Source organism: Muscardinus avellanarius, assembly GCF_963383645.1.
Source record: "Muscardinus avellanarius genome assembly, chromosome: 18".
Lineage (NCBI taxonomy): Eukaryota > Metazoa > Chordata > Mammalia > Rodentia > Gliridae > Muscardinus > Muscardinus avellanarius.
This window is the reverse complement of record NC_137804.1, coordinates 3,867,771-4,005,569: the sequence shown is the minus strand read 5'-3', so window position 1 is coordinate 4,005,569 and position 137,799 is coordinate 3,867,771. Positions and strand designations below refer to the sequence as shown.

The window sequence follows — 137,799 nt, the reverse complement described above, 5'->3', positions numbered from 1 at the left end:
TGGTGGTACTGGGGTTCCTGGAAGCCCTTCTACCTCTGGTATACACTCCCACGGGCTACACTCCCAGACCTATTTTTTAACATTTTTATGTGGAAACAGAGTCTCTTAAACCAGCGAGGCTGGCTCCGTCCGAACCAGCGCGATCCTCCTGTCTCCGCCTCCCAAGCGCGGGGATTACAAGCGTGCACCACCACGCCCGGCTCTACTTGCCTTTTATAGAACTTGCCAAGAACAATATTTTCAAGTACATATAGACTATTTCCCAAGATAAGGCCATAAAATATTTTAATACATTTTAAATTATTCAAAACCATTAAATTCTCTTGTTATATCACAACGAAATTTCATTAGAAATTGAAAACTATAGAACAGAAAAATATAGGGGGAAGTGAGAGGGGAAGTATCTTGCTTTTATATAATTTTCAGGTCAAAGAAGAAATCAAAAGAAAAGTATAGCCAGGCGTGGTGGTGCACAATTGTAATCCCAGCATTTGGGAGGCTGAGATAGGAGGATCGGGTACACGGCCAGCCTCAGCTACTTAGGCCCTTTGCAACTCACTGAGACCATGTTTCAAAATAAAGAATAAAAAATAGGGATAGAGGTGTAGCTTGGAGGTAGAATGTCCCTGGGTTCCATCCCCATTACTGCAAAAAATAGAGGAAAGTATAAAAGTACTTTGAACTAAATAAAAATAAAAATACAACCTATGAATGGGTGTGGGATAGAGTTATAACAGCAACCAGAGGAAAGTATATAGTACTGAATGCTAAGTTTAAAAATCAAGAAAAGAAAGTTCTTCAATCAGTAACTTTAGCTTTCCTTATTCACCGAAAAAAGGAGAATCTTTAAGCTCCAAGTTAACAGAAGACATGAAATAATAAAGAGAGAAATTAATGAAATCTAGAACAGAAAAAAATAATAAAAGTCAGTGAAACCCAAACTCGGCTCTTGGAGAAGATGAATAAAGTCAATGAACAGATCAGAAAAAAAGAGAGACCTAGATGACGGATATCAGGAATAAGAGTGGGAGAGGGTAACACTGCCTGGTTTCAAGAAGTCAAGGTGTGAGTGTTAAGGCACCAACCGGACACGGTGCTTGGGGGCTGGTCGGGATGTAAACAGGGTGCTGAGGGACGGTGATATAGACCTGGGGACCAGCGGTGAATCAGCAGGGCCAGGGAGGGGCGGGTGTGCCCTGTGAGTAGGGACTGGGTGCGTCTCCCCTCCCCACCTCCACCCTGCAGCAGCGGCTCACTGCCAATGCGGTGGGTGGTCTCAGCCTCGCCCGGGGCTGGGGAGGACCACTGGCCTCTGCATCCTGGCCCACACCCTCTCCTGGGCCTCACCCTCTTCTCCCTCCCAAGAGAGGGCTCCATCCTGTAGGCAGGAGGATGGGCTTTCTGCACCCCAGACGCAGCCCCAGGAGGCTGGAAACGTCAGGCACTCTCCTTCTCCCTGCGGATCGTGTGAGCTCATTCTGGTAAAAGTTTAATGCCTAAAAGTCAATTACACTTAAGAATGCTCTGATGAGTCCAATGCCAGCTTTTACTCAGAGCCACTGGGGCCTGCAGCTACCATCCAGCTCCCACCCTACCATGCTGGGAAAACCTCTGTGCCCCTCCTCACAGTGCTGGGGGACCTGGAGCCTGCCTGCTCTCTGAACCTAACTTTGACATCAATGAACTGGGCAGGCCGGCCTCAATGCTCTGAGATGTGTGCTCAGCGTGTTCATCCTGGTGGGCCCTCACCTTTGGGCGAGCAGAGCGAGCCGGGGTGCGCTCACCAGGCTGGAGGTCTGTAATGGAACAGTCAAGGGCAGAGAAGCCCACAGCCAGAGGTGCCAGAAAACAGGGAGACACCTGGGTCCCTGCTCAGGTAGAGAGAAACATGTTATCGTAAGGAGACAAAGAAGACGACTGCATAAGCAGTCGTCGCACAGCACGAGTTATAGGGACCTGGCCACTTTTCCTGTATGGCATCCAACACCACCCACCATCCTCAGCTGACCCAGATGTGCTGCAGCTGGCATCCAGCATGGGCTAAATGGTTCAGGCTACCTGGGTCTTCTGCGCAGGCCCTGATGGACATTTCACCTCCAAGTGACCCTTTTTTACTTTCCATTCAGGTCCTGCCAGCCACTAGGCCACACTTAGTATAGTTCTGGTGGCTCCTGTCCCTGCATTCTCCTGCTGACAATTCCCTCCAATAGAATTCCCTCCTCTCTCCTCTCCCCTCCCGAGGCAGTCTCTAGAAACTTCTCTGCCTTGAGTCATTCCAAGCCAACTGAGAACACTCCTGGCAGAATGTGGGTTTTTAGCACCCAGCCCCACATCCTGCCACTGGGACCTTGCAAAAGCTGTCACACCACAGGTAAAATGCTGGTGCCCCCATAAGATTCATGTCTCAATCCAAAATGACAGCTCTTCTGAGCCAGGGAAGCCCTTCCCTGGGGACACAAGAGCTTGTTTCTGCTGGACGTGGTGGCACTTGCTTGTGATCCCTATACTTGGGAGGCTGAGACAGGAGGAACTCAGGGTTGTGGCCAGCCTCAGCTACTTTGTGAGGTCTTCTGTAACTTAGTGAGATCCTATTTCAAAATAAAGGATTAAAAAAAATAGGGCTGGATGTGTAGCTTGGAGGTAGAATGCCCCTGAGTTCAATCCTTAGTAATGAAAAAACAAAACAAAACAAAAACAACAACAAAAACTTGTTTCTGCCCCGGGTCGAGCCTGCTTTGGAAGTATAGGCCCGTGAGCTAGAGTGTGGGTCCACCTCTCCCTAAAACAAATGTGTTCATACATCACTCCCTGAGCCATCATTTCTGGCCTTGGCTTGAATTATTTTCCTTCCAGCCTCTTCTGGTCAGAGGTGGTATTCAAAATATTTAACCCCTGGTAAGGCTTGGGCACTGGTCAAACAGATGCCATCAAGTATGAGGTGTGGCAGAGGGTCCTGGAGACCAGGTAAAATGGATGCAGCGAGGAGGTGGGCTAGGGACATGGCCGGTGTGACTCTTTAGTATTGCATCCAGGCTATGTTGGGGGTGGGGTATCAGGAGAGCAGTTAGGGCAGCTTGGGTGGCAGGAAACTGTTTAGGGGTGCCAGTTGGGATCTATTCACCCACACACCTATCTCTGGTCTCTTCTCCGCCCTTCTCTTCCTCAGTCCTTGTCCAGGGAGATGGCTACTTTGAGCATCTGTTGGGCTCCCCCTCAGCTGACTCCATCTGACTCCACCCGGGTTCAGTCAATGGGAATGACCAGCAAGGGACTGACTGGTCGGGATATTTCTTCTGGGTGTTATTACTCCAGGCTGTTTCCAGCAGAGGCCACAGCTCTAATGCTTCAATTCCTTCTAGGCGTTTCTTTGCTGGGATTCCAGCTCTCCCTGGACTACAGTGAGACCAGGTTCCCTTTGCTGCTTCCGGTCCAAGTGTGGAAATGGCTTCTTACATCTTTCCCTTCTGGGATAGCAGCCCCACAACGGCCCTTAGTGCTTGTCACTCCCTGGTAGTCACGCTTGTTTTGACTACCCCACCATGCCTGGTTTGTTTTGCATGACAGCATGCAGCAGAAATGATGGGATGTTGACTTTTTAGGTTAAGTTGCAAAAGGCTACCGCTTCTCTCCTGGGCACCCTGGCTTGCTCTCTCACTCTTCACAGGGAAACAGTCTACCAGGCTGTGAGTAGCTCCACGGACAGAGCCTGCTTGGCAAAACACTGGAGTCGCTAGCAGGCGACAAAGAATGGCCGCTTGCCAACAATTCCCTGGATGAGCCTAGAAACAGATTGTACAGCCTCGGGCAAGTCTCTAGAGACTGGATGGCTGTCACCTCTTTAGGCAGCTTTTATACAGCCCCAAAAGAGACCCCCAAGCCAGAACCGCCTAGCTAAGCCGCTCTATATTCTCATCCCACCCAAAACTGTGAGATATGGTAAACGTTGTTTTTGAAGTTGCAAAGTATTGGGGGTTGATTTGTTATACAGCAGTAGATAACGGATACAACTTCATCCTCATCTGTGCATGTACTCATTTCATTAAAGTTTCCAGAACCATCTGAGGCAGATTCTGCTTTTTGAAGGATATAGAGGCTCCACACTGCATCTTGGTATGGAAGCTCATTGCCTTAGCAACACTATGGCGGTGCCAGTTGATAGGTCAGGCCCCTCCCTTGCCCCACGGGACCTCGCAGCAGGGACAGGAGGCGGAACCCCAGAAGTCAGAGCAGAGCAAGACTCCAACATTGCGGGGCAGACTCCAGAGGTCGGGAGACTCCAGGTATCACGAGAGGACCGGCATTCCCATGCCTCTAGCTCTACCCCAAGATAAATACCCTCACTTCCTCTCTGTGGCGTGACTCTGCTGACCCTGACTCTGCTGCTCAGTCATCGGTCCCTTCCCCACAGTCGGTAGATCTTGCCCAAAGGTGCCAGTTTAGTTAAAGAGGCCTTTAATAACTTGGCTGGTGTTTGCCTCCTTTGCGACCCCCAACTCAATTTCAACGTTACACTAGTGTGTCCCATTGGAATATTCTTTGGCCCATCACATGGAGATCTGCCAGGGGCCGAGGAAGAAATAGAACAAGAGTTAGAGATGAGGAGAAATGCAGAGTGGGGCAGGTAGGGAGTGAGATGGAAAAATAGAAAATTCAGGCCAGATTTGGTCCACAAGAAGTCAAGAGAGGCTCCTTCTGGATCCTCTACAATAAACCCCACCTAGCTCGTCAAGTGGGTTCACAGGCAGCCAGCGTGAACCCAGGACAGGTGAGTCACAGACTGGCCTTTCTAGGGGCTTAATTTAGCATACTTTCCAGAGTAGCTTCCCTGGAACCACCAAACCTGGACGTTGCCTCGATCGCAGCCCCATCGTGTCCTTCCGGCTCTGTGAGCCAGCATGCCAGCGGTCCCCAAAGCCCCACAGAGCAGCTCCTGCTTGGAGAAGGCTCCACGTCCCCCCTTGTGGGCGGGGCACTTTCCGCCCTGTGGTTGGCCAGGCCAGCAGCCAGGCATTACTGCGCAGGGGGCCCCTTTGTGTGGCCGCCTGGCTTCAGGGTCCCCTCCGTGAGTCATTTCCTGTTATTCTCCTCCAAGAAGTCCTGCCATTCTTGAAAGCAAAATTTGACATTTTTTGCAGGACTAACTTCTGGGGCCTTTTGGTCAAGGAAAAAAAAAAGATTAAAAAAAGGGCAGGGATCCTTTCTTTTATATTTACAAAGCCATTAATTGGCTTCTTTATAAAATTAGACTCCATTATAAGCTCAATTGGAGTGGGAGCGCAGCTTTATTTAGTCCCAAACATCAAACGGTCTTAAAGGAGTCTTTTTAATGGCCAAGTGTTCAGTGGCAAGAAGTCTGACCAGGCAGATTCTGCCTTGCTTCCTTCAGCTGTAGAGAAGGCAAGAGGCATCCAGGCAGCGCTGGACCCCGCCCCTCAGGTGTGCCCACCCACCTGGAGAGCGATGCCCAGTGGGAGGCGTGGCTCAGGGCCATCCCCAGGATGCAGCTTCTGCTTCTGTCTCCAGGCAACCATCTAGCCACAGAGAAGGGCCAGAAGAGGACCGCCACACCTGACCTGGCCCAGGCCTTCACAGCACCAGCCGTGTGGCTGGGGACACTCACAGTCCCTGACCACAGGACCTGCCAGTCCTGAGCTTTCCAAGGTAGGCTAGCATCTAATCCCAGACTTTCAGAACTATGGAGATAAACTTCTGCTCTTTACAAATTCCCCTGTCTTAGGTATTCTGTGATAGATGTGCAACATGTATTAAGAGAGGTGGCTACAACGCTGACCTGGTGACCTTAGGAAGAAGCTTCGTGGTGGGTTGTCTAATACCTTAGCACCCACCTGAGGCTCACAGCCGCCACGGGCACAGCCAACCCCACATGACACTGGGGATGGAGCCCAGGAGCCTTCTACCTCCAAGCCACTTAGTGAGGCCCTTTGCAACTCAGTGAGACCCTGTTTCAAAATAAAGAATAAGAGGCCGGGCGTGGTGGCGCACGCTTGTAATCCCCGCGCTTGGGAGGCAGAGACAGGAGGATCGCGCAGGTTCGAAGCCAGCCACGCGCGCTGGCTTAGGAGACCCTGTTTCCAAATATAAAATGTAAAAAGAGGTCTGGGAGTGTAGCCCGGAGGTAGAAGGGCTTCCAGGAACCCCAGTACCACCAAAATAAATAAAGAAAGAAAGAAAGAATAAGAAAAAATAGGGCTGTGGGTATAGCTCAGAGGTAGAATGCTCCTGGGTCCCATCCCCAGTACTGAAAAAAAAAAAAAAAGAAAGAAAGAAAGAAAAAAAGAAAAGATCTAATATTCTTACAACCCCTGAAAATATTAGATCTTTTCTATCAATGGACCTAATATTTTCTATCAATAGATCTAATATTTTCTTTTTTATTTTTGCGGGTCTGGGGATGGAACCCGGGGGCATTTGACCTCCGAGCTGCACCCCCTGCCCTAGTTTTTTTTTATTCTTTTAATTTGAAACTGGGTCTCACTAAGTTGCGGAGGGCCTCACTAAGTAGATGAGGCTGTCCGCGAACCTCGATCCTCCGGTCTCAGCCTCCCAAATGCTGGGATTACAAGTGTGCGCCACCACGCCCGGCTAATTTTTTCTATTGATAGAAAAGATCTAATATTCTCACAACTTGCAGATGATTTTTGGTTGTCCCTCTGCTAGTCCCGTTGCTCGGTCTCAACGTCTCCCTGTCTCCTTACTTCCCGTCCCCAGGAGCCCAGAGACAGCCAGGAAAGCTCTACAGCCCAACTCGACCCCGCCTCCCCTTTCCCAAGTGAACCCCTACGGTAGATTTTCTGCTCTGACCATCAGAAAGAGGAGTCAGGGAGATGTGAAATGGTGTCAGGTGCCGGTCATCTCCGGCCAGGGAGCGGGGCGTGGCTCGGGCACACCCCTCCTCTGCAACCACAGAGGTTTCTCAGGAGACGCAGCTCACACTGCCTGTAGTCCTGGGGCTGGCCACAGGCACAGACAGATTGTTCTTGAGTTATGTGCGCTCTGTGCCATGGCCTCAGAGCGAAGCCATAAGCTCTTGAGTGGAGAGGCCATCTGCGTGTCCTCCCTCGGAGGCTGACTCTGCTACAGCTTCTGAAACAGAGGAGCTAGGTCCAGCCGGCTGCTGCCCCAGCTGTGTGACAGATCCGCCTCCAAGTGTTACCTGTGGTCGGTTCACGAGTCGGGAGGGCCCCATCTCTGGCCAGGGAAAGCAGGCACCTCACTACCCTCCTTGGGAGACTCTTCCCCCAAAGAACAGATTCCTAACCAACACCCTACCCCAGTTTCTAATCTTATTTCAATTATCAAGTGATATCTTTTCACTGAAGAAAACCTAGAGAGCACAGGAAATTAATTGCCTTATTTTAAAAAAATTATGGCTGGGCGTGATGGCTCGTGCTTGTAATCCCAGCATTTGGGAGGCTGAGACAGGAGGATCGCAGTTTGCAGATAGCCTCGGCTACTACTTAGTGAGGCCCTCTGCAACTCAATGAGACTTTGTTTCAAAATAAAGAATAAAAAATAGGGCTGGAGGTGTACCTTGAAGGTAGAATGCCCCTGGGTTCCATCCCCAGTACTGAAAAAAATAAATAAATAAAAAATAGAGCCAGGGATGTAGCTTGGAGGTACCCAGTACCGTAAAAAATAAATAAATAAAAATAAAAAAAATTATGTACTTTTATTGATGCAGTCTAAGTTCACATCACAATGCAGTGAGTATAGCGTATATGCATAGAGTGCTTGGCGAGCCCCTCCCCTTCCCCATACATCAGATTGGCATTGGTATTCTCACATAACATCAGTGGAAATATTTCTTTTACTTAATCGAATTATGAAAAGTACAGATTTGAAACCCTTCTCTGCCTATTTCAAGCCCATCCATTCATCCAATAATTCGTTCAGCAAATATTTGGGCTAATGGTGCTCTTTCCCCAGATAAACATGAGGAAGGGTGAAAATAAATGTCACCGTGCAACTCTCACTCCGCGTGGCCGTGCTAAGAACGTTTTTGATTTAAGATATGTAGTTCATTCCAATTAAATATATATTATATTGAAATGCTCCTTGGACTCATATTTCAACTTGGATTGTAATATCCATTAACATCCATTCTGTATTCCCTTTGTCCATTTAGACTCCTGACTCTCCTGGGCTCGGCTCGGCTCTTAGAGCACGCCCCGCTTCCTTCAGCCCATCTCTGAGTCTTCCTCCCGCCCAGGGCTAAGAGGGTCGAGGTCCCAAATGTCTTCTCCTCTTCTGAAAACCTCTTCATCCAGTTTGCACTGAATCCGCACCAGGCCAGGAATTTCCCGTGGAACAAATCCTGTGTGTGATGAAATGCTATTGTCTGTGAACAGAGCCTTCAGATTATACCACGCTGCCGATTTACGCGTCTTTTCTTCTACCTATTTTCCCCCCTCTCAATTTGCAATTATGAAAACAGGGATCAATTATGACTCTAAACAATTGTTATTTAAGTGATTATGAGTCTATTTCAGAGATAATGTGAGCAGGAGAGTATCTCTCCCACCAGCACCACCCCACCTGGTCCTATTGTAACCAGGAGCTTGGGATACAAGACAAACACATCTCTTTTAGCATTTAAATGAATACAGCCCCCCCCCCCAGCTCCATTCTGTTCAGTGGGAAGGAATCTTTCTTCCCAAGTACAGTTTGCTTGTGCAAAGGTCAAGAATCCCAATGTTGCTGAACTTGGTCTATCCACATTCTGGCAATTTGCAACCCCAGGAGAGAAAACAGATTCATTTAATCCCAGAAACCCCCAGGCAGAGTATTTCTCTTAGCCCAGCAGCTTCTCCCTCCCAGAAGTTCAGAATGGGAGTTGGGTCAATGAATCTCATGCCTATAGAACCCCAGGCTCCCCAAGGAAATAGGTCATTATGCCTTCCCACAGAACCAAGGCCATCCCAGGGCATGAAGAACCCACCTCGCTGCAGCTGTACCCATGCCCTCTGGTCTCTACCAGACTCCAGGAGTCAATCTCTGTTCTCCTTGCCTGCTCTGTAAACTCTAGGATGACCTTTGGGGGCTTGGGGTTTATTAGCTATAAACTTACACACACACACACACACACACACACACACACACACACACACACAGGCAGCCACTCTCAATTATGGCTCCTGGTGTGAGAAGGATCCCTTCTCCTTCAGGGAGTGCGTAGAATCCACCTTTAGGGAGAGGGACCCTGCTTGGGAGGCTGATCGATTGCAGGGCCTCAGGAAGCTGGGGGCCAGGGCAGGAGGGGCAGGCACACCCGTACTCTCACAGGGTGGCGAGGAGGGGCCTGCACTGAGGGTGTCAGCATCACCCACAGCCTTCTGGGGAAGGGAGAACCCACCCCTCCTGGACCACCAATCTGGGAGTCCCCAGAGTGGCCCAGGATTCTGCTTTAACAAGCTCTCTAGGTAATCCAAGTAGATGCTGATGTTTGAAAATCGTGACTTTGATTATTCCATCTCATCCCACCCTGTTTCCCACCAAGGAACCCTGAGACCCAGACAGAAGAGAGCAGGTCTCCTGGGCTCCTAGCTCAATGTCATTCTGCACGACCTTTAAAAACTCCTCCTGGATGCCCTGTGACGTTCATGGAGCGGACTCACCTAAAACATCCTTTCCCCATCTCAAATCCCCCTCTAGAGCCTGACTCAGGAGGTGCCCTTTGCAGAGCTTCCGCAACTGGCCCCAACACCCCTGCAGCTCTGTGTGCCTTGCCTGGCTTTCCCCGGCAGCCCACAAAACCACACTTCCTGGGCTTCTGTCCTGCAATCCTGGCCCCTCTCTGTCCCTCAACATCAGCCCTGTGCAGACAGACTAAGATTCAGCCCTGCCTTGCAACAGCCATGTGACCCGGGCATATCTCCTACTGCATTTGGTGCACCGATGCTTTAACTTTTTAAATCCGCTCACATGTCAGTGGACTTTTGGGGTATTTTCTGGTTTGGGTTATTACAAATAAAGCTGCTATAAGTACTTATGTACAAGTTTTTGGATGGCTGTGTAGTTTCATTACTCCTGGGCAAATACCTACCTGTATCATACATGGTAAATTATGATTTTTGTATGTGTGTGATACTGGCGATGGAACTCCGGGCCCCATGCATCCTAGGCAAGTACTCTACCACTGAGCTACATCCCCAGACCTTCATACTGCTTCTGGGGCTCTATTTTCCCTTTCTGTCAAATAGAGGTGACAGCACCTGCCTCCCAGAGCCACCTAGAGGTGCGGTGAGGTCCCGACATGCCTGGCCTACATAGCAGGGGGCCATTTTGCTAAGCAATCAGATGTCAGGAGGTGGAGAGGGAGAAACTGAGTTCACCTCACCAACAGGATTTACCAGGGAAGGGGATGTAGGCCCTGGAGGCAGATTAGCCCAAATAAATGGTACTTCAAGTCCCCAGACAGAGCTCAGTTCTCCATCCCACCCCTCACTCACCGAATAGATTTCTGCTTAGAAATCAGACAGATGCATGTGTCTTTTCTTTCATGCACCGCCCCTGAGATCCCAAGGACATCTTTGGGCTCTAATCACATGCCATTAAGGAGGCAGTGGGGTGAGGGGTTCCTGCACACCTCATCCCTGGGGCTGCTAGACGGCAGCTGGTTGGCCACACTCATATGACAAGTCACATATTCATGCCCCGTGCCTTTCTGCAAAGCCAGGACCACATCTGCAGCAGGTCCCTAGCACAGCTGTGGAACTGCAAAGAAGACAGGGGCTCAGGGGATGGACACAGATTCCAGGGCCCACGTCTACCAGCACATCCCTGGACCTGACTACAGCACTCTACGTATCTGACCATAGATCGCATCCTCAGCTGTGGAATGGAGTAATGGGTGTATCCATCTCATGGGACAAAGTTAGAGAACATAGGCACCATGCAAAGGAAGGGCCTGCCTCTGTGCATGCTGGGGAAATGCAATGCATTATAATATTGCTATTCTTACTGTCCCCCAGTATTTATTTATTATTATTATATTTTTTGCAGCACTAGAGATTGAACCCAGGGGCATTTTACCTCCAAGCTACACTCCCAGCCCCATTTTTTATTCTTTAATTTAAAATAGGGGCTCACTAAGTTGCAGAAGGCCTCACTAAGTAGCTGAGGCTGGTTGTGAACCTGCGATCCTCCTATCTCAGCCTGTCAGGTACTGGGATTACAAGCGTGCGTCACCATGCCCGGCTCTCCCTGGCTTTAGAAGCATACAGGATTAGAGGCAAGCCTGAGAGGACTTTCTGGACCTCCTACTCCTCTTACCCCTTTTCTAGCTTTGAATGCTGCTTAGGGTCCCACAGCAAGCAAGGCAAAGTTGGTGGATGCAGGTGATGATATGAACTGTGAGCAGACCCCTTTCAATGAAAGATGCTCCAGTCAGCTCTGGGAGCCCTGGAGGCGGGCTCCAGCTGCCAGCCTCCTGGGGACCATCTCATCTGCAGACAGATGCCTTCCCAGCTTCCTGTCTTTCTAGGGATGGCCTGCATCCAGAGACTGGTCCCAGCCATCTCCCTAACTCCGACAAGCATCCCAGCTTCAGAGCTGCCAGAGGTTGAGGGGGCTGTGTGGGTCCTGATGCTGCCCCTCTCTCCCGCAAGTGTTGGTTGGAGGGCACTCCCGAATAAGGTTCCTCCAGGCCTGCCAGCTACTCTGAATATCTTCACAAGAGCCGACCTTCCCTGGTAGGGTGTGAGGCACCCGCCAGCTGACAGCCAGCTCACCCTCCAGTGGCTCCAGTTCCTGCCATTCCCGACAAATGTGCAGAATCCATGCCATTGGCCACACTCCACAGGGACAAAGGTCCCTGGTGCTAAGAGAGAGCTCGGCATTCTGCCAGGATTCTGCAGCCTCTGCTGAAACAAGTTCTCCATGGTACCCACGGTGGCCTCTCAATCACTCAGACACAGTGCTTCCTTCCCACATGGAGCAGCCTTGTCCTTTTTTATGGTTACGACCCCAGCTCTGCAGAGTTTGCCGAGGGAAGCTCAGTTTGGGGGTCCTGCCCATCCCTCAGACCACAGCCGCTCCTTCCTCCCTTCCTACCATACTCCAAACCCTGAGACTCACTGTTGCTGGGCTGTATATGCTACATGGTAATTATCAGCCTATCTTCCTCGTCCCTCCTTAAGGGTCAGTCATCTTGGTGTCATTAGGCTCCTGTACAGAGAGAATGCCCTGTGCTTGTTACAGAAAGCCACGCTGTCCTAAGTTCTTAAGTCTCCCTTCAGTTTGAGAGGAGACTGGGGTGCGGAGGCACCTGAAACTCAGCCTCTCTTCCAAGGCTTTGAGCTCAGGAGGAGCTGCCTGAATTGCAGGGCAGTTTAGATTTGGGTGTCTGACCACAGGCGACACGTGCCCACGGCCGTCCCCATGGGAACCGTGTCGGGCACAAAGCTCCAACTCAGAGTGAGCAGGCTGCCTTGGGCCCAGACTCCCTCCTGCCTGCTGTGGCCCTAGACCCCAGCGGGGCCTGGCGTGGGCACAGAGCTGTCTCAGGGCACCCCTGACCCCTGCCACAGGGACCTGCAAGGGGCTGCAGCTGCAGGGACTGGGTGGGCAGGTTGCCATGGAAACCAAGCTGCTCGCCTTTCCCTGGCGTTTGGAGTTCTGACAGGGAGAGTAGACTGTGCCGGCACATCCTGGTCCCTGAACTCCTCCCACCCTGCCCACCAGCCTGCATCCAGGGCACAGCACCAGCAGGGGGGATGAACCTGGAAGCCCAGGTGCAGGCAACGCAGAGGGACCAGAAAACTGGCCACCATTCTCCCCACCTCCTCTGTCGCTTCTGCAGTCCCCAGCCAGGGACTACCTGCAAAGAGTTGGTTTACCCCACAGTCTAGAAATCAAGATGATCCGAGTCACATCGGGGCAGCTTGTAGCAGGAAATCTGGAGTCCAAGCTGGGTGTGGTGCAGCATCCTGGTAATCCCAGTACTTGGGAGGCTGAGGCCAGAGGAACGCAGGTTCCAGGCCAGCCTCATCAACTTAGGGAGGCCCTCAGAAACTTATTGAAACTTTGTTTTAAATAATGATCATGGTGATGATGATGATGATAATAAAAGGGCTGAGAGTATAACCCAGAAGTGGAACACCCCTGAGTTTAATCCCCAGTGCTGCAAACAAAAAACCTTGAGTTCTTGACCTTGTTCTGATACTCCGTAGCTGGGTGTCACCGGGGAAGCCTCTCAGTCTGTCCAAGCCCAGTTTCCCACATGTAGAATGAAATCTTTGATCCACCAGAAATTCACGATGGATCGCTAGTCACAGGGAGAATGCCAGTGATTAAGTTCTCGTGTGCACAGGGGGTTGTTACTATTGCAGGTTCAAAATATAAGCCATTGTCAAAGAATTAGGTAAGCATGTAAATAACAGTGCTCCTGGATGCTCAGGCGAGCGGTTCCTTTGTTCCTTCCAGTAGTCTTGTCTCGTGTCTCCCTCCTTAGCCAGGCAGGGGGCTAGGAGCACCTGATCGTTGGAGCTTGCAGCCCCACAGAACTGCTCTGTGTTGACCTACTGTGTGCCTGGTACCTTGAAGCATCCCAGAGTGAGCATGGCCACACTGTCCTCAAGGAGCACGCACGAGAGGAACACTTACAGAACACAGAGGGAAGGTCTCACCTTACCACGGAAGACATTAATGGGTGTCTCGATTAGGGATGGGAGGCTGCCGGATATAACAGAGAAAGAAAGAGATAAATCAGACGGCTAAACTCTGATTTGCTGCATAAAATTCTCCACTGTCAAAAGAAAAGAAGTCTTTGCAAACTATGTTGCTTCCTAGAAAATAATTCTTGTCCTTTAGTACGCATTTGATGTTCCCGTTCATATCTTCCGTTTCCCCCTCCTACCAATAAAAACAGAGCTCCCTGTTTTTATTTCTGTATCCTCAGCTCTCCGCAGAGATACGTAGCCGGTTTTCATTAAGCACTAGTTAAACACAGGGAGGCTAGGGATTTAACAAGTGGTGTGAGGAAGAACTTGGTATGCACAGTGAGACACACACTTCGTTTTCTTTATTTTCTTCCAAAACTCCGACTTCAGTTGCTAGTATAATCAAACCCTGCCTAAGTAGAGCCCAAAACTTCAGTCATGGAGAGTCTGTGTCGTGTTATCATGAGGCTCATGAAGTGGCCCCGGGCAGGTCGGCGTCTAAGGATGAGAGCCAATCACGGGTTCCGATCTGTTTAAATTAACCTTTTTATGGGATGCAGTTGGTGGTGGTTTTCAGAATGACTTGTTCAGTATTTGTCTGCCCAGTAGGCTGACACATACATGGTGCTCAATAAATATGTGTTGAACAAGTGAATAAGTGAGTTCTGTGTGTGTGTGTGTGTGTGTGTGTGTGTGCGCGCGCGATATTGGGGATTATACCCATGGGCATTCTACCTCCAAGCTACACCCTTAGCCCTTTTTACTATTTGATTTTGAAACGGGGTCTCACTAGGTTACTGAGAGTTTCACTATGTTGCTGAGGCTGTCCTTGGACCCGTGATCTTTCTGCCTCAGCCTCCCAAGCACTGGGATTCGAGGTGTGTACCACTCCACCTAGCTTAATGAATTCACACTAGGGTATGCAGTGTGCATGGTTTGGAGGGCCAGAGGGTGTATTTTCAAGGGAGTGAATGGTGTTGGGCTTGAGGATGGAACGATAACTAGGGAAACAAATGTGAACAAAGAAAGACACATTCTTGATGTCTACAAAGGCTCCGAATTGAAAGAACTTGGTGTGTTCTGGAAGCCAACAGTAGCCCAGTATCCCTGGAGTATTATAATGGGGGTGGGGTGGGATACCGTGGAAATAAAGCTGAGAAATTACTGAGAGCTCATAACCCCTCCTGGGCCTGGGGACTCCATTGTAACAGTGACGGCAGACACTTGGGGGGTTCTCAGCAAAAGCGTTTTCATAAAGAACATCCCAGAAGCTATGTGGAGAATGTTCTGGTGGCGTGGCAGTAGGGAGAGCTGTTGGGAGGTGGCTGAAGTCATTTAGGAGAGGGGAGGTGATGATATGGTGACCTTGTCACAATGATGGCCACAGCGAAGAGGCTGAGGGACCAGGAGGCTCTAAAAGTTCAAGTCAGAGGACCAGGAGGATGAAGAATAGAGGAGTGAGTGAGAGGAAGGCTCCTGAGTCATCTTTAGATTTTTGGTTCGAGCATTCAGGTAAATGGTGACACTATTGGATGGGGATATCTGGATGGGGGCATTTGAGCAAGGCATGGGGACAGACACAATTAGCTCAGGGTTTTGTGTTTTTTTTTTTTTTTTTCTGTACTAGGGATGGAACCCGGGGCATTCTACCTCCAAGCTACACCCCTAGTCCTATTTTTTATTCTTCATTTTGAAACAGGGTCTCAGTGAGTTGCAAAGGGCCTCACTAAGTAGCTAATGCTGTTCATGAACCGTTATCCTCCTGTCTCAGCCTCCCAAATGCTGGGATTACTAGCATGCACCACCATGCCTGGCTAATTAGCTCAGTTTTAAGCAGGATTCAATGTGGGATGCTTGGGAGGGACCCATGAATGGAGACTTGGGGTTCTACTATTAGTACCTATCTGAATGTGGTGGGCAGGGGAATGATCTAAGTTGGAGATAAAGGTTTAGGTGCCACCTCAAGTAGCAGGCGACTGAAGCCATAGGAAAGAAAGAACCCACCAGAGAGAGACACAGGACAGGATCTCGAGTAATTTCACAACTCCCTTCCCAATGTCAACAGAAGCCAAGGGAAAGGGGATGCTTCTGCAGGGAGAATGTGACCCTCCATGGCGAACTCAATAAAGAGAGGTCAGCTAAGAAAAGAAAGGAGATCCATGGGTGTACAGGGCGAAGAATAGAAAGCCTTCCATCTGATCTTCAAGGGTCTCAGGGCTGAGCCCATCATCAAAGCTCTTCCTTATTTGGATATACTCTTTTTTCTCTCTCTTCCAGTTTACCTCTTCTCAGGGAAAGAACTCAAAACCCAGCCATGTGTTCCTTTAGCTGGAGCCGAGAGGCTGAGGAGAGGACCAAGTGGCTAGAAAGACACTGGAAAAATTGTCACCATTTTCCTATGTAGTTATTATCAGTACTGTGCTATAGACATACCAGATCAGCAAAAGTGTGGTCACGCCATTAATAGGCCGTCTATTCCAGCAGGCTCGTGCATACTCCCCAAAGATCCCCCAACCCAGGTAGAACAAAAATGCTAAATGCCCACCTTCTTTGTTCTTTTATCTTTTCAACGGGCCGCTTCTGGAGAGCTGCACAAGATTCATCACTCAAGTCTGGCCTTCCATCCCTTAGGGGTCACTGGGAAGAAAGGTCTGATAGCAGCTGCTCTTGACATTTTTATGAACCACAGAGCTTGGGAACCTAAGACCGAGTCCTAAGCATCGTCATGGGCAACTGGCACCTGATAAGTCAGGTCCCTCCCCTCCCCACGTGATCTCGCAGCAGGGACAGGAGGTGGAACCCTGGCAGTGCAGGTGCTTTGAGACTCCAGGCCTCGTGAGGCTACAGATGTCGCGTGAGAATTGGTGTTCCCACGCTTAGTCCCACCCCCCCAAAGTACCGGCTTAAAAGAACTACTTCTGCCCAGCCACATGGGCAACTCAGCCGGCTGGATTATGGGGCGCAAATCTCCAGGAGGGTGGCTCCTGGGTCCCTTCCCCCCGCCGGCTGACCTCCCTCCAAACCCTGAAGGTGCTGAGGTGCTGAGTTCTTTGATTCTTCTGATTAAAAGCAGATTTCCCGATACCTCACTGGCTGCGTGCCTCCTTCGTAATCCTTCCAAAGCTTTAAACCTTTCAGAACTAAAACCGATTGGGTCACCCATGCTGTGAATCCAGGGTTCACCTCTTCTCCCCGCATGCCCACACTCTTCTACCTGCTATCAGGCTTGCCCAATAGTTTTGTAAATTCGTAACCTTTTTATTTGGAAGTAATTTAAAACTCACAAAAAGCTGCAAAAGTAGTACACTTTCCTTGTATCCATAACCCAGGCTCACCAATGTCTTCTGTAAGCACAGTACATTGTCAAAACCAGAAATTGGTACAATATTTGATACAATAATTGATATTGGTACAATAGTTAACTCAGGTGCAAACCTTATTTAGAGTGAGCTAGCTTTTCCTTGCTGCCGCAGCCACCGCCGCCTCCTCCTCTTCCTCCTCCTCCTCCTCTTCCTCCTCTTCCTCCTCCTCTTCCTCTCCTTCTCTTTCCTTATTCTTCTGCTTTTCCTCTTCATCCTCTTTTCCCTTCTTTTTCTTTTTCTACATATCCTCCTTATTCTTCTCCTTCTCTTCTTCCTCTTCCTCCATTTTCTTTTCTTCCTCCTCCTCCTTCAGTATAAAGTTCTATAACATTTTAACACACCTAAATATTTGTGCCTTAAAAATTAAGGTATAATTGAATTCTATATATTTAAGGTGTACAGTTTGGTGGGGAATTTTTGGTTTTGTTTTTCGACTTGTTTTTGTTTTTAAATCACAGTCACAAAGTGGTGTAGCCATCACCAATATCTAATTCCAGATGTTCCCCCCACTCAGAAAGAAACCCCAAGCCCATTATCAAGCAGTCTCTCCTCTTCTTCTCCTTCCCCGGACACCACTGGCCCAGTTTCTGTCTTTGTGAATTTACCTGTTCTGGACATTCCACACGAATGGGATTGTACACCACGTACCTTTTGTGTTTCCTCACAAACTCTCCACGTGCTTAGCTTTCACTTCACCTCAAAGAGTGAAAGCGCTTGGCACAGCTCTCACACACCGAAAGTATCTCCAACCAATGGAGCCACTACAAAAAAAAGCCATATTAACAACTGGCAACCTCCCCTGAAACATCTTTCTGCAAGAAGATTGTGATGAACCTGGACGTGGTAATTAGTCACAAGAGGGGAAAGATCATGCCACCCCAATTGTGTGGTGAAACTTGGAGTTTCGAGGGAAAGAGGTAGCTAACCATTTTTACATTTCTAAGTCCAAACAGAGCTAGAGAACCAGGAAGCAGTCAAGCGCTCCCCTTACCTGACCCCTTCATGCCACAGGTGGATAAAACGAGTCCTATAGAAATTATGTGGCAATCTCCAACTAGTCCAAGACATAGAGGTTACCAGTGGAGAAGACTCCCTGACATAGTCTCCAGAGATATTTCCCCTAAGGATGCTGCCTCTGGGGGCCCTGGAGCCCTGGTTCTTAGGCTGGGAAGAGGAAGAGGTAAGCAGCAAAAAAGTTTTTGTTGTTGTTTTTTGTTTTTTTGTTTTGTTTTGTTTTGTTTTTTTTTTTTTGGTGATACTGTGGGTGGAACCCAGAGGCTTTCTACCTCCAGGCTATACTCCCAGACCTATTTTATATTTTATTTGGAAACAGGGTCTCACTAAGTTGCTGAGAGCTTCACTAAGTAGCTGAGGCTGGCTTCAAACCTGTGCAATCCTCCTGTCTCAGCCTCCCAAGCGCGGGGATTACAAGCGTACGCCGCCATGCCTGGCAAAAAGGGTGGTTTCTAAAAGCAGAGAGCTGCCTTTTTCTACCTATGCAGATTTGCTTGAGTGCAGATGTCAAGATTAATGTATGCCCAGTGTCTCAGCCAGCAGACTCACTGCTATAGGCCAGGACAACTGACCACACACCTTAGAGGAAGGACGAGTTATTTGCTCATAGCTTTTGGAGATGCTGTGTTTAGTCACTGTGAGCCCAGGGTCTGGAGCTCGGAGGGAACAAAGGGAGGGAGAGAGAAAAGCTCTGCTCTCACATCATGGAGGCCAGAAGCACACATGGAGAGAGAGAGAGAGAGAGAGAGAGAGAGAGAGAGAGAGAGAGAGAGAGAATTCAAATACAAAAGTACAGTCCCTGAGGCCACACTACTAGGGACCCAGCTCCTCTAGCTACACTCCACCTGCCTAGGTGACCACCCAATACATCCATTACAATGGGTCTATCTGCTGATGTGATTACAACCCACATGACTTAACTATATCAACCCTGTGTTCTTCAGGGGGAATCCTATATCTGACCATATCATCAAGAAACAGCAGAAGCACCCCTGAATGCGATAGTTCTCATCTTGCAGTTAACCCTTCCCCTGCACTGCTCCCTTCTACTCCCAGACCAACCCTTGGAGAGCAGAGCCCCTTCCGTCCTCTGTAAATCCTGTCTGAAATTGTAGTATTGGTCATAAAAACTTTTTATGTGAAGAGTAGTCTAAAAAGAAAGGAAATTAACATCACCCATAATTACAACTAGGTACAAACACTCAAAATGTTGAAGGTCTTTCCTCCCAGGCAACGTTTTCATTAGAAAAAATATCAAGTATATGCCAAAGTGGAACAATCAATCCTACCTCCTCCATTGTGCAACTTTCTACCCAGAGCCCTTTAGACTATCGTGCAGCCAGTCACGCCTTCTGCCCATCATGCCTTCTGCCCATACTTTTTGCAGAACCATCCTCTTACTTTGCAGACCAGATGCACTGCCCCCTCAAAAGCACCTTGAAGAGGTTGCTGGGGGCACAGGCAGCAGCAGCGTCCTCTTCACCTGCTCTGCCATGGAGCCATCCTGATGTGCACATCTTCAGACCTCTGTCCTTCCTGGAAAGTGGTAACCTGGAGCAGGGTTGTTGGCTCTCCTTGGCCTGTTCCTTGACAAGGTTTGGCTTCTGCCCACCTGTCATTCCAGTACTTGGGAGGCGGAGACAGGATGATTGCAGGCTCAAAGCCAGCCTCAACCTCCTTCGGGAGGCTCTCAACAACTTAGCAAGACCCTGATTCAAGGTAAAAAATAAAATAGAACTAGGGGTGTAGCTTGGAGGTAGAATGCCCTGGGTTCAATCCCCAGCAACACACACACACACACACACACACACACACACACACACACACAGAGGTTTTTTTTGGAACTCACCCATGAAGCTGCTTTTAGGTTGATTTGAGGGTTCCAATAAATGGAGTTGTAATGCAATAAAGCATGCAGCCAGTTCCCCGCATTATAAAGTGGCATCAAGGGACGACCAGCCCAAAGTGAGTCAAGCTGCAGCAAAGGCATTGGCTTGTGCTGGGAACCTCTGCATCCCACCCCGGTCCTTTTGGTTCCATTGACATGCACACATGTTATTTTCTCCTGTTATCTTTTGACTCATATGGGTTGATTTTTTTTATTTATTTATTTATTTTGATACTAAAGGTTGAGGTATTCTACCTCTGAGCTATAACCCCCAGCCCTATTTGTGTACGTGTGTGTGTGTGTGTGTGTGTGTGTGTGTGTGTGTGTGATATTGAGGATTAAACCCAGGGGCATTCTCTCTCTGAGTCACACTCCTGCCCTTTTATTTTATATTTTATTTTGTAACAGAGTCTTGCTGGGATGCTGAGAATATCACTAAGATGCCAAGGCTGGCCTCAAACCTGTGATCCTCCTGTCTTAGCCTCCCATGTGCTGAGATTATAGGTGTGTGACACTGTGCCCAGCTAAGATTTTAAAAAAAATTTTCATTTCAAAACACTGTTTTATAAGACCTGGCCTATTATTGAGTGTGCAAAAAGTATATAAAAATTATTCCCAAACTGTTTTTCAATGGAATTCTTCCAGGATACAAAAACTAAAATAATTTTTCGTCTCCAATTTTCAACTGAAGAAGGAATGCAAAAACATTTTAGCAAGCCAGGTGTGGGGGCACACACCTGTAATCTTAGTACTTGAGGAGGACCACAGGTTCGATGCCAGCCTCCGTAATTGAGCAATATCCCCAGCAATTCAATGAAACCCTGATTCAAAATTTTAAAAGTTTAAAGGACTATAGTTAGGAGGTAGAATGCCCCTGCATTCAATCCCCAGTTTAAAAAAAAAAATCAGTAAAGGTGAGAGAGGTGATTCTGGAACAGGGACCTAGAGACAGGAAGACGCCATGTGACTGGGTGTGACTCTGCTCTCTGGGTCAATGGTAGGAAACGGGCTGCCCTGCTCTGAAGACAGCCCTGGCCAGCCTGGGAGTCTACCGTGGATGTTGGAGGCTTTGCTATCTAAGTGCAGCCTCTTCGCTTCCTTAGGTTTCAGCTTGTCCCCTGAGATCATTTAAAATCACATTTGCTACTTTACCATCTAATCACACATAAGCCTCTCCCCACACTCCCCCGCCCTGCTTCCAGCCAAAGAGTGCACTCTCTCTTGCACCAGCAACCAGGGTAGAACTGGTGTCGGGAAACGGGAATGGTCCCCAAGAAGGCATGAACCGTTGTAGTGGTTGCTGAGTGACGGCGAGGGCCCCGTGGTTCACCCGCAGCGAACCATCCTCACTGAGGAGAACCAACCAGTGTAAGTCTTGGTGAAGCTGGGATCTCAGACTTGCTTGACCCGCCAAAGCCAACCCCTGGCCTCTGGGCTGGAGACAGGACTTCAGATGGAGTTTCTGCTGGCCAGGCTTGAAAGTTAACTTGAACGTATACCCCGGGACTTCATGATTTCCAGTGGAGGCAATCTAAGATAGAAGAAATGATCCCTTACTAGAAGACAAGCAAGACTGAGCTGCAAAGGTTTGCTGTGGGGCTCAGGGGCTAGTGTATGGCTGATGGTATGGAGATCTATGCTTGGGGCGTTGAGGGGAGGACCTCAGATTTTTGTCCTTGAATCAAAAATGAATTACGTTTTGTAGGCTTTTTAATTATATAGCCTTTGCAAAACACCTAGGGTCCTTTAAGAAATATTGTAAGCCGGGCGTGGTGGCGCACGCTTGTAATCCCTGCGCTTGGGAGGCTGAGACAGGAGGATCGCACGAGTTCGAAGCCAGCCTCAGCTACTTAGTGAGGCTTTCAGCAACTTAGTGCGACCCTGTTTCCAAATAAAATATAAAAAAGGTCTGGGAGTATAGCCTGGAGGCAGAAAGCCTCTGGGTTCCACCCCCAGTACCACCAAAAAAAAAAAAAAAAGAAATATTGAAAGGGTAATCTGTTTGTACAGAAGGTTCCACTGCTTCCCTTCCTCTTCCTCTGAAGGATAAAAGAAAAATATAAATCCCCAAACTTTTATCTTTGACATGCAACATCAGTGTCAAGTTTATGCTTTCCAAAGAGTCCCAGTGATATAAAAAAGATGTTTTATTAGGAGGTATGATTTCAGAAATTTTACGAAGTGTGACAGCAAGGGACAAATATACTGGCAGTACTGATGGGGTTCTTAAAGCTATATAAAAATGGACATAGACAGCAGAGAATCCCTGGCCTTTGGTAGACAAGTTTTGCCTCAAACATTAGGGGGAAAGTGCTCGTGGTAGAGAGGTCTGGGTCAGGGTAAAGGCAGTGTTTCTATCCCTGGCCACACAGCAGAATAAACCAAGGAGCCAGGCCCCAGTCTAGCTTGACTGAACCGGATGTCTAGGGGGCAACAGCCAAGAATCTGTATTTTTCAATGCTCTCCAGAAAATTCTGATAGACAGCAGTGGAGCAAATTTCCATTTTAAGATAGTATGATGGGAAAAACAAGCCCAAGGGCCAAGGGAGTTTCTCAACTGACAGCGGAGCGTTTGTCCATGTTCAGAGAACTGGTGATGGGTAGGAGCCCAGCCACAACACTTGGTTTTTAGCCCTCAATCTGCAATCCAGAAAAATGACTCATTCAGACATTTCGGTGGCTCCGGCTTTTGTTTGGCTTTTCTGTCCCCATAGCTGGAGTGCCCTTCATGTAAATATGATTCTTGATCATGATTTCGCTCTTTGAGATAACCTGATTGGATTGGCACCAGAGAAGGGGGAAAGTGTGTTATGATTTTAAAATGAAGTCCGAGGCGGCTCTGCTGGGCGTGCAAAAGAAAGCAGGTAGAAGGGACTACACATACATATTTTGAGTAACAGAAGCCAAAGGTTGGGCTTTCAAGCCACATGGTGTGGGAGTAAGGTTGAAATGACACGGAGAAATGAATTGCTTTTAGACTGATGGAAAAATTTGTTTTGAAATGGCATAATGTTGGTTTGAAATGCTAGGAAGATTTTTAGAGTGGTCTTAAAAAGTAATTTCCCAGTTCTCTGTCCACTCACTTATCAGTCCAATAATGGTGATAATAATAATGATAAACAGCATACAAATGGAATCAGCATTTTTTCCCCTGCCCCAGGCTTATGAAAGAGCATATATCTGCAAGGATGATTTTGAGATAATAAATCATCAGAAGGAAATGGAAAAGAAATCTGAGAATGGTCTATAATGGTAAATGGTGACAGAGAGTTTTTCACAAATAAATATCACCAAGGAAATGCTGTTCCAGGAGAAGAAAACCAGTAATCTCTGAGCTTGGGCATGTGTGGTCATGCATTCCCTTGGGTCAGAGCCCAGTCAAGTCAGGAAGGCTCCCAAGAGCTTCCGCTGCAGCCCCCAAGCTTGCTGTGAGCTCCCTCTCCCTCCAGCACAGATTGACCCTAGGATCCCCAGATGCAGGGGGGTACTCCGACCTTGGAGCCCATGGTTCTTAAGCACACCAGAGAAGCACTCTCTTCCCTCTCCTGACTGCTGTGCCCTCTCCCATCCCTTCGGCATCCACGGAGCTCGCCCTTTCTGCAGAGTCATCCTCCCATCTGCCCAAGTCCTGGATAGACCTCATGCTCCCACAAGGAACAGCGCCCTCCCTCGCTGCCTGCTTCCACCTCCTCCCTCCATTTCATGTTGATCTGTATGGCCCCTGTCTCAAATTAGAATGCTGCTTGTATTTTTCTCTCTCCCAACAGCATGTGAGTTTATGGGGGACAGGATTGTATATCCTCAGCAAACCCCTGCACGCATTAGCAGCTCAATGAGTACTTACCAAGTAAAAACCGTGGTTCAGGATCCTGGACAATAGGGGGGTATGATTCAAACACAACAGCACCTCCTCTCACCCTCCCCACTCGAGCGCATGTGTTCTCTCCCCGGCCCGCCAGCATCAGTACTGAGAGGCCGGGAACTATTTGTCCTCAGAGAATGTCATGCTGGTCCCTCTCGTCCATTAGATGCCATGGTCGATCTTCTTACCTGGCCATTTACTGGTGCTTCTCTCTGGTTCTCTGAAGATAACTAAAGCCATGCTTTAGGAACTAGTTGGTGATATCTGGAAGGGGTCAGAGTGACCATGGTCCAGCATCGAGCTCCGTGGTTACGAGCATCGGCCCCGGGGAACTGAGCAAGGCTTGGATTAGGGTCCCAGCTTGGCTATTATCAGCACCTTTGTCTCTTTGCTTGAGAAATGGCCCTTCTAAGACCTATGTCACAAAGACCATCGTAGGACTTAAACAGGTAGATGGGCATAAAAGGCTGTGGCCTCTCCTTTGAGCGACTGTTCCTATTTAAATGAGGCCCTTGCTTTGCAGGTAAAGAAACTGAGACCTGGAATTTCCACTTCTGTAGCTTATTCAAGGTCATGTAGCTCATTACTGGTATGGGGACCAGGCTCCCAGGGCCCAGCCCGCCAGGGCTTGGCGCTGCCTGCCTCCAATGCCCTGTTCTCACTGCATGAAGAAGTCAAGTGCTATAAGCTCAGCACAAGTGCACCAGCAGGCGCGCGGGCTTGGTCTTGTCAGAGGAGAGCGAGGACCCAGTGGGCTGTGGGCTGTTATTATTGTTGCTGAGCTGACCAGAAACACCAGCTAAAACACGTTTCAGAGAAAGGGGACTTGAGGTGGCTTTGCATAGTGGGAGGGCTTTAGATAGATGAAAAGTGGTGGGGATGTTATTGGGCTCAGGGCTCAGAAAAAGGCAAAGAAGCCGGGCGTGGTGGCGCACGCTTGCAATCCCCACGCTTGGGAGGCAGAGACAGGAGAATCCTGCAGGTTTGAAATCAGCCTCGCTGGTTTAAGAGACATTGTTTCTTAAAAATATATAAAATAGGTCTGAGAGTGTAGCCCGGAGGTAGACGGGTTCCATCCCCAGTACCACCAAAGGAAAAAAAAAAAAAAGGCAAAGAACCAGAAACATCTAGAAAGAGCCGACTCTGATGCAGAAGTCAGGTATCTCCAGGTGGGAAAGGAAGGGACTGGGAAGGGACACCGGGGCATCTTCCTGGGTGCAGGAAATGGCTTGTGTCCTGGTCATGGTGGTGGTAATACAGGTGTTTACATATGTTAGAAAAAGCATCCGATTGTAAACTTAAGATTAGTGAACTTTGTACACTTTCAGTACCACACCCCACAAGGAGTCAGGGTTAATATTTTTTATTACAGGCCAGGTGAGAGGGATAAAAATGATGATTTATATCTGTACTAAGCTGACCCTGGCGACGTCACCCAAACATTTGGAAGGCTGAGACTGCGGGATCGAAGGTTCTAAGCCAGATTCAGCAATTTAGCAACTTAATCAGAGCCTGTTTCCAAATAAAAAATAAAATAGGGATAGAGGTAGAGCCTGGAGGTAGAATGCCCCTGTATTCATTCCTCAGCAACACACACACACACACACGGAGAGGAAGAGGGAGAAGAAAAAAGGGTTAACAAGAGGGTCTGCTTCCTATGGTGGTGTGAGGTTAAGTAACACAATGTGACCCAAATGTTTAGTGTTATGCCCAGCATATTAATAAAGATTTAAGGCAGCCAGGTGTGGGGGCGCATGCCTGTAATCCCAACAATTGGGAGGTTGAGGCAGGAGGATCACAGGTTTGAGGTCAGTCTCAGCAACTTAGCAAGGCTCTCGGCCACTTAGGAACTCTGTTTCAAAATTTAAAAAAAAAGGGGGGGTTGGGGGTATACCTTGGAGGTAGGATGCCCCTGGGTTTGATCCCCAGTAACTAATATACACACGCACAAACACACACACACACACACACACACACACACACACACACACACACATCTTTAGTTTTTGGTTATTTCAACAAAGAAAGCCGAGGTGAAAACTAAAACTTGGCATGAAGCTCTCGCTGGATCATGGGCCAGGTGGGGTCAGCAGCATTCAGAAAGGCCTGGCATCTTGGCAGAGGGACCCAGAGTCAGCGGCAGCTGCCTGCAGCTCATCCCACACCACGTGCCAGCCCATCCCAAGCCTGACTTTGTGGGAAGCCAGTAGGTGGGGAAAGAAAGGGAGTCCTGGGGAGCAAGAGGCGCTGAGCGAGAGTCCTGAGTGAGAGGCACCGGAGCGAATAAGTCCTGAAACATCTGGGGCCCCGGCCCAGCTCTGCTGTTTACTGGCTGGACCCTGGAGCAAGAGCTGTTGTCCATCTGCGTCTTGGACTCTTCACCTGTTGGTTGGGGACAGTGGCAGCTCAGGGGACTGTATGGTTTGATGTGGAATCTTATAGGTCGGATAGTACTTCTGGATCGATGACTTGATAATTATGTTGCCTTGAGGAGCAATATTGATAACGGAATTGATAGAACGCTGCTGTGTTGTAAGCAATCCGGTCACGGTCACTCAATCTCATGACTACCCCATAGCACTGCTATTAAGACTCTTCACCAACAAGAGAACTGAGATGTGACGAGGTTAAGTCACCTTCCCACAGTCCCAGAGGTAGTCATTGTAGACTGGGGGTTTACACCCAGAGGGTCTGCCTCCTGAATCCAAGAACTTGACCCTGTACTCTGAGCACTCTCTGCCAGTGTCACCTCTTTCTTTCCTTCTTTCTGTCTTTTTTTCTTCCCTCCTTCCTTCCTTCCTTTCTTTATCTATCTTTCTTTCTTTCAGAGGGAAGGGTACTGGGCATTGTAACCAAGGGAATTTTATCTCTGAGCTATACACCCAGCCCACTTTTATTTTTTGTTGTGAAGCAGTGCCTAAGTTACTCAGGCTGGCCTCGAACCTGCAACCCTCCTGTCTCAGCTTCCTAAATAGTGAGATTACAAGTGTGTGCCACTACACCTGGCCCAATGACATTCTTAACCGTGACAAATGTTTTGTTGTATTGAGAGAGAAATGTGCTAAGTGTAAAAATGTGTAAAAAAACAAACAAACAAAAAAGATGGGTGTGCTGAGCATACCTCTTTTAATCTCAACACTTGGAAGCTGAGACAGGAAGATCACAGGTTTGAGGCCAGCCTCAGCAACTTAGCAAGGCCCTCAGGAACTCAGGGAGACCCTGTTTCAAAAAATAAAATAAAATGGCTGGAGGTGTAGCTCAGAGGTAGAACTTCCCTGGATTGGATCCTCAGTAACACACACACAGACACACACACACACACACACACACACACACACACACACACACAGTGTAAAAAAAATTTTTTTTTTCAGGATGCAAACATTAGATTCAATCTCAGGCATTTTGAAAACCCAGAAGCACTAAGCATATGCTACAAAGTTTTTAAAATGCAGCTATTTCCCTGAGACCACTTTAGCCTGCTGACAACATTTCATGCACACATACAACAAGCCCACAAGAAGCATCTGCTACACAGCGTTCACTGTGCCAAGTCCTGAGGACACGGAGCCACGAGCAGAATCCGTGTTACTCAGCCCCTGTGGAACTTACAGCCTGGTGGGAGCACAGAGATACTAAAGAAACACACCAGTAAGTGTAATTATCAGCTATGGTAAGTATCAGGGAAGATAAAAAAACAGGATGTTTTGGGAGGTCACCTTGCAGGGCACCTGATTTTAGACAGGCAAGACCAAGAGAGGTGTCGCAAGGAAAGCCACATATCAGCCTAAAAGGAGATGCACAATTTCTGTCAGAATTCACCATTTGGAAGCAGAATTTAAGGATCAAATCAGAGTGTGATTTGCGAACAAAAGACGGATTCCTTCACTGTCAGGAGCTGCGTGGCAGCATGGGATTTTCTGAGTCCCCTTTGCCTCCCTGGAATAAACCGATGGGCTGTATTATATTGCTTGGCGTTTACATAATGTTCACAGTGCTCTTGCCTTAGAACCCTGTCCAAAACCCATTTCTACCTGTCAATTTTTATGAGAATTTGCATATTTTTCCTTTAGAAACTCAGCAAAGAAAAAAAAGGAATTATTGTTCCTAGGAAACATATTTGGTTCTAAAGTAATTAATGTTTAAGAAGATTAGCAGTCACAGAATTGCCTCGTGGACAGGGGCCCATGTAGGTGCCCCCTGCCTTCAGGATCTGACCAATCAGAGGCAGACACAGAGAGAAAGGGCCCTGGTAGGGGATCTCCAGGATGGGCAGAAATTTGCAAATTTTTCAGGGTCAACAGAGCTCAGAAAACACCGGTGCCTTTCCTAGGAGGAGTGTGTGGCGTTTACATTATGATGCATACGGTCATAAAAAATTGCGCTCCCAACAGCTTCCTCCAGGAATATTGTCACCAACGCCTCTCGGCTATGTTGATCTGTCCCTTCTTAGACTCCCACCGGCACTTATCTCTGTCACTTAAAACCCCGTCCGTGGTCAGAGCCAATGGAAAATGGCCCTATATGGTTTTCCAGCGATGTCCTGATTGTGAGGACTTTTCTTCCTAAAGTAGACTCAGAGGTTTCCCAAACCAGAGACATGGCTTCTGGTCAAAATAAAAGAGACTTAAAGTCCATCTGGACCAATCCCCTCATTGTACAGATAAGAAGACTAAGTAAGATCCGGAGAGAGAAGATGTTCAAAGATGGCATGGTTTATTACAGACCCACGACTAGCACCTCAGTCTCCCAACTTCAGAACACTGGAGCTCAGTGTTGTTTCCACGGCTCCAAACCACCTTTCACAGCACCCTGTAACACTAAATGCATAATGGGCTTTTAGCAATGGCTGATCACGAAAACATCTCTTAAGCTGGACATGGTGGTTCACGCCTATAGCCCCAGGACTTGAGAAGCTGGCACAGGAGGATCATAAAGTTCAAGACCAGGCTTTCAGCGACTTAGTGAGACCCTGTTTCAAAATAAAATAGGGATGGAGGGTGTATCTCAAAGGTCGAACACCTGTGGGCTCCATTCCCATTACAAAATAAATAAACACATAAATAGATCAAAAAAATTTAAATATCCAACAGAATGAGAGAGAACTAAGTCTTGGTGACTCACCCCACATCCTTTATCAGCTCAGCTGGCACTGCTAGACTGTGACAGTTTTAAGAGAGATGCTCCTAAGCCTTAAAGACACAAGGCTCTGTCTGCATTTTATGATAGTCAAGAGTACGGTGATGTGTTGGGAGTCCCTCCCTAGGGAGTCAAGACCTCAGATGGTGAGGAGAAGCAGCCCTCCATTTCTCCTGGAGTTACATCCAGAAGGTAACTAGCCATGTTTGGGAGGAAGGCCACTGCCAGGTGCAGCATCAAACCCAGTCTCGGCATTGTCCTCTTCAAAGTCTTTCTGGAATCCACCTAGCCCTTCATTAGACAAAGCCTTCCTTTCCTTGCACAATCAGAACCAGAATGAGTCGGAGCCTTAACACTGCTCCCAGGCCCGGAAGGCACCAAGAGGTCACAGAGGCCACTTCCGGGCACAGGGCCAGATTTCTGTACGGTGGCTCCCCAAACCTGGCCAACCTCAGAAAGCAAGTCAGCAGAAGGCCTGGAGTTAACCTCAGGCCTCCTTACTCTCAAATTGTAGCTTTTCCTCCACACCCCGGTGACTCTTAGTAAATGTCACTGAATTCACCTTCAGTCACCTCTCCCTTTTCAGTTTCTTGCATTCATATTTCAGCTGCAGGCTCCCCTTGTTTACAAGAGAATCCCAGTCACGCTCAGCATCTTTGGGAGGAAGAGGGTAGGGAACAATATCTTTCACTCTGAGGTCAAACTAGGCACACCGAGGGCAGAAATTGTAGGCTGAACCATCACGAAGCACATGAAACAGTCCTCTAAAATAGTCCCCAAGAGGGCCAGCACCTTTCATTTATTTACTCAAAAAATATTTATCACTTAACGCGTGCCACTTGTCTTAAGTGCCGAGGATGCCACGGGAGGAGAATACGGGCATGCTCATGGTATCAAGAAGTTTACTTTTGATGACAGGAGCAGATGTTTGAACATGTAATCACCGAAATGGCCACCATGGCAGTGCAGGCCACAGTGTGAAAGAAAAACACGTCTAGAGGTCAAGAAAGGCTGTTCCGAGAAGTGGTATTTAAACTAACCTGAAAGAACAAGAGAAACCACCTTGGGGAAAAGGTTGGAAAAAGTCCTACCAAGAATGAGGAAAAAGCATGTGCAAAGGGCCCAGAGCAGAGAGGGAGCTGGTGAATTCGTATAACTGGAAGGAGATTGGCAATTGCTGGGGAGAAATCAAGGGAGAGCCTGATTGAACGGATGAGTGGCGGCCAGATCACGACAGTCTTATGTGCCACGTGAATGAATCTAGACATGGTCTGAAGGAGGTGGGATGCCTTTGAAAGGTATAATCAGAGAGGTATGATCACATTTGCATTTTAAAAGATCATGTTGGTTGCTATGAACAAGGCAAATAAAAACTATGCAGAAGAACCAGCTAATAAGAAAGTACTGATGAATGGGGAGGGTAAGGGAGCTGGGCATTAGCCAAAGGGAGACATACCAGGTGCTATTACATGTGTGTTTCACTGAACCTCAATATGATGAAAGGTTAATGCAGCAATAAAAGTATATTAAAAATAGAAGTAGACAAGTGTAGGGGCCAGCTAAGGGATGGTTGTAACTCGGTGATTGGAGTAGGGGAGAAAATGTATTTACATATTTATGATGAGACCCACTGGGTGTTTGATAGTGCCTTTTAACAAAAGAGAAGATAGAGAAGAAGGCAGTTTAAGGTGTGGGGGGCAGTACCCCAAAAGAGCAGGTATGTAGTCAGGCCTGGCATATAAGAGATGTTTGAGTGGGAGGTTAAATTATAGGAGAAGAGATTAGCTTTCAACAAGAAGGGATGCAGAAGGGAGACAGGACAGAATCCAATGAATCCATTTTAAAAAATATTTCAATAGAAAAGAAGCCTTCAATGAAACTTCAGATAGAACAGAGGGGGTGGGTTCTAGAAAAAGTGGAGTGGTCAATTGTGTCAAATCCTACTAAGTTAAGTAAAAGTAGAGTCTAAAAGTTTGTCTGAAATTGGTACCCTGAGTCATTTGCAATTAGCAAAAGCTTTGTTGAAAGAAGCTGGGAGAGACAGAGCAGACTGAGGAATAACAAGATGTATTGATGTATGTGGCACAGGTATTCACTCCCACATTAGACCACCTACTTGAACCTGTGAAGCTAGCATCCCTGAAAAACCTTCATCAGTCCTAAAATTGACTGCGAGCCAGAACTTTCCAAATGGCAAGAAATTGTCTATGTTGATGATTTCTTTTTTTATTTTATTTTTTTATTGATGCACTGTATTCATACATCATAATGGGATAAAATAAAACTTTTTATAGACATACATGCACACATCACCCAGTTAGCCCCTACCCGATACCCATCCCATTCCCTCCCCATCCCTCCTTCCCATGCTTGGCTTAGTGGTTGACATCTAGTATAATAGCAAGTTATCCAAAATTAACAATAATAATCTCACATACCAGTTTCATTTGTCTGATACCAAGCTTTTGATGACTTAACAATAACATTTCAATATTTCTTTTTGCTTTCTTTCTTACCAGAGAATATTTTTTTTCTTTTTTTTAGGTGAAACTATCATACATTTATTTATTTATTTTTCAGAAAAAATCTATCCTAATTGGAATATGGACTCTAGATACCCAAAATGATCTCGAAAAAGAACAAAGCTAGAAGATGTATATTTTCTGATTTCAAACCATATAAAGCTACAATAATTGAAACAGTGTAGTACTGTTATAAAGTCAGATATATAAACCACTGGAGTTAAATAAAAGCCTAGAGATAAATTCTTCCATATATTGTCAAGTTATTTTTGACAAGGTTTCCACGAACATTTGGTGGAGGAAATAATAATCCTTTAACTAAATATTGTTGAAAAATAATAATTACATTAAAAAGAATAAAACTAGACCCTTACCTAACACCATATACAAATATTAACTCAAAATAGATAAAAGACCTAAATATAAATCTTAAGACTATAAACTTTTAGAAGAAAATCTGGGTCATAAAACCTCACAACATTGAAATTGGCAGTGATTTTTTGGATATGATTACAATGGCACAGGCAACAGAATGGTAAACAAACTCACTGAAAAAATATTGTATATCCAAAGACAATGTAAAAAGAGTTAAAAGTTACTGATAGAATGGGATAAAATATTTCTGAATGCTAGATATCTGAAGGTATATTAATATTCCAACTAGAAATCCTAAAAATTAACAACAATAAAAGCAAACAATACAATTTAGAGATAGGTAAAAGACTAACACAAGTAATGAATCTCCACAGATAACCAATCTTAGTTGTCTGTTGGATGGAAAATCTTGTTTCTCTGGTTCTGGTGTGAGTTACCTATTTCTTCTTTGCAGTTAATCTCCTTGAGTATTTTCTCTAGTGCTGGTTTTGAAGACATAAATTCCTTTATTTTCTGTTTGTTGTGGATGCTTCTTATTTCCCCATCTAATTTGATAGAAAGTTTTGCTGGGTAGTAAATTTTTGGCTGGAAGTTGTTTTCTTTCAGAGTTTGGAATATGTTACTCCAAGCCCTTCTGGCTCTCATGACTTGGTTTGGGAAGTCTGGAGTGATTCTAATCGGTTTGCCTCTGAATGTCACTTGGCCCTTTGTTTTTGTTGCCTTTAAGATTCTCTGCTTGGCTTCCACATTGGTCATTTTGACAATTATGTGGCGTGGGGATCCTCTTCTCCGATCCTGTCTAAAGGGAGTTCTATAAGTTTCCTGGATCTGTGTATCGACCTCTTGCTCTATGTTTGGAAAATTTTCTGCTATTACTTCCTTGAAGAGATTGTTGATCCCTTTGGTTTCACCTTCTTTTCCCTCCTCTATTCCAATTATTCTTAGGTTAGCTCTCTTAAAATGGGCCCATATTTCTTCAATGCCAGATTCCTGCTGTCGGATTTTTTTTCTAAATTAGAAACTATGCGTTCATTTTTGGAGTGATCATCTTCTAAGAGTGAGATTCTATTCTCCATGTGGTCTAATCGGTTGTTTGTACTTTGAATTGAGGACTTTACTTCATTAATTGCATCCTTTATCTCTTTTTGGCTCTCTCTGAATTCTTTTCGAAACAGCTCTATCATTTCTACAGTTATTTTCCTGATTTTATCTTCTATAAATCTCTGAATTTCTGTTTTATCAGGTTTTGATGTTGTGGGGTTGTGGGCATTCATTGCTCCATTGTTATTCCTCTTTCCCATGATTTCGGAAGTTTGTGCCTTCTCTGGGTTCTTCCCTGGGTCACTACGACTTCACTTAAGGTGCTCTGGATCTCGAGTCTGTGGTATCTCAGTCCACACTACTCCTTTACTGGGTTGTATTGCAGAGTCTCAGACCCAGGGAGTCAATCGAGGCTGCTTTAGATCATGGGGGGGGGGCAGGTTGGGTATTCTCCTATGCTATGATATCTCTGCCACTGCCACTCCCCCACTGGGTCAAGTCCCTGGGAATGCAGTACTGGGATTTCTCCTCTAGGGGCCGCAATTTGACTCACTGTTGTTGAGTGCACTGATGGAGCTATAGTGGACTCAGTGAATTCGCTGCTGCTGCTGACGGTGGCGATATGGTGCTGCTGCCACGCCCTCAGCCTTGAGGCTGGTGTATTTCTTCGCTGGTTTTGAGCTCCGCTCTGAGTCCCTGCGGGGTGTGCTGAGCCCAGCCACTGGGAGCTTTAGATGATCCCTGCACCAAAAAATCTGCTGAATTCTGCCCGGCTGTTCTGCAGAGGCTCACCTTGGCTCGCTGCCCGCCACTCTTCTCTGGAGCCTGGTGAGCTGTTGAGTGTGTTGGTCTAGTGCCATCCGGTGAACTCGCCGCTGCCACCGGCAGTAAGGCACTGCTGCCGCATCCTCCAGCGTGAGGCCGGCGTATCTCCTCTGTGGCTCTGAGCTCCGTTCTGAGTCCCCCTCCTCTCTCAAGCCTGGTGTTGCAAGGGAAGATGGCACCTGCCGCTCCGCGCCATGGCTCCGGCAGCAGCACTGTGGTCTTGTTTCTTTCTGGTGCCTTGTTTTTCCAGCCCTCTTTTTCTCTGTCCCTTGTAATTACATTTTTTTTTTGTTTCTCTGCTGATGGTGTTTTCTGGCTATGAAAGGCGCTGATTTTGTGGTAATAGAGATTGGTTGTTAGTGGGGCTCGTAAGCCCTGCTTTTCTCTGTCGCCATCTTCCCAGAAGTCCTATGTTGATGATTTCAATATTCTCCTTGAACCAAGCTGTCCTCTCATCCTAAGAAAATCTTCGGTATACTTCAATATACCTGCTAATGTTCACCAATGGTTTTAAAAATCAGAAAATTCAGTTATCAATAGGCCCCCTCCTCCAAGAATTTTAAAAGTCTGTTATTGATAGTTGAGTAGAATATTACTTGTGGGAAGAGAATTATAAATAAAAGGAAGAGAGTAGATTCTATATTTTTAAATAAAAACTTTTATCCACAGCATGGATCACCTTCAGTAGATTTTTTTTGGTCCATTGTGATTTAAATCACCTCATTAAATGAATGTTTTTATTTTGGGCATCTGAATCATATTCAAAAGTATTCACACTCTAAAGATGGGGTATAGAGGAGTAAGGTGGAACATTGTAAGTTCTTTATATTGGACTTAATTGAAAATGATCTCACATGTTTATTTAGTTTATATGCTGAGAGCTAGGAGTGTGGAACTGAATTTGGCTAAGTGGCTATTGGCTATTAAATCACGTGTGTAATGGGAATATTAATGCCTGTATTGTGCATTTAGCCTTAGTACAGCACTTAGCCTACAAAGTGCTTTCACATACATTATTTGGTTCTCCCAACAACATCAGATGAACAGGACAGAGAGCATCATCCCCAGTTTATGAAGTGCAGAGGTGAGAGTCATGGAATTCAAAAGGCCCAGTCAGCATTAGAAGTCATGTTTTCTGTTCAAGCCTGGTGGCTATTTCAACATAACTGCACTACTTTTGGGGGTTTAAAAATATTATAACTCAGAGCTTCTGTATATGACTAAACCCAACATACTGAGTTTCTGGGGTCACGGCATTCCTATAGAAGTGCTCAAGACCTCCTCTTCTTCCTTGGGAAACAAACTTTTCCCTCCTTCTGATCCTATTTTTTGGGTTGAGGGAGATGACAGGGAGGAGAAAATTCTTGAGAAAGAAATATTCCTCCTCCTCAACTTCATTTGGAAATCCACTCTGATGAGCAGAGCTGTTTTGATTAAATGCCTGATTAGCCACTTTCTCCCCCAAACACCCACCTTTCTTTCTTCCTTCAATTACTCTCTTCTTCCCTTTTAGCTCCCCATGGGAATGAAACTATTCTCATCACCCAGCCTGGCACACTCATTCGGCGATTAAAAAAAAAAAAGATCAGTCTCTCTCCCAGCCTCCCAGAAAAGCAGCCCCCTTCAACTCTCACCCACCCGCACTGCAATCATTCAGCACCACGGACAGTTCAAATTCAGCGGGGCCTCTCCCTCGCTCTTGCAGCACCACGGACAGGGCACACACAGCCCACTGCTCGGTGACCCTTAGCCAGCTGTTGATCATTCAAAGGTTAAGTCATGTTCAGAAAGGAATTCCCTGGTCCCATTTTCTGAACAACCAGGATAACTCAGAATTACCCAACTTTGAAGATATTCAGAAGCCCTGTTACTCTTCCAATAGGATGGCTAAAGATAAAATATTTTCAGGATAATGGAGAGCTTAGCAGAGGCACAGCTTAGCTAGACGGCTTAGTTGTTCTGGTAAAGCTTATCTAGACTATATTTTATATAGTGAGTATAACTGACTATATAAAATGCTGAAATCTCAGGATCAATCTTCTCTAAGGCTTGACCATTCTGGCCACATCCCCCAAATCAGGGACATTTAATCCCAGACTCCCGTTGCCATGGAGAGCCCAGCAATATCCCACATTCTAGAGCTAGCTTGGTTATTTGTTCCATGAACTAGATAATCTGATCACGCTCTCAGCACGATGCACAACAGCTTCACTCGGAGAGACCACTGGTTCAGCCACTATTTCTCAGCTGAGTATGACCGGTCCAGTTGCGCTCTTAACCCAGTCCCACGAAAGGTCCAACCACAGTCTCAGTCCCCGCAACACTCTTGCAGTAGGCTCATGCTCCGCCAGACGGCTAAGTCATGGCACCAGAACTTGAAGCTGCTCACGACCATGGGCCTGCTTCTGGGCTGCCTATTATAATTAGTTTGGTTATGTCTGAAGTTGCACCAATATCCCATCACTCTCTTTCTGTGACCTGAGCTATCTAGGCACATGTTCTTTGCTCCACTGCACTGAGGCACACTCCCCCTCATCCCTGTGACTAGAATCACAGCCACATGGGGAAAGGGCTCAGCAGTTCTGAAGTTCCCCTGCCCAGCTGCTGTTTCTATGGCACCAACATATCTTTGCTCTTGGCTATTGCATCCTTGTGACGCTTCTCCACCCCCACAACTCTTCTGATTCCAGCTTTCATTCTTCTCCTCTAACCTGAGAGGACAACTTTAATCCCCATCAAGGTGCATTTCAGTTCCTTTTATTAAGCAGAAAATGCTTTTCTCCCTCAGCATCATGGGATGTCAGTTTATGTATATGTGCTTTCTCTTCCCTGTTTTCCCCAAACCTAATTCTAGAGTTAGATGAGAAGCTCTGTTCCATAAATATCTGATCTATACCATTCAGCTCTCTTGAATATTCACTCATTGATTTAACAGATGTTTAATTTATTCTTAATTTATACTTCTTTATGGGGACATTATGATAATTCAATACATGTATACACCATGTATTCATTGAATCAGGGTAATAGGCATCTCTATCTCTTCAATCAATAATTTTGTGTGATAACAATTTCATATCATTTTTTCTAGTGATTTGGAAACATATGATAGGTTGTTTTTCTCTTTCTTTCTTTCTTTCTTTCTTTCTTTCTTTCTTTGCAGTACTTGAGATTGAACCCAGGGCCTTTCTACCTCTGAGCTACATCCCAAGCCCTATTTTTATTATTCATTTTGAAACAGGGTCTCACTAAGTTGCTGAGGGCCTCACTAAGTAGCTGACACTGGCCACAAACCTGCAATCCTTCGGTCTCAGCCTCCCAAGTACTGGGATTACAAGTGTGTGCCACCACAGCTGGCTTGTGATAAACTTTTTAAACCAACAATTGCCTTATTATGCTAAAGAAGAACCAGGAGTGTGATTCCTTCACTCTGATGGACAAATATTTGTTGACCACCTCCATAGAATCAAGCACTGTTTTCAGTGGTAGAGGTTCAACAATTAACCAAGCAGACAAAACCCATACTTTCAGAGAGAAAAATATAGTTGAAGGAGAAAAATAATGAGAAAATAAAAATAGTAAACATTATATAGTAAAAAAAATTGCCATAAAAATAAAGGTAACAGGACAGAGAGTGACCAAGGACTGTTGTTTGGTAAAGGGTGGTCAAGAGAATTTTCCCTAGCAAGTTGATACTTGAATGAGCTATGTGGTTATTAATAAAAAGAGAATACTGGGAAGAGAAAATTACAAGTTCAGAAACCCTGAGTCAAGAGCATGTTTGGTGTGAAAAACAAACAAACAAGCAAACAAACAAAAAGTCAGTCTGTGGGACTGGGGTCCAGTGAGCAAGAAAGAATTTTATATGCAGCTTCAGAGATGAAGTTCATGGGAATAGTTTTCAGTGTATGTTTTTAAAGGATTATTCTAGACAGGCATGGTGACACACACTTGTAATCCCAGCATTTGGGAGGCTGAGACAGGAGGATCGTGGACAGCCTCAGCTACTTAGTGAGGCCCCTTGCGATTCAGTGAGACCCTGTCTCAAGATAAAGAATAAAAAATAGAGCTGGGGGTGTAACTCAGAGTTAGAATGCCCCTGGGTTCCATCTGCAGTACCACAATAAATGAATAAATAAATAAATAAATAAATAAATAAATAAATAATTGTTCTGATTTCTGCAAAGAGCATAGGCTTCAAGAGATTGAGAGAATGCTGGCAAAGATAAATTAGTGGCCCAGGTGAGAGTCCATGGTGGATTGGGCTGCACAGTAGCCACACAGGTGGTGGTAGTGGTGTTGGCAGTGGCTGTGAGGAGAAGCAGACAGCCATGCTCTAGGAGTAGTGTTTTCAGAGGGACTGCATATGAGATTGAGAGAGAGTGAGAAGTAATGAATAATTGCAAACTTCCAAGGCTTGGGACCCGAGCTATCAGAAAGACGGGGTTTTGATGTATTGAAATGGAGGGGGGTGATGCACTGACTGAGAAATGAAAATTTTGGGGGTGAAGGACTTGACTTTATACATCGTCAGACAACTAGGTTGTGTGTGCGTGTGCGTGTGTGTGTGTGTGTGTGTGTGTGTGTGTGTGTAGGGGGAAAGGCAAGTAGATGGTTGAATACAATAAATATGAAATGCAGGCAAAAGGCCCAGTTGAAGATATAAATTGAGACACATATTTCAGATGTGACTCCAGACCTACCTGCTCATGTTCTAACCAAGCCTTCAACCTTCTTCTCTGGGGAGTCAGGGACTGGGAAGATGGCCAGGTAAGTTGGCAGAGGCCAATAGCTATACTTAGGCTCCCAAAGAGCCTAAAAGGCTTGTTTACTGCTATATTCAGAGTCTAAAATAACATCTGAAAGAAGGAAGATTTGAAGGAGAAAAAGGCATAAAGGAGGACCCCCTAAGTGTCTACCTGGAAAAATTTGATGCAATCTATCAAGTCAGAGAATACAGGAGAAGTAGAAGCTGGGCTTGGGTGAAGGGGAGATGATGAGATCATGGGATGCATTGACTGAGGTGTCTCCAGAGCACTGAAAGTAATTTGTCTGAAGGAGACCTTAAGATGAAGAAGAATTAGTCCAATTCAAGGGGAAAGTGAGAAATGTATGGCTGGAGACTGCAGTGCTAGAGAGGCGAGCGTACTGCTTGGGTTGTCTTGAATGCAGTGGGGAGCTCTAGAAAGAGTTTAAAGAAAGGTGTAACAGAACCACCATTAGAAATACCATTTGCTTATAGTTGGAAGATAGAAGGGACCTTAGAAATACCATTTGTTTACAGTTGAGGAATGGGTTAGAAAGGACTCCAGGGGAAGCAAAAGGACACGTAGGTGGCCACTGGGATAATAGCAGCTGGACCAGGGTACAATGGAAGGTAGGGAAGACACGGAGAGAAGATACTAAGGAGAAGGAATCAACAGAAATGATGTCCAGTTGCAAGTGGGAAAGAAGTGGCTAGAACATAAAGGTGGCACCCATATTCCGGAAAGACACAGGAAGAGGCTATTTGAAACCATTTCCCAAGGAGAGAACTTCAGAGGAGAGGCAGTCATTAGGAAAGGGTGTGGAGGATGGGCATGGTGGTGTACACTTGTAATCTTAGTACTTGGGAGGCTGAGGCAGGAGGATCACAGGTTCAAAGTCAGCCTCAGCAACTTAACAAGACCCTCGGCAACTTAGTGAGACTCTGTTTCAAAATGAAAAATGAAAAGGGCTGGGGATGTAGCTCGGAGGTAGAATGACCCTAGGTTCAATCCCATGAGAGGGCGGAAGAGAGAGGGAGAGAGGGAGAGGGAGAAAGAGGGAGGGAGGGAGGGAGAGAGGGAGGGAGAGAGAGAGAGAGAAGGGAGGGAGGGAGGAAGGAAGAGAGGAAGGAAGGAGAGGAGAGGCAAGAAGGGAAGGGTGTAAAGATTCTAGTATGTTCAGTCTGGAGCAGGCTGAGTTTGAGCCTGTGACACTCTAGTAGAGATGCCAGATGAAGGTATGGGCTCCAAGGAATGAGAACTGAGAATGGAGTGCCCCAGGAGGAGATGCCTCAGGAGATGCTGTCAGGCTTAAGCACCTGAGTACTGGCTTCACCCCTTGTTAGTGATGTGATCTTGGGGAGCTCAGCCCTTGTGCTCTGCTGCTTCACGTGTTTATTGGAGCTATACCTCACAGGGTACCATGGGGGTTAATGTGCCAATGGCTGCAAATTGCTTAATCCAGAGCCTGGAACCTAATAAGATCTCAGGTAACACCACTAGCCATTATCAGTGTTGCAGATGTTGTTACTATAGTTATTACTTAAAAAGCCAAAAGAGCCCCAAGATGCACAATAACGTGTGGACAAGCTGAGGAAGAGGAGATTGAGCATTGACAGCAAGTTAGAAGCCAAGAGAACACCACCGCTGCCGGGCAGAGCATTTCAAGAAAGAAGCGGATCAAGACAACCAATGAGGCGACTGATGAGAACTGAGAAGAAGGGGCCCCTGAATTTAGTACAGTAGTTCTAGTGTCCTTACCAGGAAGCATTTTAGTTGGGCGGAGGCAGTAGCCAAGCTGCCAGGACTTCAGAGTGACTCCAGACAGTGAGAAGGAATATGTCCTTTGTGAACCCTAGCAGAGGAGGGGAGGAGGGGGAGGAAAGTTCTAGATGGGCTATGCATCAAATGACTACTTCTACTTTGGGTGGTGCTACTAGGGGTTGAACTCAAGGGCGTTCTTCCTCTAAGCTACATCCCCAGTCCTATTTAATTTTTCATTTTGAAACAGGATCTCACTCAGTTGCTGAGGCTGTCCTCAGACCCGCGATCCTCTTGTCTCAGACTCCTAAGTACTGGGATTACAGGTGTGCACCACCACGCCCAGTTTCCTCTAAAGAGTTAAGCATCTCTAAAGGCCAGTGGAAGGAGCCAGAAATGAGAGAGACAAAAATGAGGTAGTGAAGGAATAATATCCTAAGTCAAAGGTTGACCTTGGCCTCCATGAAAAATGACCCTCCCCAGTTGTGGCAGGAGGAAAGGAGGGTGCGGACGCAGGTTAGTTGGAAGTCTGTCGCTATGAAGTTGAGGGAATTCTATTTTTCTCCACTAACGAGAGAATGTGGCCATTCGCTTACTGCAAGAGGAGGCAGGAATCATCAGAAATGATGAGGCGTATTTGAAATCTCAGACTTAGGAAACAGCTGGCTGGGGGCGGCACTGGGTTCCCGGCCTGCCTTGATGTTCCCTGCCACCCCTTAGCAGCCTAAGGTTCAAGGAAATCGAATTAGACAGCTGTAAATTGACGTCAGCTTGGGATTTAGGATAAGGGTGAAGAGTGGATAAAATGACGGACCACAGGTCTAATCCGGTGATGGAGAAAAATGTCCAGCTATGAATACAGAGCGTGGCACCTAGAAATACAAATAATGTTCGAGTTTTTGAGAAATATTGAAAATGTCAATTTAAAAATGTTGTAAGCAGAAAGTATGACAAGACTTAGAGTTGATCATGACCCAGAGTTGGGTGTTTGTATATATGCGTATACTTTCACTTTTTTGTGGTGCTAGGGATTGAACCCAGATGCATTCTACCTCCAAGCTACACGCCAGCGCTATTTTATTTTTTATTTGCACACAGAATCTCGCTGGGTTGCCGAGAGTCTCACTAAGTTGTTGAGGCTGGCCTTGAGCCTGCAATCCTTTTGTCTCAGCCCTCCAAGTACTGGGATTATAGGCATGTGCCACCATGCCTGGCTGGACCAAAGTTTTTGATGAATGCAGAAGAATGCCTGGAGCTTTGTGGTCCCTAGAAACAAGGAAACAGGGCAAAATGGCTGAAGGTGGTGGTGGTGGTGATGGTGGTGTGTGTAGGAGGTGGGGTGTACAGAGTGGTGAAGATGCCGTCACTCAACACCTGGGAAGTAAAGACACAACCCAGGTACCTGGAGTGGGCAGGGATGAGCAGAGAGCACTGTGGGTACATGTTAAGGGTGAGACTAAGGGTGGAAGGATGGGAGGAAGAGGGCCAGTGAGCAAGCCATCACCTCTCTGGTTGTTTATACTCTTCTAGGAGTATCCATTCTTCCCCAAAGAAGAATGAAAAGATGGCATTCCCCTTGGGGTCTCTGGAAACTACCAACTTCCGGCGGCTCACTCCTGAGTCGCTGGTGGAAATCGAGAAGCGAATTGCTGCCCATGAGGCAGGCAAGAAAGTCAGAGGTAAGGAGAAGAAGAAGGACCAGGAAGAGAAGCCACGGCCCCAGCTGGACCTGAAAGCCTGCAACCAGCTGCCCAAGTTCTACGGTGAGCTGCCCGCAGAGCTGATCGGGGAGCCCCTGGAGGACCTCGACCCCTTCTACAGCACACACCGGGTAAGAGCCACCGGCAGGAGTGTCTGCCTTTCTAGGAGAGGACGGCTCCATCACGCTAGCCCAGGGAGTCCTGAAGCCTGGGTGATGTGACCCTCTGCTAAGGGTGCAGGAACCAAAAAAATACATCTAACTCTCCTCTACAGTGCTCTCTTTATAAAGCTTATGACAGGGACGATTTAAAGCTAACTCCTCAAGAGCGGGCAGCTGCTGGACTTGCAGGGAACATTGCAAGAGGGGCCCTGGCGACCTGGGCAATCTAGGCTCTCCTGTTGGGGCACCAATTGTGGTGACCCCTCTTGGGGTCAGGACTGAGGAACAGAGCAGGGAAAAAGAAGAAAGTAAAGAAGGACAAGGGGACCTGAGGCCGGGAAGCACACCAGTGCTTATGCAATCCTGCACTTTATTTATATCATACAGAAATACCAAGGACTCTTTAACCCACATCAGCACGTAACCCACGCAGAAGTATACCTCTGACATAGAGAGCAGGGGTCTTCAGGTTGGAGGGTGAGAAAATGGAAAGGCAGACAAAGAGCAGGATGATTTGAGCCGGAGGTGCTCAAAGTGTGGTCCTGGAACCCCTGGCGACGCCCAGACTCCTTCAGTGGGTTCGAGAAATCAAAGCTATTTTGTGATAAGGCTTTGGTGTCTTTGAACCTTTTCTGTCACGTCCTTTTAGGAGTATAGGGTGGTGAACTCAGAGGCTACTACTGCCAAATGATGCCATCGGCTAACAGGCTGGAGAGAGAGAGAGGGAGAGAGAGAGAGAGAGAGAGAGAGAGAGAGAGAGAGAGAGAGGGAGAGAGAGAGAGAGAGGGAGTTTCTGTGTTTTGAAATTTCCTAAGTTTGTTGTAGTTGTTGTTGTATTGTAATTTAAATCACACTGGGGAATGAGTCAGAAAAATATATGCATGCAACTCTTGGTGCCTTCCCCTCTAAGTCTCCCCCGACCCCGCAGGTCTTTGAGATCGGAATTGGCAATTTTGTGTACATCCATTGCATTATTTTAGCTGTTGCATTCTTTATGACTTCTACCCCGCTCTCTTCCCTAATCCCCCTTGGTCGCTCCCCTGGAGTCTCTGCTCACCTGTCTGATGTCGCCCTTATTTCTAAATATCTCTCTAGTTTCCACACATAAGAGACAACATACATCTACTCATTTTTAGGTTGATTATATGCAGTGTAATATTCTCAAGTTCCATCCATTTTCCTGCAAAGAGCGTGATTCTGTTCTTCTGTATGACTGAGTAAAATCCTAGTGTGTGTCTACACAATAGTTTTGTAATCCACTCGTCTATTGATGGACACCTAGTTTGGTTCTACAATTTGGTTATTATGAATTCTGCTGCTTTGGTCATGGATATGCAAGTATCAGTACACTATTCTGATTTAATTTCCTTTGGGAAGATGCCCAGGACCATTATTATGAGGTCAGTGGTTCCTTTCCCAATCTTCCGAGGAACCTCCACCTAATCTCCGTGGTGGCTATACTAATTTGCAGTCCCACCAACATGTAACAGGGTTCCCCACATCCTCACCAGTGTTCATTTTTATTCATGTTCTCGATGATTGCCATCCTAACTGGAGTGAGATGGCATCTCAATTTTCAACTTGCATTTCCCTGATTGCTAAAGATGTTGAACATTTTTCACATATTTATTGGCCATTAAGTTTTAAATTTCTAATATAATATATTTATACATACATAAAATGATATATATACATATATGCTATATATACACACATATAATATGCAAATATATATATGTATAGACATACATACATGTACACTATATTATATGTTAGTCAGCTTTCTGTTGCTATGACAAAATAACTGAGAAAATCAACCTAAATGCAAGAAGGATGATGATTTGGGTGCTCAGTTTCAGAGGTTTCTATTCATGGTTGCTTGGTCCTATCTCTTTAGAACTGTGGTAACACAGACCACCATAGCCCAGGTGTGTGTCAGAGGAAAAGTGCTTACCTTTTGGTAGCCAAGAAGCACAAAGAGACAGAGACAGGGGCTGGGGACCCTGTACCCTCTTCAAGAGCATATTCCCCTGGCCTTTGTGGGACATCTAAAACCCAAACCGTAGAGGCATATATAACATTATATATACACACACACACACACACACACACACACACACACACACATACATACATATATATAGCATAAGCCAAAAGGTGTAAACACAAAGTTTTTAGAATTCCCAAGAATTTGGGGGGAACTGATAATTTTTTAAATCAAAAAAATTTGAGAACTATTACTTTAAACAAGAGGAGACTCTGTGGTGCCAGCCTCACCTGTACTACACACACTGCAGGTGTTCTACACGGCTGAAAATAGGTTAGGGCATGCTTGGGAATTCCAAGAGTCAGGAATCAGCCATCTCGATGTGATTTGTAAACAACCATAGAAACTAGAAACTAGAATATCTCCCTTCCTCTTCTCCCATACCCAGAGTCTACACCCTCCTTCTTACATGCTCAGAGGAAGGGGTTTGGGGAAGGTTTTGGAAATAGAGACTGAAGAGGCGGAGAACTGAAGGAACCTTGCAGCTCCAGGGACAAAGTGGTCCTCTCGTCGGAAGTAGAATTAAATGCAACCAGAACTTCACCATCTGGCTGCATTATCCCCCTCTGGGCCTGATGCATCTTACCTGCCCCTAGCCAGCTGTCCACTAAGGGCTCTCCCAGCAGCCTCACCTCAGTGCAGCCAGCCACAGAGATGGGGCTCTCAACGGGAGGCTGAGGACATGGACCTCTCTCTCTCTCTCTCTCTCCGCCTGCAGTTGGCTGCCAGTGGCTCGTGATCCCAGACCCTTTCTTATCATAAGCCTGAGACGATGTCTCTCACACTCAAAAACAAGCCTTTGGCTGAGCGTGGTGGTGCACGCTTGTAATCCCCGCGCTTGGGAGGCGGAGACAGGAGGATCACACAGGTTCGAAGCTGGCCGCGCTGGCTTAAGAGACCCTGTTTCCAAATAAAAATATAAAAATAGGTCTGGGAGTGTAACCTGGAGGTAGAAGGGCTTCCAGGAACCCCAGTACCACCAACCCCCCAAAAAACAAAACAAAACACAAAAACCAGCCTTTGTCGCGGTCCTCGTTTCCTGCCGCAGACCCACTTCTCTTCGTTTCGTTCCAGACGTTCATGGTGCTGAACAAAGGCAGGACCATTTCCCGGTTCAGCGCCACGCGGGCCCTGTGGGTATTCAGCCCCTTCAACCTGATCCGGAGATCAGCCATCAAAATGTCCGTACACTCGTATCCTTTGCACAGTTGTTTGTCCTACGTGTTAGAAGAAGGCGCTACGTCCAGTACCTACGTTAGAGGCCAGCAGCAGAACCTTCCTCTGGTGGACTCCCGAGACAGTGAGGTTATTAAGTGGGGAAAAATGATCAATGCCTTTAATGTGCCAAGATTCCATACGCAGAGAAAGGGTCCATCCAGCCCACAGGCAATTCAGGCTCACTTCCAACTGGCCTGAACACATCTGTGAAAGGGACTTGAAAACTGCCTTCTTTTTGAAGATTTTTGCTAATGCCCACAGACACATCTTCCTGGACATAATGACCGGAAGAGAACATCAAGGCCTCTGCAGGCATATGAACTAGGCATAGACTGTTATTCGGTCCCTGGCCATGCTGGGAGTGTTTGCTTCCTGAGCAAGAAAGCAGTCTCTCCTGGGGGCAAAGAGAACGGGCTGTGTTGGGCAGAGCACAGATGGTCTCAATGGGACCTCACAGATTGTGGGGGCACTGCCAGTAGCTCACGTTCCTTCCCAAACTACCAGGTTTGAAACATCAGTGCAGGGTTAAAAGCATCAGTGGTCTCAGATTCCTTCCAGAGGGAGATGTAATGACAAGAGACATGTCTATCAACCGACTGTTTTATACTAGTTACGGTATTTGTCAGCATTCTTGAAGCCATAATCTAAAGGTTGATCATGTAACTTACAGGAAAGATTTATTGTCTTATGGTTTTGGGTTCAGTCCATGTGAGTCTGGGGCCACGGATCTCGGGGCATGGCTGCAGGAAGGAGAGAGAGAGAGAGAGAGAGAGAGAGAGAGAGAGAGAGAGAGAGAGAGAGAACATATACGCTGCTCTCCTCACATCATGGAGGCAAGAGAGAGGGCAGGAACCATGTATATAATCCCCAAGGCCCCACCCCAGGGACTGCCTCCTTTAGCCGCACCCTACTGGCCTACCGGGTACCACACAGGTCAATCCATTACAATGGATTGTGACTCAATCTCATCAACCCTGAATATTAATAAATGAGCTCTTTACGGGACATTTTATACCTAACTATGACATTGTTGCTTTAGCATCAGAAGCTGCGTTCAGACTTGTTTTTGTTTTGCTTTGTTTTCCAAGGCAAGCCGAACTAGTAGACAAAAGAGACTTTGGCTTGGCTTCCCAGGATCTTCCTTGGTGACCGTCCAAATCGGAAGTTCCCAATGACAAAGGCGCCTGACTCACAGGAAGCCAGTGCGCAGGAGCAGCCTGACCCCAGTTGCCTGTTGGATAGTCTCTTTGTAGGGGAGCCAGTAAAAAGGAGCCTCCCCCGCCCGCCGCTCCAGTTCTCTAAGCAAGTAAACCTTTCAGAGTGGTCTGCACTCCTGCACTCTCAACAGGAAGCTGGGCTGCTCCAGGAAGGTGCATTCCATTTTCTCTCTCCATATTTTATCTTTAAGGTTAACCAGAGGGAATTACATTTTCTAAATTGGATATTAGATTTTTCAGATGCTTCAAAAGGATACTTAACGATAATAGCAGGCTCCTGCTTGTTAAAAAAAAAAAAAAAAAACTTCCTAAATAGCCAGATGTGATGGTACATACTTATAATTCCAGTACTCAAGAGGCTGAAACAAGAGGATCGCAGGTTGGAGCAACTTAGTGAGACCCTGTTTCAAAATAAAAGCTATAGCTAGGCATGGTAGCCCATACCTGTAATCCTAGTACTGGGAGACTGAGACAGGAGGATCACAGGTTTGAGAACAGGTTTGGCAACCCATTGAGACTGTTTCAAAAACAAAAAAATAAAAAGAGTTGTAGTTCAGAGGTAGAATGCACCTGGGTTCAACGTCCAGTGCCCAAACAAACAAACAAAAGACAGCAACAAAACCTCCCTATATGTTAAGTCATAGGCACAGGAGGAGCCGTGGAAGCAGGATTCACATTCCCATTTTACAGTTAAAGAAATCAAGGGGCATTTAGTAGATTGCCCGAGGTCACGCCGCCTATTAAGAGGTCCAGCCTGCATCCTGCTTGGAGCAGCGTCTGCAGGGAGGAAGCAGGCAGTTAATGGAAATGAATTAGGGTAATTATTCTCTCAGTATGCCATCCCTACTTGGGCAGATGTTGGTTTTTAAAAAAAAATATGCAATTACACAGAAATCGCAAATAAAGAGAAAGCGCAAATATACCAACTCCTCTCCATGAATCTTGGTAGAATTACATCTAGGTGAAGAGGAAACAGCTCATTAGAAATAAAATCCCCTTGAAGAACCAAGTGACCAGGAGATATTCCTTCCATCCTGAGGTTTGGTGAGCGAATAATTGCGTGGTGGGGGTCACCGCTGGACACAGAGTCCACTGGGAGAGGCTTCCTCACCAGAGTCCACAGTTATGTCTTTAAACCTCACTACTTCAGACCCCAAAGATATTTTTTAGGATGTGGAATCCTCATAGTCCTATAATTAATCTTTTACCCCCAAATTTCAATACCAATCACACGAGTGTTTTCCTAAGTAACATCATGCATTTGAAAGCTTTTTAAAGGTTTGCAGAATTGGAGATAGGATTTTCATTTAATCCTAGGGCTAACATCTCCCTCTGTGTGGACATATTTCTTAATTTAATTGTAAATCAGCAGGAAAAAAATGTGGTTTAATTAACAGAATTTCCCCCGTTCAAAATAGATGTGTTTCTAAGTAACCATAAAACAAAAGCACATTCCAGGCATTTGCAGCAAAGTAAAATGGATTTAAATGCTTCTGCTCAAATTGGAATAAGGAAAGAAGAGTGGGGTCCTCTATCCGCAGGCCAAGCTTCAGGCTGTTTTCCCCTCAGGAATAGTTAGGAGCCCAGCTAGTCCCGAGGAAATGTCCAGGCGGATTGGATTCTCCCCACCACCGCCTCTTCCTGCCTATTTATACCTGTCCATCTTTCTTCCTTTGGAAGTCTCCGTCCCTTCCTTGAAACACCCCTACCTACTGTCTGAGAGCCTAAGCTCCTAAAATCCGCCTCTCAGGCAATTCCCAGCCTAATCTTATTTGGGATTTCCTTTCCTGTCACCATCATCCCTACCCGTAGTCCATTTCCTCAGTGTGGCAAAGGTTAGTGGTGTTGGCTCCTCAGTGTGGCTGATCAGACATAAATAATGATATTTGCCCAAAGGTTAGTGGTGTTGGCAATGATGCAGAGAGTCCTCCGCCCAGGCTGGGCACTCGGTAAACATGAGTGGTTATTAGGCGACAAGACCGTAGGCTGCTATCAGCTAAGATATGCACCCAGGGCCCAGCATCGAGGCAGTCCTAGGGGACATGGAGGGGACATGATGGCTCACAGCTCTTCCTTAACAAAGGACCACAGGTGGTTCACTGTATTTATTACAATCACTATTTTGGTCAATTGCGTGTGCATGACCCAAACGGACCTTCCGGAGAAAATCGAGTGAGTAGATTTGTGATGGCCGTGCATTCTTCTCTCTGTAGCCTCCTCTTCTCTTTCTTCCTTGAGTGGCCTTTTAATTTTACCTATCCTGCCAGGTCTCCTTTGAGTAATAAGATCTCATCTGACTAGATTAGGTCTAGTCATTACTAATCATTAGTGATGATTAAATTTCTTCTTCTGTAGACTTTGTTTCATTCACACATGACTGTCAACTTCAAAAAGGTATAGATTAAGCGGGGTGTGATGGCACACACACTTGTAATCTCAGTACTTGGGAGGCTGAGACAGGAATATAGCAGGTCTGCCGCTGTTCTCTGCAACTCAGTGATGTCCTATTTCCAAATAAAGCCAAAATAATATAAATAATATAGGGCTAGGAGTGTAGCTCAGAGGTAGAATGCCCCTGGGTTCCATTCCCAGTACCACAAAAGAAAAAAAAGGGGGGACATAGTTTGGTGGCTCTCAACCTTGAAGGCACACGGGAATCTCCTGGAGAAAACTTGTTAAACCCTGATACTCAGAGGGGTTGATTTCATTGGACTGAGGTGGCCAGGGCAGATGAGTCCTCCCTACTCCCTGTCATCAACACACCACACACACACACACACACACACACACACACACACACACACACACCCCTGCTAAATGCAAGTGCAATTGGGGGAAAGTCTACTCTGAACGAGAGGCAGAAACAAAATTGAGACAGAACTAAGAACAAATAATAAATGGAATATACACAGAAGTAACCCATGAAGCCACACGTGGCGGTACACACCTGAAATCAATCCCAGTACTTGGGAGGCTAAGACAGGAGGATCGCAGGTTCAAAGCCAGCCTCAGCAATGTAATGAAACCCTCAGCAACCAAATAAGATCCTGTTCCAAAATAAAAATGACAAAGGGCTTATGGGTGTGGCTTGGCGGTAGAATGCCCCTAGGTCCAAACCCCAGGACCCAGTAAATAAAGAAAGAACCCATGAATGAAGCTGATTAATTTGTTGTGAGTATATCCTTCAAAGTGACCTTAATATTCCTAAGGTTATTCTACCTCCCTGGGTTGGCATGTGAAACTTCTGTAGTTTCAGGATGGTACCTGTACCACCACATCAGGGACAGATGCCCCATCTCAGCTTCAGCCTGATATTCCTTCAGGTGTAAGAGCAGGATCTCCACAAAGCTTTTTCTCTTTCCAACTTCATTGTTGTTGTTTTATCGCTATAATGGTGATGCATATTCAAACAGAAAAGGCATTCTGTTTTATTAATAGATTATAGATGAAAAATCATGTATCATTGTGATTGATGCTGAAAAGTAATTTGGTAAAATTTGGTTTCTATTTCTGATTTTAAAACTCTTAGGAGGCCGAGCAGGAGGCTAGCAGGTTCAAGGATTGCAGGTTCAAGATAAGAGGTTGCAACGTAGTAAGACTATTTCAAAAGAAAAAAGAAAAAGAGCTGTGGGTATACAAACAAAAAAAAGCACTTGAGAATTTTTGAATAGAATGGTAGAGGGTCTTCGTTCTTGTTTTGATAGAGGGCTTCATTCTTCTAAAAATAGCAACTGTTGCACTTAATTGTGAACATAGAAATCTCCCCCTTGAAATCAATAGAAAAAAAGCAGAGCTATCTATTTTCAGCAGTTCGACTTGGTAAAGAAGGCCTTAATGTAGCAAGTCAAGAAGAAGAAGAAATAAAAGGCATAAAAAGTACCAAAGGTGTTGTAATTCAGAGATAATAATGTATACTTAAAATGTCCAACATAATCTAAACTATTAAAATAAATAAGATACTATAGTGAGGTAGCTGAATATACATTGATATACATGAGTCAATTACACATCTATGCAGTAGCAATGAACTGAAATCAAATAATTAGTTAAAATGCCATTTACACTAAGTCGGGCACAGTGGCACGAGCCTGTAATCCTAGTACTTGGGAGGCTGAGAAAGGAAAATTGTAGGTTCAAGGCCAGCCTCAGCAGCTTAGCAAGGTCCTCAGTTAGACCCTATTTTAAAATATACATATATCTACACACATATATACATACATATATATAATGTATATATGTATATATATGTGTTTGTATTATATAGTATATAATTTTATATATAGTATATATATGTATATATATCAAGTATTTAGGAATAAGGTCATCAGAATATGAGTAAGATTTCCATAAACAAAATTATAAAAAACATTGAATAAAACTAAAGAAAACTGAATGACTGGAAAGATGATGTTATATTCTTAGACTCAAAATCTCAATGTGGTAAAAACTCTTCCAAAGGCCTAATCAATTTCTTGTGATTCTCAATCAAAATCCCACCAGGCTTTTATTGCATTACTTGACACACTGACTCTAAAATCCATACGAAAATACAAAGAGAAAATTAACAGCCAAGACACTTTTGAGGAAGGAAAATGAGGGAGGAGGAGTGACCTGTGTGGGTGTCCAGCCTTCTTGTAAAGCTCACGTGTCCCTGGCACTAGGTCAGCTGGACCATCACCAGACCAGTGTCTGTGCAGACATCTGTTTGTGACCAAAGCAGCACCACAAAACAGCAAGAAGGGGAGTCTTCTGCACATGTGCTGAATAATTAGGAATCTCAGTGGAAAAACTACATTGAACATCCAGCTTTATACACCACACGACAAGAATCAATTCTGAGCCAGGCTCCGTGACGCATCCCTGTAACCCCAGTTCCCGAGAAGCTGAAGCAGGAATACCACGGATTTGAAACCAGCCTCAGCAATTTAGCGAGGCCTACAGCAACTCAGTGAGACCCTTTCAAAATAAAAAAGTAGAATAGGGCTGAGGGTGCAGGTCAGAGGTAGAATGTCCCTGGGTTCAACCCGCAACACCACAAACTCACACCACGAGAGTCAATTCTAAGTGGATTCACATCTAACTTTGTGAGACACAAAGATATAAATCTTTTGAAAGGAGAAAAATAAAGAATATCTTTATGACCTCAGGTTAAGAAAAGGTTTTCGACACAAGAAACACTGACTGACCATAAAGGGAAAGGCTGGTGCGTTTTAGTATACTAAAATTGAAAATTTCTGTTCACCAGAAGACAAATATATATGTGTGTGTGTGTGTGTATTTCTAAAAATATGAAACACTCACGAATTTGCATGTCATCCTTGCACAGGGGCCATGCTAATCTCCTCTGTATCGTTCCAATTTTAGTATATGTGCTGCCGAAGTGAGCACAGGGGACAGCTTTTAGGAGTGTGACAAAGAAATCCTACTGCGTAGAAGATTTTTGCAACAACACATATGCAAAGCATGCTTCTATACAGAGTCATGAATCCCTACAGATCAACTAGGAAACAGCAGCGCAACTAGCAGCAAGGGAGCAAAGAATCTGAAAAGGTGCTTGGCCAGAGTGAAAATCCAAATGGTCAAGAAACACGCGGAAGGATTCTTAACATCCTCCTTATCAAAGGGGTGCAAACTGAAATCACATTCTAAGAGATTATGACACACCCGTTCTATAAGGATGAAACTAAAGACTAGGGAATTGGTTTGGAGCAAAAAGATTCTGTACACTCCCGGAGGGCAGTGCCCGAGTTTGGGACAATCCCTTTGGACAGCAGCGGACATGGTCGATATGCCGTGTTCCTCTTGACTCAGGTTTCTACACTTAACCAAAATATGCACCGAAATACAGCTACAAGAACGTTTATGAATATTCCCCATAAAACCTAAGAGCTGGAAATAAATGTCCTTGCATCTTCAAATACATCAAACATGATATATTCTAAAATGGTATGACATCCAACAATTAAAAATAAATAAGCTATGGCCCCCTTTGAGAATGAGGATTAGTCTTAAGAACTTAATACTGAACAAAAAAAAGAGCAAGGCACAAAGATTATATAAGTATGGAGCCATTTAGACAACATCTGAAATCAATGCAAAGCTATTTCATTAGTGAGTATGTTAATCTGTTTGCTATTGCTATACTAAAGTGCCCAAGGTTGGGAAATTATTATAAAGAATAGGTGTTTCGTTGGCGCACAGCTCTGGAGCCTGGGAAGCCCAAGGGCAGGGTACCAGCTTCTGGTGCGTCTGGAGAGGGTCTTCCTGCTGAAGACATGAACACATGAATGTGGTGGAGGGCATCGCAGGGTGAGACAGAGCAAGGGTGGCAGGTCAGCTCTCTGTCCCTCTTATAAGGCCACTAATACCATCATAGAGTCCCACCCTCACGGCCCCATCTAATCCTAATTCCCTCCTCAAATCCCACCTCTGAATAGCATTAATATATGAATAATAGGATTACGTCTCCATACTCAGGAAGAAAAAGCATAAACAGAAGAATGCAAGAAAAAAACCCCAAAGAATGGGACACACACACACACACACACACACACACAGAGGACAGAGGATGGTGAACATAACTGGGGAGCTGCAAAGTGTCCCTAATGCTTTGTTTTGTGACCGAGGCAGTTGTCGCGCACGCTGCTATGAGCTGAATTGTGCCCACCCTCAATTCCTGCGTCGAAGCTCTAACCCCCATGTTGCCATGTTGAAATAAAGCCCATAGGAGGGGACTGAGGTTAAATGACATCGCCGGGATGGAACCCTTATCCCAGAGAACCCGTGCACTCATAGAGGAAAATGATCCGGCATTTTCTTGGAGAGAGACGGTCATCTGCGAACCAGGGAGGCGGCCTTTCCCGGCCCTGGATGCAGGTTTCCAGCCTCCAGGACTGTGAGCAAACAAATTTCTGTTATTCAAGGACGGTACTTTTTGTTACAGCAATTGGCACTGACTAATACACAAACATTCATTTTTAAAGAATGTTTAAAGACAACTAAGTCATGTTTTATGTATATTTTGCTTATGCATGTTACATAGCCAAACAAAATACTTGAAAAAACAATTTTAAGCTGAGTGTGTTGGTGTAGGCCTGTAATCTTAGTACTTGGGAGGCTGAGACAGGAGGATCATAGGTTTGAGCAACTTAGGAAGGCTCTCAGCAAAAAAAATTAAATAGGGCTAGTGGTATAGCTCAGAAGGAGACTGCCTCTGGGTTTAATCCCTAGTACCACATAATAATAATAATGATGATGATAATAATAATAACAATAATAATAATAAATTTTAAAATGAAAAGACCATTGCACACGTGAAGAATACTGCAAAATATAAACCAGGAGAAAGTAACCACAAAGAGAAATTATAAAATCATAGTTCAGCGGGCTGAGACCCTATAGGATGTAAAACTTCTGTCTTTTGAACTTTTAGTACAAAGCATTTTGCTCCAAGTGAATTATTTGGGAGTTATCTGGGGATTCTGGCTAAATATGGAAGACAGCGTGCATGTATCTTAACCCACTCTCTCAAAATGCCAATAAGATGACAGCAAAGAAAAAAGAACAAGTATAAATACACAAAAGCAAAGAGAAGAGACAGGAAAGCATCCTGGGGAGACGGCAGGTGGGTGGAGGAAGAGGGCGTCACCGTGCAGAGCTGAGCTAGCGCCGTGGTGGGGACAGAGAGGATGGAGGTCTCACCCTGCGAGCCCCGGGGCCCTGGAGATGCAGAAGTGCCTCAAATAGCAGGAAGAAGGGAGCATGTGGGGGCAGAGAGTGTGCTCACTTACTGCTCTTTCCATAATAGCGAGAAGTTAGCAACGTGTGCTTGGGAGTTGCCGAATCAAGAAAGGGCGAAAGCATCCTGCCCCACAGAAAGGAGATGCACACAGGAAAGTTATTATCAAGTGCCGTCAGATGAGGGATGAAACAGAGGGGAAAGGGAATTGGCAAACGGAAGTAAGAGACATTGTTTAAAGAAATAGTGTTCCAGAGGGGCAATGTATTGCGTTAATAATTATTAATTATGCTTATAAATTTATAGTGATAAATGTATACTTTATACTTTCAAAGCTAACTGCGGGCACGAAATTATAAACTCTTCTAAATATTAGAAGAGTTGCACACACACAAAATAAAGCCAATAAAACACATCAGGTGATGAAATATTTTAAAGGCTGTTAAATGCATAGCAAAGTAATATAAGCAGATCTTTAATGCTGCTAAATATAAATGGATCTGACTTACCTACTTAAAAATTTCATATTGCAAGCTGGGCTTGGTGGTGCATGCCTGTAGTCCCAGTACTTGAGAGACTGAAATAGGATCTTGGGTTTGAGGACAGCCTCAGCAAGTAGTAAGACTCTCATCAACCTACTGAGACCCTGTTTCAAAATAAAAAATAATATAGGGCTGGGGATGTGGCTCAGAGGCAGAATGCCCCTGGGTTCAGTCTCTAAGAGTGTAAGTGCTACACACACATGCACATGCACGTACACACACACACACACACACACACACACACACACACACACTCATATTGCATTACAATCAATGTCCAAAAAGAGGTAGTCTTCCAGTGATGTAGAAAGGCTGAAATTAAAGAATGGGCAAAAATATAAGCAAAGGCAGAAAAAAAGCAGAAGTCATGATCTTAGTATCAGAGAAAGTGAAATTTTAATCCAAGAAGCATTAAGCAGTTCAAAAATGATACAATGTAAATGCTAAATAATCCACAACAGCAGTTCGTATCTTTATAACAACGTGGCAACAATATTTGTAAATAAAAATTACAAGAGCATAAGGGTAAATAGACGAAAATATGGTCGATTATTAGAATAAGAGAGTTTAGTTAATTTTTTTTAGCCTAGAACAGATCAAGTATATAAAAATGCATGAAGCTAGAAATGGCTTCAGTCATATAAATATGTCTAATATATTAAAAACCATATTTCCTAAAAATAGAGAAAGCATCTTCTTTGCAAAAGACCATAACAACTGACAAAGACCTCAATTAGTTCCAATAAATAGCAATAAAAAGGAAAACATTTTTTTCATCACACTGTGATAAAATTTGAACATAATAGTAAAATCAGAAACATATTTCACTTGGTAACTTTATTTTTTTTTTTAGTACTGGGAGTGGAACCCAGAGGCTTCTACCTCTGGGCTATACTCCCAGACCTATTTTATATTTTATTTGGAAACAGGGTCTCACTAAGTTGCTGAGAGCCTCACTAAGTAGCTGAGGCTGGCTTCGAACCTGCGTAATCCTCCTGTCTCACCCTCCCAAGCGCAGGGATTACAAGTATGCACCACCATGCCCGGCCACTTTGTAAGTTTTAAAAAGTCTCTTAAAAGAACTCTTATAGAAAACACAACTACAAGCCAGTGTGGTGGTACACACTTGTAATCCCAGCATTCGGGAGGCTGAGACAGAAGGATCGCAGTTCACAGCCAGCCTCAGCTACTTAGTGAGGCCCTTTGCAACCCAGTGAGACCCTATCTCAAAAAAAGATTAAAAAATAGAGCTGGTGGTGGAGCTCGGAGGTTGAATGCCCCCGGGTTCCATACCCAGACCCTGAAAAAAAAAAAAAAAAGAGGGCTTGGGGTATAGTTCAGATGTAGAATGCCCCTGGGTTCCATCTCCAGTGCCATAAAAAAAAACTTAGCATAGTATGTTTAATCAGTAAAGAGTGAAAAAAATTAAGTACCTAACATAAAACTATAAAAAGAACAAAACAAACGAAAGGAAAAAGTAAATTGGGGCCCAACCTGGTGGCACACACCTATAATCCCAGTACTTGAGAGGCCGAGACAGGAGGATCACAGGTTTGAGGACAGTCTCAGCAAGTAGTGAAATTCTCATCAACCTAGCAAGGCCCTGTTTCAAAATAAAAATAAAATAGGGCTGGGGGTGTAGCTTGGGGGTAGAGTGCCCGGGTTCAATCCCTAGTACCACAAAAATAAAAATAAATTGAATAGCAAAACATTGAACAAATAAATCCAAAAGCTGTTATTAAAAAATATGCCCAAAGCCTTTATACTGAAAAAAGGATGAAATATTATTGAGAGAAATTTTAAAATACTTAAATAAATTGAAGGATATCTCAGGTTACTGGATTAGGAGGCTCACTGCTGTTGAAATGTGAGTGCTATCCAAATTAATCTATAGGTTCAGTGAGGTACAAATTAAAATCCCAGCAGTAACTGTTTTGTAGAAATTGGCTGGAATAGATTTCACTTGCATGAATGTGGCAAAAATTATTTAATGACTTCCCTATTGAGAGACGGCCATGTTTATTCTAATCAACAGAATGCTTATATTTTGCCACCTCAATTAATTCTTTGGTGGATGACTAACACACGTGTCTTTGTGCTCATAATGGAGGTAAATTTGAAGGGTGAGTTTCTGGAGTAAGGTTGCTTGGCCCAAGGAGTGTGTTCACTTTTAATCTTTGAGATATTGCCAAATTGTCTTCTGAAAGGGGTGTCAGTTTCCACTCCCGGTCATTTTACATCCGTTCTATATCAGATTTAACATTCAGTGAATGGAAGACACGATTCCCTTTACAGATACACTTTGAAAAAATGTAAGATCTAAACATCTTCCATGTGCTTGTAGACCTGAAACTTCATGTGACAGGTGGCGCCGGACGTCCTTGGCCTTGTGAAAATCATCTGACCAGATTTCACTTCTTAAATGCAAACTGATAACAACCGTTAGTTGTTTGCCATGTTGCTTGGAGCCCAGAGGAAGAGAATCAATATCCTCAGGATAGACTGGGGCTCCGTCAATCATGCTGTGTATCTTTTTAGGAAAGAAATAAATAAATGATAGCCGGGGGGAGACTCAGAAGCCAACCCCAGCCCTGTGTTCTTGATACAATCTGGTGCACACAAGTGGTTCCCATCCCTTATCTTCCTTCCCTTCCTCCCTCCCTCTCTCTCTCTTTCTGAACCTTTAGCTTCGCTCGGTTACCCACTGATAATCCTACCTCCTGCCTGCTCACCTATCTGTCTGTTTCTGGGAAGATATAAATATGTATTCTGTTTTTAATTCCTTCTTGTGCTTACAAAGAAACTGGAGAACCGCTAAGGCCCAAATTGGGGAGAATGTGCCAGCTTAGGCTCCAGGAGGAGACAGAAGATGTAGAGGGGCCCAAAGTGTTATCAGTGAGGTGAGCGTATGGGGATTTTCCCATCATCCTCCAGCCCTGGATCATTGGAGAGGCTTTCTGATGGCCCCGACCACACAGAGACTCTGGAAAAACAGTTAAAAAATTATAGCAGCTTGGTGTAGGGAACATTCAGCACGAATCTGCCTGTTGCAAGACAAATGGAGAAGAGATGTGGATGACCTTGCAAAGGCAGATAAAAATATGTAAGAAAAGCCGGGTGTGGTGGCACACTCTTGTAATCCCCAGGCTTGGAAGGCGGAAACAAGATCTCGGGTTGACGGCCAGCCTCGCCTACTTAGTGAGGCCCTCCACAACTTAGTGAGACCTTGTTTCAAAATAAAGGATAAAAAAAGTAGGGCTGGGGGTGTAGCTCAGAGGTAGAATGCCCCTGAGTTCCATCCCAGTACTGCAAGAAAAAAAAAAAAGGTAAGAGAATACAAAGCGTGACAATGAATAGCGATCATCGAATCTTGTCAGACCAACCATCACTTGGACCCATTTCCTCATTTATTATTCGTTAATGTTTTTGTCAAATGGATGTAGAGCTCCCAAAACTTTCATAATATTTTTCAATGAAGCCATCATCCTCACTTTTTAACCAATGGACTATCTCTAGTACAAGCACAAAATCCGGCTTTATGGTGCCAGATTGTCAGATCTGATGTAAAAGGTTGGGAAGGGTCCAGGATTATGGGATCATCTTCCATCTTCTTATCAAAAACAGGCACAACTGTACTCTTGCTGATAAGATATGAGACCAGCTTCGAAATCAATTACAAATACGGTGTAAAGGAAAGGCAGCCAGGATAATGATCAGTAGAATTCCTTTATTAGAGAATATTATATTCTTTGTAATGTGACTGGCATTCAGAATCAATAACAGCGACAGATGCAAACAAAGGCACATTTTACTTCATTGTGAAACAGAGCTGTGACTAAGTCAGTGTCAGCATATGTACGCCATGTATGTCAGAGAAAAGTGTCTAATGACTTTTTTCCTACTCGTCATGAAGCTAGTTTTTATTTATTTATTTATTTGGGAAGATGAGACCGGAGATTGCAGGTTCAAGGCCAGCCTCAGCAACTTAGCAAGACCCTCAACAACTGGGCGAGATCCTTTCAAAATAAAAAAATAAAATAGGGCTGGGGTGTAGCTCAGAGATAGAAAAAAAGAAGGAAGGAAGGAAGGAAGGAAGGAAGGAAGGAAGGAAGGAAGGAAGGAAGGAAGGGAATATAGTACCACAAGTGTATGGTACTGGGGATTGAACTCAGGGGCATTTAACTCTGACTAACTCCATAGATAGATAGATAGATAGATAGATAGATAGATAGATAGATAGACAGACAGACAGACTCCGGCCCTTGTTGTTTATTTTAAAACAGGGTCTTGAACGGGCATGGTGACGCACGCTTGTAATCCCCGCACTTGGGAGGCAGAGACAGGAGGATGGCATAGGTTTGAAGTCAGCCACGCTGGTTTAAGAGACCCTGTTTCCAAAAATAAAAATAGGTCTGGGAGTGTAGCCCGGAAGTAGAAGGGCTTCCAGGAACCCCAGTACCACTATTAATTAATTAATTAATTAATTAAAATAAAACAAAACAAAACAGGGTCTTGATAAGTTGCTGAGGACTCATTAAGTTACTGAGGCTGTCCTTGAACCTGTGATCCTCCTGTCTCAGCCTCCCCAGTACTGGGATTACATGTGTGCACCACTGTGCCTAGCCATTAAACTAATTTTAAAAGAAGAGATTTTCTTTCTTAAGAAAATAGTTGTTTTAGACTATGAAACAAACTTAAAAATATGTTAGCTTATACCCCAGATCTGTAGCAGAATTATTCGCAATGGCCAATAGGCAAAAATAACCCAACTGTTCATCAATAGGTAAACGGATAAACAAAATGTAATTAATATGTGCAGAAACCATGGAATATTATTTGGTCTTTAAAAATAATGAGATTCTGATATATGTCACAGCATAAATGAACCCTGAAAAAAAAAAACATGCTGAGTCAAGCCACATACAAGAGAACAAAAACATGATCCTGCTTAGTTAAGGAGGTAGTGTGGGCAAATTTATGGGGACCGAAAGTAGAGGAGAGGGTTCCAAGAAGCAGGAAATGGTGAGTTAGTGTTTAATCGGTACGTTTCTTTTGAGCTGGTGAAAAAGTTCTGGAGGTGGGTGGCAGCAAATCTGCAATGTTGTAAAAACACTCAATGCCACTGAACTGTATACCTCAAAATGGCTGAAGTTGTCAATATTTTTTCTTTCCTTTTTTTTTTCAGTACTGGGGATTGAACCCAGGGACATCCTGCCTCTGAACTATACCCTCATCTCTATTTTCATTTGCTATTTTATTTTATTTTTCAGTACTGGGGATGGAACATTCTACTTCCGAGCTACACCCCCAGCCCTATTTTTTATTCTTTATTTTGAAGCAGGGTCTCACTAAGTTGCAGAGGGCCTCACTAAGTAGCTGAGGCTGTCCATGAACCGCGATCCTCCTGTCTCAGCCGCCCAAATGCTGGGATTACGGGCGTGCGCCACTGCACCCAGCTTAAGATTTCTTAAACAGAACAGCAGTGCCAAGGCTTCCATAGCTGACTTTGACTTTCTCCCTGTAACCAGTGACTTTCCTCATCTCACTGGAGAAAACACCTAGGGAAACACACGTTGGGGGTTTTCAAAATCACACTCAAAAGCTGCAAATGGGCGCCAAGAAATAGCATCCAGAACCCAATGCCGGCAGAGCCTTCGGTTTTCTCCCGAGCGGAGCCGTCCGCCTGCAGGCCTCAGCTGAGAAACGCTGAACACAGTCTTTAGTGGGGGCTCTCTCTGTAATTTCCGGATCTATGTTTGATCTGAAAAGCCTGAAATATCCATCCATCAATGCTTCCCAACAACCTATAATTCTGAGTTAAGATTTTCTCATTTAGCAAACATGAAGAGCAGAAGGGGAAACCAATAAGATATGGTTGAGGCTGACAGCTCAGGGGCTCTGCAGACAGATACAGATTTCTTTCTTTCTTCCTTTCTTTCCTTACTTTTTTTTAAAATTTTTTGTGGCACTAGAGATTGAAAACAGGGGCATTCTACCTCTGATATGCATCCCCAGTCATATTTTCTTTTTAAATTTTGAAACAGGGTCTCACTAAGTTGTACAGGGCCTCACTAAGTTGGTGAGGCTGGCCTTGAACCTGTGATCCTCCTGTCTCCGCCTCCCAATTATTGAGATTACAAGTGTGTACCACCATGTCCGGCTCAGATGCAGAGTTCTTCATGAATGGCTGCAAACACTATCTTGTCTCTCATAGATAGGAAAAGGCAGGACTGTTATTCACATAATTAAATTTGATTTTTACTTTTATTTAAGATATGCATGTTCACAGTTTTGAAGGTTATGCCAAGCTGGGCATGATGGCACACGTTTGTAATCCCAGCATTCGGGAGGCTGAGACAGGAGGATCATGGTTTGAGGACAGCTTTAGCTATTTAGTGAGGCCCTTTTTAACTCAGTTAGACCCTGTTTCAAAATAAAGAATGAAGGGATTACAAGCATGCACCACCACACGCGGCAGAAATCCCATAATCTTTGAATCTTCAACCCTTAATGACCTGTTTTGCCCTCAAAAAAAATTGGAGCTCTTCTCCTTGAATTCAATGTTCCAGAACCTTGTGATGTCATTATGCCTTGATCTGACCTTTTCAACTGCATTTTCCTGAATGTTTGTGGATGTTTTTAATACATAGATCCTTCTGTTGGGGGAAATTTCCTTGAGTTATTTTTTGAGACTTTTCTCCAATTTTTTATTCTTTTTCTAGACCTCCTATTAGTCAGATATCACACTTTCTTGTCTGATTCTCTAATTTCCACACTTTCTCACGTTACCCATTTCTGCTTTATGTTCCACTTTCTGTGAGATTTCCTGCTGTTGGATATTTTTTTCTAGATTAGAAACTATGCGTTCATTTTTGGAATGATCATCTTCTAAGAGCGAGATTCTGTTCTCCATGTGTTCTAATCGGTTGTTTGTGCTTTGAATTGAGGCCTTTACTTCATTAATTGCATCCTTTATCTCTTTTTGGCTCTCTCTGAGTTCTTTTCGAAGCACCTCTATTATTTCTACAGTTATTTTCCTGATTTGATCTTCTAGAAATCTCTGAATTTCTGTTTTATCAGGTTCTGATGTTGTGGAGTTGTGGGCATTCATTGCTCCAGTGTTATTCCTCTTTCCCATGATTTCAGAAGTTTGTGCCTTCTCTGGGTTCTTCCCTTGGGTCACTATGACTTCACTTAAGGTGCTCTGGATCTTGAGTCTGTGGTATCTCAGACCCCACTACTCCTTTACTGGGTTGTATCACAGAGTCTCAGACCCAGGGAGTCGATAGAGGCTGCTTTAGACCATGGAGGGTGCCAGGTTGCCCGTTTTCCTATGGTGTGATATCTCTGCCACCGCCACTCCCCCACTGGGTCAAGTCCCAGGGAGCTGGGATTTCTCCTCTGTGGCCCGCAATTTGACTCACTGTTCTTGAGTTCGCAGATGTAGCTGTACTGGACTCGGTGAATTCGCTGCTGCTGCGGCCGCCAGTGGCAATATGGCGCTGCTGCCATGCCCTCAGCCATGAGGCTGGCGTATTTCTTCTTGGTTTTGAGTTCCACTCTGAGTCCCTGCAGCGTGTGCCGAGCTCAGCCACTGGGAGCTTTAGATGCTCCCTGCGCCGAAAGATCCCGCCTGGCTGTTCTGCAGCGGCTCACCTCGGCTTGCTGTAGCCGTCCGGTGAACTCGCCGCTGCTGCCGGCAGTATGGCGCTGCTGCCGCGTCCTCGGGCGTGAGGCCAGTGTATCTCCCCTGTGGCTCTGAGCTCTGTTCTCAGTCTGCTTTCTCTCTGGAGCCTGGTGATTTTTTTGTTTCTCTGGTGATGGTGTTTTCTGGCTATGAAAGGCGCTGATTTTGTGGTAATGGAGATTGGTTGTTAGAGGGGCTCTTAAGCCCCGCTTTTCTCGATCGTCATCTTCCCGGAAGTCCTCTGTTTCATTCTTGAGTGTTTCTTTGTAGCTTTCTATTCTTGTTTTAATAAGTGTTTATCTTACCTCTTAACTCTTTAAAAATATCAGTGATATTTCTCTGTCATCTATCTTTCTCCTCTCTATCTCTCTCTCTCCTTTTGGTCTCTGCATTGTCTCTTACATCTCCCCCCCACATTCGGTTCAGGTTTTGTTTGTATGTGTGAGTGTGTGTGTGTATGTGTAAGTGTGTGTGTATGTGAGTGTGTGGGTGTGTGTGTATGTGTGAGTGTGTGAAAGTGTGTGTGAGTGTGTGTATGTGAGTGAGTGTGTGAGTGTTTGTGTGAGCGTGGGAAAGTGTGAGTGTGTGTATGTGAGTGTGTGTTTGTGTGTGTGTGCGTGTGTGAAGTGTGTGAGTGTGCGTGTGTGAAGTGTGTGTGTTTGTGTGTATATGTGAGTGAGTGTGTGAGTGTGTGTATGTGTGTGCGAGTGTGAAGTGTGTGAGTGTGTGAGTGCGCGCACACATGTGTGTGAGAGTGTGTGCGTGTGTGCGTGTGTGTGTATGTGTGAGTATGAGTGCGTATGTGTATGTGTGTGAGTGTGAGTAAGTGTGAGTGTGTGCGTGTATATGAGTGAGTTGTACGTGTGTGTATTGAGTGAATGTGTGCGTGTGTGTGAGGTGTGTGAGTGTGTGAGTGTGTGAGGTGTGTATGTGAGTGAGTTGTGAGTGTGTGTGTGTGTGCATGTGTGAGTGTGTGTGAGTGAGTATGAGTGTATGAGTGAGTGTGTGTGAGTGTGTTGCATGTGAGTTTGTGAGTGTGTGCATTGTGTGCATGTGTGTGTGAGTGGGTGTGTATGTGAGTAGGTGTGTGAGTAGGTGTGTGAGTGTGTGTGTGAGTGTGTATGTGAGTGAGTGTGTGAGCGTGTGTGTGTGTGGTCCTTGTTGCTGCTGCTTTGGTGTTAGGAGTATCCCTCAGGTCCCGATGCTCCCTCGCTGGCTGTTCTTATTAAAGTGCAGCAGCTTCATCTTGAGCCATAAACCTGGCTGCCTTTTAGGACCAACATGAAGAAAGAAGGGTGTCTATTTTCAATATGCAATTGCGTGCATGTGTGTGCACGTGCACACACGCATGTGTTTCTGCTGCAGCTCACTCCCTCTTGTTCTGCCTCTGGAGCAGAGAGCACCATGCCTCAGTGAGTGGACGGTGCAAAGTGGGGTCTAGAAAGCCCACTCCGCGTGGGGACCCCGCAGTCCCCGCGGCCGGCCTCCTCGGAAGCCCCGGCTCAGGGCGGTGCGCAGTCGGAGGCTCCGCGCAGCCGGGCCGCGCCTGGCGCTCTGGCCGGCGTCCCGAGGTCCGCTCCGCTCACCCATCGCTCTTCTCTTTAGCTTCCAGGATTGTCGGTTCCCCGTGTGTGAAGTTTGTCCTGTAAGTTTATGCCTTTAAAAGAAATGCTTTACTATATCATTTTAGAAGGGTTTCAGGAAAGGTGGAGGTAAATACATATGTTCTATTTGGCATATTTAATCAAAGGTCTGTTTGTAAGTCCAGAATATATGTTTATAATTTAAAATTTTTAATATATCCAAAACTGTGTGAAATCTGTGTGCAGTTGGAATTTTTTTTTTTTTGTCGTTCTTTTTTGTGGTATTAGGGATGGAACCCAGAGGCATTCTACCTCTGAGCTACCCCAGCCCTATTTTTTTTTTTTTTTTTTTGCGGGTCTGGGGATGGACCCCAGAGGCATTTGACCTCTGAGCTACACCCCCTGCCCAATTTTTTATTCTTTATTTGGAAACAGGGTCTCACTGAGTTGCAGAGGGCCTCACTAAGTAGCTGAGGCTGTCCTCGAACCGCGATCCTCCTGTCTCGGCCTCCCAAATGCTGGGATTACAAGCGTGCGCCACCACACTTGGCAAACTCTTTGGGTCAGTGGCTCTCAAAGGGCGATTCCCGAGGCCAGTACATTTGCATCAGTTGGGGCTGTGTTAGAAATCCACGTTCCTGGGTCCCGCCCAGACCTGCTGGGTCACTCCCTCAGGACAGAGTCTAGACATCTGTTTGAGCAAGCCCTTCGGGAGGATCTAATATTTGCCAAGGTGTGGGAACCACGATCACAGGTCATAGGGAGATCTGGAACATTCCAGAAATATTCCTGCACTCCCAACCTCAGCTCCACATCCCTCTCTTCAGATCCAAACTCACCTTCCTCCCCCACAGCCCCGCACCTCCAGGAGGAACCCCTGAGCTCTCCCTGGAGCACAGCTAATGACCCTTCTGTCCTCCTCAGGTACGTCTTCACGGTCATTTACACGTTTGAAGCTTTGATTAAGATACTGGCGAGAGGATTTTGTCTAAATGAGTTCACATACCTGCGGGACCCTTGGAACTGGCTGGACTTCAGTGTCATTACCCTGGCGTGAGTACTTCCCCTCAGCTCCCTCACCTGGAACCCTAAGCCCTGGGGGCTCTCTCAAGGCTGGTCCGTACCCACAGGGACAAGTCAGACTTCATCTTCTGGTGGCGTGCATCTGTGACCCCAGCACTTGGGAGACTGAGACGGGAGGATCACAGGTTCTAGGCTAGACTCGACAACTTAACAAGGGCCCCCTCAGCAACTTAGCGAGACCCTGTTAAAAAAAATAAAATTAAGCTGGGCGTGGAGGCACACGCTTGTAATCCCAGCATTTGGGAGGCTGAAACTGGAGGATCGCAGTTGGAGGACAGCCTCAGCTATTTAGTGAGGCCCTCCGCAACTCAGTGGGACCCAGTTTCAAAATAAATAAAAAGTAGGGCAGGGGGTGTAGCTTGGAGGTTGAATGCCCCTGGGTTCCATCCCCAGACCTGCAAAATAATAATAATAATATAAATAAAATAAACAGGGATAAGGGTATAGCTCAGAGGTAGAATGCTTCTGAATTCAGACCAAAAGAAAGGAGGGAGAGAGGGAGGGAGAGAGAAGGACCTCTGAGCTAATAACTGGCCAAAACGGAGGAGACAGAATTTACCCCAGCCATGTGAGGTACCTCCCCAGCAGGGAGGCCTGTATCTCCCTGAGGAGCCATGTCTGAGGATCTGGGTTGGCCAAGGCTGTGTGTTTGGGCGTCTACCCGTCTGTGTGGTACCCAGAGCCTCTAGGTGGGCGTGCAGCTGCTGAAATGGTGTCTTCGGAGGCGGCCGTGATGAGGACTCAGTTATGCGCACCTGGGGGGCAGTGCCTCCGGACTCTCTGTGTCTGTCCTGGCCCCCATCATCCCTGTGTGCTGTGTGCAGGCCTGGCCACCTCTGCTTGCAGAAGCGCTGACTGACGTCTGGTCCCACAGGTATGTCGGGACAGCGATCGATCTCCGAGGCATCTCGGGCCTGCGGACGTTCCGGGTGCTCAGAGCGCTGAAGACAGTATCCGTGATTCCGGGTGAGCCACTGCTGTTCACACAGTAAATGTTAGCCTCTGCAGCCTGACCATTGATCTTCTTCAGTTTCACAAAAGCACCGTGAAATTCCAGGATAAGGACGACTGTCCTGACTTAGGGACTAAGAAACGTAGGCCTCGAGCATAGAAAACTTGAGCCCACGGCCTCACCACTAGTGAGACCTGGGGGCCGGCTGTTCTGTAGGGTCAAAGCAAGATTCCCAGTTAGGTGTTTTTGTTTTGGTGGCACTAGGGGTGGAACTCAGGGACTTTCTACCTCCGAGCTATACTCCCAGACCTATTTTATATTTTATTTGGAAACAGGGTCTCACTAAGTTGCTGAGAGCCTCACTACGTAGCTTCGAACCTGTGCGATCCTCCTGCCTCAGCCTCCCAAGCGCGGGGATTACAAGCGTGCGCCACCACGCCCGGCTCCCAGTTAGATTTTCAAGTAGACCTTAAACTCAAATTGTAAACTCCAAATGGAGAGGAAGAGACAAAGTAGGCTGGAGTTCAGTCTGAGCCTCGGCTCCGTCACTGGACCTGCAGAAGAGAAAGAAGTTAGGATTCTTGATTACAGGAAGCCCAGAAATAAGAGTGGTCCCCGAGCTCATCTTACTGAGCATCCACGATCACTGTTGTCACCTGTAGCCCAGTGGTGATGCCTTATCCCCCGCTGGTTTAGGGGAGGGGCAGTGAGGCCAAAATGAACTCCCTGTGCCCTGAAAAATAGTCTCATCTCTCTCCTGAGAATGCCCACCCCTTAGCAGGGAAATGGAAATGCTGACTGCAGAGTGAAAGCCCCTTTTTAAGAATTGAATGGCTGGTATCAGGAATTTATTAGCCTTAAGATGATTTTTAAAAGATGCATTGCCTGGCTGGACATGGTAGTGCATGCTTGTAATACCAATACCTAGGAGGCTGAGACAGCAGGATCGTGGGTTCCAGGACAGCCTCAGCAAGTAGCGAGATTCTCAGCAACATAGAGAGACCCTGTTTCAAAATAAAATAATAATGACAAGGCTAGAGGTGTAGCTCAGAGGTAGAATGCCCTGGGATCAGTCCCCAGTAACCCCACACACACAAAAAAAAGAAAAAAAGGAGGAAAGAAGGAGGAGAGAGGGAGAAGGAGAAAGGAAGGGAGAGAGGGAGGGAGGGGGGAGGAAAGAAGGGAGGGAGGGAGGGAAGAAGAAAAAGAAAGGAAATCCATTGCCTGGATCTTCATCCTGAGGACAGTAGAGTCTGTGCTTGGTCCCATTTCGGGGCAATTGCAAGGTTGAGATGCGGAGCTAACCTTGGGACTGTCCTAGAGTCTGTGAGCCCTTCACCCCTGTGTGCAGAGGGTGGAGAGGAAGGCTAAGATGCCCGGTCACCTTCCCACAGGGCTGAAGGTCATCGTGGGGGCCCTCATCCACTCGGTGAGGAAGCTGGCCGACGTGACCATCCTCACCGTCTTCTGCCTGAGTGTCTTTGCCCTGGTGGGCCTACAGCTCTTCAAGGGCAACCTCAAGAACAAATGTGTCATGAATCTCATCATCCTGGACAACAGCACTTACAACTCATCACAAATAACAGGCACTTATAATTCATCGCAAATAACAGGTGAGTGGAACTTCTGCCGTGGAGCCCAAGGTCTGGTTGGGGCCTTGGGACCAGGTGGACATAGAGACAAGGGGGTGAGTTCATGAGTTTTGATGCCTCCTTCCCACTGAAGTGCCTCTCCAGGCTGGGTTTTCCTTTGGGGTCCCCATTTCTTGTCTCCCATTGTCCCTTCTACAAGGCAATGAGCTTTGGATCCAGAAGTGAGTCACCCTGGCTCTCCTGGGGGAGGCTCAGAGCCAAGTCCCTGGTTGGCTCTTCTCAGATGTGACCTTCCCCTTTTGCAAGGGCCCAGGGTGCCCACAGAGTGTGCGCACCCACAGAGCATGCACACCCAAGGGGGTTCAGCTCACTCAGGGAGAAGACTTGGAAAGCATCAGGTCTGCTGCGTGACCTGGCCTGAGGGTTCAGTGGCATCTGTGAAGCTCAGTTCCTCCTTTCTCTGGCAGATCGCTACATTAGAAAGCCAGGCACTACTGATTACTTACTGTGCGGCAATGGATCTGACGCAGGGTAAGTACCCAACACTGGCAGCCCCCGTGCCCGGCCATTCTTTCTCGGTTGTCCTCAGCATCTTCTGAGCAGAGGCTGTGTTACAAGTTGTGGGGAAGATGTAAAGTGAATGGGTCCTGGCCTTTTCCATCCTTGCATTAGTCATCAACATTCTCACAGATATAGTCCAAGCACTGACCATACAACTTAGAGGAAGGGTGATTGATTTGCTCACAGTTTGGGGAATTTTGAGTTCAGTCTTTGTGAGGCCGGGAACCAGTTACGGTCCAGAAGCAAAGAGAAAGGATACGGCTTCAATCCTCACATCATGGAGGCGGGAAGCAAAGAAAGAGAGTGAAGGGAAGAGGAACGATTTATAGTCCAAAGCTTGAATCCCAGAGACTCACCTTCTCCACCCACCACCCAGATAAATACATTATAATGGGTGCATCCACTGCTGAGATTATAACCAAGCCCGGCTCCCAGCATTGCCGCCCCGCTTCTGTGAGGGCTGGGGGACACCGCAAATTCAAGCCATTACACTTGTCCTCCTAGGGCAGGTCATTTCTCACATGGCATTTTATTTGCTCCTCCTGGATCAAGTAATCTGTTACATAGCAAAAGCTCACTCATACACCTTGTGAAAGATGATCCGAGATTTTTGTGACTTAAGACAGCAACCTTAGCCAGGTGTGGTGGCGCACGTTTGTAATCCCAGCATTCCAGAGGCTGAGACTGGAGGATCGCTGTTCATGGGCAGCCTCAGATACTTAGCAAGGCCCTTTGCAACTCAATGAGACCCTGTTTCAAAATAAAGAATAAAAGATAGGGCTGGGGATGTAGCTCAGAGGTAGAATGCCTCTGGGTTCAGTCCCCAGTACTGAAAAAAAAAAGCAACCTCTTTTTTTGTGTGTGTATGGTAATAGGGATTGAACCCAGGGGCATTCCACCTCCAAGCTATACCCCCAGACCTTTCTGTTTCTTATTTTGTAACAGGGTTTTACTAAGTAGCTGAGAATTTTGCTAGGTTGCTGAGGCTATCCTCAAACCTGCAATCCTCCTGTCTCAGCCTCCCAGGTACCAGAATTACAAGGCGTGTGCCACCACACCCAGCAGCAACCACCTTTCTTTGGCTTATGATTCTGTGAATCAGCGTTTTGAGCTGGGATCAGGTGCTCATTGGCTGGTATTGACTGGGATCATCCATGTGTCTGCAGATAGTGGAGAGATTAGGAGCGAGATGGCTGGTAGGGTGTCTCTCACACCCTGAGGACTGGCCTGGGCCTCTTCTCATGCAATGACAGCATTCCAAGAGAAACAGAAGAAGTGTGAGAGTCCTCTTAAAGTCTAGACTTAAAAGTCACAAGGTCGCTCTTTCTGTGTTCCACTACCAAAGCAAGTTCCCAGCCAGTATCCACCCAAGGGGTAGAGAAACAGACTTCAGCTCTCAGTGGAAAGAGATGCAAGGTCCTATTGCTAAGGGTGTGGGCACTGGAAGGGAAAGAGCTGTAGCCATTTTTTGCAAAAAAAAAAAGGGAAAAACTCATATTTATTAAGCACAAGTGTCAAACACTCCACACTTAATCATCACAGCTAACTCTGTCTTCTGGGTTTCATTATTCGTACATAACAGACAAAAAAAAAAACATGCATACATAACACTTTGCAATTTCAAATTCTTTCAGAGGTCAGACACATGACAGCAGAGGAGGAGAGTGAGCCAGGAGGCACCATGGCAACCGGGAGGCTGCGCCCAGCTGAGGGGCGGCCACCGCTCAGTCCAGCCTGCATTGCTGTGTGGAAATGCGGGTCTGCTGTTTCCAGCTCTTGCAACTTTTTAAAAAGGGACAGGGAATTTAGATTTTCATATGGAATCTTCCAACTATCAACTTGCTACTTGTTCCCCCAAATGTCTATATATTGTATTGATGAAACAAAATATTTTTGCAGGCTAAATTCAACCTATAAACCACCAGGGATTTTTGTTTTTGTTTTTGTTTTTGTTTGGTTTTAGTTGGTTGGTTTTGTGGTACTGGGGATTAAACCCAGGGGCATTCTACCTCCACGCTACCCCTGCAGCCCAATTTTATTTTGAAACAGGAACTCACTAAGTTGTGGACAGCCTTGCTAAGTTGCTGAGGGTGTCTTTGAACCTATGATCTTCCTGTCTCAGCTTCCCAAGTATTAGAAATACAAGTGCACACCACCAGAACCAATTTTTAAAAAATCCTTCATACCTAGACAAAATGTTACACCATGGAGAACATATATGTTAGCAACTTCACAGGCTGCAAACATGATAAGGGGAGGAGCCATGTAAGAGACTCTGCACCGTGTAATCCTTGGAGCAGTGAACTATGGACACGCAGGTCACTAGCTATTGATGGGTAGCCCGGGGTGGGGTTTTAGGGATGGCGTAGAAACAAGCCTGCCCTCTGGGTCAACTAGGAATCCCACAGTGCATGGGTTCACTGGCTTCTTGATGGAGGAAGAAAGAGACTGGCTTCACATGTGGGTAAACAGAGTCAGGAAACTGGCAAAATCAAGGGGCAGACAGAACTAGAATTGATGAGCACTTGTCTGCATTCTAGTCAGTTCTGTGGGCTCTGAGGCTGTGTGTTCGCAAGGATGTATGGAAGTAGGAGAGTCCCAGAGGATGGCGTTGGGAATCCCTCTGAGGGGCAAAGGATCCTAAACTTCACTCATGGAGTCACTGTCTCTGATTACTTAACCCCCCTGGGTGGATGAGAACACCTCACATGCCCTGAGCCAGGAGACACTGCTTAACACCTCCCCGCCAAGAGAGAGGGGAGTCCAGCTCCCACCATGCTGCTGTCTACACACATCTGCTTCTCTTTTTCCACCATTCATTGGTTGTCTGGGCTGTGTATCGGGTTACTTAATGAAAAGGGTCCCCCCCTTTCCACGGAATACATTGGAACCTATGTGGTTTTAGGCAACCATCTCCCCTCTGAACCCCAGCTTCCTCACTGGTAAGGAAAGATGATTGAGATGATTAAATTACAGTATTAGTGGAGCACTCAGGGGAGAGAGAGAGGCACACTGCAAGTGCCCAACAAGTAGAAAGTGTTATTTTCATTGTTGTATATAATTTGTCAGCGAATTTGGCTAATAGAAGTCTGCCTTTGATGGACAAGTCTTCAGACGCTGCCAGCGGGCTCATGATTGGAGTCTATGTTATTGTTACTGAATCTTCGCTTCCTGATGCGAACTGGCAAAGCTGGACACCTATGGGATCACGTCTGGGTAGTCATCTGCCCTTCCCAGGCTACTGCCCGAAACACGGAATTTGGGAACAAAAGTATTAGCCTCCCCATTTTATGCTTGAGATTGACTGAATCCTAGAGGAATGACGTGTCCAGGGTCATCCAGCTTATAAGATGAAGGCTGGGCCTTGAACTCTGATCTCTGACTTCAAAGCCCATGGTTTTCCCGCACCCAGTGAGCAGGAAGATGCTCTCAACCCCCTTCTCTGTTCTTCCTGCAGCCATTGTCCCCCTGATTATACCTGCATTAAAACCTCTAGCAACCCGGATTTTAACTACACCAGCTTCGATTCCTTTGCTTGGGCTTTCCTCTCGCTATTCCGCCTCATGACGCAGGATTCCTGGGAGCGCCTCTACCAGCAGGTATTGGTCCGCCGGTCCCCATACAAGCTCAGGTGGAGGCCAGGGATCAGCCGCATGGCAGTGCTTCTCCAAGAGGGCCCTGGCATGTGCTGCAGGTCCAGGTCTCTCTTCTTTCCCTCAAATCTGCAGACCCTCAGAGCCTCTGGGAAGATGTACATGGTCTTCTTTGTGCTTGTCATCTTCCTGGGATCATTCTACCTAGTCAACTTGATCTTGGCTGTGGTCACGATGGCATATGAGGAGCAGAATCAGGCAACAATTGCTGAGATTGAGGCAAAGGAGAAGAAATTCCAGGAGGCCCTGGAGATGCTCCGGAAGGAGCAGGAGGTTTGTGAGGGGCAAAAGATGCTGTGTGAAGCCCATTGTGCACGTGCTTTACAGGGTCTGTCTTAGGTGAGGTTCATCTCAAAGAGAGAGAGAGAGAGAGAGAGAGAGAGAGAGAGAGAGAGAGACAGACAGACAGACCTGGGGAAGGGTTCTCGTACAAGTAGTTTATTAAGGGAGTCTTTTTTAGGAGACAGGAGTAGAGGAAGAAGGATGGGGTGGGGTGGGGTGGAACAAATCAGTGCAGGGGCCTCAGCTCCAGAGCACCTCCTGCCTCAGCACACGGGGAGCTCTGGAATTGAGCTACACCACAGTTAGTCCTACCTGGGGGCAAGGGGCGGTCTCATGTGCCTCCATGCCTGCCTCAGGAGAAGGCAGCCAAAGGACATCTTCTCAGGGATGCCGCAAGTATCAGCATTAGCAATTGCCACAAGCCATGGGGTGGGGACACTGACCTGGCACAAAGTTCTGGATGGCACACCATCAGTCTTCTCTAGGATTTAAGGGAGAGCAGTGGGCTGGAAGTGGCTGTTCCTCACATCCTAATTCCGTTATCATGCAGTGCCTAACCCTTGATCTCCTCTGTGTCAGATCCCCATCCTGTGATGCCCTGTCCCGCGACACCCTCCATCTCCAATCCCCATCCCGTGACACTACTGGCTGCAGCTGCTGTGGTTTTCCGCAGGTGCTGACTGCGCTGGGGATTGACACCGCCTCTCTCCATTCCCACAATGGGTCACCTTTAGCCTCCAAAAATGCCGGTAAGGAAAGGCACAGGGCGAAGTCCAGAGTGTCCGAGGGTTCCACGGAAGACGGCAAATCCCTGCAGTCCGAGCCTTATAACCAGCGCCGGATGGTAAGAGACAGGCTCAGCTTTGTGCTCACAAGACCCCTCCCCTGGGCTGCCCTGGACTGCAATGGGCTGATGTGGGAAGAGATTAGGAGGACGGGGAGATTAGGAGGACGTTATAGTAAGCCAGAAACCCCACCCCAGCAGCAGCCCGACCCAGGACAGAGGCACATAGCAGGGGAGGGTGGAAAGGGTTAATTATAAGGACCTTTCTAGAAGGAAAGGGTCAATAAGATTGAGACTGGAATGTGGGAAAAGATGAGGGGGTCTGGGATGGCTCCCAGGTTCCAGGATTGCTCAGTTAGCTGGCGGGGGCGGGAGTGATTCTAGGATGCTCAAGGTCAGCTTCCCCGTGGCGCTCTGGTCTGCTCTGTGGTGGTCCTGGAGCCGGAGAGCCGGGCTCACTATCCTTGGTGCTGATTCACTCACAGACTTCTGATTCCATGTCTCTGGCATTGCCTGAGGCTCCAGCTGTCACTTACTGTCTCTTGTAGACACAGAAGATCACTGCACCCATTTCTGTGACACAGTCCAGCCTGGGAATAGCTTCAGTACCTCGCCTTAGACCCCATAGCAATTCTGGCCCCATCATAACCTTCTACCTTCTGCTCCAAGGTTCCCATGCCAATTTCTGTCACCAAATTCCTTTCCACCACTTCTCTGCCCATTAAAAATCCTGGGCACACCAAACCTCCCCTTTCCGTAGGCCTGAGAGGCGATACCCCTTTTATGGGAGGGCAGTGCCTACACTAATAGCTCAGAAAGAGGAATCCATGTGGCCATTTTGCCAGCTCCTATGACTCTCCTAATACCCTCTCATTCTTTCTTCCTGCACTCATCTAAAAGATGTTCTAGTTTTCTGCAATACACACACACACACACACACACACACACACACACACACACTACACTCTGGCCTGGCACGCCCACACTGAAGTACATAAGTGCTCCTGTGCCCTTCTCTCCCTTGCTCTGCCTCTTTTTAGCAGCACCCGGCATGCTCAGGGCACAGTTCAGATGATCTTTCAAAGGGAATCTGCCTGGGGATCTGCCAATCTCAGAGCAGGATGAATCACCGCCTCTGCAGAAATGTCAGTGGTGCTCTGAATTGGGCTTTGATTTCCCTACCCCATTCAGCCAGCCCCGCAGAGCCCAGCACCTGGGTGTCCAAGAATTGTTTGGTATGTGTGCGTCTTGTCTCCAGTTAGACTTACCTGCAGAAGGAATAAACAAGAGACACTGTGTCTTGTTCATGCAACAGTACTAGGTTCTTGGTATAGCAAGGGAACTAAAATATGGCCTCTTTTGTAGGGATTTCCATGTGAGTGGAAGAGGTGGATATAAAAACAGCTTATGTGTTGAATACTGTATTAGAGACACACATGCACATGGGGTTTTAGCAATAGATGGGGAAACACCCACTCTTGTGGGGGTAGGTGGATGTCAGGAAAGGCTTTCTGGAGGAAGATAATTTGAGTTGAATAATAAAGAGTGTGTAGGGGCTCCTCCATTCATTGAAGATGTTGGAGGGTTTGGAGGGGTGTGTTTTCCAAGCAGAAAGCAGAACACACATGGGAAAAGATAGGGAGATGGCATCTGGGTTCTTCTTTAATGCTGACTGGTCAATTGGAGACCATTCGAGAAGGTGCCTCCTTCCTCTTTCCCAGCGTGATCACCTGTTAGCTAAATAGATCTCAGGCAGTTTTTACACAGAGCCATTTTCTGACCAATAGTAGTGAGATGGTTGAGGATAAGATGTAGGAGAGACGATGCGGGAGTTTTCAGGAGCACACAGGAGACCAGTCGGCTGCATTGATGATACCTTTTTCTTTAGGCAATGCTGATGCTGAGACTCTGAGGTCATTGCCCATCTTTGGCCAAATAGGTTAATCCTGGAATAAATGGTGGCCAAACAGGCGCTGGTCATTAAACACTGGGTTTAAAGTGTTCTTCTCACTTTCTGCATTGGTTGTCTTGGTGCCTGCGTACCAATAACTCAGTCTTCCCATATTTAAAACGGATTTGCCAATTTTCTCCCAAAGTGGGAGAGAGTCATGGATTTTTGTGAGTTTGGTAGTCCTTGACCGCGCATTCTAAGCAAAGAATGCCCAAGTTATACTACTGGGCTTGCAATGGCGGTTGCTCAACAAAATTTGGCTCCAAATTATCAAGAAAAGAAACTTCAGTTGTGGGGGAGAGGATGAGAAGTGAGGAGGAGTTTATCCAGCAAGATGTCCCCCTTATTAATTTAGTAAATAAGAGGAATTCAGGGGGAGAGGGAGTGAGCAGCATGATCAGAGTTTGTGAGGGAGTCAATGTTTAGACTTTAGAAATACTACGTATATGCTGGGCATGGTAGTACATGCCTATAATTGGAATACTTGAGAGGCTGGGGATCACAGGTTTAAGACCAGCCTCAGCAACTTAGCAAGACCTGTTTTAAAAAAAATAGAAATCCCCGCGCTTGGGAGGCGAAGACAGGAGGATCACGCAGGTTCAAAGGCAGCCTCGCTAGCTTAAGAGACCCTGTTTCCAAATAAAAATATAAAATAGGTCTGGGAGTGTAGCCCAGAGGCTTCCAGGAACCCCAGCACCACCAAAAAAAATAGATGTGGGGGTATAGGTTGGAGGTTGAATCCCCCTGTGTTCAATCTCCAGTACCACAAAAAAAGAGGAAGAAAGAAGAAAGAAAGAGAGAGGGAGGGAGAGAAGGAGGAAGGAGGGAAGGAAGGAAGGAAGGGAGGGAGGGAGGAAGGAAGGAAGGAAGGAAGGAAGGAAGGAAGGAAGGAAGGGCCAGAAGACAGGACCTGGGCCTATGAATTACCTCTTTTTCTCTGGAATCTGTAAGCCACACAGTTCTCTGTGTGGAAGATTCTGATGGGAAGTGTGTATTGATTTGGAAGAATGGCACTATTCTTCCTGGAAATGAGGTTGCAACTCTTCCTTCCATCTCCCCATTGTTGACTATTCAAAGCTTGCTTCAAGGGGTGCTGGAAACTCATTACACTATAAAGCTCTTGTCTCCTCCTTTGCAATACAAACCCTCATGCTTGTACAGACTAGAAGTGATGAATTGTACAACCTAATTTTCAGAGAATAAAGTGCATTTGCCCATTCAACAACCACTTTCTAAGCATGTGTGGGTCCTGGCGTGCATAATAGTGTCTCCTTGGACCACAATTTTGCGCGGAGAGAAGAGAATTAAGAAAGCTTTGTCCAGCCTGTGGCCCTTCCCGGACCAGGTTATCCTGTGACATCATCTTGGCCCCAGTGACCTGTTTGCTGATCTTCAGCACTCTGTAATCTCCCTTTTGCTCCTGGCCTTCCTCATGTCTGTCTACAATATCCCTGTTCATCCTCATGTCTGACTAGATCTGTAGATAAATCATAGCCTCTAGCTCTGTCTCTATTTAGCTACAAGGTCACGAGAATAAGGTCTTGAACTGGAAGTAGGTGGGGGAACATGAGTCCTGGCTTTGTGGGAGGACCAGTGTCCAGCCCAGCATCCTCCCTGCTCCCCTGGGGCACTGCCCAGTCTTTTCTAGGCCTTACTTCTGGGAGACGCCGGGCCAGCCACAGCAGCGTGTTCCATTTCCGAGCCCCTGGCAGAGACCTCTCATTCCCTGATGGGCTCACAGATGACGGAGTCTTCCTCGGAGACCATGAGAGCCACCGGGGCTCCCTGCTCCTGAGCAGAGGTATCGGACAGCAAGGCCCACTCTCCAGGAGCCCAGTGCCTCCACCATCCAGCCTGGGCTCGGGGCATGGAGAAGAGGGACACCCCATGCCACCCAGTAATGAGCTTGTCCCTGGAGCCACTGAACACTCGGTGAGTCTGCATGCTGTGCGGGCTCTTAGGTTGCCTCCCAGCCAGAATATCTGGCCAAGAAGCCCTGAACATCACCAATGGAGGGGTCCTTTTGCTATTATTTCTCTGCCTATGTCATCTAACCCCCATTTTATAGATAGGACAGGAGACCCCAGAGAGAACGACAGGGTTTACTGGAGGTCAAACAAGATGTTTCCTCTGCAGAACAGTGATGCACATTCTTGCCGCTTGTTCCCACATTTCCTCTGTCCCCACTCACCACCACTGCAGCAGAGATCACCCTACTTGTTCCCCGAGTGGGTGTGAGGTATAAGAAAAAACTGAAATCCCTCTCTACTTGCCTGTGGTCTTGCACAAATTATTCAAGGTATGGCAAGTGGGACCCAGAAAAATTCTGGGAGGTGCTCAGAACAGATCTTGGTAGAAGCGATGTACCCTTGCTTTACTCCCAGAAGGAAGAACTTGACAAAATGTGCGCATGAGCACACAATGCTAACTAATTGCCCAGCACGTTTTAGCAGAATTACAGAATCCATGCAAATCAGGGACTCCTCATTGGCTTGGGGGCTGCGACTTCATTTGAACTCTCTCTCCAGTTTCAGTAATGATGCTTCTAGTGTTTTTCCTTTGCCCTCTCTGGCTAGCCAGGGACGCAGAGCACTTTGCGAACAGACTTGCAGAGAGAGCATCACACGGTGCTGCTGACTTGGTGAGGTCTTAGGAGCTGAGTTGCATGAGCTCAACCTGATCAGATGCTGCGTGAATCAGGGTCCCAGCAAGAAACAGGGCACAAGCAGAAAGTTTGGTCAAGTATTACAAAGATAGGGACTGGGCTCAGGGAGATAACTAGAGGCAGACACCGAGAGACCAGCAACAGTAGGGAGCCATTACCACATCTGTGCCAAGAGTGGAGGACAGGACCAGGATCAGAACCCATCAAGAGCCGCAGTCGTACACCAGGGGCTGCCACATAGAACCCACGAGCTTAGGTAGAGGTCCACAGCTGGCAACTGCTACCCAGAAGGAAGAAGCCTGGGAATCCCTGGCAATACCCAGGAAGAAGAATACCTGACCAGTCTCTCCTTCTGTCTCTCATATCCTGTGCCCGCCTTCCATTGGCCAAACCTGATCAGAGCCAGAAGGTGAGGGCGTGTCTATATAGACATCTTACAGCTGGACAATCAAGACACACAGATGGTCCCTGCAGAAAGCAGGAGATGATGTGGGACTGGAAGTGGGCTGGGGGATGGGGAGAGAAACGAGCCTATTAGAAGGGAGGTCAGGAAGGTTGGCCATGGCGCATACTCTGTCCAGAAGAAGCCTGGACTGCCCAACCCACTGTTCCTGTAGCTTTCACAAAACTTCAGACACCTCTGAGGCAGCCCCATCACCACCCAGGTGCCCAAGTCCTATCCTAGACAAGGAGCTTGCAGGGCTTGGGTGTGTTCATCCTGAGCTCGGTGACATCTCAGCTCTCTGCCCTGATACTCATGCTGGCACTCCTACTCCAAGTCCAAGCACCAGCCCCGTTCTCCAGGCCCAACCACAAACAAAGGGGCAGCTCACCACCATCTGAGCCTGGCCTGTAAGAGGCCAACTTTGCCACCGAAGACCTCAGGTTGGGAAAGTGTTCTGAACCTCTGTGTCTCCGCAGGTGTCTGATGTAGGGCAGAAGAAGGCTTTTTTGTCGGCTGAATATTTGAATGAACCTTTCCGAGCCCAAAGAGCGATGAGTGTTGTCAGTATCATGACCTCTGTCATTGAGGGTAAGTGCTGCTCAGGGGAATATCCATCCGCTGGTCCATCATGAGCCTCACCTGTGTCTCTGTGTCCCCAGATCCTAAATACGCCCTCCTTCTAATCCCCCTGGCTCCATCATCCTTTACTAATGTAATTTTTATATGCATAATTTTTCAAAATCCAAAGAATCTAATGAATGAAATGCCCCAGTTCACCTCTTGTCCCAATTAGCATCTGCTTCATGTGCATTCAGAAAGCTAGATTTTAAAAAGAGATCTGACAGGCACCAGAGGATTTTAGGTCACCTCTCAGGTGTGCAAGAAATTGAACAGTCTTTAATTTTCTAGCACGGCAAAATTACCTTCCCATTTTATTTCATGGCTAGAACTTCCACAGGTGTAATTTAATTTCTGTCTCAAGCTTTTGTCATGCTGAACACTGAAAGATAATTTAAGCAAATTATTCAGTTTATTTCTCTAAATCCTCGTCAATTCTGAGTTCTGTTCATCAGGTGGGAATCCGCTCGGTCTTCTTAGGGACTTGTCTAAGTTCCAGTTCCTTACACCCAGCCAAGGAGTGGAGGTAGAAAGGGGCTGGTGCTGGGTCATGGCGTTCATACACATAAGGGCCCAGAAAAATGGCTCCCCACCCTGAGTAAGAAGCCTTTTGTAATCCGAATTTGATTTTGCTTCAGGGTGTGGAGAATATTGCTTTAGTTATATGCAGTTATTTATCTGCCCTAGACAAACTAAATTGTTCTGGGCTAGAGAGGAAAAAGGCAGTTCAAGTGTTGGTGTGCTCCTGAGAGGGGCCCTTGGGCACTTTCCTCCCAGCCCTGGGCTGAATCCTTATTGGAGGGAGTGTGTAATGAATAATAAAAACTTTTTTTAAAAAAAGAAAACTGGATTAAAGGCCAGGCATGGTCATGAATGCCTGCAATCCCAGTTCTTGGTAGGCTGAGACAGGAAGATTGTAGGTTCAGGGCCAGCAACTTTGCCAGATCCTGTTTCAAAATAAAAAGGGCTGGAGTTATAGCTCTGAGATAGAATGCCCCTGAATTCAATTCTCAGTACAAAGGAGGAAAGAAGAAAAGAAGAGAAAGTTTGGCCCAACAATTAGTACTTGGCAATTCATTGAGCTCGGGTTTGCTTGGCATACAAGCTGAGATGTAACAATTGTCCAAATCAGAAGACCAGCAGCAGAATCCCAGCAGTGAGGACTGATCAGCTCACACTTAGCAGGAGAGAAGATTGGGAACAAGTGATTACTGGGGTGCTGAGAGTCTTGAAGAAGAGCAGGATGCTAAGGGAAAGATGGTAAAGAAGCCTTCTAGGCAGAAATGAAAAGCCTGATGTAGCTGGGACATATACAGTGGAATGGAGAGGGGTTCAAAATAAGGCTGGAGAGATGAGCTGGGGCCAGATCTACAAGCCGCCTAGACCATAGTTAAGATGTGGAAGTACTGGAGACGGGGAGGTGTGTTTGCATTTAGTGAAGGTTAACCTGAATACTTGTAGAGAAGGGATTTGCAAGGGGAGCATGTTGTCAGGGAAACCAAGTGAGAGATGGCAGTGTTTGGACTCTGGGGAAGGAGCAGCAGGGATGATGGGAAATGGGAGGGTTTCCAAGCTATGTAAGGGGCAGAGAGTCAGGACCTGATGATGCTCATGGTTTTGGTGTTAGCAGCTGATGGGATGCAGGTGCGATGATGCAGGAAGGGAGAACTTTAGGGGGAGAGAAGGCTTCTCTGAGGAAAGACGAGAGGGGACATTTAGGAGTGGAGTCTGGACCATGTTGGGTGGCGGGTACCTTTGGAATATCCAGGTAGGAATGTCCTGGCTTCGTGATAACTGAGTAGCTTTAGGGATGCATATTTGATAGCAAACTGAAGACAGATGACAATTCTGAAAAAAAATGCAAGGGGATAAGAAGACCTAGAGATGATTAAATAAGAAGAGAAACTTGCTCAGGACAGAGTTCTGAGATACTACATGTTTAGTAGCTGTGCAGAAGAGATGGGGCTATCAGAGGAGACTGATAAGGAAGGTGCAGAAATAGGAAAGGGCCCAGACGAATACAGTGCAGAGGCCAAGAGTCTGAACTCCTTCTGGAAGAACAGAATGGAATAGAAAGTTCAACAAAGGCAAAGCTATAAAAAGATGAAGTACAGTGGAGCCTGGAGAGAATGCAGGGGCCTTTTTCTCTTGGATGTCTTCGGCAACCTGAGCATACGAGGCCTGGGGGAGTAGGGGAGTAGACTGGGGCCATATTGAAGGAGCCTGGAGAGGGAGTGAGAGGTATAGACATGGAGACCTGGTGTGAGGAAGACTTTTTGACCACGAGGGGAAGGGGAGAGTAAGATGATGTCAAGGAGTAGGTAGAGTTGAAGGAGTTTTCTGGGGGGTCTTATATCTGGGGGGTTTATTTGTTTTGAGCATATTTACATGCTGATGAGGCTGATCTGTGGGGAAAAAAAGGAGAGACCAAAGATCAGGGGAAAATTGAATATTCAACAGATTCCTGCCGTGGCAAGAGAGGATACACAAGTAGAGACTTTGGCCATTATTTGGAGGAGGAGAACTCTTTAATTGTCAAGGAGGGTGGGAAGGGGAGTTCCTTCTGAAGATTCTTCTGGAGAGGCACCATCATGATGTTTCAAGCCAGCAAGGGGATGATCCTTTTAACCTCTGTATCTCCCGCTCAATCGCAATATGTTTATGCTGCTTAGAAAGCTGAGCCTCTTCCCCTCGTGCCTCACAGCGTGTGAGGCTGGCTTCCCCACTGCACACTAATTTCTGTGCTTCTCTTTAGTGCCAAAATAGGTCTGGGGAAGCTTTACTTCTGTTCCAAATAGGGATTATTGATTTTGCTCCCAGAATGTGCCAACTTCTTTGGAGAACTGTGCTCTGCCAGTTTTTATATATGTGGTTTCAAAAATTCACAGTAGTACCAGGTGGGGTGGTATAGCCCGCAACCTCAGTACTTGGGAAGCTGAGACAGGAGGATTGCAGTTTCTCAGCTAGCCTCGGCAACTTAGCAAGACCCTGTCTTCAAATAGAAAATAAAATAAGGCTGGGGTGTCGCTCAGAGGCAGAATGTCCCCGAGTTCAATCCCTAGCACAATACCAAAAAAAAAAAAAAAAAAAAAAAAATCACAGTAGGTAAAGCAGCTTGAAAAGGAAAATAAGTAATTCAATCAATGAGAAAGAAATGGACAGATATATATGAAAGTATGTGGATATACGGAGATGACATGACAAAATACCATTTCAGATTCTTGTGGGTATAAATACCAGTGATTGAAATAAATGAGCTTCGTGAATATGTTACTCCTTCTTCCAAATAAACTACAAATGCACCAACATTTTAAATGAAAGTAATACTACAAGAGAAGAAAGAAAATGTGGATAGGAATCTTTTAAGCCTTGTAGTGAGAAAGGCTTTGTATGCAAAACGTGAATGCAAGAAGACATGCAAAACACAGTAAATCTGACTACATATGAAATTTTTAAGTACCAATGAGAAAAAGGTACTGTTAGCAAAATTTGGGAGTACACATCTTTTTTTTTTCAATTCTAGGAATAGAACCAGGGCATTTTACCTCCGAGCTACACCCCAGCCCTATTTTTTATTCTTTATTTCAAAACAGGGTCTCACTAAGTTGTGAAGGGCCTCACTAAGTAGCTGAGGCTGGCCTTGAACCTGTGATCCTCTTTTTTCAGCCTCCCAAGTACTGGTATTATAAGCATGTGCCACCATGCCTGGCTTGTATAGACTCGTTTTATTTTGAAAATAATACGTATTATAAAACTGTACGCACTACAAATTTGTGTGCAGTGAAAACTATGTCCTCCCCCCTAAAGGCCCTACCCCTACCCCTGCCTTCCAACACACCTCCAACTTCTCTTGTATCCGTCGAGCAGTGTTCTATGTATACATAAGCACCCACATATGAAGATTTTTCTAGATCATCACTAATCAATCTGATTCATCATTTTTCATAATGTACTAGCTACTTCCTTTATTATTATTGGAAACAATGGAGATCATCTGTCCACGTAGGTTGGTAGAGCTACAGGATACGTGCCGTGCAGTGGGGTTTGCAGATGACATTAATACTACGAGATTGTCCTCCACAGCAGTGGCCTCAGTTGCACATCCAAGTAGAAATTTAACAGAGGAAGCTAGAGAAACGATCCTAGTTTTCAAGAGGGAGATTAAAAGCGAGACCTGTAATTTGGGGGCATCAGTATCAAAATGTTTTTAAGGACATATAATTTAATGAAATTACTTAGAGAGAGGATAAAAGAGAAAATGTTCTGAGTTCTCCAACATTTAAACCCTGCAAAGGAAGCTGAGAAGAATCAGTCACTGATTCAGGAGAAAAAATGATACCGTGAGGTCCTAGGGGGCCAAAGGGACACCAGGCTTCAAAGACACCATGACGAACTCGATGGGGTGTTGTGAGAGGTGAAGGAAGGTGAGGACTGAAAAGTAACCATTTCAAAGGAGCAAGAGCCAAATTCCAAGCCGGGTGCGGTGGTGCGCACCTGTAATCTCAGTGCTTGGGAGGCTGAGACGGGAGGATCACAGGTTCAAGGCCTGCCAAGGCAACTTAGGAAGAACCGGGCAAGGTGGTGCAAGCTTGTAATCCCAGCCTTTGGGAGGCTGAGACAGGAGGATCGCAGTTCCTGGACAGCCTCAGCTGCTTAGTGAGGCCCTCTGCAACTCAGCGAAACCCTGTTTCAAAATAAAGAATAAAACATGGGTGTAGCTCAGAGGTAGAAGGCCCCTGGGTTCCAGCCTCAGTACCACGAAAGGTAAAAATAAATAAAAACAAAACTTGAAAGAGCTGAGGGTGTCGCTCAGAGGGAGACCACCACAATGTCCAAACCCAGGATCAAAACAGAAAAACAAAGCCACGCTCTGCAAACAGAAGAGGAGGTGAGAATGTGGAAACTGAGTGCAGAAAACTCTCAAAAGGAATTTTGCTAACAAGAGGGCAGCAGATGAAGGAGAGCATAGGTTCCAGGGCGACCTTTGACGAAATCGAAAAATAATTCAAGCCTGTTTGCATGCTGACGGGGACAGTCCAGGAGGGAAAGAGGGGTCAACACAGGCCTTGAGCTGGTGAGAGAGGAAGGGCCCCACACAGGCCAGAGGAGCAGAGTAAGGGAGGGAGAGGGAAACGGGGTGCACTTGCAAATGCACTGGACATTTAGCGGGCGGAAGAAGTTCTTGATGTGAGATTCCTTATTCTGAGTCACATAGGAAGGCGCTCATGAGCAGAGTGAGGAGTTGGAGGACCGAGGACAGAGGAGGAAGTAAGCAGTAATATCCTGGAAGCTGGAAGGGCTGGACTGAAATCCAGAAACAGAGCAGGAGTGCAGGTCCGGGACACACCAGGACTCCTGGGTCCCTGTGGGCCCAGTAAGCGTGGTTCTGAATTCTGTCAGCCAGGCTCTGCTGGCTGAGTGCAGAGTAATCCGCACACCGGGTGTATTCAGAGTTGGTACTTTGCCAGGCAAGTTTGATGCAGGATGCGAGGGGCAAAACACAGAGGGAGGGGCGCGAAGTCTAACCTGGATAAACTGAGAAGGGCAGACATCCCGTGAGCAATCGGCATGGTAGAATTGTGTAAGGGTGGCGGGCCCGCAGGCCGCGGGAGCCGGCAGCGGTCTCAGCTGCAGGATTCACGGGGTGAGCAGAGATGGGGAGACAGCGAAGTCCGGACCCGGGAGGTGGGAGTTAGGGCGTGGCCACAACATGGTGGCACGTGGCTGACAGCTTGTCACTGACCCCCCCCCCGCCACGCAGAGCTCGAGGAGTCTGAGCGGCGGTGCCCACCCTGCCTCACCCGCCTGGCTCAGAAGTATCTGATCTGGGAGTGCTGCCCCACCTGGGTGAAGCTCAAGGCGAGCCTCTTTGAGCTGGTGACGGACCCCTTTGCCGAGCTCACCATCACCCTGTGCATCGTGGTGAACACGTTGTTCATGGCCATGGAGCACCACGGCATGAGCGCCACCTTCGATGCCATGCTGCAAATCGGCAACATCGTGAGTGAGCTGCCGGCGGGGCGGGGCCTCGTCGGGGGCGGGGCCTCGGTGGGCGGACCTCTGTGGGTGGGGCCCGCGGGGCGGGGCCTCTATGGGCATATCCTCGGCAGGGCGGGGCTGTGTGCCAACTCCCTAGCTAAGGGCAACCCTGGGGTCCCGTGCACCCCGGTGCAGGAGGAGCCCGGCTGAGCTGGAATTGCTTTGGGATGAACCAGTCCGGGGAGGTGGACAGAGAGAGCCCTGAGCTAGAATAGCTGATCCCCCTTGCTCTGGGACGGCCACTCGAATCCTCTGCATCTCAGCGGCCCCTACTTTGAAAGGAGCACAGCCGAGCGAGCATGGTGGCGCATGCTTGTAATCCCAGCCTTCCGGAGGCTGAGACCGGAGGATCGGTTCGCAGACAGCCTCAGCTACTTAGGGAGGCTCTGCAATTCAGTGAGACCCTGTTTCAAAATAAAGAATAAAACAGTAGGGTAGGGGGTGTAGCTCTGAGAAAATAAAGAATAAAAAGTATGGTAGGGGGTGTAGCTCGGAGGTAGAATGCCCCTGAGTTCCATCCCCAGACCTGCAAAAAAATAAAAAAAGAAAATAAGAGAGCACAAATGTCACATGCCTGGCGACGGCCTGCGGCCTTCCAGGCTTTCTTCTTGTTTCATGACTTTTATGAGCGCAGCTAACAGTGGGTTATCATTTTCAAGGCTGTCACCGGAGCACAGAAGCTGGAGGAAGGAAGGAAGGGGAAGAAGGGAATGCGTGTGAGGGCAGTAGTCCTCCTGCATCCAGTGTAGACGGTGCCACTTTAATTTTCCATCGTTATTTTTTTTCTTTCTTTCTTTCTTTCTTTCTTTTTTTTTTTTTTTTTTTTTTTTTTTTTGTGGTACTGGGGTTCCTGGAAAGCCTTCGACTTCCGGGCTACACTCCCAAACCTATTTTATACTTTTTAAAATTTGGAAACAGAGTCTCTTAATCCAGCGCAGCTGGCTTCAAACCTTCGCGATCCTCCTGTCTCCGCCCCCAAGCGCAGGGATTATAAGCGTGCGCCACCACGCCCAGCAAACAACCAGCATTTCGGGTTTTTTTTTTATTGTTGGTGGTACCAGGTATTGAAGGTAGGCAAGTGTTCTACCACTAAGCTACATCCCCAGCCCTTTTTTCCGCAGCTATTTTTAGTTTTGTTTTGTTTTGGTACAGGGGTACTGGGGATTGAACTCTGGCATTCTACCTTCAAGCTAACCCCCGGCTCTTTTGTTATTTATACATTTATTTTTATTTTGTGTACTGGGGATTGAACCCAGGGGCATTCTACAATCACTGAGCTATACCTCCAAACCCATATTTATTTGTTTATTTATATACTTATTTATCTGTTTCTTGTTGTGGTGGTGGATATTGAACCCAGGGGCACTCTACCTCCAAGCTAAACCTCCCCGCCCCTAGCCTTTTTACTTTTGTTTGGACACAGAATCTCAGTAGGTTGCTGGGACTCTTGCTAAATTGCTGAGGCTGGTCTTGAACCTGCACTCCTCCTGCCTCAGCCTCCCAAGTACTAAGAGGTCATGTTCAATTTAGAGTTGATATAGAAAGGAAAGGAAAGAAGATTAAGAGGATTAACTCTTTTGTAAACAAGGTGTTTTCCTCTTGCCCTGCCTGTCACTGTCCCTGGGCCCCAAAGACCCCACTGTGACAAAAACCTGTTTCCATCCACAGGTATTTACCATATTTTTTACTGCTGAGATGGTCTTCAAAATCATCGCCTTTGACCCCTACTATTACTTCCAGAAGAAGTGGAATATCTTCGACTGTATCATTGTAACCGTGAGCCTGCTGGAGCTCAGCATGGCCAAGAAGGGCAGCCTGTCCGTGCTGCGGACCTTCCGCTTGGTAACGTGTTTTTTTAACACGTTCTTCTCTTCCTCTCCTGTTCCCGTGGGAGGGAGGGAGGCAGGCATGGGTCCGGAGAGCCTGGGGACTTGGTTCTCTGGCCCCAGCTTTTCACTGATTCCAAGTGGAGATGTGCTTTCTCCTCCTCGAGCCCTGGTCTCCTCATCTGTGCCAAGAGGGACCTTCCAAGAACTATGCTGTTCTCTTATCAAATAATAACTATAAATCATAGCAGCCAATCTTCACTGAGCGCTTGCGATGTGTGAGGCATGGTGCTACACCTCTGACCTAGTGTCCCTCGTCTTATGCTCACAACACCCCGGAGAGATGGTCCCTTCTGTAACCCAAGGGAATAATGAGAAAAACAGACACACAGGATGGCTAAATGTGGACCCCAAAGTCTCCCAGCCTCCGAGAGAGCTGGCAAGCGGCAGACCTAGGTCTCAAGTCCAGGTCGCCCGACTCCTGTGTCCCGCTCCTTCCAGCTCAAAGTCATTTTCCCCTTGCTTTGGTGCCCAGATCACAGGTCAAAGTCTCACGTACCTTGCACGCCCCAAAATGCACCCATTAGCCTGATGTGAAGGCTCTTTTCCAAACTCAGCTCCAGACACCCTCTATAGGAGAAGGCCTTCAATCAGGTTGCTCCTGGCCCTTTGCCTGCAAACGACCCACTCCTGGGTTTTTTTTCTTTTCTTTTTTCTCTTTTTTTTTGGAACTGAGGGTTGAACCTAGAGATCCAGAAGCACTCTACCTCCAAGCTAAACCCCCAGCCCTGTTTTATTTTCTATTTTGAAACAGGGTCTTATTAAATTGCTGAAGCTCTGGCTTCAACCCCAAGATCCTTCTGTCTCAGCCTCTCAACTACCGGGGATGTGCCACCATGCCCAGGTTACCCACTCTTACCAGAGCTGCATCTGTCCACCAAAGCTGTCAGATTCCCCGGAGGCAAGTGCGGGGTCACTGGAGCCTCCCAAGTCCCCAGGCTGTCTGGAGGGAGTTGACCTTTGTATAGCTGTTAGCGTGAGCCCCTTGTTCTCAGTATTCGTTCAGTGCCAACTGGAGCCCTGGAGCTCCAAATGTTAGCCACCTGGGAGCTGAAGAGGTCACATGGGTGGAGTGTCAGTGAGACCCAGGACAGAAAGTCTTCTTGGTACCCTATCATGGGTGCCAGGGATGTTCCATCCAACATCCCTGGTTGGATGGAAAATTCAAATGCCTGTGGGCAATTTAGTAAAGTTGATCAAAGAAGCAGTCCTAGCCCTGGATATTTGCCTCAGGTAGATAGGGAGGTGATCAGGCCCGGGCAGACCCAGCACAGTGCACAACCCTACCGAGGGGTATTTACATAGAAATCAGTGTGACTTATGCCAAAGAGGTGGCCAGCTTCTAATTTTTTGTGAGAAACCAGAAGTCTATACTTCTGTGTGAATGTGTTTAATATTGGCTGTGTCTCAGAAAACATTCTCACTGATAATAATCCAAGACCACTGACCACAGAACTTAGGGGAAGGAAGGTTTACTTACAGTGTTTTGGAAGTCTTGGAGTTTAGTCGATGGCAGGCTGGGTCTTGGGAGCTCAGAGTAGGGTAGCTGAAAGCAGAGAGAGAGAGAGAGAGAGAAAGAGAGAGAGAGAGAGAGAGAGAGAGAGAGAGAGAGAGAGAGAGAGAGAGAGGGCTCTGCTCTCACGTCATGGAGGCTGGAAACCAGAGAGTGAGCCAGGGAGGGGGAAGGATATATGATCCTGAAGGCCCCACCCCCAGGGTCCCCTCCTTAGCAGCAAAGCCCCACTTCCAACATGGCTACCTTGTTTCCACAAGGGCTAGGGGGACACTCTAAATCTAAACTATTAAGTTTAGATTTGAGTTGCTAACTCATTGTTTAAAAAAAAAATAATAATGCTCTAAAGGGCAAATAAAGTATATCCTGAGACACTTTCAGGCCACTGGTTGATGCTGTTACCAAAACTAATGGTGCCCTCCCCATCCCAGGGAGGAGAAAGGCAGACTGGGCTCGTAGGACTCTTTCTCTGTATCTGGACATTTTGGAAGATCAGAATTAAGTCTCATTTGCAGAAGGGCAGATTTCTCCAGGTATCTAGAAAGCGATGACAACGGCCAGGCACCTATGCAGATGGTCAGGGTGAAACATCCTTACACCATCCTTGAGAAAACAAGAGTCCATCCCCCATGCCCTGGAAGCGCCCCAAGACAGTAAGCTCATAAAACATGAATCTTTTTGGTATGCTTTAGCGAACAGAAGCTCGCTATCTTAAGGCCTATACACTTCTTTATTCTGGTCCCACAAAGTCAGAAACAACCCAAAATATAACTCTTTGGTTATATGATTCTCCATTGCTCTGAGAATAAAAATCCAAAGTCCTTGCAATGCTGTTCAAGGTTCTGCATGACCGGGCCTTGTCCACCTCTCCAAGCAACCTCCTCTTGCCTACTTTGCTCCATCCAGAGAGGCCTCCTCCCTCTTCCTCACATGTAACTTAACTTTTCCTGGCTCTAGGCCTTTCTGCGTCGATTCCCTCAGCCTGGAAGGCTTTCCTCTGAGTCTTCGCTTGGGTCAGTAAATCCCACCCTCTGGGTTCGACTCAGGCATCATCTCCTCACAGAGCTCTCCCACTGTGCTTCCTACAGCTGGATTCACAGGTCAAATCAACCTGTCCTTTACCATCACCATACCCTGATACTCCGTGTCACCAGAACCAGAGTTTTCTCGCTTATCACATAACTAAGGACCCAATAAATGCCTGTTGATTGGCTGAAGGAAAGAAAGTCAGGAACAGGAGAGGAACAAAGGAGAGCGTGAACACCTCCTGTCTTTCTTCTTGCTTTTTCCTTCTCTCTTGCCAAATAGCATCATTTCTCTCTCCATCATTCAGGACGATGTTCCGTTGGCCCGTTGTTTACCTTTCTTCAAGTACCACGCTGTCTTAATTACCGCAGCCTTGGATATGTCTGTTTCTATAAGACAAACCATCCGCCTCAACCTACCCTAAAAATGTGTTGACCTCTGCACTTTCACATTCATTTGAAAATCAGCTTGCCAAGTTACGTACCAACATATACCTACAACTCTTGGGTTTTTTTTTTCTTTTCTTTGGGGCTGCAATCATCTATAATAATTAAATTGGGAAGAAATGTAAGCTTTATGACATATAATCTTCTGATCCATGAAGAGTGTACTTCCCATTTATTTCAACCCAATAAAGTTTTATCATTTTTCCATTAAGGTTTTATAGTTTCCTCATGAGGACTCCCATATTTTTCAATGTTCTTTTCTTGTTGTTAGCATTTTGATATTTAAGATGTTTGTATTCAATTTTTTATTAATTATGATGGTTTATACTTTAAATTTTTAACACAGCATATTATGTGCAAATAATTAGTTTTGTTTCTTTTTTTCTAATCCTTCTACCATTTGATTCTTTTTACTGCGGTATTGTGCTGGTTAGAACATCCAGCACACTGTTGAAAACAAGTGTTAATAGCTGACATCCTTGCTATTTTCCTGATTGCAAAGAAAATGTTTTCAATATGTCACCAAGCCTGACATTTGTGGCAGGATTCTTTAAAAATAAAAAACCTTTATCAGTTGAGGAAGTTCTTTTTTGTTAAAAAATATTTATCACAAATGGGTGTTTAATTTTAGCACACCATTGTTCTGCATGTAAGGTAATCAGGGGATTTTCTTCTTTAATCTATTAAAGTGGTGAATTATATTAATTAACTTTTCATGTTAAATCAGTTTTGCATTCCTGGGATATACCCAACTTGATCACGATGCATTTTTAATACATTGGAAAATTCCATTTGCTAATAATTTACTTAAGATTTTTGCATCCATATTGATGAGTAATTTTGTCCTTTAATTTTCTTTATCTAATTCTCATCAGGTTTTGGTATTAAAATATCAAGGTTAGTCTAGCCTACATAAAAAATGTCGAGAACTATTCCTCTTGCTCTACACCCAATCTTTGAGTAAGATTGAAATTAGTTGTTCCTTAGTGAGCTTGCTAGAGTTCAACAGTGAAGCCAGCTGGAGGTCAAGTTTTTTGCTCCTGATTTAACTTCCTGAATAGCTATGAAACTAGGGTTTTCTATTTTCACGAATTGGTTTGGGTAAGTTATTTTTCCAAGAATTTTCCTCCCTGTCTAAATTTCAATTTCATTGGCATAAACTTGTACCTGCCCTGCTCTTACCTCTTAAAATCTGTCATACTCTCCCTAATCAAAATGACATGTGCTTTCTCTTATCCTTTTTCATTAGTTTTGCCAACGATCATCAATTTAGTTGGTTTTTTCAAAGGACTAACTTTTAACGTATCGACCCCCTCTACATCATTGATGTTTTCCTATTTCTGTTAATCCTGCGTCTTATCTTAATCACATCCTCCGCTTCACAAATTTTGTTCTTTACTAACTTCTGAAGATACAATTTTCGGTCCCTTTTCTTTTGCAGTATATCCAAGGCTTCAATTTCCTTCTAAGAACTGCTTCAACATGTAGAATTCTCTTTGTTGTTCGGTTTTAACTATTGCCTCATTTCAACTTTGATTTATTCTTTGACTCAAAGGTTAATTAGAAGTGGGGTTCTTCATTTCTAAACATATGTGGTATTCCTAGTTATCTTTTTACCACTGAGTTCTGGCTTAATTGTGCTGTAGTCAGCGAACATATGCTACGTGAGTTTAATCCTTTGAAATTTATTGATGATTTCTCTGGCTCGGTGTATTGAAAATGTTCCTTATGTGCTTGAAAAGGAGAGTCTTGTGTGGTTGTAGGGTACAACACACCGCATATACCCGTTGGCTAGAGAAATTTCATTGCATGGTACATTTTATATCTGGTTCTTATTGCCTACTTCTTGTTCTTGCAATTACTGAGAAGGTGGTGTATAAAAATATCTCCCACTATGATTATGGTATGTCTCTTTCTCATATGACTGTCTTGAGTCTGTATTATTAAGGGCATACATATTTTAAGTTGTATCTTCTCGGTAAAGTGAAACTTTTATTATTAAGATCGACCTTCTTTATCGCTAAAAATGTTCTTGCCTTTGAAAAATAGCTTTTCCTGATACTAATTAAATAACCCTGCTTTCTTTTGGCGTGGGGTGTGCCTAATATATATTTTAATACACCCTTTTTCTTTACAGCCTTTGTATGCCATTAGAGTTTTTATAATCTCTCGCAAATAGCATATAGTCAGATTGGGGAATCTTACTCAGTTCTGACAATCCAATATTGTCCTTTATCCAAAGCATTTATTCCATTTGTTTTAGTAAATACTGACATATTTGGCTATGCATTCAATATATGTGATGCATTTAGATTTTTTAATCTCTCTATTATCTATTTCCCGACCCACCCCTTGATTTAGTGTGGATTGTATATATTTCCTTGTCATAACTCATTCTTTGCTCATTTAGGAATGAAATATTCTTTTCTCTGTTTTTTTTTTTCTTTCTTACTTTTTTCTTTTTTCTTCTTCTTTTTCTTTTCTTTCTTTTTTTCCCCCTCTTTTGCAGTACTGGCAATGAAACCCAGGGAAATTCTACCTCTGAGCAACACCCCAGCCCTATTTTTTATTCTTTATTTAGAAACAGGGTCTCACTGAGTTGCAAAGGGCCTCACTGAGTAGCTGAGGCTGGCTTTGAACCTGTGCGATCCTCCTGTCTCAGCCCGCCAAATACTGAGATTACAAGCGTGCGCCATCATGCCCGGCCTCTGTTCTTTCTTATTCTTTGAATAATTGCCTTTGAAATTATGGTATAGACAGTTAACTTAATCAAAGTTAGCTCAAATCAGCAGGGTGTGGTGGCATGCACTTGTAATCCCAGTACTTGGGAGGCTGAGACAAGAGGGTCGCACAGATTTGAAGCCAGCCTCAAATACTTAGTGAGGTTATCAGAAGCTTAGTGTCCTGTTTCCAAATAAAATATAAAATAGGTCTGGGAGGTTTTCCCAGAGGTAGAAATCCCCTGTGTTCCATCCCCAGTAACACACAGAGAGAGAGAGAGAGAGAGAGAGAGAGAGAGAGAGAGAGAGAGAGAGAGAGAGAGAGAGAGAGATCTTTACTTTCCTCTAGGACAAATTTTATTGCAATTATTCCTTCCCAACTTATTATCACATTAAGCATTTTAAAGAAACTGGGGGGCTGGGGGTATAGCTCAGTGGTAGAGCACTTGCTTAGCATTTGGAAGGTCCTAAGTTCAATCCCAGTATTGCAAAAAAAAAAATTAACTAATAATCATGCGTAATGCTAGCTATGGTACAAATAATCTCAAAAACTCAGGAGCTGAACCCAGTAAAGATGTGTTTCTCTCTCGCAACATTGCCCAAATCAGGTCAGCCCACTCTAGCCAGCAGTCCTTTTAAGCAGTGTTAAGATGAGTTCACCTCATCTGAAGATGGCCCAGCAGCCTTCAAAGTTGGCCTCCTGCTTGTGGGAAAATGGGAGGCCAAGGTTTGTTTTAAGTTTTAAGTGGCCAGAGCTTTTTCAATCAGGGCATATGGTTTATTGTACAACACAGTGTCTTCCAAAACTTAGAAGACTTCAGATCTCTTGCGAGCTCCGCACTCGAAGTACATTCCTTTTCAAAGTACTCAATTCCCTTTATTCCTTTGCCTTCTTGACCTCATGCCTTTCTCTCTCAAGATAAATGGTGGCCACACCATCGATGTAACCTTTGCTAAGAGCTGCTTCTTGTCATTGGAAAATCGAACATGTCTTCGACACTCTGAGATGTAATCCTGTGGCTTATTGTTGGGGATCTAGAAGTGGCGTGCATTCCCACATCTTCCAGGATCTAAATGTCTGGATTCTATTTCCTTTATTTTATTTTACTGTGTGTATGGGAGTGTGCCAGGGGATTTTTTTTTCTTAGTTTGAAACAAGGCCTTACTAAATTGCAAAGTTGCCTGCGATCCTCCTGTCTCAGCCTCCCAAGTATTGGCATTACAATCATGCACCATCACACCTGGTTATTATTGCCTGCTTCTTCTTCTTGCAATTACTTATTTCATTTCTTACCCAGCAGTCAAATATTTCCTGGGCTCATCAGTTTCTTGTAATATCTTGACAAGCATAGTTAAAACTGGCGTGCAATAGTAAAGCTTTACAAACCTTTTCTCCTCTGGCAACCAACTCGTGTGGCTCACAATCTGCCCCCAGAATTATTGAAAGCTGTATTTTTTTTTTTTAAATGGCAGTATCTCTTTTCAATGCACCAGTTTCTACATTATTCATAATAAATGCAGCTGGCGACAGTGGTGCCCCCTGAGTCTGTGAATTGGCAGAATAGAGGTCTGTGTGTCCCAGCACATTCAACACTGGTTGAAAAGCTCACCTGGGGGTGTTTCCTCCAGTGAGCAACTCGGGGATTCAGAATTAGCTAATCTTAGGACATTGATACCTTTAATGCGTGGCCTGTATGGTGACCCTGGAAGAGGAGGAGGAAGTTCTGGGGGCTGCATGGCCGGCCCTGCCTGCGTGCGATGTGCAATATTTTTGTCTCATCTCCATGCTGTCCCTCACAACCAGGCACAGGATGCCAACTGTTTGTGAAAGTGAAGCAGAAAAAGAGCCCTCCCTTCGGTCTGGGAGGAGGGTGTGTGAATTCTCCTATTTATTTAATTTTGAATTGAAAAACTGCTGGTTGTATTGATGGGTCATCAACACACTTCAGATTTTACCACCCAGCATTTTCTGTGATATAGGATAGAAAGAGGGACCCAAGGGAGACTCAGGATTTTCCGTGAGATTAAACCGTCTTCTTGATCTTTTTCCCAAACGCAAAGCCCATGTGTCGCCAAATGGTGGCCTCCCTAGTAGAGGACAAATGTCAGGTTGCTTTTTATTCTGTCCCAGAAATGAAGCATCATCATTAAAGAAAGCTGAAACACAGACAAGTTTAGGATGAGAAATCAGTCCGTTTCTATCCAAAGAGACCCACTGGGACCGACTTGGCTTGCTTCCTTCCAGTCTTTGTTCCCCCTGAATAAAACTGTTCATTTTGATTCTGAGATTAACTAAAGAAATGGTTTGTTGATCTTGAAGGGATATTTAGCAGCTAGGAAAAGTGACTGTATAAATTATCATGTGATGATATGAAGAAATCCTTTTCACGTCATGCCAAGTTGAGTGGACTGGTCAAAACAATGAGATGGGGCAGAGGTGAGGGATGGGGACATGGGATGGGGACAGGTGGGCTGCATCCTCCTCTACCCATTCTAGGTACCAGAGGCACCAGCAGGTTGTATGATCCTACAGCCCCTACAGCAGACACTCTAAGTGTATTGACTGACTGACTGACAGTAGGGCCCTCAAGCCAGCATCTCTAGAACAGCAAGTGGCCAGATCCTTTGGTCTTGTCCTTTGCAAAAAGTAATAGATGATGACTCAGTGTATGTCCCATAGTGAGAAATGTACATGTTTTGCTTATGGTTTAGCAAGAGCTTAATTGTGCATCACTATCTTAAGGAGATTCTCATGCTGATCTCCAACACATTTCCTCAACTACTCAAGGAACCATAGAAGCCCTTAGCCAATGCCCTTCAACAAGCCTCAGTGCCCGATGCTTCAGCTCAGGCTCAGCCAGATTGTTCAGGTTCCCTCAGTGTCCAGTCTTGTCACCCGAGTCTTTGTGGTACAACCAGCAGCTGCTACCCAGTGTCCAGGCCCTGAGTCCACTCTCTGCGTTTGCACTTGCTTAATTTACAGAGAATGAAGACTTTTGTCTCCTGTTATGTGGGAAATTGTGCAGTATGAGGAGAGTAACTTCCAGGTCAGGTCTCAAGGGAACATGGGCCCTCTCTGTCCCCTAGAGGCGTGGATATGGGACGTACTGTGTGAGGGTATCAAAGCCCTCTCCCTTGAGAGTCACTCGCTGCTATGTGGGTGATAAAGCTGCTGCTGCCCTGGTCAGCACCACATCCTAGCACCCAAGCCGGAGCTCAGCTCTCGGTAGGTGCTTCACACGTGCACCCCGGCTGACCAACTAGGGGATGGTGGAGCCCGCAGATCCCTTCCTGGAAACTCAGAGAACCACACAAATGTATCCTTAAGTGCTTACGTGTCTTTGTACATGGGCCTTTGCTGTTATAGGACTTAGCATATTTGAATTTCCAACAAAGACGTTTTGAGTCTTCATCTTATCTCAGGAACTAAGCCAGGAGCCCACATGCCTCTCTCTGCACACTTCACGGGCTAGCAGGCTGCCGTGGCAAGCATAGTTTGTGTGCGGGGTGCCATGGCAGGCATCTTAGTGTTCATTAAGGCGGGGGAGGTTGATGCGTTCCTCCAGTACCTTACACAGAAGGGCTCTGTTCCCGTCAGTATTCTTGCAGCTATAATCTGAAAGACTGACCTTGTAACTTATATGAAAGAAGATTTAGTTTCATGCAGTTTGGGCTCAGTCCATGTGAGGCTGGGAACCGCGGATCTCCAGGCATGGCGGCAGGAGGCAGAGGGGCAACACGTGGGCTGTGCTCCTCACATCATGAAAGCCAGAAGCAAGAGAGAATGAGCAGGGAAAGGAGGAGCCGCTTATATAATCCACAAGGCCATACCTCTAGGGACCACCTCCTGCAGGCACACCCTGCCGGTCTATGGGAGACCACCCAGGTAAATCCATTAGAATGGATTTATCCACTTCTGGGATTACAACCCTCATGACTCAATTATATCAACTCCAAACACCAATTTATAAGCTCTTCCAGGGGCCATTCTCTATCTAACCATAACAGGCTCCATCAGTGAAGTCATAGATACTTGCAGTCTCGGAGCTAGTGGGGGCAGTAGCTTCTGCCTATGGCCCCAAGGTGAGAAGTGCCCAATAAAAAAGTTGGCCACGATCTCTCCAATGCAGTGGGTCATCCCAGGCTGAAGGAAGCTAGCCTTGTTCAGGTCAAGAGTAAGTGTGTTCTCATGTGTTGTACCATTGAGTCTCATCAATCAGCTACATAGACTAGCTCCACATCTTGGCCCCTGCTATAGAACAGGCGAGACCACCTCCCCAGTAGAAGTCTCTGGTTTTGACACCGCCTTTGAAGCAACTGATACTTAGGGACCACAAAAAGCCAATCATGATTTTTAGTTAACTTATAAAGAGTCTCAGCCAGGCATCGTGATGCACGCTGGTGATCCCAGCAGTTGGGAGGCTGAGACAGGAGGATCGCAGTTCGTGGCCAGCTTCAGCTACTTAGTGAGGCTCTCTGCAACTCAGCGAGACCCTGTTTGCAAAATAAGAATAAAAAACAGGGATGGGCGTGTAGCTCAGAGGTAGAATGTCCCTGGGTTCCATCCCCAGTACCAAAATAATAATAATAATAATAATAATAATAATAATAATAAAAGTAATAATGTCTCAGAAAGCAGCTTCCAGGGTGCACCCTAGCCTCCTGGAATGAGCTGCCTCCTGCTTTTCTCAAAACCTTAGTTTCTGGCCAACAGTCTAGATGATGGGCCACGGGGAGAGCTGAACAACTCGGCCTGAACGTCTCTGCTTCTCCCCAGCTGCGAGTCTTCAAGCTGGCCAAGTCCTGGCCGACCTTAAACACCCTTATTAAGATCATCGGCAACTCCGTGGGGGCTCTGGGGAACCTGACCTTCATCCTAGCCATCATCGTCTTCATCTTCGCCCTGGTCGGCAAGCAGCTGCTTGGGGACGATTACCAGAGGAACCGGAAGGACATTGCCCAGCAGGGGGACGAGTGGCCACGCTGGCACATGCATGACTTCTTCCACTCTTTCCTGGTCGTCTTCCGGATCCTGTGCGGAGAGTGGATCGAGAACATGTGGGCCTGCATGGAGGTCAGCCAGAAGTCCATATGCCTCATCCTGTTCCTGACGGTGATGGTGCTGGGGAACTTGGTGGTAAGTAGCAGGCGCTGGAGGAGGCTTCTGGGTCATCCTACGAAAACATGAGCTTGTGCGTTCCAAACTCTTCGTTGTGATCAGAAGCAGCCTGACTTGCAGGAACAAGTGCATATGACAGAAGGAAAAACGCTGGGGAAAATCCCCCTCCGCCCTGACTAGCTGGGAGACCCAGGAGCAAGAGAGTGAATTTCCCCAAACTCTGATTCCCTTAAAATCAAGAAAATAGTGCTTACTCACTGGCTCACTGGGAGAATTAAATTACAGGAGATAACATATGCAAATTGCCTGGTGCCGTGTCTGGGAACTCAATAAATGGTAGCTGTTCCTTGTTGAAGGAAAAGTTTCTCCCCCGCGCTGGGGGTGTTCCAAAGATGTTTTTCTCCCAGGGAGCAAGAGCTGACTGATTTCTTCAGGCTGAACGATCCTTGGAGCAGAGGCACAAGGCAGAAGAGAATCTGCCCAATATCCTGCTGATCATAATTCTCAGTCTACTCCTGCATTTGGGGGGAAGCCCCTCTGCAGATCTTCCTGCCAATTAGCCCCAATGCCCCTTCTCTGTGCCAGCCTACCCCCCATTCGTAGCTTATCTCTGCCCACTCTAGATGTGAGCATCCATGCTGGCTGTCAGGGGATGTGGCCTTCCAAGAGACCCTTTCTGTGTGTGTGTGTGTGTGTGTGTGTGTGTGTGTGTGTGTGTGTTTTATTGGGGATTGAACCCAGGACCAAGGGCATTTTACCTCTGCCCTACACCCCCAGCCCTTTTTATTTATTTATTTTTTATCTTGAAACAGGTCTCACTAGGTTGCCGAGAGCTCTCCAGGTTGCTGAGCGATCCTCCTGTCTCAGCCTCCGAAGGTCCTGGGATTACAGGTGTGAGCGTGCCACCACTCTTGGCCCTGGACATCAACAGTTGTAGATTATTTTTGCATAAAAGTTTGACAGACAGGAGAACGCTCAAACAAGAGTCGGGAAGAAAGAACATAGCTAGACCCTTCAAACCTTTCCTGCCCTGGTCCCTGAGCCGGGGATGCTCCCTGACTGTATCCCTGCGCATGGGATGCTGGGGCGGGGAGCCCCTTTACCTAGGCCCAGCTCTACAGAGCCATGGGGTCTCTAACCCTCAGGCAGGGGGCTCCCCTCTCTGAGCACTGTTATATCCCTCCTATAATTTCATTTTCACACTACTCTGAAATTAGGGAGCCCCTACTGCCTCTGCTCACAGAGAAAGAACATGAAGTCAGACGTAATGGAAAGATGTGAAAAATAGGATGAGGGTGGTCCAGAGCAGCCCATGTGCACTGCCCTCTCTGGTCCCTGACGCCCCTGGGCTTACCAGGGTGATCCTCCACTCTGATGGACAGCGTGCTCCCAGGCACAGTCCTCCGGAGTCTGCTAGCCCTGGACACGCCCTCCACTGCTCCCAGCAGCAGGGCATCCTGGGCGGGCAGGAGATGCCCAGGCTATGGCTGTCCTTCTGCCCAGCTGGCCATAGGCAGGTCAAAGCAGAGGCTCAGCGGGTTGTCTGACCCCCGGCCGCTCCCCTTCCCTGTCTGCAGGTGCTCAACCTGTTCATCGCCCTGCTGCTCAACTCCTTCAGTGCTGACAACCTCACGGCGCCGGAGGACGACGGGGAGGTCAACAACCTGCAGGTGGCCCTGGCCCGGATCCAGGTGTTGGGCCGCCGCGCCAGGCGGGCCCTCCGCGGCTTCTTCAGCAGACCCTGTCCGCTGCCCTGGCACAAGGCAGAACCCCAGGTGCCGATGAAGCCCCCAGCTCCGAAGCCCCCAGCTCCGAAGGCCCCCTGCTCCAAAGCTGAGAACCACGTGACTACCATGGGGAGCCCTGGAGGGCTGCCGGCGCCCGGAGGCCCCAGTGAGCTGCAGGGCGACTTTATCACCAACCCTAGCGTGTGGGTGTCCGTGCCCATTGCGGAAGGCGAGTCTGACCTCGATGACTTGGAAGATGAAGGCGAGCAGGATGCGCCCCGTAAAGGACAGGTGAGGTGCGCCCCGGTGGGCGGCAGCCACGGCGAGTGGGAGGGGCCTCAGGCAGTTATGATGAAGACGGGATTTAAGAAGGGAGTGTGTGTGTGTGTGTGTGTGTGTGTGTGGTACTAGGGATGAAACCCAGGGGCATTCTACCTCTGAGCTATACCCCCAGCCCTATTTTTTAAATCTTTGTTTGTTTGTTTGTTTGTTTTATGGGGCTGGCGATGGAACCCAGGGGCATTGCACCTCTGAGCTACACCCCCAGCCCTAGTTTTTAGTCTTGTTGTTGTTATTATTATTATTTATTATTATTATTATTATTATTATTATTATTATTATTATTTTGGTGGTACTGGGGTTCCTGGAAGCCCTTCTACCTCTGGGCTACACTCCCAGACCTATTTTTACATTTTTATTTGGAAACAGGGTCTCCTAAGCCAGCGCGCGCGACTGGCTTCGAACCTGCACGATCCTCCTGTCTCTGCCTCCCAAGCGCGGGGATTACAAGCGTGCGCCACCACGCCCGGCTTGTTATTATTTTGTTTTTAATTTGGAAACAGGGTGCAATGCTGGCTTTGAACCTGCACGATCCTCCTGTCTCAGCCTCCCAAGCGCGGGGATTATAAGCGTGCACCACCACGCCCGGCTAGTCTTGTTATTTTTTGAAACAGGGTCGCACTGAGTTACAAAGGGCCTCCTCACTAAGTAGCTGAGGCCGTGAACTGCAATCCTCCTGTCTCAGCCTCCCCAATTCTGGGATTACAAGCGTGCGCCACACACCCTGCTTTAAGAAGGGAAGTTACGATAAAGAGACTTTCCAAACCTCAGAACTTGGGTGGCTGAGATGGGAGGATGGCAGGTTCCAGGCCAGCCTCAGAAACTTAGCAAGACCTCAGCAACTTAAGAAGACCTTTTCAAAATTAAAAAGAGGGATGAAGGTGTCACTCAGAGGTAGAATGTCCTGCCTTGAGAAGGGCCCAGCAAGCCGAGTTTGACAGAAAGCTGACATCATGCCAAGCCAGGCTCTCTAGAGGAGGTGGTGGCCTCCCAGCACTAGCTCGGTGTCCTTCTGCACAAGGTGGGGGCAGGGATTTCAGGAGGCCCTAGGGACACAGAGGGCTGCTGGCCAGGCCCTAAGTGGCCACCGGCAGCTGGGCCCTGAGTCTGCAGCTCCTCCTCCCGCCCACACTGTCACTCCGCCCCCACCCAGCAGCTGCTGTTACCAGCTGCCATGCAGTTTTTATATACCTTGGTCTGGGTGACAGCCCCGGGCAGGGCGTCACCATCCCCAGAATGACATCAACTCTATGTGCTACTCAAGGGCATTATCTATTACTTTTCTTTTTGTTGTTGCTATTGCTGGGGATTGAACCCAGGAGGTGGGGTTCTGCCTCTGAGCTAGGTCCTCAAGCCCATTTGTTTGTTTGAATCTGCAGGAGATGTGTGTCCCTGGGATGTTAGCTATGGCCATTCTTATTTGCCCAGAAGCCAGGATGCCAGTGAACCAACCAAGGGTCTCGCTAAGTTGCTGAGGCTGCTCTCTGACCTGTAAACCTCCTGTCTCAGCCTCCCAAGCAGAGATTACAGGCGTGCGCCACCACATTTGGCTACTCTGGAGAGGGGGAGGGTCCAGCTGGCCACGTTCACTGCCATCCTGACTTGTAGGCAAAAAAGAATGGCCGGAGCTAACATCCCTTGAGCCGCACGTGCCCCGCAGAGTGTTTCATGAGCGTTAACACATTTAGTCATCAAAATCACGGAATCAGGTAGACCTTGCCTTTCTCTTTTGCAGATGGAGGAAAAAGTAAGGAGAGGTTAGTGCACTTTCCTAAGGCCACACGGCTTCTAGGAAATGGAGCCAGGGGTTAAGCAAGAGGTCCACCTGGCTATCGAGTCTGCTCCCTTCACACCTACGTGTGTGTGTTGGTTGTACGTATGAAATCCTTGGCTCTGGCAGCCTGTGTACATCTGAAAGTGACCCGCTGAAAATGCCACGGGTACCCACATGGGAGCCTCTCCCCCTGGCAGGAGCAGCTGCAGGAGGCTGGGAGATGTGAGGACCACCTGGCGCCTCGGAGCCCTGGCTCTGGTACATCGTCCGAGGACCTAGCTCCGTACCTGGGTGATCGGTGGAATGATGAGGCTGCTGCTCAGGCCCCTGCAGAGGTAGGCGTGTGAGCTTTCTGGGGAGGCTGAACAGACAGCTGGACACTGACCAGGGGGGCTGGTGGCCCTGGAGGATGGCCAGACCACACTCAACCATGCAACATCATTTCCCAGTCTGGGAAATCTTAAGTCTCTGCCAACCTCTGGCTAATCAGTAAACTGCAGAAAACTTTAGCCCGCTATCACTAGACCCTCAGCCCCGGCTGGCGGTCGGGAGAGGGAGAAAGCACAATACCGCACCAACTGCGGGGCCAGGGCCAGTTTCTCCATCTCTCTGAGATTCTGTTTCTTCTTTATGGAACTGAGTGTTAACGCCCACCAGGTAGGATTACTTTTTGAGGCTTAAATGAGATGCTTCTTGTCAAATGCTAAGCTCCTGCCTGAAATGGAGTAAGTGCCCAGGAAATGACAGTCAAACAGAAAAGATGACAAAAGACACAAGACAAAAGAAAAGTCACCTTGCTTTCAGAGGCAGCAGAGAAAAGTTGAGGGGCTCGTGGCTGAGGGAGCCAGCGTGTGCCGCTCCCCCGCGGTCTTTTATCCACATCTGTTTCGCTAGCCAAGTACTGACTGGGGCTCGAGAGGGGCTGTCTACAGGTGAGTACTGGGCTGACAGCCTGGCAGACGTTGAGCCGGAAGAAGGTTCCGGGTTAGGAATGCTCTCGAAGCGCTAAAAGTAAAGCCCGTGGTGTCACTTACAAATCTTGGAGTGGGGGGAGGACGATCTATAGGGAAAGAGGGGCCTATAGAGGTTTAGCTACTGCAGCCATAAACTCAAGAATTAGCTTGACACCCAGCCCTGAGTGGGACTGTGTGACAGGCACTGGGCAGAGATCAGGTGGCATAAATCATCCCAAAGCTATGGAGTCCCGCAGGCTGAGGAATGCGGGCTGCTGGCTGGGTGCCCAGGGCAAGGCTGACCTCCGCGGGTAAGATGAGAGAGAGGAGCCAGCGTGGTGGTGCATGTCTTTAATACCAGTACTTGGGATGCTGAGGCAGGAGGATTTCAGGCTTGAGGACAACCTCAGCCAATAATTTAGCAAGACCTTGTTTCAAAAACAAGAAAAATAAAAAGGGCTGAGGATGTAGTTTGGAGGTAGAATGCCCCTGGGTTCAATCCCCAGTACTGCCAAGAAAAACAAAATGAGAGAAAGAGAGAGAAATAGGGAGAAAGAGAAAGGGAGAGAGACAAAGAGAGGAGGGGAAAGAGAGAGAGGCTGGCCGGGCATGGTAGCACACACCTATAATCTCAATACTTGGGAGGTTGAGACAGGAAGAGAGTAGGTTCAAGACCCATCTCAGCAACTCAGTGAGCCCCTCGGCAACCTAGTGAAAACCTGTTTCAATATGTTTAAACTTTAAAGGGCTGGGTAGGCTGAGACAGGAGGATTGCGCAGGTTTGAAGCCAGCCTCAGCTACTTAGTGAGGCTCTCAGCAACTTAGTGAGACCCTGTTTCCAAATAAAATATAAAATAGGTCGAGGGTGTAGCCCAGAGGTTGTAGGCCTCTGGGTTCCGCCCCCAGTACCACAAAAAATTAATTAATTAATTAATTTTTAAAATAAAAGGGCTAGGGTTGTGGAAATAGAATACCCCTGGGTTCAATCCCCAGTACACACACACACAAAAGAAAAGGAATGAAAAGAAAAGAAAATTAAGTGGGCCAAGACGGGCCATGGGCCATGGGTGAGCAAAGGCCGTCTGCACATGGGGGACAGGCTGTCTATCACCTTCCACACAATGAACGTCATGGTTCCTTCTGAGCCTTCCAAGGACTCTCCTGGCCAGTTCTTCCTGCTCAGCATTTTCAGCAGACAACCTCTGGGTGTCGGTTTTATTTTTGTTTTTGTTTCTTCATCCGTGACCCCGGCCAGGCAGGGAGGAGCCCAAGAGCGACAGATGGGGACGCACCCCACCGTTTGGGTCCATTAGCCAAGCTATCAGGTTCACTAATATGAGAGCATCTCTGACTCCTAATTGAATTCATCTGGAGACCTTATAGAGCCAGAGCCGCCAGGAGGACAGTACAGCCCCCCAGCCTCGCTCCCTGATTGAATATTCAAGCCCAGTGAAAGCTGAACGTCTTTATGGGTATAATTACGATGTCTCGGGCCATCTTTGGCACTACATCCAGGCCTGGAAGTTTACAGCCTCCCTTAGCCGATCCATGGGGAGCATCTGTGTTCCATCCCTCGGCGCCCCTGCATTTCGGTGGGGGGGTCTCAGACAGTGAGCCCCGAGGTAATTCGCACAGGTTCTGCAGGCCCTCAGAGAGCTGAGCTCACGGCCCGGGGCCTCTGCTCTGCAGGGAGCAGATGACACAAGCTCCTCGGAGGGGAGCACCGTGGACTGCCCCGACCCGGAAGAGATCCTGCGGAAGATCCCCGAGCTGGCGGATGAACTCCAAGAACCAGAAGACTGCTTCACAGAAGGTAAAAGGGTGGCCAGACCCCAGTTCAGCACTCTCCTGGGCGCCCCTGAGTCAAACAGCCCCCACCCCCAGCCTCATTCCAGGCTCAAGGGCACCACACACAAAAGTCACAGCACCTCAAGCCGTGTCACAGGGGACAGACGCCCAGCCGTTCTTTCCCCTCAAGAACACCAAGTCAAATTGTAAGCCGGCCTTCTTGAGGCCATAAAGGGACTAGGTAGTCACCAGCAGAAACCGGACCCTGGACTCTTGACTTGGGACGTAACGGACCCAGAAGAGAACCACAGTGTGTCCGTTCCCCGCCATCTTGGGTATCGCTCTCAAAGACAGAGCCTGGACCTTGTTCCTCTTTCCACGCTGAGGTGTCAGGATTTGCACAACAGATAAGATCATTCTCACTTTAAAGGTAAGTATGGCCGGGCGTGGTGGCGCACGCTTGTAATCCCCGCGCTTGGGAGGCAGAGACAGGAGGATCGCACAGGTTCGAAGCCAGCCACGCGCGCTGGCTTAGGAGACCCTGTTTCCAAAATGAAAATGTAAAAAATAGGTCTGGGAGTGTAGCCCGGAGGTAGAAGGACTTCCAGGAACCCCAGTACCACCAAAAAAAAAAGGTAATTATGGCCTCAATATTTTTTTTAAAAAATGTAGAAATTGCAGGGGAGATCACTACAAAGAGTACATCAAATTCCTCTCGACCCTGGGCTGGGTCGGGTTAGACCCGGGACCCATCCTGGCCATTTGGTGGCTTCGGTGGACTCCAGACACACCTTGGACACCCCCAGGCCTGTGCCCCATGGCTTGATAGACTTCCAGAGATGAGTGGGCATAAGGATGGGGACCACTGGCATGATCCATGAGCAGGAGGATGGGGGGGAAGACAGCGGAGCCGGCAAGTCCCGTGATGGGAAGGAGCTTGTGGCTGGGTTGCAGGGCCACCTGGAAGGGACCCCTCCCCTCACGTCAGGAAAATCATTCTTTCCCCAAGGGGAAAAATGGGGGATGGCTTTCCCAGCAGCCTGGTTTCTCTGCAGAAGAGAAATTATCCCAATGGGATCTCACCCACCCCGGCTCACCTGTCCCCACAGGCTGCATTCGACGCTGTCCCTGCTGTAAGCTTGACACCACCAGGTTTCCGTGGGACGTGGGCTGGCGGGTGCGCAAGACCTGCTTCCGCATTGTGGAGCACAGCTGGTTCGAGAGTTTCATCATCTTCATGATCCTGCTCAGCAGCGGAGCACTGGTAAGGGGAACGTGGGGTCCCTGCCCCGTCCTCCAGATGGGGCCTGCCGCGACCTGCAGGCTCTGGAGCTACGTGAACGGCCCCCGAGTCCCAGGCCTAACGATCTCAGCCTGGAGCCGGAGGGGGGTTTGCAGCTCGGTGTTCTCCTTAACAGTGGGGCTTGAAAGGTGCTGGGGGTATTTATTCCAGGGCAGTAAACCCCTCTGTGAGCAGTGCAAACAGGAAGCCTATGTATCCCACTCAACAGACAGAGAGACACAGACCCAAAGAGTTTCGGGGACTGAGGTCACCAAGTAGGGAGTCGCTAACACAACTTCCTTTAGTTTACTCCAGTGCCCCTGGTTGCCCACTCTCTGGCCTCCCAAGCTCACTGGTCTTCTCTGAAGGCCCAGGTCAAAGAAGTCCATCCTTCCTTGTCTCATTAAACCACCTGCAAATGCTACTCTTCGGCCTTGAGCGCTGACAGAAAATTCTTGCAGCAGCGCGTCTCAAAATGCCATCGCCTGGCGAGCTTGTTGAAATGGTCTAGAAGGCGGGTGGCAGGGCCTGGGACTTGGCATTTCCCACATGCTCCCCGATGGAGCTGATGCTGCCCGTCCACGAACCACACTCTGACTATCGTGCTTCAGGGAGCAGAAGCTCAGAGTTCAAGACCTCTCCCAGCCCCTAGCTGACTGTGGGGCTTTGTAGGACAAGGAAGATGAGGAAGGAGGGTTCTCTCCATACAGGGAGCTCAAGAGCTCATCCTAATAGAATGGTAGGTGTAGCACCAGAAAAAAACTTGTCATCCCAGTTATCCATATTTTACAGGTGAGAAAGTCAAAGCCCAAGGACATTCAGGGAACTGCTAGGTGTCCCACCTAATTAGCCCCACTTTTCTGACTCACAACTCCCACTGTTTCCTGGTGTGGCCTCTGAGGTGCTCGGGGCCATGGGGCTGGATACTGATGGTCCCTGGGCTGCAGTGTGCAGACACCACGTTGATGGAGGAAGAGGAGACAGGCGGCGTATTCTCCACATCTTCCCTTCTCTCACTCCTGCCCTCCTGGATAAAAAGCATCAATCACCCCGGGGCTGTGGCCCAGGTGCCTGCCACCTCCCTGATGGTGCCTTTCCCCAAAGGCTTCCTCTCCAGTCCTCCTGGCTCTGGGCTCCCATCCCCTCCCCCACACCCATCAGCCTCCCTCCCCTTCCCACCAGGGAGCTAGGATTCTGCCAGCTGCTCTGCCCCATCCTCCCACCCCACAGCATCCCTGCACACACCCCCATCTCCTTCCCCATGGGGCCAAACAGGCTTGAACCAAATTTAGTCTTCTTTATGCTTTTACTTTGAGTACTTTTTAAAAATAACATGAATTTTCATCTGACAAGAGTAAAATGCAAAAAAAAAATCAACTTGGAAATTATAGAAGAAAAACTCAAATGGGGGGAAAATCACCCGTTTTCCTATCACCTAAAGAGAAGCTCATTTTGAACACATCTTGGTATACCTCCTTCCCCTCTTTCTTCTGCAGCGAATACACAAATATTACAAAAATAAAACCACCTCTATGCGTGCTGTAATTCCTCGGGACACTTTCTCGGGACATCTGCTCCCACGATCTCATTTAATGGCTGCAACATATTCCGCTACAGGAATGCACCATCATTTATTCTATTCAGCCAGGCCCTGTGTTGGCTCATAATATACAGCGCACAATTTTATGAAGAGCCCCTTAGAGATACTGAGCGGTTGTCTGTCTTGGGTTTGGTCCTGGCTGCGGAACCCAAAGCAAGGGCTCCTGTGCCAGCGGTTGATGGGGGGATCCTCCCAGTTGGAGCCCAAGAGGGAAGCAGGTGATCCAGACAAAGGAATTCAGATGGGAATCATCTTGAGGCAAAGCAGATGCTTCTAAGCCCACGTGTCTATCTGGGGCTGCTGTGTGAGAGGGGCTCTACCGCAAAGCATCTGTCAAGGTAGACCCAGTGCCCCTCACCCCAGCAGCAGGTAAGGGGGCACTGGCCCCATAAGGAGGACCAGGTGGGTACTAATAGCATCCGGTGCCCTTAGGACAAGTCCTTGAAGGCAGGATTACTGGATTTCTAAAACCTTGGAGTCATATTACCAGTTTCACTTCCCAAAGAGTGACCCGCTTTCCTGGAGCCCACAGACGCAGCTGGGGTTCTGCCCCACCCCTCCCCCTCCGCACCCCCTCCGCAGGCCCTGGGGTCTCCTTGCCATTCACTTTCATCTCTCTCTTTACCAGGTCTGATAAAAGGGGAAAACCAAACAAAACACCCGCATCTTCTTTTAATTTGAATTTCCTTGATTACCAGTAGAGATAAAACATCCTTCCTCAGAGGTCTGTTGGCGGTTCTTACTTTCATTTTCTGCTGAACTGCCTGCGAACATCTTTGATGCTTTTATTTTTAAACCGAGTCACTGCTTGGTTCGCTTCCAAAATCCCATTTGAGAAGGTTTCCTTTCTCGCGTGTAGCTGGCGAGCCTGCGAGGCACCCGCGGGGCTTCGTGTCCCTGTTGCGAGGAAGTCTTGGTTTGCTTCTCCCGGGGCCTCCTCCTCCGCTTGCTGTCCACCTCGGCACCCCACAGCAAAGCTGGCAAGCTGGCTGACAAAGCTGTGGCCAGGGACTGTGGGCAGGGCGGCCCGGGGCTGCAGGGCCAGGCAGCCTGTCCTGCTCCCTCTTCCCTAGGCCTTTGAAGATTATTACCTGGACCAGAAACCCACCGTGAAAGCTGTGCTGGAGTACACCGACAGGGTGTTCACCTTCATCTTTGTGTTCGAGATGCTTCTCAAGTGGGTGGCCTATGGTTTCAAGAAGTACTTTACCAACGCCTGGTGCTGGCTCGACTTCCTCATCGTGAACGTGAGTGGCAGACACCATGGGCACACGTGGGGCTGGGGGTCCTGGCAGGCACCATGGGCACACGTGGGGCTGGGGGTCCTGGCAGGCACCATGGGCACACGTGGGGCTGGGGGTCCTGGCAGGCACCAGGGGCACGCGTGGGGCTGGGGGTCCTGGCCTCTGACTGACGGCTACAGCTAGCGTAGGGGAAGCTTAGAGACTTGACGCACCAGGATACTCCAGAGAAAAGCTTTAAATACCCAGGGAGGAGCCTGGAAATAGCCCTGCACGCTGGCGAGGGGCCAGCTCCGTTCTGACATGATGGTGACCCTCCGGTGAGTCTTCAGTTCCTAGACATCTATCCAGAACGATCACTGCAGTCCTCAGCACTGTTACAGCCAAAGCAAGGTGGCACAGAGACTGTCCAGGGTCTTAGGGCCTTGCATCCACTGCCTCGGATGCAACTCTGTACCTTGAGTTGCTGTGGCCTCAAGCGCAAAGAGTCTGTCCACCTGCTGGCTCCGTGGTCTCCAGCTCTGGCTACGCATTAGACTCACCTGGGGAGCTCTTGTATATACAGAGAGCAAACGCCCTTCTTCCAGGGATTCTGATCTTTCTGATCTTGGGTAGACCCAGGTAACAGTATTCTGTGAAAGTTCCCAGGTGTTTCGCTCAGCGCTCCCACTGCCGAGACTCAAATTCCTGACAACCACAGCTTAGAGGAAAGAAGATTTATGTGCTCACAGTTCCAGAGTTTTCAGTCCATGTTAGGCCGGGTCGTGTCTGTGGAGCTCAGGAAATTGTGCCAAGAAGCAAAGCGCAAGCAAGGGGAGGGCACATGGAACATATACACAGTACCCGACACCACACCCCATTGACCTACCTCCTACAGCCGCACTCTACCTGCCTGTGTCACCACCTGATCAATCCACTATTCATTTGAGATTGGAATGCTAATGACTCAATTATTTCACCTCTATTCTTTTTTTTTTTGTATTATCAATACATGAGCTCTTTCAGGGGATATTCTATATCCAAGCCGTTATTATATCAGGCATTTTCAAGGTATAGCAGTGGTTGAAAACCACTGAGCTGAGACCGCTGGTTTCTCCCCAGAGTCACTGACAGAGAAAGAGGCCCCTGAGGGAGAGGCGGAAAGCAGGGCTCATATGTTCAGACTCACAGTAGCCTGTGACCACTGACCTGTGCGTTGGGGGATTCCACGTGCCTCCCACACATTAGACTCGCGGTTCTTCAGAGTTTCTTCTCTCTCATCTTACTCGTGACGTTGCTGTGTCTCTCTTTGGGCCACCGCCCTCTTGGCTTCACAACATGGCAGCCTGAGTTATTTGCTCGCTGCCAGTAGCTGGGGGCTCCTGCAAGCAGAGTGAGGCAGAGCGCTGTGTTTGTCTCTCCTCTGCCAACCAACAGCTCACAGCTCCAAGGTCTTCCCATTGGAGGTGTCGGGAAATGTGTCTGTATTTGGTGCTTGCCTCCCGAAGCTGGATGGGGTCCAGTACAGAACATTCCGTCCAGCCTCCTGTGCTGGCAGGTCCTCCGCAGCAAGCCTGTGCGTATGGCACTCTTCTCCCCTGATGCCGGCGCACCGGCAGCATCAGGCCATCCTGCACCACGGGGATTAGCTGTGAGGCCTGCAATCTGACTCACAGGTGATAATTTTGTGCATATAGAACAGTTATTCATAGAGGAAAGGGAAAGGTTTTGTTCAGGCTCCCCACCTCTGTTAGGAGGAGTCAGTCTTGCCCATGTAGACCTCACTAGTTTTAATCCTGATCACTTAAAATAGCCACCCCCTAATTCCATTCACCTTCCTACTGAATCCTTCCCTCTGTCCTTCCCTCCATCTCTCCAAGGATTTGCTCCTCCTTTTTCTTTCATCTCAAATATCCATCCGTCTTTATTGTGTCCATCTGTCCTTCCCTTCCAGTTATCCATTTCCATTCTTCTTCTTCTCTTCCCTTCTGCCTACCCATGCTTCCTGACCTTCCTTCTCTCCATTCATCCATTGACCTTTAATCCTTATTATCTTTCTGTCTTTTGGACTCATCCTTTTACCCAAATATCTAGTCATCCGGTCACCCATCCATGCACCTTCCAACCAAATGTCCATTCACTTATTTACCTTCCTATCCCTTCATTCTTCCATCTTCCGTTCTTCTTTTAGTCCATTCAGCATCCTTCCTTTGTTATACCCATCTATCCATGTATCTCCTTTACTTCCATTCTTGTATCCATCAATCAAACCAACCTCCTGCTCGTTCACTGACTTCTTCCATTCATTTGTTCTACCAAACTCTCCCATCTTTTTATTCTTCTATCGGTTATTTTACACAGTCATCCATTATCCCCTAAAAGAAATCATCCCTGGTGTAAAAAACTGAGGTTCAGATGTGTAGAATTAGGGTCTATTCCATTGTACTCTTATTCTGTATTACTGAATTATTTGTATTCGTTATTCTGTATTATTGATTTTTTAAAAAATAGTAAAAAAGCATTTGAAGGTGTCACAAATTACTAACTAAATTACCTTGTGCAAGTTATTCTGAAACTTTTAAACCTGGCATGGTGCAGTGTCATCTGCTGATAATCCTGGCTACCTGAGGGGCTGAGCCAAGAGGATAGAGATGAAAGGCCAGCCTGGATTCCTTGGTGAGACTCTAATCTCCAAATAAGAAATAAAAAAGATTGGGGATGTAGGTCAGTGGTGGAGCACCCTGGTTTCAGTTCCCTAGTACAACAAAAACAAAATAAAACAGCAAACAAAAACTCCAACAACAACAAAAATAACAGGTTTCATTCCCCTCACTTATAAATGGGATGCTAACAACAGCCTTCTTGTAGAGTTGATGTGAATATCACACCAAACTGACCACAGTGCTCATGACAGAGTAGATACTTAATGAACCAAGACTAATATTACTATGATTATACTTTACAAGTTTCAAAATTCCTTCTTCCTCTTCTTAATTCTACTTGCAGGAGGTTAAGGGCTCTACTTCGGGGGGGGGGTTGTTCAATCACTATAACCAAAAGCAGATAACTATGTAAAAATAAAAATGTTAATCAGGAATATTGAATTTGGTGATCCTTAAATCATCCTTGCTGTCAATTCTGCCTTTTTTTTTATTTTTATTTTTTTGGTAATGAATGAACTTTTCTTCTGCAGACATTCAGGTAAGTGCTAAATAAAATTTTCCCTAAAAAAGAAGGAACTGAATTCCTCCCAGACCTCTCACCAGAGACCGGAGTAAGGCTGGAGCCAGGACTGTAGCTCAGACAGAGCAGGGGAAGTCAGGCTGGGCAGAGACCTCCTTCCCCTCCCACCAGGCTGCGCTGCTGGAGCCCTGGTGTGACGCGCTTACTCTCTTCCTGCGCTCAGATCTCACTGACGAGCCTCATAGCAAAGATCCTGGAATATTCTGATGTTGCGTCCATCAAAGCCCTTCGGACCCTGCGCGCACTGCGGCCACTGCGGGCACTGTCTCGATTCGAAGGCATGCGGGTAAGACCCACGGCAAAACTTCTCTCATCTGTAGCACTTGCCAGGCCTGGCTGGCCCTAAGCGCCGGGCCCCACTTCCAAAGGTCAGATCTGTGCCTTCCCTTCCTGCTCCGACTTGCAAGTCCAAACTCTCTCAGTTCCTCCTGAGGACCTCTCCTCCTATCACCCTTAAGTATCCCACCCACCAGGACCCAGACCCACTGCCTAAGCGCTCCATCTTTCCATGACAAATAAGTCTTTTCTCTAATGTTTCATTTAAACATAATGACATCTTCAGCTCCACCTTCACCACCACCCCCTGGAAGGCATTCTCTCTCCAACCTAACGTGGTTCTCCGGGTCCTAAGGAGCATCCCCTCCCATCTGCCTCCTTCCTCAGCCATCATTAGCAGCCTCCTCCTGGCCCTCTCCACCACTGACTTGCAGCCATCACCATAGCTTCAAAAATCAATGTAGAGGGGGATACGCACCTGTAATCCCAGTACTCAGGAGGCTGAGACAGGAGAATTGCAGGTTTGAGGCCAGTCTCAACAACTTAGCAGCACCCTCCGCAACCTAGTGAGACCTTGTTTTAAAATAAAAAGGAGCCGAGCATGGTGGCGCACACTTGTAATTCCAGTACTTGGGAGGCTGAGCCAGGAGGATCGCAGGTTCGAGTCCAGCCTCAGCAACTTATTGAGGCCCTCTGCAATTTAGTGAGATCCTTTCCAAATAAAAAATAAAATAGGACTGGGAGTGTAGCCTGGAGGTAGAAGGCCCCTGGGTTCCATCCCCAGTACCACACACACACAAAAAAAATTTTTTTAATTAAAATATACAAAGGGTTGTTGGTACATATTAAAATCGTTTTAAATTTTATTTTCTTTTGTACCTAAGTTCTCGTTTGCTGGTTTACAAATGAAAGTTTGGGTCTCTTTGTCTTTTTACCAAAGCATATTTTGCACTGTATCCTATAAAATACAAAATTAAAGCCATAGAAGTTTGTATGTAAGCCGGGCGTGGTGGCGCATGCTTGTAATCCCCGCATTTGGGAGGCTGAAACAGGAGGATCTGGATTCGCGGACAGGCTCAGCTACTTAGTGAGGCCTTTTGCAACTCAGTGAGACTCTGTTTCAAAATAAAGAATTAAAAAAAGCGGGCTGGGGGTGTCGCTCAGAGGTAGAATGCCCCTGGGTTCCATCCCCAGTACCACACACACAAAAAAAAAAATGAAGTTTGGATGTGCAAATACAACACTCACACACTCACATCTGCTTATAATCTCATCCATGGCCTCAACCCTGAGCAAAGGCTCTCAACCCTGCCCCAGGTGAGACTCAGAAGGCCTGAGCCCATTTAGCTGTCCGATGTCTGTCTCCTCTGTCTCCTGAGCCCGAGTTACTGCCTCAATTAGCCTGTCTCTTGCTGTTTCCACTGTCTACTGCTCAGGAAGCAGCCCGAGTAAGTATAGCAAGAAACGGAACCCAGGAGAGAGGGGCGGCATCGTCAGGGCTTTCTATTTCCCATCAGGTGGTGGTGGACGCCCTGGTGGGCGCCATCCCGTCCATCATGAACGTCCTCCTCGTCTGCCTCATCTTCTGGCTCATCTTCAGCATCATGGGCGTGAACCTCTTCGCGGGCAAGTTCGGGAGGTGCATCCACAGAGTCGATGGTGAACTGTCTCTCGTGAACTGGTCCGTTGTGAATAACATGTCCGAGTGCAAGAGTCAGAACTACACGGGCAGCTTCTTCTGGGTCAACGTGAAAGTCAACTTCGATAACGTTGCCATGGGTTACCTCGCCCTTCTCCAGGTGGTGAGTCGGCCCTAAGATGGACCTTTGGCGCCCAGCAAATGGTGGAGTCTGGGGTCTTCCAGAAGGTGCTACACGGAGGCCTTGTAAGGAAGGAGTAGCACTAAGTATGAGCTGGGGTCACTCTCTATTTCTGCGGTCTACACCACTAGGCTAAAGAGCATCACCCATGGGTGCCATCTCACAGTGGTGCAAATAGACGAGTCTGGGCTCAGAGAACAGAGTAAAGAGATGGGCCTTCCATGGGATGACACCAAGGGATGACTGAACATACTGCCTGTGCAAAATAGCCAGGCGCTTGGTCTTCTAGTCACGTCATCTCCAAGATGTAACGAAGCGTGTGGAATTAAGTTTATTGCAATGATGATAATGATCATGTGGGTGATTCACACCCTTGATTTCTTTCTATTCCTTAATTACTTCTTTGCCTTCATCCACTTACTGATTCAGACCTCTATCCTGATACAATTACTTATACATCTGTCGTGCGGTTGCCCACCAGTCTCTGCCTTCCACCCCTCCTTCATAACACTTGGCCCACAAATAATCCCTGAGTAGCTACCATGTGCCAGGCCCTGCGCTTAGCCCCGGGAGGTGGAGTCAGAACCGGCTCCTGGCGCTCACGCTAGAGGAGAGAAACAGACAAGTATGTAAATCAAAATGGCCGTCACGTGCTAGCACAGTCCCGGGAGTGCACGACCTGAGACATCTTTCATGGCCTGCACAGGCCAGAGAGCACACCCGGAATCCTGAAACTGGAGAGCGTGTCTTCTCCTCCCTCTTCCAGATGTGAATATATCCCATTTGTAGGCCACGAGTGGTTGAAAAGACAGCAGCCCCGACAGAGGTCGCCTAGATCCATGGCACAGAGCCGCCTCATAGCAGCTGGACTGCAGCCGGGCGTCCAGGTGCCCAGTCCATGCCATATTCTGGAAGATTCCATTTCTCTAATGCCACTCTATTCTGAGACAACCATGTGGGTGACTTTAAACCATCTTGTGAGATTAGTTGAGTCACCCAGGAGGCTCTTTCCTCTCTCCTCCTCCAGCCTGTCTAGCTAAGCATACTGCTCTCTCGCTCTCTCTCACTGGGCCGCCATGGCCCGGGAAGGGTCCAGCAGAGATGGGTGGGCAGACACTGAGCGGCCTCTGCTCCTTGTTTCCAGGCAACCTTCAAAGGCTGGATGGATATCATGTACGCGGCTGTGGATTCCCGAGATGTGAGTCTCAGCCCACCGTGCCTGCCGCCTTCCTCCACGCGTCCTGCCATATCCATCTGTATTTGTAATGACAGGGAAATGGCCTTGGTGCCCAAGAGGCAATCACCCAGCGACTCACGCTGTCCCTCCCCGCAGCAAAGTCCCGGGGTGGAGGGGCTCTCACTGGATATCGAAACCCACCTACCCTGCTTCCCTTCCCTGAGCACTCCTGGGGCTTCTCGAGAAAACACTCTCTCTCTCTCTCTCTCTCTCCATATATATATATTATATATATAATCTTTTTCTTTCTCCTTTCTCCTCTTTCCCTCTTTCTCTTTCTCTTTCTCCACTCTTTCCCTCTTTCTTTCCCTCTCCTCTTTCTTTCACTCTTCTCTTTCCCTCTCTTTCTCTTCTCTCTCTCCCCCTCTCCTCTCTCTTCTTTCTTTATCTCCTCTCTCTTTCTCTCTCTTCTCTTTCCCTCTTTCTCTCTCCTCTCTCCTCTCTCTCTTCCTCCCTCCTCTCTCTCCTTTCTCTTTCTCCTTTCTCTCTCCTCTCTCTCTCCTCTCCTCTCTCTCTCTCTCCTTCACTCTCTCCTCTCTTTCTTTCTCTCTCTTCTCTTTCCCTCTCTTTCTCTCTCTTCTCTTTCCCTCTCTTTCTCTCCTCTCTCCTCTCTCTTTCTCTTCTCTTTCCCTCTCTTTCTCTCTCCTCTCTCTCTTTCTCTCTCCTCTCTTTCTCTCTCTTCTCTTTCCCTCTCTTTTTCTCTTCTCTCTCTCTCTCTCTCTCTCTCTCTCTCTCTCTCTCTCTCTCTCTTTCTCTCTCCTCCCTCTTTCCTCTCTCTCTCTCCTTCACTCTCTCTCCTCTCTTTAGTGCTTCTGAGCGTGCACCACAGCTTCTCCCCTAAGGACAGTGGAACATGTCCCCGGGGGCAACCCTCCCTGATAAGTGGCTTCCCTGTCCCTTGGTGGGACAGGAGCGAGCCCCGGTCGCCTGCTTAACAAATGCCCCCTTTATTAGCTTTCCTTCTCCCCCACTCCCTCAGTCCTGCCCCCTGGGCTAAATGATTGGCACCCAGGTCCCTGGCACGGGGTGGTCCCTGCCATGGGGAGACTGAGGCTAAGACTCTCCTGTCACAGGTCAACAGCCAGCCCAAGTGGGAGGACAACCTCTACATGTACCTGTACTTTGTCATCTTCATCATTTTTGGTGGCTTCTTCACACTGAATCTCTTTGTTGGGGTCATAATCGACAACTTCAATCAACAGAAAAAAAAGATAAGTTGCACTTGGGGTGGGGTGGGGGTTCTGCCATCATGGCAAATCTTCTGCTCCTCCTGACCTCGAAGCTAGCATCCCGCCCCAGTCCTCCACTCCCAGCCCAGAGCCTCAGTGGAGCCCTGAGCACCAGGTTGACCTTCGCCTCACGGACGCATCTTCACCCCCTTCTAGTGCCAGAGGCTGCTGCTGCTGCTTCTGCTTGGGAAAAGCACATTCCCCTCCCTGTCTGAGATGGACCGCCATCCGTATCCCTGCCCTGGGTTCCCATCGTCCTTCCTCGAGAGACCTCCATCTTCCCAGCTGGACCCACGTGTGTCTGGAATGGAAACACGGGTGGGAAAAGAAGGGGCTCCCTGGCCCGTTAGAAGCTCTGACCCCAAAGGACTCAGTCAGTACAGCTCAGGAAGGGCCAGCAGTCCGCAGAACCCCGGCCCTCCTGGGCTCGGGGAGGAAGACTCTAGCCTCCGTGGGGTCAGACTCAGATTAATAGGAACCGAACCCAGATTAATCATGTAGTAGAATCTGAGGGTGTTTGAGGTACACCGTGCTTTCCTGCCACCCTTTCATTCAGTGCCCTCTGTCCCTCCGAGGTAGAGAGCCCGCCATTTTAGAGGTGTACAAACTGGACTCCAGAGAGAAAAGGGGTCCCACGGCCGAGTCACGTGGCATAATGTGTCTTTGGGCATCACAAACACTGGGTTTCCATTCCTGTCTTGATCATCAGCTGGGGGTGGGGGTGATGCCGGCAATCCCTTGAGCCTCCCTGGGTCTCAGTTTTCTCATCCATTTGATGGAGCTAATCCCTGCTAACAGGATTCATATAAAACCTTATATGAAGAGTGCCAAGTTTGGAGCTGAACACATAGTGGGCACTGGGTGCCAAGAGTGACTGCTATAACTTGGAATATAGAGGGCTGTGGTGAAGCTTAGTGGTGGAGCACACGTTCAATCCCCAACACCAAATATTTTTAATGCAAATTTGATAAAATATATGTCGAGTGAGTTAGACAACCCACCTGTGGGAAATCCTCAGCCAAGGGTCCCCGGTGTTATAAGAGGGCAGCAGAGGTCTTAGAGACCTGGAGGGTTTCAGCAGGACAGTGCTGACCACTGTAGGGGCACCAGTATATCTAAGCAGATGAGGAACCTGAGGCCCAGAGGCTGAGCTGGCCATGCTGGTGATAGAGCAAGAAGAGCCAGTGACGGGTCTGGGGCAAGAAACTGCACCCACACCTCCCTGCCCAGAATCCTCAGCATGGCCCTACCCAGGGCTCACCTGCTCCTCACCAAGTCATCCCTCCCAGGAAGCCTTCGGTGTCCAAAATTTTTTTGTCCTTCCTATATTTTCCTTCTTTCCTTCTTTCTCTCTTTCTTCCTTTCTTTCTTTCTCTTACTTTCTTCTTTCCTTCCTTCCTTTCTTTCTTCCTCTCTCCTCCCTTCTTCCTTTTTTCCGTGTGTGTGTGTGTGTGTGTGTGTGTGTGTGTGTGTGTGTGTTACTAGGAATTGAACCCAGGGGAATTCTACCTCCAAGCTACACCCCTCAACTCTATTTTAATTTGAAACAGGGTCTCCTTAAGCTGCAGAGGGCCTTACTAGGTTGCTGACGCTGGCCTTGAATCTGTGATTCTCCTGTCTTAGCCTCCCCAGTACTAGGATTACAGGTGTGTGCCACCCAGCCGTGTCCACACACCTTCTAAACCCTCCTCTCTTGCCCCCACAGACCTCAGCCCCTTCCCCCGGTATCCACAGACCCAGTTCTGTGACCATGCTGTTGAAATGGGCTTCGACTTATGTCAGGAAGTGAAAGACGGGAGGCAGAAAACTAACACCCAGGCTATTTTTTTTTATTTTTTATTTTTTTGGTGGTACTGGGGATGGAACCCAGGAGACTTCTACCTACACTCTCAGACCTATTTTATATATTTTTTTATTTGGAAACAGGGTCTCTTAAGCCAGCTGAGGCCGGCTTCAAACCTATGCGATCCTCCTGTCTCAGCCTCCCAAGTGCGGGGATTACAAGATCGTGCGCCACCACGCCCCAGCACACCCAGTCATATATATATATATATATATATATATATATATTTTTCCCCCCTTGGTGCATTGTAATTATACATCCCAGTGAGGTTCAAAGTGAAGCATAAATACACGCATGTACCCTTTAGCGTGTTTCCCTCCATAACCCACTCTGCTTCACCCTCCCCGCCCCGACCATGTTAGTGAGGTTAGTAGTGACATCTTCATGTTTGGACGTAACTTTATTATTACCGTTTCCTTCCACGAGCCTCATTTCCCCTTCCCACCGCCCTCCCCGGCCCTTCTACTCTTCTCCTGGTCTCCCATTTTCCCATGTTCTAACTCCCACATATGAGAGAAAGTGTAGGAACCTTGGCCTTCTGAGACCGGCTGATCTCACTTAACGTAACGCTTCCTAATTCCATCCATTTTCCTGCCAGTGACATAATTCTGTTCATCTTTATGGCGGAGTGAAAGTCCAGTGTGTGTACAGACCCCATCTCCTGTTCATCTGTTGATGGATGCCCGGGTTGGCTCCAACACTTGGCAGTTGTGAATTGTGCTGCTGTGCACGAGTATGAGTGTATCGCTAGAGTATTCTAACTCTAGTTCTTTTGAAAGACACCGAGGAGTGGTGTGACTGGATCGTATGGTGGTTCCTTCTCTGGTCTTTTGAAGAATCTTCATATGAATCTCCATAAGGGTTGTACTAATGTACAATCCCACCAACAGCATATAAGAGGTCCTGTGTCCCACATCCTCGCTAGCATTTATTATTGCTTCAATCTTAAGGGGAAAAGGCGTCTTCAATCAATACAGTACCTGGCACTGTAACAGAGACCAGTGCACTGGCAGGCCCCATGAAAATCACCAAGGCCCCTCAAAGATCAGAGACCCAAGGATAAAGCAGTAACAGTCATCACCATCTCCTCTCCAAAAACTGCTCGAAGGCCTTGGGTCCTGGAGTCCTTATTCCAGACACACTTAGGGACCATAACTCTAGAAGCCCACTGGATTTGGCTGTAGTGAGCAGGCTGCGGCCAGGGCTCAGATCTGAACTGGAATGTATCTTCTTGGGTCCTGGCCCTGAACCCTCCCACCTTCTGTCCAGGCCAGCATCTCTGAATTCCTGCAGAAGAGAAGCCAGCTTTGCTTCAGAGACCCAGACAGGGATCCAGAGATAATCCCAGTCCAATCACTCTGTCATGGGTAGCGGCGCCCAAGCAAGGCTCTCCTCAATCCTAGGCTTGGCGTGCCTTTCACAGAGGAGAGGGGAAGGCTGATATGGTCCTTCCCATCCCTGGGGGATCCCGTTACTTTAATAACAGCAGTGTGGTCCTCTCCTGCACTTAGGGGGCCAGGACATCTTCATGACAGAGGAGCAGAAGAAGTACTACAATGCCATGAAGAAGCTGGGCTCCAAGAAGCCCCAGAAGCCTATCCCACGGCCGCTGGTGAGCCCCAGACCTTCCTTAGCAGTGTGTGTGTGAATACAGTGTACGCCTGTGGCGGGGAGGGGCCTGGCCAGTGCAGGCTGTGGAGGAGGAGATCTGGGTCGAGTTCAATCATGAGTGTTCCCAGGCCCAAGGGTAAAGACGTTTGATATTGCAACTCTGCATTTTTGGATTTCAAAGAACAACTCCCATATATGCTTCAAATAAATCTGTCTGGGGAAGTGGGGAGTTCCCCAGCAATTTTAGGCTTTCGAGCACGGACTTAGAGACAGATTAGACTAAATGATATGAGGGTGGTGAGAGCCCAGAGATGAAACACTATTGTGGTTATCATCTAGACTGCAGTGTATCTCAGTCTAGCCCTCCATCCCACCTCACACCTTCAGGTGGGCTAGAGAGAAAATGGCCCAAGCCCTCCTCCACTGGTACCCAAGATGCAGTCCTGGTCATCGCACAGCAGCAGGAACTAAAATTGATCCGTTCCGAAACTTAAAGATTGGCCAGGAATTAGAGCCAGACTCCACTTGGATCCCTTCTTCCTTAAGACCTCAAGAGACAGGTTCCTTTACTCCTCTTTCACGTGCTCCACCCAAACCACCCTCTGCCAGAAGATGGAAAGCTCAAAACTCTGGGTGGCCCCAGATGGCACCCCTGTTTGTTGCGGGAATAGGTTGGGGGGGAAATGTGCGTGGTGTGTGTGTGAAGTAACCCCCCCCCCACCAGACACACAGACAAACAGAAAAACCCGTGGATTCTTGTCCTAAGCTAAGAATAAGTATTTATCGCTTGGACAGCTGCTGAAGATTTAAAGAAGTTTATTAGAAAGATAGAAATACAGAAAATAGAAATACAGCCCCATGCCAAGATGGCATGAGGGGATGACTCGAATGAGTACACCAAAGGGCATACATGTGGACCGGACTTTTTATACCCATGACCTCCATCTTGTTTGACGTAGTGAACGTCCCTGTAAGGTACCTCCCCTTGCAAGGTGTCTCCTTTCATAAAGGGCAAGGTCAAACCCTGCCCCATCCCCCCTAGATCATGTAGATCTGTCTTTAGAAAGAGGAAGCCCCAGCTCTCCTCTATTGACTTGTTAAGTACTTTGAGCTAGGTTGATTTACACTGGAATAGCCGCCTGTTGTTAGGCGGAAACCAAGCCCTTTCTTTATCCATGTCTGCCTCCATTTTGACACAACTATTTTGAAATATACCAATTATTTTCTTTTGAAATATATTAATAATCAGAGCTTTCCCAAATCTTCCTAGGTCATTCCCCATACTGGCACATGTTGGGAGTGGGTAAACAGGTGTAAGGGTGAAGATGTTGATGTGTCAGAAATGACAGATGAATCTCTTCGAGGAATTTCTGAGCCATCCACTACAGTGAATGAGATTGGCATTCTGCATCCCCTTTCTGTGGCTAAGGTGCAGCATTTAAGAAGAAACTGCAGGTCCCTCCCATGGCACAGTGCCCTTGACCCTCCCTGCACAAGGGCCAAGCCTTAGGACCTTCAACAAAGAAACGGGCCTTTCCCTAGAGGAATTCGGGAGAGATTCCTTACACTGGCCAAGGTGCTGGGATTTCTAAGTCAAGGAGTGATACTTAACATAGGCTTCTCTACATTTAGTGAGCACAGAGTCTCAGAAGCATTTACAGGAGGGAGGTGGACGTAGGACTTCTCATCTGCTCTGTTTGGAAGTTGTGGTCATAAGTGTACTTTTGATCAATTTCTGGATTCTGGATTTCTTTCTCTTCTGGATGCTGATGAGAAGTGTTACATCGGGGAGGGATAGAAGATCCAGTCTTCTCTGGGGGCAGAGTGTTCCTCCCACAGCTTCTACCAGATCTGGATGCCTTGAATGAACCTGGGCAAAAGTGTGAAGGTCATTGGGCAGGAAGAGACTCATAATGTTTAAGTGTAGAGGAAAGGTGGAGCCCAGCCAATGAGATTCAAGTTTGGTTTAAGTGTAGAGGAAAGGTGGAGCCCAGCCAATGAGATTCAAGTTTGGTTTAAGTGTAGAGGAAAGGTGGAGCCCAGCCAATGAGATTCAAGTTTGGTTTAAGTGTAGAGGAAAGGTGGAGCCCAGCCAATGAGATTCAAGTCTGGGGCTATAGGAGAAGCAACCTGAAACTTATTAAGAAGTTGGGATGTTGGCTGAGTGGTGTGTATGTGTGTGGGGGTGTACTAAAAACCTTGGAGATTTTCCCAGGTTTGCCCCTTAGCACAGGACTCTGGTTAACTGTGAATTCAGCGTCAATCTAGCCACTGGTAAAGGCCAGGACAGCTTGCTTCTTAATAAGTTTCAGGCTGCTCCTCCTCCAGCCCCAAACTTGAATCTCGTTGGCTGGGCTCAACATTTCCTCTCGACTTGTTCCCTGGTCTAGCAAAGCTGAGGCAAGGCTGGAACATTTAGGCAAAGCTCTAAAATTGTAGGGAAACCAGCAGCGGGAGATGGCTGGTCTCCAGGCCCGGAGGTCTTGGCACATCCTAACCCCCTGGCCAGCCGCCATGTGGCAGGCAGAGTCCCAGCCCCCAGCCCAGTTCTCTATCCTCCATAGAGTCTAGAACCAAGAAATAAATCCGAAGGGCGGAAAAATGGAATTCCCACTCCATCTAAGAACCTCAGAACCCATCTTCCTGGGCCCAGCTTCTTCTGGACTACAGTTCTAGAATGTTCACCGTCCCCCCTGGGGAGCCCCCACAGGCCAAGCTGGTTAGATAAGCAGAGCTCTGACCCAGGAGTTCTGCCCTCCAGACGTGTGGGTGAGCTAGCCCAGTACCACACAGGGACCTCCAACACAAGCACAGGCATGTCCCCCCTCGCCTCTGGAGAAGCCCCGGTTCTGAATCTTGTTGCATCTGCAGCAAAGGGTAAGGATTCCAGAAGGCTGGGAGGTTGGATTGTGTAACGTTCTCTGCTCTGGAGATCACTAAAAGCAGGTTTCACTTTTTTAAATTTTTTTTTGGTGGTATTGGGGATGGAACCCTTCTACCTCCGGGCTACACTCCCAGACCTATTTTTTATACTTTCTTTGGAAACAGGGTCTCTTAAGCCAACACGGCTGGCTTCAAACCTGCGTGATCCTCCTGTCTCCGCCTCCCAAGTGCAGGGATTACAAGTGTGTGCCACTACGCCCAGGCCACATATTTCACTTTAGAGAAAAATGATAGACTGTAACGTGCCCCACCATCAATTTCCCCTCCTGTCTTGAACGTCACAAAGATGCCAACGTCTGCCCTCAGGCTATGCCCTGAAGGCGGGATGTCCAGACACTCAGAGGGCGCCTGATCTGTTTAATTAGAAGTCATGTGGCCATGAATGAACCTCTAGTTTCTGCAGTGGCCTCAGTGATAAAATAAGATAGTGACTGGGCCATTATCCTCCCAGCCCGGGGACGCTGTGAGCCAGCAGTCCTGCCTGGAGCCAGGCCCACTGGGGTGGGAGTCTTTGCTCTAACCCAGCAGGGCGGCAGCTGGCCCCTGCCACGAAGCAGAGGTCTCATCATATTCAGCCTGCTCAGAAGCTCCTCATACCGATGGTATAAGGTAAAAAAAATTTTTTTGGTAGTAGAGATTAACTCGTGGGCATTCTACCTCCAAGCTACACCCCCAGCCCTTCCTTACTTATTTGTTTTTATTTATTTTTATTTATCTTATTTTTTGTGATACTGGGGATTGAACCCAGGGGGCATTCTACCTCCAAGCTACACCCCCAGCCCTTTCTTACTTATTTGTTTTTATTTATTATTTGTTTTTATTTATTACTTGTTTTATTTATTTATTATTTGTTTTTACTTATTTATTTTTATTTATTTTAATTTTTGTGATGCTGGGGATTGAACCCAGGGGCAGCCTTCCTCCAAGCTACACCCCCCAACTTTTTTTTACTTTTTTTTTTTGAAACAGGGTTGCTGAGAATCTCACTACATTGACTGCTGAGGCTGTACGCAAACCTGTGATCCTTCTATCTCACCCTCCCAGGATCCTCCTACCTCAGCCTGGAATGACAGGCGTGCACCACCACACCCAGCTTAGAAGTAAATGTGCTCTAAGCTAACAGGCAGTGTGGCTTTGAGACTTTGAGGTGTGCTTAATTCAGAACTGCCCATTCTATCTTCCTTTTATCCTCAGTTGCTTTTCTGCCAAGCACAGCACAGACACTCGCAATAGAATAGGAAGCAATAAGGAGTAAGTCCTTACCAGCGTGGAAACTACAAGCCCAAGCCACACCTGTAATCCCAGCATTTAGGAAGCTGAGACAGGAGGATGGCGAATTTGAGGCCAGCCTCAACAACTTAGTGAGACCCTGTTTCAAAATAAAAAAAAACAAGCCGGGCGTGGTGGCGCACACTTGTAATCCCAGCCAGCGCTTGGGAGGCTGAGACAGGAGGATCGCACAGTTTCGAAGCCAGCCTCAGCTACTTAGTAAGGCTCTCAGCAACTTAGTGAGACCCTGTTTCCAGGTAAAAATTAAAAAATAGGTCTGGGAGTATAGCTCGGAGGTAGAAAACCCCTGAGTTCCACCCCCAGTACCACACACACACACAAAAAAAAATTTTTTAATAAACCAGGTGTGGTGACTCATGCTTGTAATCCCAGCATTCGGGAGGCTGAGACAGGAGGATCGCGATTCGCGGCCAGCCTCGGCTACTTAGTGAGGCCCTTTGCAACTCAGTGAGACCCTGTTTCAAAATAAAGATAAAAAAATAGGGCCGGGGTTGTAGCTCAGAGGTAGAATGCCCCTGGGTCCCATCCCCAGTACTGCAAAAAGTAAAAACTAAAAAGGGCTGAGAGTATAGAGATTGAATGTCCCTGGGTCCAAGCTCCAGTACAGGGAGGGAGGGAGGGAGGGAGGGAGGGAGGGAGGGACAAGCTCACAACCAAGGCGAATACTTGGCAGAAACTCCACACATGTTAATTCACAGGCTGGAAAAGTTGCCACGGGATTGGGCAAGGAAGGCAAAGGGTGTCTAGAGTCTTGAAGAACTCTAATATCTACAAGTAGATGAAGGAGATAAAGCAGAGCAGCCCAAGAGGCAAGGAGAGGCGCTGGGAAGGAGTGGAGGAGAGAGTCTGGGGTGGAGGGCGCACGGTGAACAGCCCTCCTGCCGCGCAGCATCCTGGAGGTCTTCAGTGATCGCTTCAGCGGTGGGACAGGACAGAAGCTCTGAGGGAGCGGGTGGAGACGGGAACAGAGACAGCGACAGTACACGGCTCTTTCAAAAAACTCTGCTGCGGAAACGAGGAGAGACCTGGAGTAGTAGTTGGAGGGAGATGGGAGGCTCAGGAAGGTTTTGCTTTAAATCAGGGAAAAAGTAGCCGGGCACGGTGGCTCACACCTGTGATCCCAGTCCTCGGCAGGCTGAGACAGGAGGAGGGCAGGTTTGAGGGCAGACTGAGAAACTTGGTGAGGCCCTCTGCAACTTAGTGAGACCCTGTTTCAAAAGAAAAAGAAAAAGTAGGACCAGGGGTGTAGCTCAGATGCAGAACACCTCTGGGTTCCACCCCCAGCACCACACCCAAAAAGAAAAAGGAAAACTAAATCATTAGAAATCACCTAGGGGGTGTATTATTCATTTCGAGTCACCCCTCCATGCCAGTCTGGTATGGAGCTGTATTTCTATTTTCTGTATTTCTATCTTTCTAATGAACTTCTTTAAATCTTCAAAAAAAATAAAAAAAGAAATCACCTAGGGAAGTGCGGGCCTGAGTTGCTTACATGGACGTTAGGATGCCTGGGATAATAGCCAAGAGTGGGCGATATGGCCAAGAACCAGATAGGTCTACACTGGAGCAAAGGGACCAGGAGGCTGGTGAGAGCTGATGAGAGGAAGGTGGGCCAGCTGGTGGGCACAAGCTTCAAGGGAGAGGAGAGGACAGGTCTGGACGGACCGTGGGGGCCAAGGGGGACCCCAGGCCTGACCCCCAGCCTCAGGGATGTGGGTGGGTGGGCAGCCTGTGCACTGGAGATGATGTTTATTGATCAAGGCAGGTGCGCACCACACAGGTCAGGAGAAGGACTTGGTAGAAGGGGAAGGATGGAGATGGGGGCGGATTAGGAACTCCCAGAGCCTTAAGATGCTAATACCCACAAGAAAGATCGGAGGGCCACACCAGGGACTTTTTTTTTTAAGGCCATAAAAAGAACCGGCTACAAATGAGCGGTTGGCTCTTGGGGCCACTCTACCTCCCTCCGAGAATGCCACCAACCGAAGCCTGCCTCCTGCCCCCTGCCCCCTAAGCCTGCTTTTGTTTAGACTCCGACAGAGCCCCGGCCATGTTCTCTTCAGAGAACTTTTCCAGGAATCAGTCCCAGCGTGGCCCTTGACGTTCTACTCCGCAAAGTAGCTCGCATCAGTAACCCTACAAGCAGCTCTTGAACTCTCGCAATGCGCAGGGCAGGACAGGAACGCAGAGTAGAGACGCCGAGGTGGCATCCTCCCAAAGCGCATTGCCTCACACAGAAGTGTAGATGTAGAATGAAGTGCTAGGACTCGGGCTGGCTGTGAAGACTGTGGGCCGGCCTGTGTGTGCAGCGTGGTTAAGCGTGGGCTTAGGAGAGGTGAGCCTCAGGCCGGGCTGGGTGGCACACGCCTGCCATCCCAGTGCTTGGGAGACCGAGATTGCAGGATTGCGGGTTTGAGACTAGCCCCAGCAAATCAGCAAGCCCCTCAGCAACTTAGCGAGACCCTCTTTCAAAATGTAAAGGTAAAAAGGGCTGGGGGTATAGCTCAGGATCAAAATGGTCCCAATTCAACCCCTAGTCCCCCTCTACCAGGCTCTGCACCAGCAGTGCCCGGGAGGGTGCGATGAAACAATGCCCTGGAGACTTTATTCCTGGTCTCAAGGAGGTGAGAGGGTGAAGGCGTGAGAGCCAACTGCCCCAGAGAAACTCAGCGCCTCCCTTCGCTTCACGTTCACAAGGCTATGAGCAGGTCATCAGGTTCTTGTCCGTCTCTAGCTATAGGAGCCGGGCGCTGTGTGAGGAATATTCTAGAAGGTAAGTTTCTGTCTGGCAGATCTGTGAGGTCATCAGAGATCGTGGCCTTCAGCTTCCTCCCCAGGGCAGCCTCCCGTCCTTCAGCAAAGCAAATCGCAACCATTACAGAACCGAGGGACGTAGCGGATAGCAGAGACTCACCGAGGTCGCTGCCTGCGGTTCCCTCAAGAGAGCAGCCTGCTGCCAAAGCCAGCAAGAAGCTTATCAATCCTTTAGCCAGCCCTTTTTAGACTTAGAACAGTTCCTCCACACTCCTCTCAGAAAGACAGGCAGAGAGCCGGGCGTGGTGGCGCACGCTTGTCATCCCAGCATTCGGGAGGCTGAGACAGGAGGATCGCGGTTCGCGGACAGCCTCAGCTACTTAGTGAGGCCCTTTGCAACTCAGTGAGACCCTGTTTCAAAAAAAAAAAATGGGCAGGGGGTGTAGCTCGGAGGTCAAATGCCTCTGGGTTCCAACCCCAGACCTGCAAAGAAAAAAGAAAAAAAAAAAAAAAAGAAAAGAAAGACAGAGTACTCAGAAGTACAGGAATTCAGACTAAGAGAGGGAACCAGATGTGCAGTGCGGATGGATAAACACACGGGGACCAGGGCAGAGGAAGCACCCGGCGACTTCAAGGGGCTGGGAGAGGTGCGGAGGACCGGAGCCCGAGCAGCAGGGCAGAGCCAGCTACAAGGGGGACTGGCAGGGCGGGCACAGGCCGTGGCTTCTGTGTGGATGTGGAGGGTGAGGGAGACAGAAGGAGACAGTCTTTTAAGACTCAGCGAAGGAGAACTCAGCCCTCCAGATGTTTGGCTTCTGTTGGCCCAGAGGCCCTGACGCCACCACCTCTTGTTCCCTCAGAACAAGTACCAGGGCTTCGTCTTCGACATCGTGACCAGGCAAGCCTTCGACATCACCATCATGGTCCTCATCTGCCTCAATATGATCACTATGATGGTGGAGACGGACGAGCAGAGTGAGGAAAAGACCAGGGTCCTCGGCAGGATCAACCAGTTCTTCGTGGCCGTCTTCACGGCCGAGTGTGTCCTGAAGATGTTCGCTCTACGGCAGTACTACTTCACCAACGGCTGGAACGTGTTTGACCTCATCGTCGTGGTCCTCTCCATCGGGAGTAAGTGTGCGCCCCCCGGGCTGGGGAAGCTCCACCTCCACTCTTTGCAAACAACCAACAGACGTACATGCCTTTAATCCCCATACTCAGGAGGCTGAGACGGGAGGCTTGCAGGTTCACAGCTAGCCTCAGCAACTTTGTGAGACTCCCCACAACTTGGTGAAACCCTATTTCCAAATAAAAAAAATAAAATGGGCCGGGCGTGGTGGCGCACGCTTGTAATCCCCGCGCTTGGGAGGCAGAGACAGGAGGATCGCGCAGGTTCGAAGCCAGCCGCGCTGGCTTAAGAGACCCTGTTTCCAAATAAAAATGTAAAAATAGGTCTGGGAGTGTAGCCCGGAGGTAGAAGGGCTTCCAGGAACCCCAGTACCACCAAAAATTAAAAAAAAATTAAAAAAAATAAAATGGGCTGGCAATGTAGCTTGGAGGCACAGTGCCCCTGGGAGAAGGAAGAGGAGGAGAAGGAGGAAGAGGAGAAGGGAGAAGGATGAGGAGGAAGAGGAAGAAGAAATAACATTAATAATAATAATAATAACAATAATAATAATAATAACTACTCAGTGGTAGAATGCCCCTGCATTCAGTCCCCAGAATCACAAAATAAAATAAAACACCCTAGAATGCTTTCTGAGTGCAATAAAGAGGCTTCACGGGTCTTCTGCATACAGCAGTGAGATGTTTTCATTCACCTACACGGTGGACATCTGGTTGCTAGAACATTCTCCCTTCTGAGAACCTCAAAAGGTAAAATGATGGTACTTCCTGTGAGCCTACCGTTGTGGTTTCTTGAAGCAGGAGGTGGATGATGTTAGATTAAGTGGCTCATAAAATATTTTCTGGGAAAGGGAGTGAGGTGCTGGCAGAGCTAGGAAAGACTTGAAGATCCTTTGAAAGAGGCTCTTAAATTGACGGTGTGGAGTTAGACGTCTAGGTAGCCGTCTTCTTGGGGAAGACTAGGAACAGGAAGTCGAGGGGTCCTGTCCAGAGATCAAAGCTCTGAAGTCCAGCCTGGGTGTTACTGAACAAAAGGCCCAGTATTAGGGGCACAGTGGTGTTCTGAGAAAATTACTAGTGTCAGAGGCTAAGGTGGGAATGGAGCTGCAGAACTGAGAGCTCACTGAGTTCTAAGCACTAGGCGAGGCTTTAAGAATTTATAACAGCCCCATGAAGATGTTGTTGTCCTCATTTATACATTTAATACTGGGCCTGAAAGATTAAGAAAGTTATGCAAGGTCACAGAGTTCATAGAGGGTGGAGCAGAATTTAGACTGGGTTTAAGGTATACTAGTCTTTTGTTTTTGTTTTTGTGGTACTGAGAATTGAGCCTAAGGGCATTCTACCCCTAAAATATACTCCCAGACTAATTTTATTTTATTTTATTTATTTTTGAAACGGGGTCTCACAAAGTTGCCGAGGCTGGCCCGCGATCCTCCTGTCTCTGCCTCCTAAGTCCTGGGGTTACAAGTGTGTATCGCCATGCCGGGCTCATGCTAAGTTCTTCTAATGAATTAGCTGCCTCTCCCCAACAACCAAGAGACTGTCTCTAGACTTCTTGTGGTTTAGCCAAAGTTTAGCTTTTTTGAGAGAAACCAAATCCCAGCTCGCCAGCTTCTCTTTGCATTATAAATATATCCCGATCAGATATATCCTGACTTGCTTACTTTTCACGTCAGGACATCGCTGTAGATTTAATTTTCCATTGATTTACTATCAAGAGCTAATAGCATCTAAATACTACTGGGTAGCATTTGATCAATCTTCTTACCCTGGTGCTGAAACAACCTTGAGTCGCATTTACTTTTGCGGGTTGAATTTTGCTTATGCTTTCTTTTGTTTCCTATGGATGCTGCGGTGTGTTTGTTTTTTCTTTAGAAAACATTTTATTGACATACAAAAATCTGTATATATTTAACGTATACAACTTGAATTGTTTAGAGATAAATCACTGCCCCCAAAACCACCAGCGGAATTAAGGCCATAAATATATCCATTACCTCCAAAAGTTTCCTTAGCCTTGGTTGGCTGTTGGTTGGCTGGTTAGTTAGCTAGCTAGTTGTTGGATGGTAAGGACACTTAAGTAAGATCTGCCTGCTTCGTCTTAGTTCATTTAGTATCATAGTTTTGTTGGTGGTTGGTTGCTTTTGCTTTTTTGTCTGCCTTTCAAAGTGAGGTCAAACAAAAGGCCATTTTGATTTTATAGTAGAGAAGGGAGCTTGCTGAGCTAACTTCCCATCTCAATAATTTAGAACAAAGTATAGCTTCAGCACTTAGTTCTGTGTGAGGACAAGTTAATTACCAGTTCCCATGACCCCACACAGCAGCATCCTCCTTGGGCAGAAATCTCCCACAGAGAGCTGGAGATCAGGTAGGACCACCTTTCCCCCATTCCCACTTAGGGTTCCTTCCTGCCCATTAGAAAGACACATATTGAGTATAAAATTGTTACAAATGAGGGAACTTATTCTCTCCTGAAATGGGGTCATGGGAAAAATAAGATGTCAACAGTTGTCTGGCAGAAAATAATTTTGCAGACTATATAGACACGTAATGTACTCACATGATTGGCAAAATGTCCTAGTTAACCCTGAGCAGAGTTTCCCCTAGGTGTGGTGTTGCATGCCCGTCCCAGTAACTGGGAGGCTGAGACAGGACAATCTCAAGTGTGAGACCAGCGTCAGCAGCTTAGTGAGGCCCTCGGCAATTTAGCAAGATCTGGTTTCAAGATAAAATAGGGCTAGGGGTATAGCTCAGAGGTAGAATGCCCCTGGGTTGCATCTCCAGTATGAGAGGGAGAGGGAGAGAAGAGAGAAAGAAGAGAGAAGAGAGAAGGAGGAGGAAGGGAAGGAGGAGGAGGAGGAGGAGGAGGAAGAGGGAAGAAGAAGGAGGAGGAGGAGGAGGAGGAGGAGGAGGAGGAGGAGGAAGAAGAAGAAGAAGAAGAAGAAGAAGAAGAAGAAGAAGAAGAAGAAGAAGAAGAAGAAGAAGAAGGAGGAGGAGGAGGGGAGGAGGAGGAAGAGGAGGAGGAGGAATTGTTTTCATAAATATTTCATAATCCAAACTTATAATAACTTCTCAAATCCCCACTCATTTTCTTTCCAACATGATATAGATACCAATATGCATTGACAAAGGGCAGGTAGAGAAGGAAGGTCCGGGGAACTGTACAAGGAGTGATGGCTTGTCACTAACATCCCTCAAATTCTCTTTCCCCCCAAAAGCCTGGCTTTTGTTTCCAGAAAGCCTCCACAGAGCCCCAGGACCACATTCCTAAAGTCTTCATCTGAGGTCTCATACCGGCTGTGCGATAGATACATTCTTAATCTTTCCAGTGTCTCTCATAGCTAGATTTGAAGGCAGTCTCTGACCCTAAAAAAAGCGTATCTCTAAGCCCTAAGAGAGTTCAAACCCAGCTGGACATGAAAGAAAGAAATGGAAGCCATTATGCAGACAGCTGGGTGTTCAAAGCCCTTCTGCTGGGGCTGTCAGCAAGCTGCCCAACTCCAAGCCCCCCTTATAATTAATACCAGGCTCCATACAATTATCTACAGGACCATGTGCCAGGGTCAGAGTCAATTTTCCCAGCAGGAGCTAGGGACATAAATCATAGGAGCGGAGAGGGGGAAGTCCCAGCCTTCTCACAGCCCAGGACCAGCGTGGAGGAACAGGCAGGGCCAACAGCCACACCCTCAGAGAAGAGTGGGGCCCGTGTCATGTTGGAAATGGAGTCTTGTGGGCATGTAGAACATACTACTGTCACTGCAGCCACACTAGGCTGCAGAAGAGAGAGCATTGACCATGCAGGTCGACAAACAGCAAGATTTTTGGGGTGAGGGAAAGATGAGAGTGTGGTAGAAAGGGTCAGATCAGCGTGAGAGAGAGAGAGAGGATTAACACAGTGGACTCTGAGTGGGAGCCGGTGCCAGGCTCCTGGGGCCCAGAGTCCTTGAATACAGATGTCCAAGAGGAAGCTTTGCCCAGAAGACATGAGGAAGTGTGCTCGCAGCCAACTCCGTCAGGGCTCACGGTTGGAGGTACTAATTAGATAATTCCCCCCTCTCCCAAAGGTCTGGTGTTTTCTGCGATTCTTACATCGCTGGAAAATTACTTCTCCCCGACGCTCTTCCGAGTCATCCGCCTGGCCCGCATCGGCCGCATCCTCAGGCTCATCCGCGGGGCCAAGGGCATCCGCACGCTGCTCTTCGCGCTCATGATGTCCCTCCCCGCGCTCTTCAACATCGGGCTGCTGCTCTTCCTGGTCATGTTCATCTACTCCATCTTCGGCATGGCCAGCTTCGCCTACGTCAAGTGGGAGGCGGGCATCGACGACATGTTCAACTTCCAAACCTTCGCCAACAGCATGCTGTGTCTCTTCCAGATCACCACGTCGGCCGGCTGGGACGGCCTCCTCAGCCCCATCCTCAACACGGGGCCCCCGTACTGCGACCCCCACCTGCCCAACGGCAACGGCTCCCGGGGGAACTGTGGCAGCCCGGCCGTGGGCATCGTCTTCTTCACCACCTACATCATCATCTCCTTCCTCATCGTGGTCAACATGTACATCGCGGTGATTCTAGAGAACTTCAACGTGGCCACAGAGGAGAGCACCGAGCCCCTGAGTGAGGACGACTTCGACATGTTCTACGAGACCTGGGAGAAGTTCGACCCCGAGGCCACCCAGTTCATTACCTTTTCGGCCCTGTCGGACTTTGCCGACACGCTCTCGGGCCCCCTGCGAATCCCCAAACCCAACCGGAATACACTCATCCAGATGGACTTGCCCTTGGTCCCAGGGGATAAGATCCACTGCTTGGATATCCTGTTTGCCTTCACCAAGAATGTGCTGGGAGAATCCGGGGAGCTGGATTCACTGAAGGCAAGTATGGAGGAGAAGTTTATGGCAACTAACCTTTCCAAGGCGTCCTATGAGCCAATAGCGACCACCCTTCGGTGGAAGCAAGAGGACGTTTCGGCCACCGTCATTCAAAAGGCCTACCGGAGCTACATGCTGTATCGCTCCTTGACACTCTCCAATCCCTCGGGGGTTCCCAGGGCTGGGGAGGGGGCTGCAGCACCCCCAGATGAAGGCTTTGACGCATTTATGGCAAATGGAAATTGTGAACTCCCAGACAGATCTCAAAGTGTATCTGCCACCTCTTTCCCACCGTCCTACGACAGTGTCACCAGAGGTCTTAGTGATGGAACAAACATGAGCGCCACCAGCTCCATGCAAAACGAAGAGGAAGCCACGGGGAAGCAGCTGACTTCCCTGACCCCTAGTGAGGACGCTCCCCCGGACACATCCAGCCCTGATATCCACCTGCCGTGACAACCCCTGCCCTCTGTCGATGGCACAGAGCTATAACCCACCAATGCATGTCACCGGTCACAACGTCGGAACTGGCCATCTTTGCAGAAGCCCCCTACCAACAGCAGTCGGAAGCCAAGAGTACTTCCATTCTGGCTTCCCTTCTCAATTTCAATATCAGACGCTGGGTTCTCTTAAAACAAAAATAAAAAGGTCGCTGGTTCATTTACTTACCAAGACAAATTTCTCAGGACCAGACACATCAAGGGCATGTCGGCATTACTACAAGTCTAAGGTCATCTTCTTCGAAATATCCCGTAGAGAATGGCAATGTTATTTAGGATTTTTGCATGACTGCATGTTGAGAAATGCCGGACAACTTCTCCAATCCAGGGTAACAGCTGTGATCTCTGTCATGGAATACCTTTGAGATACCCATTAAAATTCATATTTTTAAACTTATGTCAAGACTAATGTTGTATCCAAAGCATCATTTTTTTCTTAATTATATGATACTAACTTGTACCTTTTTTTTGTTTTTGGTACTGGGGATAGAAGCCAGGGGCATTCTACCTGCAAGCTACACCCCCAGCCCTATTTTATTATCTTATTTTGAAATAGGATCTAAGTTTCGGAGGGCCTTACTAAGTAGCTGAGGCTGGCCACGAACTTTTGATCCTCCTGTCTCAGCCTTCCCAGTACTGGGATTACAAGTGTGCGCCACCACACCTGGCTCTGACCTGTACCTTGAGTCACTTCTTTCTCACGTTTAGGTTCTTAGCCTGGGTAGAGCAGGAGGGAGCACTGTCTTGGGAGCTGGCATGGCTGGTTTTAACCTTAACTCTTCTACAGATTGTCTGGCTGGACAGAGCCAAGCTTCTTTCCCTATAAACCTCAGTTTCCCCATGTGGGAAATTGGTGGGAATGGGAAACAGAACAGGTGCTTTCCATGACCCTAAATCTTGTATTGTAGAACTCAGTAGTGCTCTGCTCCATCTAGATGGGAAAACGTTCCGCTCCAGTGGCCGGATATTTCCACTACGAGCTAACAAGGCAGCTTTGGGATATATTCCAGAGCCTCTTTATATCTTATAATCAGAATTTAAGAAGGAGGGTTTTCATATTTCCCCAGGACCAGAACTCCGTAATTAGTAGGATAAAAGGGGGATATTTTGAGAAAGATGAGCTGGTATATAAAAGGTATGGCCAGTATTTCTTTTCATTTCATACTGCAAATGTTATGAATTACTGATTACATGGCAGCCAATTCTTCAAGAACAAGAGGTAAAATGAGTTAAGTACCAAAAGTTAAATTGCAGCCAGGCGTGGAGGTTCACACCTATAACCCTAGCACTTAAGAGGGTGAGATGGGAGGCTCACAGGTCCAAGACTGGTCTTAGCAACTTAGTGAGCCCTGTTTTGTTGTTGTTTTTGCTGCTGCTGTTGTTTTTGTTTTTGTTTTTTTATGGTACCGGGGGTGGAATCCAGGGGCTTTTCTACCTCTGGGCTCTACTCCCAGACCTATGGAAACAGGGTCTCACTGAGTCACTGAGAGCCTCACTAAGTTGCTGAGGCTGGCTTTGAACCTGTGGGATCCTCCTGTCTCAGCTTCCCAAGCACTGGGATTACAAGCGTGCACCACCAGGCTCGGCAGTGAGACCCTATCTAAAAATAAAAATAGGGCTGGGGGTGTAGCTCAGAGGTACTGTGTTCGATCCCCAGTTTCGTAAAAAAAAAAAAATATTGAATTGGATTTATGCAGTGAACAGAGAAAGGATTGTCAGAGGAGTATGTTCAGGCCAAATGCGCATCGTGGGTGTTGAGATGAAAGGGTAGCAAAGAGTCATGTGGCTACATAGTCAGAAAGAATCGTAATGACAGCTGTGTATGAACTCTTAGGACATTCTCGGGCACCATCACAAAGATCAGATCAATTCACTGTGAACATGTTGGTCATCTTGTAAGACTTTCCAATGGCACAATTGCAAAGTCAAGAGGCTGGACCATCTCCTGTGCCTCTTGGAAGCAGGTTATCTAAGGCCTTGCCCTCCTTTCTCTCACTGTTGACCCACCAGAGGCCAAAGGCTTTCAAGGTGCTATTTGGGTCCCACCAGCTCCCACAGATGCAAAATAAGTTGGTTATGAAACAGTGGAGGGCACAGGCCATCCCAGCCCAAAGCAGCTGCTCTCTGGGTACTGAGTTTGTATGTAAAAGATGGGCTCAATCAAATGGCTCTCCTTCCCTGGTGCCGCTGAATCAGAATGCACAGATATTAACCGTACAGCTTCCTTAATATCTCAGTCCCATGTGGTCAATGAAAAAGCCATCTGAGATAATACTAGCCCGAGTACTTATACGACAGCTGGGTGGGCAGAGAGCTTGGGGGACTGGTTTATTTTTACAGTGTCACATAGAAGAATTAAATGTACCCAACCATCAGACACGTTTTACTAAGCAGATGATATTATTCTCAAAGGCATTTTTACCACATCTTCTTCCTGATGCTGTGGTTTGAATTGTGTCTTCCCTCAGAAGATACGTTCAATCCCTTACCCAGGGTACCTGAGAATGTGACTTTACTTGGAAATAGGGTCTTTACGTGTCTAATAAAACTAAAATGAGGTCATACTAGATTAGGGTGGGCCGAAACCCAATAACTAGTGGGAAATTCATAATGCAAAACACAGAAACACACACACAGAGGGGGGGGAGAGAGAGAGAGAGACAGAGAGAGAGAGAGAGAGAGAGAGAGAGAGAGAGAGAGAGAGAGGAGAGAAGACAGATGCAACTGCAGGCTTAGGAATGTCAAGTAACTATCAGAAGCTAGGAGAAGGTGAGGAAGGCAAGAATTCTCCTCTGGAGACTTCAGAGAAAGCATAGCCCAGCCAATACCTTGCCTTTAGGTGTCTAGTCTTCAGAAACCCAAGAGAATAGGTTTCTGCTACTGTAAGCGACCTCGTTAGTGGTAATTTGTTAAAGCAGCTCTAGGAAACTAATATACCCCACAACTTTTTATTCCACACAGCTGCATTTCCCCAATAATAGTGGGAGCTGTTAGAAAAGGTGTGCAGCAGTGAATGACTCAACGTTTTCAGAAATATATCCAATGCAAATGCAAGATTATCTCTTGAAATTTTTTTTTTTTTTTTTTACGAGATCCAGTTCCAAAGTTTATCGAGTGGTCCAATTTCAAGGTAGAAACCTAGATTTCCAGGGAAGCAGACCTGAGAAGTCCAGGGAAGCCAAAAAGCCAAAGCTATCTCCTTGACCTCACCCATCAGAGAGGGCACGAGAATATCCCTGGCCCAGAATACGTGAGGGTATGAGCACTGGAGGGAGACAAGGCACAGAACAGTGTCCTTGCTGTGTGAAGCTTCCTTAATATATACATCCATCAAAAACTCTGCCCTATTTTTTTAACCAGTGAAATACATAACACACAGCTATGGATAGCAAAGAATATTTATGAGCCCTCAGTCAACCCACAGGGATGGGTATAGAAAGAGTCTGGGGATGCTAAAGTGTTTGCTTTAGGACAAAGGTAATGTCACTTTACAAAGGCTACAGAAGCAAAATAAAGCAAATTCTCAGTCTGGAGCTGAACACAAGCTGAATGTTTAAATACGTAAATACAAACATACATTCATTCATAGATACATACATAAATGCATACAAGCATACATGCATGCATACATACATGGTAATTCCAAGATTTCCAATAGTGGCAGGGTAGATTATTTAAATCAATCCTTAATTAAACACATTGACAATACTGGATAAATGCCAGACAATGATAGTATGTAGTTGGGAGGACAGGAGTAGGGTAAGGGCCATACATGTTATTTTTATCCAGAAAGATCCTATTATTGTTAGGTATTTGTTACTGTTAGGCTTTAGTAAGTTAAGAATGCATTATTTAGTGGAGTCATCACCACTAACAAAACAGAAATAGAACATATAATTTCCAAACTAGGATGGGGTAAATATGCTAAGACACAATTAACCAGTTTAAAAAGCAAGGAAAGAAAGGGAATAAGTGAGAAATATAAAAAAGGAATAAGAAAAAAAGACAGAGTAATGTGATATATTTGAAAAACAGTGTGTCAGTAGTTACATTAAATGTAAATGGACTAAACGCTCCAGAAAATAGACAAAGAATTTTAGGCAGAATTTTTAAAATTCAAATAAATTATGTTTACAGAGAAACACACCTACAACTTAAGGTTACCAGAATAAAAGAATAGGAAAAGATATGTAAATATTAAGCAAACAAGTGCAAAATACTTATTAAAGCACTTGGAGAACAGTTACAAAAACAGTTCATGTGTCTATCCATAGAATAGAATAGGACTCAAGTTTTTAAGAAAGTAAAAGCACTATTTTCAGACTCTAACATAACTTAGCTGAGAATCAACAGCAAAAAAAGTTGACTCAAACATGCTTATGTGTGTGTGTGTGTGTGTATATATATATATGCTTTAGCCGGGCGTGGTGGCGCATGTGTGTAATCCCCGCACTTGGGAGGCTGAGACAGGAGGATCACACCGGTTTGAAGCCAGCCTCAGCTACTTAAGCTCTCGGCAACTTAGTGAGACCCTGTTTCCAAATAAAATATAAAATAGGTCTGAGAGTATATCTCGGAAGTAGAAAGCCTCTGGGTTCCACCCCCAGTACCACAAAAATAAATTAAAATTTTAATTTTTTTAAATTAATATATATATGATTTAAATATGGCCCACACTTAAAATATGGCAAAGATGGGCTCACATAGCAATGAGAGAAAGAGGGTCTTTCTGTAAATGATGCTGTGACATTTCTGTTTTCCAAAGAAAAATAAAGCTCCTTACAAAAACTATACTCAAAAATCAATTCCAGTCATATCTAAGTATAAAAGGCAAACCTATAAATCCCTGAGAATAGAGAAAATGATCTTTATAATTATAGAATAAATAAAAGACAGTAATTGTGATTACATTAAAACCTAGAACATCAGTT

General features: G+C 47.1%; 1 protein-coding gene across 1 annotated transcript; it reads left to right on the top strand.

Moving 5' to 3' along the window:
• Positions 1-41,777: 41,777 nt before the first annotated feature.
• SCN10A (sodium voltage-gated channel alpha subunit 10) lies at positions 41,778-132,824 on the top strand (the record flags this gene model as incomplete). Its single annotated transcript, XM_080715868.1, has 27 exons — positions 41,778-42,044; positions 45,196-45,314; positions 48,648-48,728; positions 65,031-65,159; positions 66,064-66,155; positions 67,536-67,754; positions 68,201-68,264; positions 71,752-71,893; positions 72,023-72,220; positions 72,903-73,073; positions 76,603-76,896; positions 78,551-78,662; positions 84,454-84,692; positions 86,400-86,573; positions 97,100-97,459; positions 99,019-99,459; positions 101,479-101,616; positions 103,924-104,047; positions 105,132-105,286; positions 107,978-108,151; positions 111,531-111,653; positions 113,161-113,445; positions 114,608-114,661; positions 115,774-115,915; positions 119,284-119,384; positions 127,231-127,501; positions 131,563-132,824. The coding sequence occupies 27 exons, from the start codon at positions 41,778-41,780 to the stop codon at positions 132,822-132,824; spliced, it is 5,931 nt and encodes a 1,976-aa protein (XP_080571994.1).
• Between the last annotated feature and the right edge of the window lie 4,975 nt (positions 132,825-137,799).